General features: G+C 37.9%; 1 protein-coding gene across 1 annotated transcript; it reads right to left on the bottom strand.

Moving 5' to 3' along the window:
• Positions 1 to 42874: 42874 nt before the first annotated feature.
• LOC108389193 (igE-binding protein-like) lies at positions 42875 to 125623 on the bottom strand. The gene is made up of 11 exons (XM_073218581.1): positions 125137 to 125623; positions 104072 to 104182; positions 80606 to 80698; positions 80359 to 80415; positions 79514 to 79656; positions 79340 to 79430; positions 76602 to 76707; positions 75745 to 75793; positions 56679 to 56855; positions 50964 to 51101; positions 42875 to 50395 (listed from the first exon to the last, which is right to left on the bottom strand). Exon 11 carries the CDS (start codon positions 45308 to 45310, stop codon positions 44174 to 44176), a length of 1137 nt encoding a protein of 378 aa, XP_073074682.1. The 5' UTR covers positions 45311 to 50395; positions 50964 to 51101; positions 56679 to 56855; positions 75745 to 75793; positions 76602 to 76707; positions 79340 to 79430; positions 79514 to 79656; positions 80359 to 80415; positions 80606 to 80698; positions 104072 to 104182; positions 125137 to 125623; the 3' UTR covers positions 42875 to 44173.
• Between the last annotated feature and the right edge of the window lie 18556 nt (positions 125624 to 144179).

Raw genomic sequence — 144179 nt, 5'->3', positions numbered from 1 at the left:
TATGAACTTATCAATGCAATGTGAACATTTCATTGTCTGGTTTGAAATCAGAGTTCTCTATGATTTGCTGTAATTCCAGAAAGGGCATCCATTAGAATTTTACATTTTTCTGAAACCTTTTATCACAAAACTTGACACTCTCCAAACAAAGTATGCTTAAAATTTGGTTCATTATGAATTTTTTATCTTTCTTTGCCTCCAATAACATAACATTAAAGATTTGACAAATCATAGAGAATCTATTCAACCACTTAAAATTCTCAGCAAGGTTGTAAGTACTGTAGTTACCTCTGAAAACAGGATTCCCAGGTGTGTTAGGCCATAAAGAAAAATCTAAGATAAATCTCAAAAACTCCTGAGATTTTGATCCTGGTGCCTCTGTGACTGTTACTGCTTTTACTGGTTCTGTGGAAGGAACTATTCAGATATTAAATCAATCCTGCACACTGGCTTTAACTAAAAATGCAAAAATGATTCAGTTTATATGTAATGTATGCTGGTTATTCTTCAAATTATATAAATAAAAGGATTTGACTTACAAAATGTTATCTTTCCAGATCATATCTGTTTTGTGTGTTGGTCTCAGCCTATCAATAACCAGCATGTGGCTGGACCAGCCCTTGTAGTTAGTTTTATGATTACAAGACACCCTTAAGCAATAACCATCAGGAAACTTTAAGAAAAAAAAAGTTTACTAATTACAAGTCCTAGAAAACACATGACTCACCTGGGGCCACAGAGGGAGGTTGCACAAAGAGAGAGAAAATGCATGGGCTTGAGGTTCTGCTTGTATTGGGTTTTGATGGGGGGCTAGGGCTTTGTGGGCTTGCTCTTTATTGGTGAATTTAAAACATAAAAGCAGGAATTTAAAGTGTGGGAGGAGAAAGAAACAAGTGGCCCAAATGGCCAAGTATCAAAATGAACCAAGATCTTTAAAACAAATGAGATTGAGTGTGAGTGTGTATGTGTGGGTATGTGTGTGTGCGTGTGTGTTGAGGTGGGTGGTTTTCAAGGACTGGTTGCTTATCTAGTCTGTGATTGGCAGCATGTTTATTTAGATAGTTGTCTCTGAGGTGGTTGGCTCTCTAAAGTGGATGACTTGGAGCTTGTCAGGCACTTGAATTCCAAAAGAATAATAATAATAATAACTGTCAGGGCTTATACTACAACACAGTGATAGGTATAGTACTGGTAATAGCATTTATAAACAATTAGTACAGAACACAATTTCCAGATTTAAACTTTTCACAGATATAATAGTACACTTTTTATTACAGGTAAAACAACCATTAACCCCAATGGTGTGATTCAAAGATTTCCAAAGGACTATCTAGACATCCCCCTCCTCCTTACCAGCTTATAATTTTTGAAGGGTCCCCACCAGTAAGATGGCAAACTTCCGGCTTCTCTTCGGGGTCCTCAGTTCCCGCCGGCGCCACCTGAAGCCCAATCACCTCTTGCCCCCCTCCCAATCCCAGCACCTAGCCAACAGCCACCAGCCCCGTAGAAGTGACACCTCAATCAATTCATGCCCCTTCCTATATAACCCAGCACCTTTCCCTAATAAAGCAGAACTCCCTGGTGAATTGCTGCTATGTGTCGCTCCTTTCCTTTCATTGGTGCCGAAACCCGGGAGACGGGACACCCCAACTGGGCCCCGTCTTCCCCGCGACACCAGCAGCAGCTTGCCCTCGTCCTCTTTTTCCAGCGCTGGCTCATAACACTCACCACTCCTCTCTGGCCTTTAGGTAAGTTTTCCCCCCAGAGTGGGCCACTCTTCCCCGAGCTATCGCAGTGCCATTGACTGTGATCGTCCGGCAAGGCCCTGACGCTCGGGGATGAGGAGGGAACTCTCCCCGCCTCAGGCCTTCACAGCTGCGGCGGACCCTCAGGCCCCTCCCCAAACAGCCATAAATCCCCGCCTCAAGCCTTTACAGCTCCGGCAGACGCTCAGGCCCCTCCTCCGACAGTCATAAATCCCCGCCTCAGGCCTTCACGGCTGCGGCCGACTCTCAGGCACCCCCCTCCAACAGCCATAAACAAGGTGACTACTTTGTAGATGAGAACGCTCCCTTTTCCCCCGCTCCTCCTCCTGCTCAGTCCGCCGAAAACGCCTAGCGCTAGGTACCTCGTGACTCCGGCACTCTGCCTTCTTAGGGAAGTCTAGGTGACGACCCACACTTCCCAAGAAATTCCGACTCGTATACGAGTTTCCGCAGACCACCAAGGATCATCAGGGACGCCCTTTGTCTCCTTGTGGTCTGCTTCCAGTCTGAGGATCTCCGTTCATCTTCCCCTGTTTGTGTCCTTCTCTGTCCTTTAGCCATGGGAGCCTCCTCATCCCTCCCTGAAAGTTCACCTCTTGAATGCCTGCTTAAGCATCTGGCTACCCTCTCCCTGACGCCTGATATAAAACCAAAACTTCTCCATAAATATTGCTCCCAAGATTGGCCAACATACCCCCTAGACAATAACAACCAATGGCCTGCAGGGGGAACTCTTGATCCTAACATCACTCGGGATCTTTTTAACTACTGCCAGCGCCTGAAAAAATGGAAGGAGATTCCCTATATCGAAGCTTTCCACCTCCTCCTCTCCCCGCCCCCTCCCAAGTTCTCCTAGCCTGCAAGCCTCCGCCCCCACAGAAACCTCCCATTCACTCCCTTCCCCTTCTTCTCCTACAACAGCCCTTCTCCCTTCCTCCCCAACCATCTCCTCCCCCATCTCACCTCCTCCACCTTCATTCCCTGCAGATTAAGCCTGAGCCTTTCAGCCCCCCTTTAACTAGGTCCCAGGAGCCTCCTCCGTCTTTGCCCTCATCACCTGTTTCTCCCCTGTTAGGGACCACCTTTGTCTTCTCACATGTTTGTAGAGAGAATGGGAAAGCACCTCCCCCCATGTCTGAACGCAGCATGGGAAAGCACAAGCTAGAGAACAACCGGTGCAGTCCTTAGAAGTTATCTGTCCACAAAAACATATCTTGCCAAAACTCCTCACTCTGAAAATAGGGAGACCTTGAAGATGTGTAGAAACACCACCCCTGCTTCTAGCTATGCCCTTCCCCCACTTGCCGATGTGGCAGGAATAGAAAACAACGCATTCCATAAGCAATTAACTGGAGCCCTGCTGTAGCTCAGTAGAGCATGGGACTGTTAACCTCAGAGTCATGAGTTCAAGCCCAACTAAAGCAGCAGAGGCAAGCAGCTGGGCTGCTAGCTGGCGACATGTGGGTCAGATTCTATCTTTATTTTCTTTGCCCCCCTTCTGCACTTCAGGACCTGCTCGACTAGGCACGGCTAGACCGCGTCACTCCCCCACAGACTGAGCCAGAACCCTTCAGTCCCCCTCAGACTCAGTCCCGAGAGCCTCCCATAATTATCGCCCCACTTTGAGTGGTAGCAGGATCCGAAGGCATCATGCGCGTTCACATCCCTTTCTCCTTAAGAGATTTAGCCCAACTAGAGAAACGCCTAAGTTCCTTTTCCACTGATCCCATGACATACATCAGGGAGTTTCAATAGACCCTCCAGTCTTACAGCCTCACACATCATGACATTTTCATGCTCCTGGCCAATACTCTCCTCCCTGAAGAGCGTAGACGAGTTTGGGACATCGCCCAAACGCACGCTACCGAAACCCACAGGACTGACCCCATCTATCCCCCTGGCCCCACTGCTGTCCCGGAACAAAACCCACACTGAGATAACACCGCCATGAGTCTCTGCTCTCGAGATATTTTTGCCTCCTGCTTAATAGCAGGTCTGAAAAAGGCAGCTCGTAAAGTAGTCAATTTTCAAAAGCTCCAAGACATAATTCAAAAGAGAGACGAAATCCCCTCTGAGTTCTTAGACAGACTCACTCAAGCCCTATTACAGTATACCAGCCTGGACCCAGAAACACCTGAAGGAAGACATGTCCTTATGACATACTTCCTAGCTCAAAGATACCATGACATTAAAGCTAAACTCAAAAAGTTAGAACAGGGCCCCGCTACCCCACAGACTGAGATCCTAACAGTGGCCTTTAAAGTCTTCCATAACCAGGAAGAGGAGAAAGAATGCCGTAAACAAAAGGCTGATCAGGCCAATTTCCAAATGTTGGCCCAGCTGATAAAACCACAACCTGGGCGCGGGCGCCCCTCTACAAACAAGCCCCCCCCCCCAGGAGCTTGTTTCAAGTGCAGAAAAGAGGAACATTGGTCAAGGGCGTGCCCCTCCCCCAGATCTCCTACCACCCCATGCCCCAGATGCCACAAAAAGGGCCACTGGGGGTCTGATTGCCCAACCACCCGAAGGGGAGGCTGGACGAACAACCCCCATCCTAAGCCTGCCGTAGTGGGGCTGGCAGAAGAAGATTGACGGGACCCGGGGGCTTCTCGCCTGACCATTTCCATCACCAAACAGGAGCCCAGCGTTACTTTAACAGTAGACAGTCGCCCCATCTCCTTCCTCCTAGATACAGGAGCCACCTTCTCAGTCTTGCGAGAATACCGGGGCCCTACCATGCCAGCCATTACTCCTATAGTCGGGGTAAGAGGTAAACAAATTTTCCCATTAAACACCCCCCCCCCCGCCTTTTTATGCACAATCCAAGACAATCCCATACCTTTCTCCCACTCCTTCCTGGTTATGCCCCAGTGTCCCATCCCTTTACTAGGATGGGACATCCTTTCCCTCCTCCACGTTTCCATAACTATATCCACTCCCACAGCCCCCAGTACTCCCTTTCTGATGGCCCTCATAGCCAACAACCCCCCTCTACCAAATGAAAGCTCCGGTTCTGCCCTCATACACCCTGTAAATCCCCAAGTTTAGGACATTACAAGCCCCTCCATGGCCCTATGTCCCCCTGCCTCTATCAAATTACGTGACCCCTCTCAGTATATCTGTCAGGCCCAATACCCCCTAACCACTTCAGCCCTCATAGGCCTCCAACCCATCATTCAAGATCTCTTAAACAAAAATTACCTCAGACCCACTCACTCTCCATTTAATACCCCCATATTAGCTGTTAAAAAAACCAACAGATCTTTCCGCCTTGTCCAAGACCTTCGCCTCATCAACATAGCCGTTGTCCCTATCCTCCCTTAGTTCCAAATCCATACAGCCTTTTATCTCAGATCCTGCCTCGGAATCCCACTTCTCAGTCCTAGATCTCAAGGACCCATTTTTCTCTCCCTCTAGACCCCTGCTCCCAAGATTTTTTCATCTTCACCTGGACGGACCCATACACAAGACATTCTGAACAACTCACTTGGACAGTTTTGCCACAAAGCTTCCGAGATAGTCCCCATATTTTTAGACAGGTCCTAGCTCAGGACCTCAAACAGTTTCATCATGATCACTCCAAGTCCACCTTATAATACATAGACAATCTTCTACTCTGCAGTCTCTCGTGGGAACAGTCTCAACTTGACACTGCCTCCCTACTTAACCTTCTAGCTTCCAGAGGTTACCGAGTATCCCCCGTCAAAGCTCAAATCTCTTCCCCTCCTGTCACTTACCTCAGATTCCTTCTATCTCAACAAAGAAAGTCCATTACCTTAGACAGAAAATAGCTCCTCTCTGACCTGCCCATTCCCAAAACCAAGACAGAAATCCTTTCCTTTCTAGGCCTGGCTAGATATTTTAGAGCGTAGATCCCTAACGTCTCCCTGCTCCCTGTTGGCAAGACCCCTATACGACCTCAGCAAGAGCCCCCCTAAAAACCCATTATCCTCCTCACCCCGACACTCCTTCATTAAGCTCTGTCAAGCCCTTGTAGAAGCCCCAGTTCTCCTTCTTCCTCATTTGTCGAAGCCCTTCTCATTATACATTCATGAGAGGTCCAGTCAAGCTCTAGGAGTCCTAGGCCAATATTATGGCCCATCCTTTGCCCCAGTAGCTTATATCTCCAAGCAATTAGACCCCACAGTTCAGGGATGGGCCCCCTGCCTACGAGCATTAGCCGCTAGACAGCTCTTGCAGAAAGAAGCTCATAAACTGACATTCAGGGCGCCCCTTACCATTCTCTCCCCACATCACCTAAAAGATCTCTTAACCTACAAAAGTTTACAGACTCTCCCTCCCTCCAGATTCCTGACCTTACTGTCCTCTTTCCTCCAAAATCCCATTCACCCCCTTTGCCATCCATACCTGAATCATGACTTTTTCCTCCTTTACTGCTCTCTCGCTTTTTTTCCTCATTCCTATTGTCTTCCCCACCACCCCAGCCTCCTTTGTATGGTGATTCAAAGTCAGAGAGACTTACACACATCATCAAACAAAAGTTACTGCCCTCATTGCCACAACAGACTGCCCTCTGAAAAGCTGCTTTGAGCCTTTATACCTCCACTTTCCTCCCTCCACCGAAGTGTCCACTAGCAGCTACCCTTATTCTCCCTACCTCTGCTTCCTCTATGACCAAAAACAAGCCTATTGCAGGTGATGGCCAGACACCTACAGGAGATGTCCCTACTAGTCTTGCGCCATTCACTACATAAGTAACTTCCAGTACCCACAGTATTACTCCTCCAACCGTTTCATGAAATATCCCAACGGCTCATTCTCCTTATCAATCCCAGATCCCTGGGACTCTTGATGGGCTGCCAGAGTCACAGCCTCAGTTTACTACGGGGGGTCCTCGACCCCCCACAGTACCCTTCATATCTCTCAAAAGCATGTTCCCTCTCATTCCCAGATCTCTCAAGTTGCATCAGATAGCAGACATTCCGAAAAAGTCATTATCCAAACTCTTGACGGCGCCTCTTCATCTTCTTATCCCCGCCCCTCTTCCCATTTCTCCTACTCTTCATTACAGCTCATTCTGGACAGCACCATCTTCCTCAACCACACCCTTAACACAGCCAATTGTTTCTTGTGTGCATCACTACAGCACCCACTGCTGCCGCCTTGCCCCTTAATATTTCCAACTACTCCTTCCATGCAGAAAGACAACCCTTCTGCCCCCTGGCAGACATACCCCTATGGGAACCAGAATACACAGATAATCTCACCATCCACCACTGTGTAGGCCCAACTCCACCCCCCTCTCCAGTGCACTTCACTGCCTCTCTATCTACACCCCTACCTCTAGCTCTAAGACTTTTACGCAACCGGGACACTTCTTTTGGTGTAATGGCAGTCTTTTCAACTCACTGCCTCGCAACTCCAATACACCCTGCATTCTCATCACCCTAATCCCACAGCTTACACTTTACAGCATGGCAGAATTCCTTGAGCTCCAACCTCCCTTGCCCTCGCGCACAAAAAGAGCTGCTTTCCTTCCCATCATGGTCAGTAGCTCTTGGACCACCTCAGCCATTGGGGCAGGGTTTTCGGGAGAAGCCTTGGGTCACTCTCTATGGGCAGTTAGAGATCTCAACACCAAACTTGAGGGAGCCCTGACATCCACTGCCTATTCCCTAGCCTCTCTCCAAAGACAGGTCACTTCGCTAGCTAAAGTCACCCTTCAAAACCGGCGGGCCCTAGATCTTCTTACAGCCGAGAAGGGCGGCATCTGCGTCTTCCTCTGGGAAGAGTGCTGCTATTACATCAACGAATCCGGCATTGTAGAAACTGACATCACCAAACTCACTGACCTTGCCTCCAGCCTCCACTCTGCTTCCAATTCCAACCCATTCTCTTCAATACTAACAAACCCCCTCCTCACCTGGCTCTGGCCCATTGCAGGCCCCATAATAATCATTCTTCTCGCCTGTCTCTTCTTACCCTGTATAATAAAATTCATCAAATCCCAAGTCGGAAAAATCTCTAATCAAGCTTTCAACCAGCTTTTACTCAGGAACTACCAGCTTCTGGCCACAGAAGATCCCTCACCCTCACGTGACCTCCTCACCACACGCTGAGATGGACCCCTCTCTCCACTGGAAACTGTTCCTGGAAACAATAGCCGCAGACGCCTGGCTCCTGACACCCATATCCTCTTGGCCAACCTATAGTTACAGGGAACCTTCATTGATTTCCAAACCTGAAGAAGTCCACATCTACTCGTCCTTACTGCGGGGAGTCCTATCAACCCTTTCCTCCCAGTCCTCAAGCCCTCACTCCCTTCTCCGCCCCTGTTCAGCAGGAAGCAGTCAGAGAGAAAGCAACGTCCACAAACCCATAGAGGAGAAAGGGGGGAATGAAGGGTCCCCACCAGTAAGATGGCAAACTTCCGGCTTCTCTTCGGGGTCCTCAGTTCCCGCCGGTGCCACCTGAAGCCCAATCACCTCTCGCCCCCCTCCCAATCCCAGCACCTAGCCAACAGCCACCAGCCCTGTAGAAGTGACACCTCAATCAATTCATGCCCCTTCCTATATAACCCAGCACCTTTCCCTAATAAAGCAGAACTCTCCAGTGAATTGCTGCTATGTGTCGCTCCTTTCCTTTCAATTTTGAGTGAGATCTCAAATATATTAGTGATCACCATAGCTGAAGGCCATTAAGAACACACATGAAATCAAAGTTAACTTAATTAGCTTGCTGTAGGAAGAGCATACCATGGAACTGAGGTGGTATTGTTACATGACATGGGCTTGTGTTGGGTGATTTGGCAGAGATTAAGGAAATGGGATTCTGTTTTGCATTTGTGCTATTAGGAAGTGAGGCATGTTTCCAGTTTCCCTCAGCAGAAGTATGCTCCTCTTAGGAACAAGGACCTCTAATCTGGCAGAGTGTACAACTGCACAGATAGCAAGTAAAAATTTCACACACTGGTGTCTAGGAGTGATGGTGAGAGGTCTAATCCTACGTATTTCTACCCTGTGACTACAAAACCTGTGTGTTCTTATTCTGGGGTGCATAGAACCATATATTTTAATCATAGGTTTAGTAATATACCAAATTCTGGAATACATCACCATAGGCTGTCATTCCAGAGTTGACAGTTTAGCTGAGACCCTGCTGTTGTATTAGGTTAGCTGTACCTAAGTGATGCATTATATACAAACAAGCAGATCTTTTGTTTATGTGGGTATTGTCACACCGTCTTTGCAATGAATCAGACATTTCTTTGAAGGATACCATACTGGCTCATCATGCCATCTGCAGACCTTCAGACAATGCTGCTGGCTTAGGCACTCTAGGCAGGAAAGACAAAACTGCGTCTGGAGTAGGCTTCAATTCCAAAAACAAACTGCAGCCCCCTCCAGGATGGAAAGAGAAACACTGTGATCTCAGAAGGCTCTCTACTTGACAGATGGTGCTGTATCAGGAACTCAGTAGCAGGTTCAGCTGCAGGCACTTTGAATATTTAGCAATAGCAGTAGCTTCACTGACCTTGATGAAAGAGATTTCTTGATGTTTCTTCTGGTTAGCTGTTGCTGCATAAACAGATATTCTCAAAACCGGTATCTTAAAATAATCATTATTTGTTACAGTGTCTTCAGGACAACAACCTGGAAAAGTTTTCACTGGACTGTTGCAACTTATGCACTCTCATATCACCATAATAAGATGGTGACTGAAACTAGCACAGGGAGCATGGAGGGCCTAGGGATTGGGTAGGCATCTCTCTATGTAGTTGCAAGACCTCATATTGTGCTCGATTGTGCTTCCTCACAGCATAACTGGCTCAGAGGACCCAAGCTTACTTAGTGACTGGAGGATTCAAAAGCAAGAACTCCAGAGAAATTGTATTTTTACATATAACATAGCCTGGGACAGTCACATATTATTACTTCTGCCATATTCTCTTTATTGGTTGAAAAAAATTACAAAATGCCACAGATTTTCAAGAATAGTGAAAATAGACCACCCCTTCTCACCAGGAAGTGTCCAAAAATCAAAGTAGAAAAGGAAAAGTTAATGATATGGATCTAAAGTATTAGATTATTTTATACTTACATCTATCCATCTATACAGTATTAAAATCAAAACAAACAGAGACCAGCCTTGAAAATTCCACGAGCACACAAAACCTGTTTAGTCATACAAAGTTTACTTTAACTTATTTTGCAAGGTTAACTTGACCTGGGTCATTTCTTGCTTATACCTCTGAAAATCATAAGCAAATTTTAAACTTTCTCAAGGTAGATATTAGGTAACCACTGACCAATTCCCTATCACTTAACACCTTTCTAATACTATAACCAATCGCTGTGAGGAATAAACAGACACTGCTTTCTCACTATGTAATCTGCTTTACAACAATATACCTCTGAGTCTTGTTCCATGTTTGGGGTCTGAGAGTTCCCAGTTTGCAAACTTGTCTTTTTGGTGTGTGCACAATAGACTTTTACTAATTCCTACTTTGAATCACCAATTCATTGACTTTACCTCTTTTATTTCTGAACTTTTGATACATAAATGCAGGTATTATATGTACATGTATGTGTATTACATATATATATAAAACTTATTAAAAAACTGCAGAAATATGAACACACTAGTAGTTATAACAGGGCCAAATTTATTAGTATTCATCACATGTATCTGTTTCCCCAAAAGGGACAGAAAAACATATTCTTTTAGTAACTTACAATGTCCTAGTTTTCTTTTAATAACATTCAGTGTCTATTCAACAATTTTCTCCTCCTTAGTAGAGTTTTTAGCTCTACTAACACGATTTAGTTGTACTTGATTTATGTTTTCTAAGCCTGAACAGATAGGACATATTTTATTATAACCTAACATTTGTACTTACATGAATTTCATGTAAATATCAATTTATATTTAAGTGCACTTAATTACCTAATTAACAGAAACTGTTCAGCACATAAAAATTTATTTTTATTGAATTCTTTCTACCAACTCAAAATGATAAGAAAATTAAAATGTGTTTTCATTTTTTATGTTAGTATTATTTTCTCTTAAAAATCACAGAGTACTTGTTTTGAGAGAAATCTTCTGCATCCATGGATGTTTTATTGCCCTTGTCTAGCTTGGATTAATACTTAGTCTATAGGCACAGACTTGATCATCTACATTTGCCCTCTTACAGCACTAAATTATGTTTTCTACCTTTATCTTGCATCTACCTACCACTTCAGCATTTTATTAAAAAAAATAATAATAATAATAATAATAATAGGGAGAAATGTGGGACTCACATATAAAAATCAAATGAATAATCATATCTGACTTGATTGTTTGTAGTTCATGATGCGTGATCAAAACCGAAAGTTTCTGTGATGACTGCCCTTGCACTGTTCACCATGTAAGAACTTATTCACTATGTAAGACTTTGTTCACCATGTAAGAACTTGTTTGTTATGCTTCAGAAGATTGGAGACGGTTGAAATACAGGCTTGGGGTTGATTAATGACTGTGCATTGAGTCCCCTATACAGAATTTTCTTGTTGTTAACAACCATTTGATCAATAAATATGAGAGATGCCCTCTCAAAAAAAAAAAATCACAGGGTACTATTGTCATACTTGCATTGTTTTCTGATATAAAACAAAGATATACATCTGGAACTGTTATATATAAACATATAACTGTTTCCATCTGGGCTATTGACATTTTCACTGAACCTGCAGGTGTTCCTTTCTTTTCTCTGACATAATGTTTTAAAAATCAATAAATTAGATGTAAAAATGGAAAAACAATAGGAACTTAGGTTAGGAAACAGGATGAACTAGAGTAAAGGGGAGTTTTAAAATAAGAGAGGACAATTTTGAAAAAGTATGATGAAATGAATAGGAGCTAGCAAAATTGCAATGTTTGAATAGACGGTCAAAATGGGAGTGCTAAGACTACTAGTTTTCTCTAATAGGGAAACGTAGGGGAAAACTATATTAGTATTATTACCAGATCTCTGCAATCCATAAATAAAAAGACTAAATATGCAAATTTCAGAAAAGCACAAAGTAAAATGTAAACTTCCTATAATAGTTCTGAAACTATAATGGGAGCAATGGTGATACTGCTGGATTAATAACACTGCTGTTGAAGAAAAGATCACCTGGCATCATGGCTTTTAAATACTTTTAAATATCATCTGTATGCTTCGTTTCAGACATCCTGCCCAGAAGTTTATTAGACATACCAAACTCAGCATCCAAGCATACACTCTTCTCTCTGTCTGTCATCAAAGTTAATGGCAATTCCATTTTTTTAAATAGATATCGCCAGAAACCTTGATGTTATCCTTAACTCTCTCTTACGCCATTTATCAGATTAATCAGGAAATACACTGACTTTAACCGAACATATATCTGAAATCCTATCTCTCCTTCCCACCCTCACAATTATCAGCTTGCTCAGTCATCACCTCAAAATACAAAAATAGCATCCTAATGTTTATCCTCGTGCTATGCTTTCCCCTACCCAATACTGTTTTTAACAGATAACCATTTAAGAATCATTTTTCAAAAATCATGAACACTGACACTTCAGTCCTTGTTTCACTTAAAAGCTAAAATCTTTGTGATATCCTATATGATATACCACACTGCCTCTGAGCATATCAGGTATAGTGCTGTATTGCAGCTTTACTTTAACTCTTTCCTGTCTGCAGAATCCCAGCCTCAGATACCCACACAGGAGTCCCTTACTTTATTCAAATAGTTTCTTAACTGCCACCTTCTCAATAAGTTCTTATCTTACCATTGTATTTAATGCTGTATTCTGCAATATCTTACTCCACCTACTTGTGAGCTTTCTTCTGTTATTTTCTTACACAGCATTTATCACCTTATGATATAATATTATCATTATTATTTGTTATGTGCCTCTTTTCACTGAAATATAAACTTCAGCGAGGCAAGATTTTTGCTTGATTTGATCACTGATGTATTCCAAGTGACTAAAAGAGTGTCTTAAAAAGTTTAGAAATACATAGTTTATAGTAAAACAATACATATTTAGATGGCAAGGATAAAATAAATATAACAACATCTCTATGTACTTGCATATTAAAAAACCTAAGGTAGTAAATAACAAATACTTACTTGTATTAAACACTAGCTTATCCAGACTAAGTCTATAGTTTATTAATACCAACAAAAAATTATCAAATGAAATAGTGTAACAGAATTACTACAAAATTTTCTAATTTCCATAAACACTTCACATAATTTTTCTCAGTTGAGGTTCAAAATTGTGTTCAGTGGAATAACTGCACCAGTATCACCTCAAATGCTTATTTACAATGTAAGTTTCTGTGGCCTGACCTCAAACTTAGCAAACACCATCAGAATTTTGGGATTGGGCTAGACATCATCTAGGGAATATGAATTTTCCCATTTTTATGATAATTTTTTAGAACTTAGTGTTTAATACAATTTTTTACTTCATACAAATAATGACACAAAATCAAAATGTATCTTTCTTTCCTAATTCCATTTTAATGAACTGTTCTCACCATAAGACACGCCTATTTGCTTTTCACTCATTAGATACACAGATGTTGTTTTTAACTTCCCTGTAATATGCTGACCTAATTACATTCTCATTGGCTCTTCTCCCACATCCTCTGATGTTTTCCCCTCAGAATACAAACACAATAAAATCCCACCAGTTCTGAACCTCCAAGGTCTCTACAATTTTACAAAGGACTAGATCATTAAATCAGACTTTCATGTATCAGAAATCTTATCCAATGTCAAGCTTTAGCAAAATTTCCGAATTAAGAGCCACAGGTGATGCAGCAAGTAGTCCAGGATTCCTAATACATCTTCCAAGTCCTGCTTCTCTGCACCAGATGAGGTTTCTAAGTGATGAGGGCTTACTTCACTTACACGGCAGGAACTAACTCAGTTATGAAAAATCTCCATTTTATATTCAGATAGTTATATAGCTTATCTGACATTTTCCTGGGAGATAATATCCCCTAAATCTAAAAAGTCATGTTTGTTTAACATAAGCAGTCACTCAATGGGAATCCTGCTAAAAACACTCCCTAATTTCAATTTTCCCAATAACAAAAATAATTTAGTTTCCAAGTAATTGTTTATGAGAATGTTTATAAAAATATTATACTGGGTCACCTGTCCTGTTTGATTACAGGAGTGTGCCCTCCATGCATTACAGAGGAAAACCGTAATCTGGCCAGGTGCTTACTTCTTTCCCTTTTAGTTTTATTCTCCTAATTTGATTATATTATTTATTAAAATACCTTGGCCTCTCCCCTTTTCTATCAACTGAATTCTTAAAACATTTAAGAACAATTATAGCTTACTATTATGTTGATTTTTTTTAAATCAAAAAGTGAGGATTTACTACTGTATTTTACAATATTCTGTCAAAGCAAACAAACCTTTTTTTTTTCCTTGGAATTTACACCAAGACCTGAAAAAATCCAAGGGAACAAATTTGTTTTTTTTACTTTAGGGACACCATTGAGCTTCAAACAGTCTGTGTTTCCATTTTTGCTATACTCTCCACACCTAGACAAGTATTCTGTGTATCTGTGTAATGACCCCAAGTTGGCCTTACATTACCTTCGAACTTTCTCTATATTTTTTCATACCCGAATATAATTTATTTTTGATACCTGTTTATGTTTCTCACTCGTTCTGGGGCTCCAAGAACTAAAAACAGTCCTTGACCAGCAGCTTGCAAGAAACCAGGCACCTAAACCACACAGCCAACAGGGAAAACTCTGCCAACAAGTGAGCACGGAAGAGAACCTCAGACTTCAGATGATACCGCAGTTCTGACTCACACCTTTATTTCAGTCTGGTAAGGCCCTAAACTGAGGAACCAGTTAAATTCCATCTTGACTCCTGATGCAAAGTTTCTGTTCTTAAATCAAATTTATGATGATTTGTTATATTGAAATAGAAAACAAATACAGATTTTGGTATCTAGAAGTGGGGCAATGCTCTAACAAACACCTAAAAATGTGGCACTGACCCTGGATCTGACAAGGGTGAAGGCTGGAGTAATTTCAAGAAGCATGGCAGAGAATGTTTATATCCTCTAACAGACTGTTAAAATTGTTGCTAATAGGAACTCAAAAGGAAGTGAAGAATGTGCTGTTGGAAACTGGAGAAAGGGAGATCCTTGTTACATAGTGGCAGTAAGCTTAGTGAAACTGTGTCCAGCAACTTTATGCAAAGCAAAACTTGTAAATGACAAAACTGATATATGGCTTAGGAAATTTTTGAGGAAAATGTGGAGGGTGCTGTCTGATTTCTTCTTGCTGCTAATAAAATGTTAAAGGTGAGATATATTCAGGAAAGAACAATTCAACAAAAAAGAAACAAGACTAGATGATTTTGAAAATCTGCAGAACTTCCAGGTGGCAAACTATTCCAAAAGTTAGAAAAAGCTACAGAAAGTGTGGGATACAGAAATGACTGTGTGACTATATTACATTTGGGTAAGACCCCAGAAAGGTCAAAAGGTGAATATTCAGTATAAAAAGGGCTGTTTCCAAGAATGAAAGATGTGTCTTACAGACCTCAATCAAATCAGGACTCTAAAGCTGAGGGTGCTCAGTCATCTCAGCAGGGAGCCATGATAGGGAAGGGATTAGCCCTAAAAGATCTGTGGATCTTTCACCAAATGGTGTACATACAAAAGAAATCTATGGAACACCCCCAAATTTCTCAAGAAAATTATTTCAATAGACACTCCCTATGTGGCCTGAAAGAGACAGAGAACATGATAAATGAAAGGAGGCTGTCAGATCATCAAAATTCTACTGCACGAAGTTGACAAAACAGCTTAGCTATAAACATGCACTGACTTCTTTGATAAAGTAGGATGACTTAGAAAGGGGTACCTAGAACCAAGAGGGCAGAGCTCAGAGCAAAGGAAAATTATTTCCAGGCCTTAAAACCTACTGAAGAGAGTTCCAACAGTTGCCTCATTAGATTTCAGAACTATTTTGGACCAGTGACAATTTATGCTTCCATTTTCCCCTTTTTTTGATCAGTGCCTACAATTGTGATTCTATGCTTGTCCTGCCATTGTGCATTGGGAATGTGGGCAGCAACTTGTCTCTGCAGTTTCACAGTCCCACCTATGGCTAAGAATTATGTCACAGGAGTTGATCATAACAGATTAAACACAGTAGCCTTATCCATACCTGACTTAGATTTGTGAGATTTTGGACTCAGAGTTGATGCTATAACGGAATTAAATTCTTGGATGCTGGGGAGGGGGTCAGTATATGCACCATGTGGGAGGAATGTGTATGTTTTATAGCCAAAGGGAAGACTGCACTAAGCAGGATTCTAGGATGGTCGCCAAGCTTCCACCAAGAGCTTACTAAGCATGTTATTCAGAAATTCAATACTCTTATTATTTTCTTGATCTAGAAGTTTCTGAGCAAAGTGTGCTAAAATCTTCAATAATAATATTCTTTTTCTATTTCTCCCTGTGGTTTTGTCAATAATTATTTAAAGCTATGTAGTTAGGTGCATACATTTTTAAAATCATAATTTTATTTGTGAATTATTTTACAAATATTCTTCACATTCCTTATGATATTTGGTCTTAAATATTTTTAGGTATTTATCAAAATTGCTATACTGGCTATCATCTGGTTCAATTGTTATGGTCTTTGTTTACCATCCTGGAAATCCTATACATTGTCTTTCAATTTTTATATATCTGTTACATAACATATATTAGATTTCTTGAAATGAATCTGATCATTTGAATTTGATTAATAATTTTAATGCATTTACATGTATTTTCTAGTTAGCACTATAACAAATTTTAATCTTATTATTTATTTTCTGTTTATCATTACAATGCCCAGTAGAACCTGAATCTTTTCAGGTTCAACCAAACGTTCAAACTCACAAGACTAAAATGGTCATGTTTAGCATTAAAGTTACTTAACAGGATGAATGTCAAGAAACAGTTTGTCGTCAGGTTTCCTTTATGTTACGAGTGGTTGTGACATTTTACACAGCTATCTAGGAGATATTCTCTGATACTTCAAGTGCATTCAGGTGCAAGAAGGCCAGAAACACATCAGTGGTAAGGGACTCAGTTTGCTATGGAAATCTCATGCCACACGTGAGCTAAGATCTCCCGTAAGAGATCCAGAAGAATAACTCTTGGAAAAGTTTGTGTTGTCAGATCATCAAAATTCTACTGCAGGAAAACATGAGGTTCACGCTACCTCTTGAAATGTGTGATTCCTCCAAGTTCAGTTACGATTTCCTGATCAGTACTTAATTTTACCATAAGTAATGTGGCCTAGTAATCCAGTTGACATTCCAATTTTATCAGGCTTTCAAGGGAAAAAGCTAGAAAGTGAACAATAAATCAAATATTTATGAAGAACAGGAAAATTTTTTGTAACATTAAATCAAAATTATGTTTTCTTCCTGTTTTCTCTTTTCTCCCTTCAATTACATATATCAAAATATTTATATAATATTTTTACTGGCTTGAAAAATTTTATTATTTTATTATTCTGATTACTCCTAACATAATCCATTTTGTTATTTTTATTAATTTCTTAATCTTAGCAATGTTACATTTCATAAACTACAGACACATTTTTATATTACTTTTCTCTGCCCATTCTCTAACATTACTTAAAGATTTTAGGTAGGAATGCTACATATATTTCATTCTTTTTCTTTATGTCATTGCTTATCTAGATAGCAATAAATTTGATTTAGAATTATTCACCTTTCCTTCCCATAATCCTAGGGTTCTCCCTGATTTATTTCTTCTTTTACTTTCAAAGAGAGCCTTCATGTGGCAAGTATTCTAAGACTGCATATATCAAGAAATACTTTTATTTCTTTTGTTCACTTAATTAGTAGTTTACCTGGATATAAAAATTATTAATCATGTTTTCTTGAATGTAAATGTAGGAGTCAGATTTCTAAGGTTATCTCTAAGATTCTGGCCCCCATGAGGCATAATCCATGATTCGGTCCCTAACCAATTGGCTTTTAGCTGGTCAAAAGGGAAATTACCTTGGGTGGTTTTGAACTAATCAAGTGAGCACTTTTAAAGAAGATCTGAAAGTCAGAGATTGGAAGAAGTCATAAAAAAATTCCTGTTGGCCTTGAAGACGTAAGCTGCCATGCTGTGGAAGGGGCCTGCAGGCAAGGACCTGAGGGTGGCATCAAGAGCTGCAAGCAATCCGTGCCCAACACCCAGCAAGACCTCAGCTCTGGAGTTGGAGAGAACTGAGTTCTGCCGACAATCTGAGCTTGGAATAGAAACTGAGCTCCAGATGAGAACACATTCTGGATAACAGCTAGAACTTAGTGACATTCTGAGTGGAAGACCCAAATAACACTTGAACACTTGTCCAGACTCCTAACCCATGGAAACAAAGATCATAAATTTTTGAAATATTTTTTATTTTTATATTAAGGTATCATTGACACACAATCTTATAAAGGTTTCACATGAGCAAAATTGTGGTTACAACATTCAGCCATGTTCTCAAGTTCCCCCCCACACAGCCCATTGCGTCGCTGCCCATCAGCATAGTAAGATGCTATTGAGTCATATTTGTGATATTTTTTAAGGCAGTAGACGCCAATGGATTAAACTGTGTCTCCCAAAAAGAGATGTGTAGACTACCCAACAGCTGCTAATACTTGTGAATTTGACCTTATTGGAAATAGGGTCTTTCCAGATGTAATTAAGATTAAGTTCTTAGGATGAGCCCTATCCCAATATAACTGGTGTATTTTTTGTGTGTGGTATAATTAATATACACTTACATGAACAACATTGTGGTTACTAGATTTCTCCCATTATCAAGTTCACAGCACATACCCCATTACAGTCACTGTAAATTAGCATAGTAAGATGCTATAGAATTACAACTGCTCTTCTCTATGCTATACTGCCTTCCCTGAGAACCCCCACTCTATTATGTGTGCTAATCATAATTTCCCTTCTTCCCTTTATCTCTCCCTTCCCATTCACCCTCCCCAGTCCCTTTCTCTTTGGTAACTGTTAGGCCATTCTCGGGTTCTGTGAGTCTTCTGGTGTTTTGCTCCTTCAGTTTTTCCTTTGTTCTTATACTCCACAGAGGAGTGAAGTCATTTGGTATTTGTCTTTCTCTGCTCAGCCTAATTCACTGAGCATAATACCATCTAGCTCCATCCATGGTGTTGCAAATTGTAGGATTTGTTTTCTTCTTATGGCTGAATAATATTCCATTGTGTATATGTACCATCTTTTCTTTATCCACTCAACTACTGATGGACACTTAGGTTGCTTCCATTTCTTGGCTACTGTAAATAGTGCTGTGATAAACATAGGGGTGCATCTGTCTTTTTCAAACTGGGCTACTGCAGTCTCAGGGCAAATTCCTAGAAGTGGAATTCCTGGGACAAATGGTAAGGCTATTTTGAGCATTCTGAGGAACCTCCATACTGCTTTCCACAATCGTTGAATGAATTTGCATTCCCACCAGCAGTGTAGGAGGGTTCCCCTTTCTCCACAACCTTACCAACATTTGTTGTTTTTTGTTTTGGATGGTAGCCATCCTTACTGGTGTGAGGTGATATCTCATTGTGGTTTTAATTTGCATTTCTAAGAATAACTAGCGATGTGAAGTATCTTTTCATGTGTCTGTTGGCCATCTGAATTTCTTCTTTGGAGAACTGTCTGTTCAGCTCCTCTGCCCATTTTTTAATTGGATTATTTGCTTTTTGTTTGTTGAGGTGTGTGAGCTCTTTATATATTTTGGATGTCAAGCCTTTATTGGATCTGTCATTTACAAATATATTCTCCCATACTGTAGGGTACCTTTTTGTTCTATTGATGGTGTCCATTGCTGCACAGAAGCTTTTCAGCTTGATTAGTCCCACTTGTTCATTTTTGCTTTTGTTTTCCTTGCCCGGGGAGATATCTTCATGAAGAAGTTGCTCATGTTTATGTCCAAGAGAATTTTGCCTATGTTTTTTTCTAAGAGTTTTACGGTTTCATGACTTACATTCAGGTCTTTGATCCATTTCCAATTTACTTTTGTATATGGGGTTAGACAGTGATCCAGTTTCATTCTCTTACATGTAGCTGTCCAGTTTTGCCAGCACCATCTGTTGAAGAGACCATCATTTCCCCATTGTATGTCCATGGCTCCTTTATCGAATATTAATTGACCATATATGTTTGGGTTAATGTCTGGATTCTCTAATCTGTTCCACTGGTCTGTGGCTCTGTTCTTGTGCCAGTACCAAATTGTCTTGATTACTATGGCTTTGTAGTACAGCTTGAAGTTGGGGAGTGAGATCCCCGCCACTTTATTCTTCTTTCTCAGGATTGCTTTGGCTATGCGGGGTCTTTGGTGTTTTCATATGAATTTTTGAACTATTTGTTCCAGCTAGTTGAGGAACGTCGTTGGTAATTTGATAGGGATTGCATCAAATCTGTATATTGCTTTGGGCAGGATGGCCATTTTGACTATATTAATTCTTCCTAGCCTAGAGCATGGGATGAGTTTCCATTTGTTATTGTCCTGTTTAATTTCTCTTAAGAGTGTCTTATAGTTTTCAGGGTATAGGTCTTTCACTTCTTTGGTTAGGTTTATTCCTTGGTATTTTATTCTTTTTGATGCAATTGTGAATGGAATTGTTTTCCTGATTTCTCTTTCTATTGTTTCATTTTTAGTGTATAGGAAAGCCACAGATTTCTGTGTGTTAATTTAGTATCCTACAACTTTGCTGTATTCCTGTATCAGTCCTAGTAGTTTTAGAGTGGAGTCTTTAGGGTTTTTTATGTACAATATCATGTCATCTGCAAATAGTGACTGTTTAACTTCTTCAATGTACTACAGTTATACAGAGAACGTTTTGCCTTTTAGTAATTATGCACTGAAGTATTTAGCAATGATGGTGCATCATGCTTTCAAATTACTATTGATTGAGAAAAATATAATAGGGTATGTGTGTCTGAGAAGTTATACATGTCTGTGGAAACAGAAAGAAGGAGAGAGGAAGAGAGAGAGAGAGAGAGGACTAATGTATAATGTTCACAATTGGGAAACCTGTAATTTTATGTAAGTTTGATATTACTTTAATATTTTAAAAAACATAAGCATCAGAAAAATGTATAAAAGATCTTAATAAATGGGAGAGATAAATTCCATAAACATTCACAAATGGAAAGTGATTACCAGAGTGGAAGACTCAATACTCTAATATCTATTAGCTTCAATGCAATTCCAAAAAAACTAAAGCACACTTTTGTTTTTGTAGAAATTTATCAACTGATTTATGAATTGATTCTAAAATTTATATATCAGTGCAAAGGGTCAATATATCTAAGGCTGTTCTGAAGTGGAAAAAGAAAGCTGGAAGTTGCACAATACCAGATGAATCAATAGTAATTAAGAGAGTGTGATGTAGATGCACAGACAGACATACAGCTCACTGAAATAAACAGAAAACATACTGATTCATATTTGGCACCTGACTGATGACAAAGTGCCACCCTGGCATTGAAATGAGGAAAAGTGGTGTTTTCAATAAATGGTGCTGGATCATTCATTTGAAATCCATATGAAAAAATATGAGTCTTCACTCCCACTGTAGAAAAACATTAGAAATACAGTATAGACCTATATTTGAAAGTTAAAACTTTAAAGCTTTTAGAAGTTAACATATGCAAATATCTTTAAGACCCTAGGATAGGCAACAATTTCTGAATAAGCATAGAAGTAAAATACTAAAAGAAAGATAGGTAAACTGGACGTCAAAAATTGATTCTATTCATCAAAAGACACCATGAGAGTGAAAATGAAGCCACAGACCAATATTTACAAAACATGAAAATAGTGTATCCAAAAAGATAAAGAACTGCTAAGAGTCAATCATAAAAAACATCCCAGTAAAAAGTCAAACATCTTGAACAAACACTTTACAAAAGATGATATACAAATGGCCAATTTCATATAAATATATGCAACAGCATGAGTCATATGAGAAATTTAATCTTATGCCACTGCACATCTATCACAGGGTTCAAATAAAATAACAACAACATGATTCTACCAGTTGTTGGTGAGGATGTGGAGAAACAGAATCTTTACTACTGGTGGGAATGGGAATCAGAAATCCACTTTAGAAAACAGTTTGCAGCATTTACTAAAACTGGAAATATTCACACTACCCCCATCAGTTCTTTTCCAGAAATACATGTACATTTGCATCAAAGAGTATGTGCAAAAATTTGTGTAGTATTTGTAATATCTCCAAACTCAAAAGAACCCAAACGCCCATCAATAATGAGATGGAAAAGTAAAGTCTGCCACATACATAAAGTGAAATACCATTTGATGAACTACTCCTACATGTCACAGATATAATATTGATAAAATAAGACAAGCACAAATGATACATATGTTAGATTCCATTTATGTAATAGGTCAAACGTTCAAATTTCATCTATAGTCGTAGATGTCTGAATATTTTGTTTGGAGACATCATTAGTAGAGAAATTTGATGTGTTGATAATGTTCCAGGTCAAATTGATCTAAGTGACAATTACACAGGTGAGTTCATTTTTAGTTCATTTCATAGAGATACATGTTTAGTATCTGTTCATTTTACTGGATGTCATGTATGTTTCAACAGAAAAAATTAAATTAATAAGACATCAAGCCCCAACTTACACATAGTTTGGTCAGCTCCAGTGCAATCTGTGGCTCAAAGAAGACTGATGGCACTAAGTCAGCAGAAATCTATTTATTCAGTAAGTTAAAGGAGCTGTTGTACTTTTGAAAACAAATATCAAAATGTGATATGCAAATTGATGGAAATGCATGAAGCTCAACATTTAACTAAGAAAACTTTTCTTAGTTATGCCTCATCATTTTAAGATTAGCATATACACTCAGAGTTTGTGACTTGGACTGATTCTTATTCCCAATCTACAAATCCAGGGGGAAAAGTTGGAAAGGAATTACTTAAACAGTGCCATATTAAAGTTCCAATCACTTATTTTTTCTATACATATATTTCATTTTATAGTAACAATACATAAACATCATGTTCTTGAAATAAGATGATAAAATGCTTATCAAATATAAAGAAAACATAATTGTACTAGATTATCTCTTGTGTACTTGCCTCTAACATAAATCTTGGTAAGGATAAGAATTAATATTTCTGGAATCTTCTTCCGTGTATGGCTGTAGGTTAGAATTTGCCAGTGAAAGTAATTTGTGTGAGATATGGAAGGCAGAAGTGAAGCAAAAGTCATTATTTTCAGAGATCTGTTATGGTGCCTTAATCAGTGACTTTGCAGATGACTTTACAAGCTCACATTGTCCCATTGTGGCAGACGTTGCAGATCTTTCCATGAACTCCTTCTTCATGTCCCCAACTTTGGCTAGACACATCCCATTACTGGACTTCTCCTTGAACACCAGCTTTTCCTCCCACTCCTGTGCTTTAGGCCGAAGTTGTTTCACTGACCATCCAGCTGCAGCTTTCCAGTTGTTCACACTAGCTCTTGCTGCCTTTGTGTAAGTTCTAATTCCTTTTATTAAACCTTCATGTCTATAAAATTTCAGTGGCTCACTTTTACTAACTGAGAAGTCACTTTGATATTTCTTATATTGAAATTTTCCAATGTCATTGCCACATTCACATGTTTTTTTATTTAAAAAAGAATGAGATAATTACTGACAAATTATTTAAGCACTTCAAAATAGTTAAAAGGGATATAACTTATAGTAAGTACAATGTATGAATGTTAGCATAGAAGTAATATTTTCTGTATTCTATATGCCAACTTTAGATTTCTTTAATGGGAATACTTTTAATAATGCAACAATCTTCTTACTTGTAAAGATGAGTCAGTCTCCTTCCTTTATCACTTTAAAATTCTTTGAGAATTTCATCAGTTGGTTAACAAACTTAAATTACTCCAGGAAAGACTTTTTTTTAAGTCTTGTATTTTATGAAAGCTACAGGAAGTTACCTACAATAATTTTGGTACTGAAATATATTTTATGAAGCATAATAGCTATAGATGTTAAAATTTTGCAGTGTTAGCATTTTACGATGTTAGAACAATGTCAATTAGCAAAGGTCAAAATGTGTTATTTATGATTAGCTGCAAATAAATTAGAAATTTAAATGCACTATCTGAGTATCTTTGGACACCAAAAATTCATTAGTAAGAGTTTAGTAGTAAAACAGCCTCAAACAGATGTGATCAAAATGCTATCTTTCTAGCAATTTTTGATAAAATTTGATAAGACTAAGTTACCTGCATAATTTGAATTAAAAAATTAATGAGGAAAGTGAAGGTTTCCCAAAGAAATTTTAATTTTATGGTCACAGGTAGGCATTATCTGGTCAAGTTCTCACAATCATTCTTGCTTAAATAGGAAAGAAAAAATATATTAAAAAGAGGCAGAAAACAACACTTATTGAGGACTATATATAAACCACTGCACAGCTCCTTTGCAAATGCTACTTGATCTTTTTAATACCATAATTATTTAAAATACAGATTATTAGAGTTGCCATTTATGAATTAAAGGAACTGAGGTTCATAGCTGAATCAGTTAAAAGTTGGTAAAGGTGAACTTCAGACTATTTTCTACAAAAGCATGTTGGGACTTTTTGTTTTAGTGTGACAAAGTAAATTATTTTTGTAAACAAAGTAATATATAAGAACTCTGAAGTGAGATAGAAGTTACTTTCTAGTTCTATGAACTTGAACAAGTTATTGACCCTGAGGCGGCACAAAGGATTCCATTTGTATTCCAGATTTACATGATTCAGAGATCTTATCCAATATAAAGTTTTCCTAATAATTTCAAGGATATAATCAAGAAGCATAGGTAATGCAAGAAGTATTGGATCCTGACTGCATCCACCCTGGCCTTTTCTTTTCAAATTATATACATTATATAATATATATATATACACATACACACACATATATACTCATATACTGTCAGTCATATACATCAATATGCATGATCTTCTATATCATTTAACTATATATATATATCCATAGATTAATATAACAATTATATGTACATATCAGACTGATGGATGAGTATGTACATATCAGACTGATGGATGAGGTACTTAAGGAAGACATGCAGGTCACCATACAGATCAGTTAGCATTTAGGGTATAGAAATCTCCATTTTACACTAAGAAAGCTGCATACTTTATGTGACATTTACCGAGGAGCTATGACACATAAATCCATAAATACTAGGTTTGTTTTCTAAAGCAATCTAAGTCAGGGAAATCCTGCTCAAAGGATTACATACATATGAATTCTTCTTCAAGTTTCCATAAGACTTTATGAAATCACCTGTCCTATTCTCTCCCAGGAAATCCACCCCTACCTACTGTGGTATAAGAAACAGATTGCATGTTAGCTGCTTTTGTAAGGATCCAATGAGTTAATCCATGTAAAGCACACAGTACAATGCTGTTAAAATATTAACAGTGCCAATAGCAATTATTATTATCATTACTGGTTATACTATTCACATTGGGAGTTTAGAAAGGATTGACATAATGTAGTGGGAGCTAAGATGTACTTAGTTTTGCAAAATTCAGAACTGTTGGCATTCTCTTGCATTCATCTAAGATCTAATCATTTAGTGGAAAGTATCTTCTCAGGAACCATATGTCAAAAAAGAAGTTAAATAAAAGGCATCCAGATTGGTAAGGAAGAAGTCAAACTGTCGCTGATGGCAGATGACATGATATTGTGCATTAAAAATCTCTAATGAATCCACTCCAAATCTACTAGAACTAATATCTAAATTCAGCAAAGTTGTAGGATACAAAATGGATGCAAAAAAAAATTTGTGGCATTCCTATATACAAGCAATTAACTAGCAGAAAGGGAAATCAGGAATACAATTCCATTCACAATTGTATCAAAAAGAATAAAATACCTAGGAATAAACTTAATCAAGGAAGTGAAAGACCTATACTCTGAAAATGACAAGACACTCACAAGAGAAATTAAAGAAACTACCAATAAATGATAACACATCCAATGCTCATAGATAGGAAGAATTAATATTTTCAAAAAGGCCCTGCTGCCTAAAGCAATCTACAGATTCAATGCAATCCCTATCAAAATACCAATAGCATTCTTCAATGAACTATTGTGAATAGTTCTAAAATTCATATAGAACCACAGAAGGCCCTGAATAGCCAAAGCAATCCTGAGAAGGAAGAATAAAGCTGGGGAGATTAGGCTCCCTGAAAGCCACAGTAATCAAGATAATTTGGTACTGGTACAAAAACAGACCCATAGACCAGTGGAACAGAATAGAGTCAGATATAAGCCAAAGTAATATACAATAAAGGAGCCATGGATAAACAATGGGGAAATGACAGCCTCTTCAACAACTGGTGGCAAAACTGGACAGCTACATGTAAGAGAGTGAAACTGGATTATTGTCTAACTCCATACACAAAAGAAACTCAAGATGGATCAAAGACCTGAATGTAACTCATGAAGCCACAAAACTTAGAAGAAAACATAGGTGAAAATCTCTTGAATATAAACATGAGCAACTTTTTCCTGAACACGTCTCCTTGGGCAAGGGAAACAAAATAAAAAAATGAACAAATGGGACTACATCAAGCTAAAAAGCTTCTGTACAGCAAAGGACACCATCAGTAGAACAAAAAAGCATCCTACAGTATGGGAGAATATATTTGTAAACGACATATCTGACAAGGGGTTAACATCCAAAATATATAAAGAGGTCACATGCCTCAACACCCCAAAAGCAAACAACCGTATTAATAAACGGGCAGAGGATGTGAACAGACAATTCTTCAAAGAGGAAAATCAGACGGCCAATAGACACATGAAAAGATGGTCCACATCACTAATTATCAGGGAAGTGCAAATTAAAACCACAGTGAGACATCACCTCACACCAGGTAGGATGGCCAACATAGAAAAGACTAGGAACAACAAATGCTGGCGAGGATGCAGAGAAAGGGGAACCCTCCTACACTGCTGGTGGGAATGTAAATTAGTTCAACCATTGTGGAAAGCAATATGGAGGTTCCTCAAAAAACTAAAAATAGAAATACCATTTGACCCAGGAATTCCACTCCTAGGAATTTACCCAAAGAAAACAAGATCTCAGATTCAAAAAGAGATATGCCCATTTATGTTTATTGCAGCACTATTTACAATAGCCAAGATATGAATGCAACTTAAGTGTCCATCAGTAGGTGAATGGATAAAGACGTGGCACATATACACAATGGAATACTATTTAGCCATAAGAAGAAAACAAGTCCTACCATTTACAAGAACATGGATGGAGCTGGAGGGTACTATGCTCAGTGAAATAAGCCAGGTGGAGAAAGACAAGTACTAAATGATTTCCCTCATTTGTGGAGTATAACGAGGCAAAACTGAAGGAACAAAACAGCAGCAGACTCACAGATTCCAAGAAGGGACTAGTGGTTACAAAGTGGAGTGGGTGGGGAGAGAGGGAGAAGGGGATTGAGGGGTATTACGATTGGGACACATAGTGTGGAGGGGTCACAGGGAAGACAGTGTAGCACAGAGAAGACAAGTAGTGACTCTGTGGCATCTTACTACACTGAAGGACAGTGACTGCAGTGGGGTGGGGGGGGGGGACTTGATAATCTGAGTGAATGTAGTAACCATAATATTTTTAATGTGAAACCTTCATAAGAGTGTATATCAATGACACCTTGATAAAATAAATAAATAAATAAAAGGTAAAAAATTTTACAAGTTATCAATTACTATCTAGGTATTCAATAACAATGAAATAATGAAAGGAAGAAATGAGGAAAGAGTAGGTGGGAGAGAAAGGACCAAGGAAAGGGGAGAGAATGAAAGAATGGAAAAAAATAAATAATGTAAAAGATTTAGGTAATTCAATTTATGTTAATATTGCTATGCTAGACCAATTTTCTTGCCAGTAATTTTACACTTCCTTCTAAATGTTTAATTCACAGTATGTCATTCATTTTCATTTAACAAAATAAATGATATAAATTAAAGGCATATTTGCTTCACATTTCAATTACATTGTATAATATTACCAATTTGAAGAAATTATCAAACTTATTGGTATTTGTGTAATACCATTAATCATCATATAAAAATGTGTTTACAAGTCTATACTTTTATAACAAAGCAAATACTTTTTATCATAAAACTAAACCATTTGGGAGACAAAATTATGTATAAAGAAAATTCTTAAATTGCACACTTTGATAAAACATGTTGCAAGTATCTGAACATTGAAAGCTAATTTATACTAAGCAAGAAAAGAAAAACACCTGGGAAAGGAAGTTTAATAAGCAATTATCCAACACCCTAAATTCTCCCATTGCAAGGATTTTTTTCAAGACAATTGTTTTTATGTAATTAAATACCTGCAGAAATAAATGTTTTCAATGATTACCAAGGTTACCCAAAGCAAACACAATCAATTTAAAAAGAGAACAAATCTAAAACATGTATTTCTAATTTCAGACCCATCAGAGACTGGTAAATTCATACTTAAAAGTAAGTATCTATATAAATGAGGGTACATGGTATATTCAACCCTTAAAAGATAAACTTTCACTGAATTTTCATCTCTTTTCATTACTTAAAACACATTATTTTATATATCTTCAAGATCAAAGCAAGAACAATGGCTCTCTTAAATTTAGCCAGAAATTTGAAAGATTTTTTTCAATGTGCATTCCTGAGCCAGAATGAAAATATTAAGAACACATCCTTGTGTGTAATTGGAAGTAAATTTAATACTACTTTTGTGTAAAGATATCAAATAAATTTGAAGTAATATTTATAAGGCAGTTAAGACCTTAATAAGATCAACTGAGAGAGCAAATCATGGGAATTAGTAAATAGAGTACAAAATAATTTGACTGAGTAGCATGTACATATTATTTCAGTTAATAAATGAAAATGGGTTAATTTATTAAAAACTTTTAAAGATTTCAAATTGTCCCACAAAACAAAACCTGTTTCCTGTATTCGAGTTGATAAATCTAAAGCAGTGACTCAGAGGTATTTTTAGAAAAGCTATAAGCACTATGACAAACATACACAAATACATATAAAAATTCCTAATATCAGACAAGGTAGAATTCAGAAACTGTCAAATAAGGTATAGAAGAATTGAGAGACTGAGAGATTTTTTTTTTCTACAGAATGTCTTCTAAGGTTTTTTTTATTCCTACTTTCATTACTTTTGAAACTGTACTAAAGATAAAACTTTTCTCAGATTGTTCACTAATTCAGTGAAGTGACTGATCAAACAAAAGCCCCATAATGGATAAACTGTTTCCTGAAATAACCGCGATCCCCTGAACCATTAATAAAATGACCAGCTGGTAGAAGATGATAAGGAGATGGTAATGTTTTTAATTAGCACTTATTCTGCACATTTATATTAAGAATAGTTATAATATCAACTACATGAAAACATGACAATTATTCTATGTTAACAAAAAACAAACTCTTCATTCAGTGTTAGAAGGATTAAAAGATAAATTAACAACAACTAGAAGTACTTTTATTCAAATGAATGTTTATTCTTTAAAAAACAACTTCATTGCTATGGTGATTGCACTTAGTGTAACAAAAGTGTTTATTGAAAACAAAAACTAATCTTAACTCAATGCTAGTTTCAGTCTAATGAGTAAAACAGATAAAAAGTTACATGTTTGGACAGTATAAAACATATCCTTAGTGCTATGATTTGATGGAAAATTGACAAAGACTGTAATTTTGTAATTTTGGAAGATTACTGATCTCTTGCATCTTTATTTACAAAATAAAAGTGTTCATTTAAATGATGTCCAATAACATTTTCTGTTCTACTATTTTGAAGGGTTTTTACTTTTTAGATTCTCTTATTGAAATATAAATTCTCATAATCTAGTATCTTGGGTCAGTTTCAAACTTTCCTTCTTTAAACTCATACTACATGTAATTATACATTACATATTTACATAAGCAAACTATGTAAATTATCTATCTATGATTAAAACAAATTTGCATACTCCTGCTAAATCTGAAAGACACTACTTTCTATTCTCTTATCTTTCATCTTTAAAAATGTTGCCTTGACCCACTGAGTTAATTTCACAAGTTACTAAGTTTTTGATCCTCCATTTAACAAAATAACTACATCTTTATGTAAATCAATAAGTCCTGTTTAGTGTTTAATCTGCATATATGGTTTTATAAACATCAAGAAGGCTGAAAAAACACAATTAAAATATTCTGATGTAGTCAAGAAAGAACACAACAAAGTTATTAGTACAGATTATTTGATTATTAAATAAATAAATGAGTGAAAGAGAGGAATGACAAGTCATCACATAGTTTTTTACTATTCCATAGCTCATGTTCTTAATATTGTGCAGGAAAATAATATTTTAGGGGTCAAAACTTGGGATGCTATCTCAAAGAGACAGTGTCAATTAGAAGGCTACTGCTCAGAGAAATACTAACACCAAAAGTAAAACAAAAAACCCAAGAGACATCCTGAAATAAATATTGGCAATGTCCATTTGAGCAGTGTGCAAAAAAAGAAGCTGATTCACTGACTTACTGAAGGGGTACTTATTGAATACCTTCTATTGACTGCATCCTACTTAATAATAATTACTAGGCACTGTTCTAGTTATTGAAGAGTGCCTTGGACAAAACAGACAAAAATATTCCCTAAAGAATTTTCACTGTACTATGATGAGACAGACCTGTGTCTTCACATGGTCTTTTCTCTGTGCCATGAATGGTTCAAACAGCCAAGTTCCCAGAAGCCAGTTAGAGAACCTTGCAAGCAGACTTTTCTAAAAGAAAGCAGTCTCAGGCTCACTGTATTAACTCTCTTGTGCACTACGAGGCTGACAAGTTCATGGTTATTTTTAATTTCTGATACATTTTAGGCCAAATATATATATTTTTATCATGACTACTAAATTTTGTTTTGATTTTTTAAAGATATAAAAATCATAATGTTACAGGCTAGTCCATAATAAGCAATTTGTTGACTACTTTCCTTCTACTTATCCCCCAAGTTGATATAATTTTAAAAATAGCAGAGGAATATCCAGTGACTTTACCTAAAGTAGTCAGAGTAAAGGTTTCAAAATACATTAGAAGTCTGCATTAAAAATGCAGAGCATGAGAACAGGGAGAAAAGAATTTCTATTGTCTCTGGAACAAAAAGAAAATAGGAAAAGTAGTTTAGACACTACTTGAAATCATAACCTATTGAGAAAAGAAAAGATCCATCCAGGAATCAAAAAAAGACACTAACAGCAGGTACATACCTTATCAAATCTCCATTTGTGGGGAGGATAAACTTTGATGGAAACATGACAGCATATATAAGAAAAAAAATGAAATCAACATAGTCTTTCAGGGATCTATGTAAAAGTATGTTTATGAAATAATTTGGTAACATAAATATCTATAAATTTATAAATGAAGACTAAATAAATTATGGTAGTTATAGCACTAAATATCATACATGTGTAGTTAAAGCATTAAATCAGTGTGCTCACATGGAATGATCTTCAAGACATACTGCTCAGTGAAAATGTAACATGTGGAGCTCTGAACACTAAATGCTTCACAAGATATGTTTACATGTGTATAATAATGACAATAAAACACAAAATACTATTGCTTTCTTCTGGGTTGAGAGTATTAACTTCTGGGAATAAGGGTGAGTTATTTTACTTTTTACTGTTTAAATTCTACCCACATGTGTTATTATTTTATCAATATAAAATTCTGCTTCCTGTGCCTCTGAGAGACACCAACATGATTAAATCAATGAATAGAAGGATGGAATTTGAGATGGGTGATCATAGAAACAAATATATTTTGGAATTTAAGATAACACAAGTAGAAAAACATATTCCTAAAACTTATATGGAACCACAGAAGATCCCAAATAGCCAAAGAAATCCTGAAGAAGAACAAAGCAGGAGATACCACACTTCCTGATTTCAAGTATATTATTATAAACCTATACTCATCAAAACAGTAGAGTACTGGCATCAAAAAAATGTTTTTACTTAAATTTTATATTAATATTATAAAACTATTTGTATTATGGTTCACATTCAAAACCAATGGAACAGAATCAAGAGCCCAGCAACAAACCTAAACATAAACGGTCAACAAATATTTGATGAAGGAGCCAAGAATACTCAATGGAGAAGAGGCAATCTCCTCAATAAAAGGTACTGGAATAATGTAATCTTCACATGTAAAAGAATGCAACTGGACCCATATCTTATAAGACTCACAAAGTTTTGCTCAAAATGCATTAAAGACTTAAATGTAACATCTGAAACCATGAAGCTCCTAAAAGAAAACATGGGAACATAGCTCTTTGACATGGGTATTGGCAATGATTTTTTTGGATATGACACCTAGGCAATAAAGCCAAAAATGAACAGGTGGGACTATATCAAACCAAAAAGTTTCTGGACAGAAAAAGAAACCATCAACAAAGTGAAAAGACAACTTAAGAATGGAAACAAATTTTGCAAACCAAATATCTGTTAAAGGGTTAATATCCAAAGCATATGAAGAACTCACTCAGCTTAATAGGAAAAAAAAATTTTAAAGGGCAAAGGGCCTGAATTGTCATTTCTCCAAAGAAGATATACAAAAAACCAACAGGTACATGGAGAGATAATCAACATAACTACTCATTAGGGAAATGCAAATTAAAACAATGATAAGCAATCACCTCATACCTGTTAGAATGACGATCATCAATAAGTTGGTGGGATTATAAATTGATACAGCCACTATAGAAAACAATATGGAGATCTTCAAAAAATTGAAAAGAACTACCATATGATCCAGCAATTCCACTTCTGGGAACATACATAAAAGTCAATAAAAGTTAATAAAAACAGTAACTTGAAGTCCCAATGTTCTTAGAAGCATAATTTATAATAACTAAAACATGGAAACAACCTACATGTCCATCAGTGGATGAATGGATAAAGAAGTTGTGGTATAATTATACAATGGTATATTATTCAGTCATTTAAAAAAAAAAACAAGGAAATGCTGCTATTTATGACAACATGAATGGACCCTGCAGACAGTATGTTAAATGAAATAAGTCACATACAGAAAGATAAGTACTATATGAACTACTTTATATGTGGAATCTTAAATAAAAGCATTCATAGAAAAAGACACAACACCTGTAGTAACCAGAGGTAGGGGGTGGAGGAAGGGGGAATTGGAAGGAGATGGGCAAAAGGTATAAACTTCCAGTTATAAGATAAATAGTGAGGATGTAATGACAACAAGGAAAAGATGTCTTGTAGCTAACACTGACATATGACTTGGAGAAAGTTGTTGAGAGTAAATCTTAGGAGTTCTCATCACATGGAGAAAATTGTTTCCCTTTCTTCTTTTCTTTTCTTCTTTCCTATATACTGTACCTGTATGAGAAGAGGGATGTTAGATGAACCTGTTGTGGTAATCATTGCACAACATATATAAATCCTCTGAATTCGGGAGGATGGAAACTCAGGAGGAGTTGCAGTTTCAATCCAAGGAAGATGTGCTGGCAGAATTCCTTCTCAGTCAGTGAAGGTCTGTTTTGTTTTATTAAGGCCATGTTTGGATGAGGTCTGTCCATCAAATGGAAGGCAATCAGTTTTATTGAGTGTCCATCAATTTAAATGTTAATCTCATCCAAAATACGTCCTCACAAACCATCCAAAATATTTGACCCAATATCTGGGCACTGTGGCACAGCCAAAATTAACCATTACAAATTCCCATTCTTTGCTTTTTTTATTAAGCTAACTTTTGAACCTGGAAAATAGAAATTGATCATTTATTTTGGGAAAAATATTCCAATTTATGTTATTCTCTTTAAACACTGTGTCCAACTAATACTGTATTTAACCTAGCTATACGTTTCCCTGTTTGTATTTATCTTTAATTTTTATTTAATTATATTTGCAGCCTTAATTTCTAAAATGCTTAAGGATTCACTAAATGATTTGTTTCATGTAGTCTTTGACTAAAGACTATTCTTGTCCCTCATGACAAATCTTAAAAGATCCAAAAAGAAAGTTTCCTAGTCATTGCAGAAGTATCTGATTCCAGCTATCAGTCTTAAGTCTTCCAGCTGAAGTTCCAAACATTGCAGAGAGAGGTAAGCTGATTCCTCTGTGCCGAGTCTGTCATTAACAACAGAAACCACTAGAGATAGTACGTGATTATTGTTTTAAGCCTAAAGCTTGTGGTAAATCAGCTACAGATAAAACAACTTGGTCCTCAGTTTAGTCAAAGACTACATGAAACTAATCATTTAGTGAATCCTTAAACATTAAAGAAATAAATGCTGCAAATATAATTAAATAAAAATTAAAGATAAATACAAACAGGGAATTAATAAAGGCAATATTTAAGAGGCTGCCTCTAGACAGGACTGTAGATCATAAAATACTGAACTTTAAGTCTGTAACAAAATTGAGTTAAGACCTTTGGTAGTCTTAGCAATAGCAGTGTTTTAAATATGGGAGAAATGTGAATTACAGAGGTCAGAGAATGAGCTCAAATGATTTTTTAGCAATGATTCCCTAAGGATATAAGCCTTATAGTATCCAAACCTTTGAGTAGTTCCCTCCCATGCTGACTCTGACCTTGGCTACATAACTTGCTGTGGCCAATAGGATAACAGAAAATGGGACACTAGCAAAGATTTTTAAAGCACAAGAGCACATCAATGTTTTCCCTCCCTCACGCTGGGAATCCTGGGGCTTTCATGTGAAAAACCATGGTCTAAGCATCTGGAGGATGAAAAGAGCATGTGCAGACAGTGGCCCAATCCTAACCATTCCAGGCATCCCAGCTGAGGCCCTGGACATTGAGTTGAAGGCATCTTAGATAATGTAGCCCAAGCTGAGGCAGTCCAGACACAAAGAAATGCCAGCCAAACCAAAGAGTTGTGAGAAATAAGAAATCATTGTTTAAAGCCATTACATTTTGTGAATGGCTTGTTATGAAGCAAAGGCAAATAAACATAATCTCTGAAAAGATCCCAAGTTCATAAAACTTCAAACCCATACTTAACATCTCCAAGAATGCAAAAAGTCCACTTACACATAAATATCATAGACTTCCAGCCCCTCCATTGTTGCTTTGCAGCTGCTTTCCTTATAAAAATAACTCACCAGTTTGATGTAGGATTTTTAAGGGATTCATTAATTTTTCGGGCTTACCTGTTCCTTCCAGCGTCTAAGCCTGTCATTTACCCTTGTCAGCTTCACAGCAGCAGTCATTCCTTCCAACTTCCTTTTTTTTAAAGTAGGCGAGATGAGGAAAAACCCAAAGTAATTAAAATGTTTACTCAAATGTCTCTCAAATCCATTCTCTCCCCTTCATTCCTATTGCCTTTCACTCATTATTTTGGGACTTGATTTTTTCTGGCCTACTAGACTACGTATCACTAAGTCTCCCAGGCACTGAGTCTCATCCACACAAACTACCCTCCATGTTTTAAGCGAGTGACCTCTTCAAGTAATAATTTGCTTAAAACTCTTCAGTGGGTTCCTCATTCAGGGCTGCCTAGGTCAGGACAACAAAAATATACTTGCAGCTAACTAAGTGCTTGCTAGACAGAGTGTTAACTATTGTGCATACAAGGGTGAATAAGCCAATACCTGCTTTCAAGGAATTTCTATTCTATTAAAGGAAGACTGATAGGTAAAAAGATATTTTTGTTGTAATATGAAAAGTGCTAAGATGGAGGTAAACACAGAGGAAGAGAATTTGGCAACAGTTTAAAATGTAAGAAAGGCCTAGAGGCTTTCTAGTTAAAGCACACAACAAACACACAGTTTTAAACCTGTAAGCTCAATGCAGAGAACTAACTGCAAATAGTTCTGCATCACTTGAGGTTCAATTCTGAGAAGTGGGATGGGGGGTTGTGTCTCAGAGGGGGAGAAAAGAGCTATATAGGCAAGAAGACATCCTCCAAAGGTGTCTACCACTTAATTTCCAAGAGCTGTGAATACGTTGTTTCATGGCAACAGCAATTAAGATTGCTAATGAAATGAAGGTTGCTAATCGGCTGACCTTAAAATAAAAAGAAAGTAACCTGGGTCATCTAAGTGGGAACAATGTAACCAAATTTTTAAAGAGAGGCAGAAGTCTGAGATGAGAGAGAATTGAAGATGCTACATGCTGGATTTGAAGTGGGAGGAAAGGGAAGCTTCTAAGAGACAGAAAGAACAAGGACACAGATTGCATCCTACAGCCTCCAGAAGAATGCAGCCTTGCCAACACCTTAATTAAGCACAATGAGATTAATTTCAGACTATGGACCTCAGTGATAAAATAATACCTTTTGGTTACTTTAAGCCACTAAGATTGTAGTAATTTGTTACAGCAGCAATAGAAAACTAATACAGGGACCAAGTCAGAGAGGTTATTACATGCTTTGTAATAAGTCCTCCTGCAGGCAACTGGGTATTTAATGCAGTAAAGAGAAATGGCATGAAACATTAATTTGATCAAAGATGGACTGTCTAGATGAATGGTGGTAGGGAAATGTTGTCAGTCTGTGGCAATCACACACACACACGCACGCACACACACACACACACACGAGTGGCCTATCTGGGTGGGAATATGAAAAGGTACTGTGAGAAAGACAGGAGACCAAGACCAATAAATCTCAGTGATAATGTCAGTAGAACCAAGAGTTCAACTGAAGATGGGAATAAAAGGGTGTCAGTCTGGGGAAAGGAAATCCCGGGGCAAAATACTCTTAAAAACCAAAAGCAGTCAAAGGGAGAAATAAAGTTCAAAACCCGTTTATTTCTCACAAACTGCAGTCCCAGTCCCTTTCTTCTCTGCTCCAGCAACAACCACACCAGCCTTCTCCCTCACCTCTCAGGTACAGATAAGCCTTCAGTTGCCCAGGTAATCACCCACTGATATGAAGATGAAGTGTTCCACCCCTGAGGAAAGATGCAAATGCACTAAAGCCATACTTCTTTCCACCTCTGAACGTCTATTGATATACAGATATACTAAAGCCAGGCAAGATATTCTGGAAATGCTACAATTTTACCCACAATCCACCCTTCCAGAAATCTCGCCTTAACAATTTCTTTGATCTCCCTCTTCCAACCAATCTAGTAACAAGCAATAACCACAGCAATTAAATCTTGATAATCCTCAAGCCAGAGGATTCAGCCTAGCAGATTAAGCAAATGTACTTTACAGCACAATCTCTCACTAAGCACAAAATATGTTTCTACAATTGTTTACTCATTCCTAACAATCATGCTAGATTGCTCACAAAACTTTCACCAAACATTAGTCAAAGTCAATCCTCCCTTTAAACATTATTTTCTTAGCAACAGCAACACAATCACAATTCTCAAGCCATAGGATTCAGCTAGGTTCAAAGTCCTATGCAGAGATTAAGTCCAAAACTCATAGAACAGCAACACAATCATAATTCTCAAGCCAGAAGATTCAGCTAGGTTCAAAGTCCCATGCAGATTAAGTCCAAAACTCGTCCATTCCAGTCATCACTTGGCAGCTGCAGCCAAGGGGGTGCATCCAGGACACAAAGACCATAGAAGCAAATAACAGTGATTGTCAAGGGGCCAATTTGCTGTTATTACAGGAATACGCAGAAGGCCAGCTTCCAGGCCTTTTCCCCAAGCTGCCATAAGAACCAGCCATTGCTCATCCATGTGTTGAAAAGTCCAGGGCCATGTCCATTTTACTCCTAATTCCTGCACCCATCTTTGCAACACATGTCCAATAAAGTGGGTACCTCAATCGGTCTCAGTAACTGGCAACCATCCATACACTGCAGAGAGATGCTCTAGGCCCCTGTTGGTGGTTTGCTGATCTGCACAACATGCAGGGCACTCCTTCTGGGCTCGGCTGACGTCTTTAAAGATGAAAGACAAGCCACACCGATGGGCCAACATTGTCTTTTGAGTTGTCTGTGCCACACCACTCTGTGGCCTTTGGGTCCAGTCTCGCACCCACGCTGCGCTGGGATAGATTATTACCTTGGTCGGAGCTGTTCCAGCGATGGGCTCTGTAGCCAGCAAGACATGGTACACTGCAGACAGTTGCTTCTCTATAAAGGTGACCCGGGCCTATGCTCATTTCCATGGTTGTGGCCAGGCTCCGGCCGGCAGCAAGAGCAGCAGCAGTGGAAGAAGCAGAAGCCTTAGGCTCGGGCCACGGGCTGGGGTTGACGTGGCCAGCAGCAGTGGTGGCACATCCACAACCACACGAGTGAAGACACATGTACCTTGACGTGAGCGCCGCTTCTCCCCGTCATTTCTAGGAGCGGCACTCCCAAAGGACGCACCCATTATAACAGATTTTGGGTTCAGAGGAACACTGCCAACTTATGCCAATTGTCGGTCTGGGGAAAGGAAATCCTAGGGCAAAATACTCTTAAAAACCAAAAGCAGTCAAAGAGAGAAATAAAGTTTAAAACCCGTTTCTCACAAACTGCAGTCCCAGTCCCTTTCTTCTCTGCTCCAGCAGCTGTCGCGTGCCCTGTCCTCGCCGGCAAGAACAGCATGCAACAGCAGCAGGATTCTTCTGCAGAAAGCTTTATTCTTCAGCTCTTTGTGAAACAAATGAGTTGGGCAGGACGCAGAGGGGAAGGAGAGGCTTGCTTATATAGTTCTCATGCTCTGACCTGGTTGGTGCGGCTCCATATGCCTTATTAGCATAACCATTTGGTGGGTCTCATTGGTCCTTATGCCAAGGCGCAATTAGCATGTAGTTTAGTGGTGTGGGATGATTTGTCATTAGGAAGTTCGGGGCCTTCCGGCTGCCCTGCATTGGGCGCTATTTTCTGAGCGCGGCTGCCAACATCTCCCCCTTTTTTGTCTAACAGAAGCTCAAGGCGGAACTTGCCAGCAGAGGCGGAGACAGAGGCCTGACCTCCATCATACTTCCTGATGCCCCCTTTTTGGAGAGGGGTTCTGGGCATCTACCCCTATGCAGTCAGGCATGCCTCTCAGAGGGGTCCAAGACCTCTTGCAGTGCTTTGCCTCGCATCCTCTGGCTGGCGTTGGGACCGCTTGGTACAAAGGGTTTGGACCCTTTTTCTCAACCCTCTTGCACCATGAGCTTCTTAAAGAAAGCTGTGATTAAGCATTGAGGTACTCGGGCCTGGTGCAGTGCCACATGGGCTCAGGGTGCAAGAGCTACCTCAAGCTAAAGCCGAGCTTCCTTCTTAAGCATGTTGAGCCACACTTGGGGAGAGGCGCCAACGTCTATCGCCATTAGGGCTTGAGCAAGGATCACCTTGTCCTGCTTATGTTGGTTGCGGAGTCTGCATAACAACCAGAGTAAGAGCATGAGACCTCCAAGCAGGAACACACCCATTCCAGCCATGCCCGCCCACTCCTTGACGTGGGAGAGAGCTCTGAGGAACCAGGAAGAGAGTCCTTCCGCTACGGAGATATCTAGACGGGTGGAGTTGATGTGGATAATTTCTCGCCGCAGCTCTTCTAGTGTCCCATCGAAGTCTTGGGACCAGTTTCCTGAAAGATACTGGGACAGGTCTCGTGACAGATTAGCTGCCCGTGTAAAATTTTTATATTGAATGCTAGTGATGCAGAGGGCACAATATTTCCGCTCACATCCCAATTGGGCCATTTGCCAGAGCACCTCTATTTGTTCCTCCACGAGATCTATGCGTTGATTGAGGATCATTATTCCTCCTTTCAGTTTGCCATCAAGTGTGGACTGTTGGTCCAGGGCAGAAGCTACTGAGGCTGCAAGGTTATTGAGCTCTGTAGCCGATTTGATGGAGGTGTCTAAAGCTATACCAGCGGCGGTGGCTGCGACCGCGGTCGCGGAGATCAGGAGCACTATGGCGGCTGTAACACCGAAATCGTGCCTTTCTCGAAACAGAGTCATGGTGTTAGGGGCGTCTACGGGAACAGGGACCCAACGGGGGATGCGGACTACCAAAGCATTGGTAAAGTTACGCGCATCCCAACACTGAGACAGAAAGCAGGTTTCATTGGAGCAGGAGTCAAAGCTACTATTGGATAAGATAAACAGAAATGGGGGGTATACGCATACTGGAGAAGGTGGAAAAAGGGAATTAGGTGACTCTGGACCTGATTTTGCTGAACACGTGTAGTTCTCGTTGTTATGGGTCATGATCATGTTCCAGTGTGCGCGCATGTGGTTATTCTCGCACCAAAAGGTGATATTTTTTACACCGATTCCCCCACCCTGGAGGGCGGAAAAGGGGGAGAGGTCGGTACACGAGCCATTGACTCCACACAGCATCCATTTATGGAAGGGGTTCATGCTCAGCTGCTGACGAAACTCGCCTCCGAGCACCTTTACTGGCCACCAAGCCTCATTGGCTGGCCGTCCCTCCATATCTGGGGAGATGGTAAACTCCTGCCTCTCAGTTGCCCACGTTACTACAGTTGACTGACAGTCAGTCCAGGGCCACAGCTCTCCCTCATAGTCGCCCACACAATGGGAGGCATATTTGGGTTGACGAGGCCTGTCGGTGGAATTGTTCCTGGGAGAGTGTACAAATGTGCCATTGATCCAGAGAACCATCTGGTGGATAGTCATGTTGTTATAGGGCGGGCTCCCTTCCTTATTAGGCCCTTCAAATTTAGCTGACATAACGGGGAGGCTACTGGCCTCTAGAATTATGTCACTGAACCATCCGTATTTCCTCCGTTTCAGGGAGATACAGCCAGCTAGATTCTGAGTGGTGAAGCATAATGACCCATTAGTTACGAAGGATCGGTTTTCTCCCAGGGGAGCTACTAGGGTGTCTTTAACTAAGTAGGGCAAGTTCATACTAGCATTGGTAGTGAAAAAGCGCGGAAAAATGGCTGCATTGAAACGGACAGGCATAGGCTTAGGAAAGGCAGACAGGATTCCCCATCTCAATACTCCCTGAGTCGGGGTCTCCAGTGTCAGGAGCAGGGTCAGAAGGTATAGCGAAGTCATCTCCTTTGTTTAGGACTTTCCTCGTTAGGCGCTCTGGGATCCAGAAGGGATTTTCTTCACCCTGGGGGAAAACACACACAGCTCCCCTGGATCTGATTATGATTGGATCCGGGCCCTTCCATTGGTTAGATAACACGTCCTTCCATTTTACTAGTTCTTGTGGGTCTTTTGGCCACTGATTATGGCGATCCGCTGCTGTATGGCCTTGAGCATCCAGATTCAAAAAATTTATAGTGAAAAGTGCTAGGGCTATGGCAGTTTTTGGTGTGGGGGGTATATCTTCAATTCCCCCTTTTTGTTTAAGTAAATAGGATTTGAGCGTGCGGTTAGCGCGTTCCACAATCCCTTGACCCTGTGGGTTGTAGGGAAGGCCAGTGATATGTTTTATCCCCATGTGATGACAAAATTGAGCAAATTTTGTAGAGGTATAGGCTGGGCCATTGTCTGTTTTCAGAATCTGTGGTAACCCCCATGCGCTCCAAGCCTCAAGGCAGTGCTGGATGACATGGGAAGCTTTCTCTCCTGACAATGGGGAGGCAAAGATGACTCCTGAACAAGTATCCACGGATACATGTACATATTTCAGTTTCCCAAAAGACAAAATATGCGTCACATCCATTTGCCAAACTTGTAAAGGCCTAATACCTCTGGGGTTGATCCCAACATGAGGTGTGGGAAGGAAGCTGCAGCAATGTTGGCAGCTAAGGACAATGTTCCTAGCTTCGGCCCTGGTTATGCTAAACCGCTTGCGCAGTGTTTCGGCAGTGACATGAAATTGTGTATGGAATTTTGAAGCTGTGGTGATAGGGTCTAGCAGGGGAAAAGCTATATTTCTGGTTGCGAGGTCTGCCAGGTGGTTGCCTTGGGTCATAGGCCCGGGAAGGCCTGAATGTGCTCTGATATGAGTTATATACAAAGGAGATTGCCTATGAAGTAGTGCTGATTGTATCTGTTTGAACAAAGTGGCTACTGGGCTGGACGCTTTGATTAGCCCGGCCACTTCTAGAGATTTGACTGCATTAACTACGTAACAGGAGTCAGACACAATATTTAAAGGTTCAGGAAAGATTTGTAGGACCTCTAAGACTATGCGACATTCCACTATTTGTGGAGTGTCAGGCGTGTAGCCTTTTGTCACAACTTTGCCATCATGGACATAGGCACCTGTGCCTGTCTTAGACCCGTCCGTGTAAACTGTTTTTCCATGAGGCAGCGGGGTTAGGCTAGTGACCCGAGGGAATACTAGGAGATGATTTTTGGCGAAGTTGATGAGGTGATGTTTAGGGAAATGATTATCAAAGGTTCCTGAGAAACTGTAAGCAAGTATGGCCCAATCATCGTTCATAGCACATAATACTTGTATCTGTTCTACGCTGTAAGGGGTTATAATTTTAGCTGGAGCCTCTCCGAAATGTGTCATGGAGGTTTTTACTCCTCTCAAAGCAAGTTTGGCTACGGCTGCCGGATAGTACTCTATTGTCCTAGCCTGAGAGGCTTGGGGATGGATCCAGATCAGTGGGCCGTGCTGCCATAAAACTGCTGTTGGCAGCTCCGGGGTGGGAAGCACACACAACTCAAAGGGTTCATTCGATTGCACTCTATTTAATTGTGCTGTCATCAAAGCCTGTTCTACTTTGCGAACGGCTTGTAATGCCTCAGGTGTGAGGGAGCGTGGTGACGTTAGTCGTGGGTCTCCTTCTAGGGTTTTAAATAGTGGAGTCAATTCAGTGGTGGGTATCTTTAAGTATGGGTGCAACCAATTAATATCTCCTAGGAGTTTTTGGAAGTCATTCAAATTTCGCAATTGATTATGTCTTATCTCAAGCTTTTGGGGGCAAATTACATCTGTGTAAATGGTTGCTCCTAGGAATTTGCTAACACTAGATTTTTGGACCTTCTCGCTTGCTATATTCAGTCTCCAATTTTCTAGGGATCTAGTGAGATCTATATATGCTTCTTCTATTTCTGCTGGTTGTGGGGAGCAAAGAAGGATGTCATCCATGTAATGGATGATCTTTAGCGTGGGATAGGTCTTACGAATTGGGTCTAGCGCTCACTGAACGTACAGTTGACATATGGTGGGGCTATTTGCCATTCCTTGAGGGAGGACCTTCCACTGAAATCTGGCATCGGGTTGTTCATGGTTAATAGCTGGCAAAGTAAAAGCAAATCTTTCCCTGTCCTTGGAGCTTAGAGGTATAGAAAAGAAACAATCTTTAATATCTATTATGAGCACTTTCCATTCTTTGGGTAAGGCAGAGAGGAGTGGCAGTCCCCGTTGTATGGGTCCAAGCATTCTCATTTGAGCATTTACTGCTCTCAGATCATGAAGCAACCTCCATGATCTTGACTTTTTCCTGATTACAAATATGGGTGTGTTCCATGGGGACACAGAGGGTTCTAGGTGTCCCACTTGGAGCTGCTCTTGCACTAAGCAATGAGCTGCTTCTAATTTTTCAGAGGATAGGGGCCACTGAGGAACCCATACGGCCTCCTCTGTGAGCCAAGGTATGGGCATGGCATCTTCAATGGCCCCTATGAAAAACCCAGGCCGTGACGGTCACTCTTTACTTTGGGCAGGATGGGCTCTATGTGTCCCTGTTGGTGTTTCCCCAGCCCCTTGCCAGGGATGTATCCCATGTCCATCATCATGCCTTGGGCGGGGGTGGAGTATTCATTAATGAGTTTGAGGCCTAAGTCTCTCATGACATCCCTCCCCCATAAATTGACCGGTAGAGGGAGTACATAAGGGGTGACTGTACCCTCTTGTCCTTCAGGGGCTCGCCATTTCAATGGTTTGGCACTAATTGAAGGGCTTGACTCATATCCTAAACCTTGTAATGAATGTGAGGATTGGGTCACAGGCCACTTGGAGGGCCACCAGGTTGCAGAGATAATACTTTTATCTGCTCCAGTGTCTAGGATTCCCTCAAAGCTCTTTCCCTCTATTTGAAGAGTTAATTTTGGTCTGTCTGCTAAATCTAATACTATGAAGGCTGAATCCCAGTCAGAGGAGCCGAAGCCCCTTTCTCCCCTCTCCGTGTTGGTAGCAGGATAATTGGCGTGGAGACTAGGTAAAACTAAGAGCTGGGCTATGCGGTCTCCCGGGGATATAGGATAGATTCCTCTGGGAGCCGAACACATGATTTTTACTTGTCCTTCATAATCTTGATCTATAACTCCGGGATGAACTATCAGGCCTTTCAATGCAGCAGAAGAGCGCCCTAGGAGTAACCCAATGGTATTTGGTGGTAGGGGGCCTTTAAAGTCTGAAGGGATAGGCTGAACTCCCATCTGTGGAGTCAACACTATTCTGGTGGTGGCACGGATGTCCAATCCCGCGGAACCTGAAGTGGCTCTCCTTGGGGGGCCTGGTTGTTCCCGAATGACACTTGCGTGCTGGTTGTCCCATATATTTGCGGGCCCTGGTGACGGGGGGCCCTCTGGGCGTTTTTTGGCAGTTCTAAGGGTTTCCCTTCTATATCTTTAATAGACCGGCACTCTTTGGCCCAATGCCTGCCTTTCTTACACTTAGGGCACAACCCAGGGGTCTTTTGGGTTGTTTGTTCTGAAGCTGGGCTCCTACACTCTCTCTTTATATGTCCTAATTTCCCGCATTGAAAGCATTTGATACTTCTGTTAGTGATCCTGGCTTGTTTGTGGCTCTGTAATATGGCCGCGGCTAGGCCCGCATTGGTGAGTGGCCCTCCTATTTCTCTACAGGCTTTCAACCAGGCATGTATCCCTTTTTGTTTCCAGGGTGTTATCGCCTTTCTGCATTCCTTGGTACATTGTTCAAATACTAATTGCTCCACTAGGGGCATTGCTTGTTCCTGATCTCCAAATATTCTGCCTGCGGCCTCCATCATACGAGCGACAAAGTCAGAAAATGGCTCGCTCAGCCCCTGAATAATTTTTGTCAAATTGCCTGATACTTCTCCTTTGTTGGTGAGGGCTTTCCATGCCTTGGTGGCGCACGTGTTTATTTGTGCATATACCTGTAAGGGGAAGGCGGTCTGGTTGGCTACCCACTGTCCTTGGCCCGTCAGCATATCATATGACCACGCAGGCTGTCCTTCGGCCGCGTTTGCGCGTGCCTGGGTCATGCTGATATCATGCCACAATGCCTTCCATTCTATGTATTGCCCCATACTAGAAAGGCATGCCTTAGTTACATATTGCCAGTCTGCGGGTGTCATGGCTGTCTCTGTTAATCTCTCAACTTGTGCTATGGTATAGTTAGCACTGACTCCATAAGCCCGAACGGATTCTGCTAACTCCTTAACTTTTTTATGGCTCAGGGGCTGGTGAGAGCGTACGCCATTATCCTCAAATACAGGAAACATTTGTCTAATTGCCTGAAGAGTATCTGGGTGGCAAAAGGAGAGTGCGCCACTCACGTAAGGTGGCGGGGCAACGGGCATCGGGGGACACCCTGCTTTCATTTTTTCCTTGGTCCGCTTTTCAACTTTGCTGGTTCCCTTACTTCTGCACTCTGCGGTTTTATTCTCTTCCCCTTCCTCTGCGGACGTTAATTCCTCCTCAGATTCCCTATTGGAGAGTTGGAGGTCCCTCAACTCTTTCCAGGGGTATTTACTATTTTCTCCGAGGCGATCGTCACTCGCTTCTCGGGGCTCTTTCGCTTTTGCCCTAGGCGGGCTTTCTCCCTCACTCTGAGGTTTCTTTACCTTCGTTTTTGTGGCCTTTTTTCGGCCGCGCGCGCTGTTTCCCGTTCCGTTTCTGACATGCTCTCTTGGATATCTGTCAATGCTCTCTGACCTTCTTTTATTACCTTTTCACATCTCTCATCTTGCAGACAAGCTCTAATCAGTTTCCAGAGGGGCCTGGTGTCTCCCCTCAGGCTACCCTCCTCCTCCTCTCTATCAAGATCTTTCCCCAGTTTGTCCCAGCTCGGGATTGAGAGGGACCCTGAACAAATGAACCAGGGGGCCACACGGTCTATCTCCTTCACAAAAGATCCTAAGACTTTGCTGGAGACCTTCAAGTTTCGCTCTTTGAGAGCTGTCTGCAGCGCCGTGACTAATGACGGTGCATTCCCCATGGTGCCTCCTTATTTACAGAGAACCATCAATCATCATCCTAAAAAGCAGGGGCCTCTCGGAACTTACTCCTCCGGGCTTTCTTCTGACCTTCAGTTCTGAATCCTCTCCAGATGTCTGAAGGGTCCTCCCTGTGCCGGTGATGTTCTGGTTCCCGAGATTCGGCACCACTTGTCGCGTGCCCTGTCCTCACCGGCAAGAACAGCATGCAACAACAGCAGGATTCTTCTGCAGAAAGCTTTATTCTTCAGCTCTTTGTGAAACAAATGAGTTGGGCAGGACGCAGAGGGGAAGGAGAGGCTTGCTTATATAGTTCTCATGCTCTGACCTGGTTGGTGCGGCTCCATATGCCTTATTAGCATAACCATTTGGTGGGTCTCATTGGTCCTTATGCCAAGGCGCAATTAGCATGTAGTTTAGTGGTGTGGGATGATTTGTCATTAGGAAGTTCGGGGCCTTCCGGCTGCCCTGCATTGGGCGCTATTTTCTGAGCGCGGCTGCCAACAAGCAGCAACCACACCTGCCTTCTCCCTCACTTCTAGGTACAGATAAGCCCTCTGTTGCCCAGGTAATCACCCATTGATATGAAGATGAACTTCTCCACCCCTGAGGAAAGATGCAAATGCACTAAAGCCATACTTCTTTCCACCTCTGAACGTCTATTGATATGCAGATATACTAAAGTCAGGCAAGATATTCTGGAAATGCTACAATAAGGGACAGGAGGTATCTAGAAGCATTTCTGTTTCTGGTTTTCCTAGATACTGATATTGTCACTGAGACAGCAGACGCAGGAGAACAGGGCTTTACTTTGTCCTGACTTGGTAAAGAGGGTGAGCTGACATTTGAGTATATTGAATTTGTGGTAATTTTGAGACATTCACATAGAGAGGCTTGGCAGTGGGCTATATCCCAAAGTTAGATTTCAAATTTAGTTCTGAACAAAATAGTGGCATTAAAACAGAGCTGATGTAAAAGTAGAGTTTATTAATGAAGAAACTGCCTCTGGGTCCACTGTTTAATAATGATAGTTGTAAGATAAATTCTACCTGAAATAAGCAGGAGAAGAGAGGCAACAAAGGGCCAGGTAGTTTATTTGAACGCAAACTCCCGGGTAATGATGATCCACGGTCTGAAACACAGGCAGGGGAAGTCACACCTGGTGAGGGAGGTGGGGGCTCCTAAGGGGTTAGGAGGGGGAGGAGTGGGCAAGCTATCCTACAGGGTGTGGAAAGGTATGATTGGCTAAAGATGACATAATAGACAACTAGAAACTTTTTTTTTTCTTTCCAAGAGGGAGGAAGCTGACATCTGGGTCTTAGTTGGCACATCAGAAGGATGGAATTCAGGAAGAACCATCCCCTTTCCATATAAGGCACGGACCTTGGGGTCTGGTCAGTTCTCATTTTATGGTACCTCTCTATTCTGTTTGCATGTCCTTGTTTTTCCTTCCTCCAACCTAACATTCTAGCCTTTTGGTCATAATGGGCGATGACTCGATCTGGCTACTTCTGGCTGACAAGGGGTGCCGTGGGGGTTTGAGGCTGGTATTAGGCCAAAGGAGGGGTTTCAGTGAGAAGAAGTGCATAACGGTGAAGTAACATCTGGTTGGTGGCGACCCGGGTTATCTAGGTTAGCTGCTGTTGGAGGAACCTGAGGACATAAGAGGCAACTAAGAGTAAACTACAAACTGTTATTAAGGGGCCCAGTAGGGGCATTAGCCAGGCTATTATGGGGGACTGGAATTCTGAATCGAGTTTACATTTTAATGACTAGTATTGGGATTTACTATAGATAAGACTGCATTATTGAAACAATATTTTTCTAAAATCACCCTCATTTTTATTAGAAGTAGCTAGATTAAGAAAATAATTAATAGATGGCTTGATTATTTGCATAAGCACAGCAAGAAGAGCAATTGATTACATAGGCTCTATTAAATATGCTTTGCTGGAATTTTTTGTAAGGAATTTCAGATTGGACTTTTAAAGGCCTCTTGAGGCCAGACAACCAAGCCAGACTTGTCATCAGGTTTTGTCTGCAGTACCTGTAGATTTGGGTGAATTCTTCTCTTCTTGAGGTTCCCAAGACATTCTTGAGGTTCCTGCACCTGCCAGGAAATGACCTTCTTTACTCACCTGGTAAGGCTGCTGGGAACTCGTAAGCAAGGTACTAGGCCAGGTCTTCTAAGGGGCTTTGTTGGCTGTATAAAGTCAATCTTAGTTCCTTAAAGCTGTCTGTTCATATCTGAGTTTACACACGTGTCTCTCAGGTGTGAGATTCCAGTCAAAGCCTTGGTAATATAACCAGTGTTTTTAACTGGTCTTCTTACAAGGAAAGCAGATTCTTATTGAACTTGTGCAAATAAACATACTACCATGAAATATAAAAATAGTCACTGAGAGTTTTTAAATTCTGGAGGGATCGGGTAGAGAGAAAGATAAAGTTTCAATTCTGCTTATAAAGGCAGTCATTTACTAAACTGTTGTCAGCTTAAGAGAAAAAGCTTAAAACACTTAATCAACAACATTTGAAACAAAAAGCCACAAAGTCATCTTCCTTAGTTTACTTAATCTTACGTAACTAATACCTGTTCTACTGAAATCAAGTTCTTTACTAGCTTAAGAGTAATAAAACAGTGACTAAATAGCAAGACTTACAAATGACAATGGTTAAAGATTTGATGAGAGCTTACAGTAAGACAGTTGACATAAGGAAATTCTGGTATTTCTGTAACACAAAACATTTAGTAACAAAGTTTAGCATTATTCTTTTTCACAGTGCTTTCTAAGTAATTAAGCAGGTAATTATATATCAGATAAATAAGCTAAATTAGCCAAATACTTTCTCCAATGAGAAAAAGTTCTTCTGACATGTTCTAGGGGCCCTCTGGAAAATATCAGAGTTAACTAGGGGTAAAAGTATCTTTCTGAATTTGATTTTGGGAAGCTATTTAAAGTTTTTAAGGCACTTGCCTAAATAGAATCATAAGTCACTATGAAACAATACTTATCTATTTAACCCTAATGATAATAACAGATTTTAAAGGCAGATACAGAAGGTTACACAGCTGTTAACAAATCTTAGCTTTTAGTCTTTTTAATATTAAGATCTCATTTTCATAAATAATCAGACAACTCATTGAGACTTTAAGCATGAGAAATTGCTTAGATAAAACAATTAGAGAACTTTTTGCAATCTTTCAATATTAAGAGCACACTAACAGTTAAGAAAACTTTGTCTTTTTAACTGAAAACAAGATTCTAATTTTGCTGTGTACTTGATACCGAGACTTATTTGCTTTAATTTTATATAGCATGACCATATTAAATTCTTCTACAAACTATCTACAACCCTTTTACATTTAGATTTATTTCTAAATAAACAGCTATGCTTTAGAATAAAGTTACTTTCTTTTATCAAAAGACACATTCTTTAGCATTCAAAAATGTTATCCTTATTACTTTAAGTAATTTTAATTAGAACTTAATACCATTAGGTACCTTAATTTTTCATGAACACTGAGAAGCAGGCTATTGTAAACTGTTACACTAGCATTCTGCAGATTGACAAATTTATGAACATTTCATAATTTCTGTAACTATGAGCTTCATAGCACAATATCTCACTAAACATAAAGTATATCTTCTTAACCTAGCAGAACTTTAAGGTTTTAGGTTACCACAAAGATTCTCAGGCTGGTATGTAGGTATACACCCTGTAACACACAATTAAAAAGGTGTTCACTTGCCACACCTTTTAGTTCATTCATTCGTAACAACTATGCTAGATTACCTACAAGACCTTTACTGAATATTAGACAAAGCTAAGCCTTTAAGCATTTTATTCTTAAAAGATTTAGCAGATAACATTAACTTAAATGATCTTAGGTAAACTTAGGTAGCTGATAACCACAAGGACATGCTCTCCTCAGCTAAACCCAAATTAGCATTATGCTTAACATTTTTTATCAGATTTTTCTGGAAGTTTTACAATGCCCAATTTTCACAAGCACTTGTTTTTTAAATCAATTTTTATTAATACCATCTGGAGGTAGGAAAATATTTTTCATCTACACACCTAGACACACAAACATACAAACTGAGACATAATGACTACAGTCAGCAACGCTTTTTACACAAAAACATATACACAGACAGACAAACCAATAAAAAGACTTGAGTCACTGATATCTAATTGCTTTCCCTCTCTTCAGCTTCTTGTCCATGGCTTCTGGAACCAGAGGGCGGGAGGAACATGTTCTGGTTGGGGAAGAGTGCAGTGAAGGCGGACGGAGAGGGGGTGGTGCAGCCACTGGAAGAGGAGAGCAGGACAAAGGCATGGTTGAGAATGTAGGACTTTAAGATGGCAGCGACAGGTGTGAAGACAAAGGACTTAAAGATAGTGGTGGAGAGAGGGGGAGGGGATTGTGAGCTGAGGGAGGCAGGCGAATGCGGTCTCCTGGCAGATCTGAAAAGGAAGGAATGGTCAGAGTAAGAGGCTGACAATCATTAACTGGAGATCAGGCTAGGAGAACTTGAGTCATTGAACGCCAAGTCCAAAAAGCCTGCACATATGGGATTTCACTCTACTCTCTGCTCCAGTGGCAATAAATCAAGTCGGTGAGGAGGCCAAATTGAAAGTTCCCACAGGGGGCCAATGAGATTGATTGTCTAAGGGATACTGAGGCCCAGCCTCAGAGCAAGGAAAGACTAGCTTCTGTTTGCAAACTTCCTGGGACAAATATAGAGAAGCCAAATTAGAAATGAGACACCGCAATGGGGCCTGAGCCTCTGCTTTTAGGGCTGGTTCCCTATGTCTGTGCCACTTCCCAACTAATTCCGCTGAGAGGAGTGCCCAGCATCCCAAGAGCACCAAGTCAGGAGAGACATCCTGGGAGCCTGGGTGAGGGACGTCTCTCACACCACAGGGCCAGGGGCGGTCCGGATGCCCCACCTGAATGTAGCTACGATTTCTAACGGACCAGGTGAAATGGAGTTAGGAAGGGAAGCAGACCAGGGGAAACTGAGGGACTCACCAGAAAATACTCCACGCAGCAGAGAGCAGGTTGAGGTCCTGGGTGGGGGAAGGAGGGGGCAGGGCCGCTGGTGGTTGGTTGGGGCCCCATGCTCACGCTCCTTCCCAAGTTTAGGCCCAAATGAAAGATAAATTCTAGCTGAAATAGGCAGGCAAAGAGAGGCAACAAAGGGCCAGGTAGTTTATTTGAACCAAACCAAAAGTAAAACATAGAAAGACTTGCTGGGGGAGAGGGGTAAGCTGGCTAATTTCACCTATCTTCCAAGGAGCTATATGGTTCTGTGCTAAGAAGCTTAAAATTAGAGTCCTGACTTTCCACCGGTCCTCTCAGCAGTGACCACACCCCATTCCCAGTCTCCCACAGTCTTTTCCCACTCCAGGTCCCAAGTATAGTCCACTGGTTTCCTTCAGGGCTTGTTGCCTTCCTCCTGCCTCCCTCTAGTTTTCTATTTTGAGCATTTTGAGGAACCTCCATACTGCTTTCCACAATGATTGAACTAATGTACATTCCCACCAGCAGTGTAGGAGGGTTACTCTTCTCCACAACCTGCCCAAAATTTGTTCTCTTTTGGATGGTGGTGATCCTTACTGGTGAGACGTGATATCTCATTGTGGTTTTAATTTGCATTTCTCTGATGACTACTAATGTGGAGCATCTTTTCATGTGTCTGTTGGCCATCTGAATTTCTTCTTTGGAGAACTGTTCACCTCCTCTGCCCATTTTTTTATTGAATTATTTTCTTTTTGTTTGTTGATGTGTGTGAACTCTTTATATATTTTGGATGTCAACCTTTTTATGGGATCTGTCATTTACGAATATATTCTCACATACTGTAGGGTACCTTTTTATTCTATTGATGGTGTCCTTTGCTGTACAGAAGCTTTTCAGCTTGATATAGTCCCCCTTGCTCATTTTTGCTTTTGTTTTCCTTGCACAGGGAGATATGTTCATGAAGAAGTCACTCATGTTTATGTCCAAGAGATTTTTGCCTATGTTTTTTTCTAAGAGTTTTATGCTATCATGACTTACATTCAGGTCTTGATCCAATTTGTATTTACTTTTTTGAATGGGGATAGACAGTGATCCAGTTTCATTCTCTTGTGTGTAGCTGTCCAGTTTTGCCAGCACCATCTGTTGAAGAGACTGTCATTTCCCCATTGTATGTCCATGGATCCTTTATCGTATATTAATTGACCATATATGTATGGGTTAATGTCTGGAGTCTCTAATCTGTTCCACTGTTCTGTGGCTCTCCTTGTGCCAGAACCAAATTTTCTTGATGACTGTGGCTTTGTAGTAGAGCTTGAAGTTGGGGAGTGAGATTCCCCCCTCCACACTTTATTCTTCTTTCTCAGGATTGCTTTGGTTATTCAGGGTCTTAGGTGGTTCCATATGAATTTTTGAATTCTTTGTTCCAGTTCATTGAAGAATACTGTTGGTAATTTGATAGGGATTGCATCAAATCTGTATATTGCTTTGGGCAGGATGGCCATTTTGATGATATTAATTCTACCTAGCCAAGAGCATGGGATGAGTTTCCATCTCTTAGTGTCCTCTCTTTAATTTCTCTTAAGAGTGTCTTATAGTTTTCAGCATATAGGTCTTTCACTTCCTTGGTCAGATTTATTCCTAGGTATTTCATTCTTTATGATACAATTGTGAGTGGAATTGTTTTCTTGATTTCTCTTTCTATGAGTTCATTTTTAGCATATAGGAGAGCCACAGATTTGTGTGTGTTAATTTTGTATCCTGCAACTTTGCTGAATATTGATATTAGCTCTAGTAGATTTGGAGTCAACTCTGAAGGGTTTTTTATGTACAATACCATGTCATCTGCAAATAGTGACAGTTAAACTTCTTCTTCACCAATCTGGATTCCTTGTATTTCTTTGTTTTATCTGATTTCCATGGCTAGGACCTCCAGCACTATTGTTGAGTAACAGTGGGAAGAGTGGGCAACCCTGTGTTGTACCCGATCTCAGAGGAAAAGCTTTCAGCCTCTTGCTGTTCATTATGATGTTGGCTGTTGGTTCATCATATATGGCCTTTATTATGTTGAGTTACATGCCCTCTATGACCATTTTGTTGAGAGTTTTTATCATGAATGGATGTTGAATTTTGTCAAATGCTTTTTCAGCATCTATGGAGATGATCATGTGGTCTTTGTCCTTTTTTTTAAATGGTGGATGATGTTGATGGATTTTTTAATGTTGTATCATCCTTGCATACCTGGGATGAATCCCACTTGGCCATGGTGTACGATCCTCTTGACATATTTTTGAAATCGGTATGCTTATATTTTGTTGAGTATTATTGCATCTACGTTCATCAGGGATATGGGTCTGTAGTTTTCTTTTTGGTGAGGTCTTTGCCTGGTTTTGGTATTGGGGTGATTTTGGCTTCATAGACTGAGTTTAGGAGTATTCTCACCTCTTCTATTTTTTGGAAAACTCTAAGGATAATGGGTATTATGTCTTCTCTGTATGTCTGACAAAATTCCGAGGTAAATCCATCTGGCCTGGGGGTTCTGTTTTTGGGCAGTTTTTCGATTACACTTCAATTTCATTGCTGGTAATTTGTCTGTTTAGATTATCTGTTTCTTCCTTGTTCAGTCTTGGAAAGTTGTGTGTTTCTAGGAAGTTGTCCATTTCTTCTGGGTTTTCCAGAGTGTTAGCATATAGGTTTTCATAGTACTGTCTAATAATTCTTTGTAATCCAGTGGGATCCATCATGAATTTTCCTTTCTCGTTTCTGATTTGTTGATGTGTATTGATTCACTTTTTCTCTTAGTAAGTCTGGCTAGAGGCTTATCTATTTTATTAATTTTCTCAAAGAACCAGGTCTTGGTTTTATTGATTTTTTTCTATTGTTTTGTTCATCTCAATTTTATATATCTCTGATCTATATTATGTCCCTCCTTCTGCTGACTTTAGGCCTCATTTGTTATTCTTTTTCCAATTTCGGTAATTGTGACATTAGACTATTCATTTGGGATTGCTCTTCCTTCTTTAAATATGCCTGGATTGCTATATACTTTCCTCCTAAGACTGCTTTTGCTGCATCCCACAGAAGTTGGGGCTTTGTGTTGCTGTCATTTGTTTCCATATATTGCTGGATCTCCATTTTAATTTGGTCTTCGATCCATTGATTATTTAGGAGCATGCTGTTAAGCCTCCATCTGTTTGTGAGCCTTTTTGCTTCCTTTGTACAATTTATTTCTGGTTTTATACTTCTGTGGTCTGAAAAGTTTGTTGGTAGAATTTCAATCTTTTCGAATTTACTCAGGCTCTTTTTGTGGCCTACTATATGGTCTATTCTGGAGAATGTTCCATGTGCACTTGAGAAGAATATGTATCCTGTTGCTTTTGGATGTAGAGTTCTACAGATGTTTATAAGGTCCATCTGTTCTAGTGTGTCATTCAGTGCCTGTGTGTCCTTACTTATTTTCTGTCTGGTGGATCTATCCTTTGGAGTGGTGTGTTGAAGTCTCCTAAAGTGAACGCATTGAATTCTATTTTCTCCTTTAATTCTGTGAGTATTTGTTTCACATATGCTGGTGCTCCTGTGTTGAGTGCATATATGTTTATAATGGTGATATCCTCCTATTGGACAGACCCATTTATCATTATGTAATGTCCTCCTTTATCTCATTACTTTCTTTGTTTTGAAGTCTATTTTGTCTGATACCAGTACTGCAGCCCCTGCTTTCTTCTTGTTGTTTGCATGGAATATCTTTTTCCATCCCTTGACTTTTAATCTGTGCATGTCTTTGGGTTTGAGGTGTGTCTCTTCTAAGCAGCATATAGTTCGGTCTTGCTTTTCTATCCATTCTATTACTCTGTGTCTTTTGATTGGTGTACTCAGTCCATTTACATGTAGGGTGATTATTGAAATATATTTACTTATTGCCATTGAATGCTTTAGATTCGTGGTTACCAAAGGTTAAAGGTTAGCTATTTTAGTATCTTACTGTCTAACTTAACTCGCTTATTGACCTATTATAAACATTGTCTCATGATTCTTTATTTCTCTCCCTTCTTATTCCTCCTCCTCCATTCTTTCTATGTTGGGTGCTTTTTTCTGTGCTGTTTTCTGTTTCCTTTAACTGCTTTTATGCGTAGTTGCTTTTATGTTTTGCCTTTAATATTTGGTTGGTCTGCTTTCTCTGCTGTGATTTTATTTTCTCTGGTGACACCTATTTAGTCTTAGGAGTGCTCCCATCTAGAGCAGTCCCTCTAAAATATGCTGGAGATGTGGTTTGTGGCAGGCAAATTCCCTCAACTTTTGCTTGACTGGGAATTGTTTTATTCCTCCTTTCATTTAAATAATAATCGTGCTGCATACAGTATTCTTGGTTGAAGGCTGTTCTGTTTCATTTCATTAAATATATCATGCCATTCTCTTCTGGCCTGTAAGGTTTCTGTTGAGAAGTCTGATAATAGCCTGATGGGTTTTCCTTTGTAGATGACCTTTTTCCTCTCTCTAGCTGCCTTTAAAACTCTTGTCCTTGTCTTTGATCTTTGCCATTTTAATTATTATGTATCTTGGTGGTGTCCTCCTTGGGTCCCTTCTGTTGGGAGTTCTGTGTACTTATGTGGTCTGAGCGACTATTTCCTCCCCCAGTTTGGGGAAGTTTTCAGCAATTATTTCTTCAAATACACTTTCTATCCCTTTTTCTCTCTTCTTCTTCTTCTGATACCCCTATATGGATATTGTTCCTTTTGGATTGGTCACACAGTTCTCTTAATATTGTTTCTTTCCAGGAGATCCTTTTATCTCCCTCTGCTTCAGCTTCTATGCATTCCTGTTTTCTGGTTTCTAATGCATTATTGGCCTATTGCTTCTCATCCATTCTGCTTTTAGGTCCTTCCAGTGATTGTTTATTTCTGTAGTCTCCCTCCCTTCTTTGTCCATTAGCTCTTGCATTTTTCTCTGCAGCTCCATCAGCATGGATATGATCTTTATTTTTAATACTTTTTCAGGAAGATTGGTTAGGTCTATCTCTCCAAGCTCCTTCTCAGGGGTTGTGTCTGATTTTGGTCTGGATCAACTTCTTCCTCCTTTTCATAGAGATAGTTAGTTGTTAGGAGCTGGTGCGTGTGTCGGCTGCGAGAATGTCTCTCTTTGCTAGTTTCTGGCCTTCCTCTCCTGGGAGAACAGTGACCCCTAGTGGCTTCTGCTGGGCAGCTGTGCGCAGAAAGGGTCTCTGATTCTTGCCCAGCTGCTGTGGAGTACACTCCGCCATTGCTGTGGGTGTGGCCTGCCTCAGGCTGCTGCACCGCTATTGTGGGACCTTGCTGGAAGGGGAATGGTCAGTAGGCTTTTTATCACCATGAGGGGCCTCCGAGCTGCGCTTCCGCCCAGGGGGTTAGGGCACCTGGAGTTCCCCGAGATTCCCAGCTGCTAGGCTGAGTGTCCTGGGACACTTCCATCCAGCTGTGGGTTCCCTGTCCCTTTAAGACTTTCAAAAACACTCACTTTTCTCTTGTCCCAGGGGTGCTGGCTGCAGGGACCCACTCGCAGGTTTTACTGTTCCGTTTCCCTATTATCCAGCACACCACATACTGTGTCTGTACTCCCAGTGCACATGGCTAGGGCTGGGTATTTAGCAGTCCTGGGCTCCCTCTACATTTCCGCTCTGACTACTCTCCTACCAATGGGGACCTGGGGTGAGGTGTGCACTTGTGTCCACCCAGGTCACAACTTGTATCTTACCCCCTTTGCGAGGTGCTTTTGTCTTCCAGATGTAGATGTACCCTGGCCGATGTACAGTATCCTCTGGTCTCCCTTTTAGGAATAGTTGTATTTGTTGAATTTTCAAAAATATATATGGTTTTGGGAGGAGATTTCTGCTGCTCTACTAATGCCACCTCTTGGCTCCTCTCTTGTAAACTATATTTTGACAAGATATTCCATGTTAAATTAATTCTGCCCAAACATTTTTTAAAGGAAAAACAATTATTTTAACTGAAAATGGAAGGGTTACCATGGCTATAATGAATGGATTATCTTAAAGGTACTCTTTCTTTACAGGCAGTAGCCCAGGTTTGGTCTTGAGAAACATACTGCCATAACAGCTAAAATTCACAATCTAAAAGAACAGTCCACTCCTTGACTGACTGTTGAGTGTTTCCCTTCACAGGAAAGATAGAGGCTTCTTATCTGGTCTCACTAACTTCAAGACATTACCTTGTGCAATTCCTTTCTTTACCCTCTCAAGGAAGCATTGGTAATTAGAGGAATTCCACTTTATGATTTAGACCCTTAGAAGGGATTAAAGTCTGGTGTTAAGCAGAGATCAGAAACATACCAAGGAAACTTTTAAATGGAAAATGAAATCTAGCATCCTATCAGGTTCCTTTAATCTGCCTTTTTGCTCACATCTGAGACATCCTTTAACCTACCTTGAGGGAGTTATTTACAGTCCTACCAGCCAGGCTCCTCAGTGTTCAAAATCTCACTGAGGTACAACTGCCAGACTAAATACAGAGGTAACAAATTAGTACCTGCAGACAGGTCTGGATTGGTGAACAATGGGCGGGGTCTTATAAATGGGACAGGATGCCTGTAAACAGGGCAGCTGTTCTCACGTTCTCTACATCTCCCACACCTTCTAATTGCCTTTCACTCGAGCCAATTCCTGCTTTGATACTACTTCAGACCTAAACTTGTTGTATTCAAAAAAAAAAAAACTTCAAGGAAAGCAAAAAGAAAGAATGCAAAGGCAATATCAGGACTTCCACCCTGCACTTTTCCCCTTTCAGAGGTTCTTCCATTGCCATGCTGTAATTTAAAAAATGGACTAAGAACTCACACCAAATACAAAACAAACAAAAATCCCTTCTATTCACTTTGGTAACATTTTAAGTTACAAGTGAAATTAAGTAACTTTAGCTTTTTCCCCTAAAGTAATAGATATAGAAACATGACTGTAGCTTAAATTTTTCACCTTTTATATGTTAATGGCTATTATATAAGGTTGTATTTGGTCTTCACACATATGGAGAAACCTCAGTCCTAACCAATATCCTTTATAATTGGCTCTTCAATATATTGAGCTTTATAACAAAGGCCTTGAATTTTTTCCTGACTGTGGCAGTCAGATAAGGAGTTTCTTGCATCAGCTAAGACCCCATTTATTAAAAAATAACTCTTTAATCCACTATCTTTAACATCTTGAGTTTTCCTTCTATTTTTTGTTAAAATTGCTTCAGTGAATCCTGTAAAAAAAGACTTTTCAATTTTTCTCCCGTTTTCAGATTACTGAGGTATAATAATCATAATTAGTATTATCCCTTTATCCACTGAATATAACACCTTGGCCTGGAAGAGGGAAGAGGAAAAAGATGAATCTTAGCATTACCTTTTACAGTAAAGCAAACTTTCTCCCTATTCCCTTTCTTTTCCTTTCCTCCTTTCTTCTCTGTCTCAGGGCCAGGGACTGACTGATGGAGTTCAGGGGAGGAACTCATTGAGTGAGGGTGGGCTTTTAGGTCAGTGGAGAAAGAGGTAGGGATAAACAATTAGTGTTACTTAATCCAGATTTTTCTGTTGCTCATTTTTCCGTCAAAGTCTTCTTGCATGCTTTATTTTCAGTGAACAGTCTAGTCATTTCAATGGATTGATATTTAAAAATGAAATTCTAATTTTGCATTTACAGTAACTAATACTTAAACAACTAATTTTACATTTATAATGCTTCAAAATTTGTGTTTGTAGCTTTTTAAACCTTCTTTTGGTTTTAACCTGACAGATCCTCATTGTCACCTTTTGGAAAATGAGTATGATCGTCTCCATGATCTACATCTAAGAGGGTACGTACCATAGATGCAAAGATATCCTGGCAAGTTTTAAAGAAAGGTGGATACATCCCCAGCAATAATAAAGTGAGTTGAAGATCACTTCTCTTTAATCATTGAAAGTCTCCATATATTTCTGGGGTATAGAAGGGGTATCACCTTTATCTCAGTCAGGGGAAATGGTTAATGGGAAATTCCATTAATTGCTTAGTGTATGGGTCAAGGGAAATCAGGTAAAACAGTTTATCAATTAAACCTTTTCCCTTCACCTTTTTTCTTTGTAATATCAAAAGAGGGGGGCCAAATAATTTGAGGATGTCAAGATAATTTTCCTAACTATATCATAGGCCTCTTTCTGTCTCTGATGTCATATGCTTTGTCAAGGATTAGGTCCCATACACTTCTTAAAAAATTGAGACAGAATGGGAACCTAGCAAAATCAGCTTGGTAGAATCCTAACAGACTGGGTTCATGCTGGGTTTGAATGAACACTACTATTACATTAGTATTTTAGTAACTCCAGTTGGGTGTACTAAATTCCTTTTTGTGGCACAAGTATTATTAATAGTGTTGTCTGGATAAAGACTGCCTATTGATTAACAATTGTAGACAGATCACTTAAAAAGTGTTTAGCAATTTATATTCTTGATACCCAAAGTCACCAAAATGGTACGCTATTATTATTTTTACTCCGGAAAGTAATTGTTAGGATTTTCAAATATGTGTATTTAGATTTTTTTGTTGTTGTTCTAGGTTGTATGTACCTTGAAGGAATTTAATAAGTACAGAGAATATCTTACGAGTTTAAAACTAGGTTTTGAAAGAAAGTACATAAAAGAATAGGTAATTTAAACACTTAAATCTGGTTTCTTTACAAAGGGTTTGAAAGAAAGGTTTGTTTGTATGCGCAGTACTTTCTTATAATATTTCTACCTTTAGTTTTAACAAACTAACTTTTGCAAATGAAAATTTAGAGCAGGGATTAAACAATATTTTGAACTTGCTCTACTGGGCCAAGAAAGGGAAAGTGATTGATATGCCAGTGGTTGCTAGCATAACTGATGAATTAAATTGCTACTCACATGTCCCCTCTGCCTGAGCTGAGGCCAATAGGAATAGTCCATTGTGGTAGCAAGATTCCTAAGCTAGAAGACAAACCAGTTTGAGCAACAGGAACAGTATGGGTAGTTACAGCCGGCAGTGCGGACACGTGCATGGCAGCACGCCCGTCGTCGAGGCCCCCACCGGAGCTCCAGCCTTTGGGGAAGGGGGCAGGGCTAGCCACAGGCGGGGCTCCTGGGCCATAACTGTCCCGTACCAGATGCCTCAGCGTCCTGGCGCAGCCGGAGGTTCGGGCTCCTCTGCCCCCAAGCGGCTGCGGGGCGGCGGAGAGGAGCTGGAGGGCGGGAAGCGGGAGGGCTTCGGGGCTGTTAGGGAGAGGTCCTTAGGGCCTGAGTGTGGGACTCTCTGGGTTTTTTTGGTTGGAGTAGAAGTAGCTGGGTCTACACTAAATGAGTCATAGCCAAAAGGAAAGACAAAACTCTCCAATTGTCTCTCACAGGGTGCCCACAAAACCCACTTTCCAGGGGTGAGAGTGGCCCGACTACTGATCTCCCTCTTGGGGTCAAGTTGCCCGTGATCCCAGGAAGCAATAGTTTGTACTGTACAACAATGTTAAGTGCAAAGGTAATTTTTAACTATCTTACTTTAAAAATTTTTTCTACTTGCCGTTAAAATTCAGGTGCTCCATCATGCAAAATACATTAAGGGAATTTGCACTAACAGTCACCAGAAAACAAAAAGCCCACAGCAAACCTAAAGTATTGTTTAGCATGTATATATGTAACAACTTCAATCTTTCAAGATTCTTTCTGCTCACAGCCCCTAATATAATTTGTATTGCCCTTGGTTTGCATAATTTCACTCAACAGTATAATTTTATAATTTAAATCATACTGGGTTACAGTGTGCACTTCACTCAAACCTTTTCATGTCTTTGTTTCTCTAGGCTAAGCTGTACCCTCAGATCTCCCCAGTCACTGAAGGAGGTTCAGTACATTCTTTTTGAGTGGTTGCTTTCCTCAGTATTGGGAAAAAATTAAGAATTCTGAGTGACCACCTTTCACTGAAGCATTTTCAAAGAACATTAGAAACATTTTAATTAGAATTATAGGATTCATCTATCTTTTAAGTAGTCCCTAAAGCTTTGTGTCATTTAATGTGTATGTCAGGATGCAAAATATGCCAATAAGGTGGGAAAGTATATATATCAAACTCTTGCATGTAATACCTGGTTTTCACCTTTCAGAAAGAAGGAAGGAATCTTACTCCTGAACCAATACATTACTTCACTGACAGAATTAGGAGTTCATCTTCATACAACCAAGAAAATTTGATTTCATATGCTGGGTATGTGAAATTAAAGCAATATACATATAGAAATCTGAGATGAAAGTAATGCTTATGGGAAGAATATGGTGCTCAGTAAAACCATGGGCAACTCTTCAGCCATAGACCTTCCCTCAACTCCTCATTATTCTTCCTCCCCTTAGCTACCCACTGTGGACACTTCTTAAAGTGTCCCTTCACAACATGATGGCCCATTTCTAGTTCTCTGGTCTATACGTCCTTTCTAGAACTGCAGGGTCTTGGATCAAGAATTTGCTAGTGTGTTTTGTTTTTGTTTTAACCTGGGAGATAGACACTGGGTCACAACAGTAACTGCACTATTAACCAAAGGTTCCCACTCAACTCTCTTAAGTAGCTAAATGTTCCAGTGTGTATAACTTCCTATAAGAAGAATCCAAAGAAGAGAAGGAGCAGTGTAAGCTTAAGCATTCAGAGACCAATTCTCTGAATTGGTCTAACAATGTGCCGTAGTTATTTGTTCCGCTATTGAGGAACAATAACCATGTTGAGGTATCATCAGAAGACTTTTATCTCAGCTCCTTCCTCTACCGAATAAGGTATCCTCTGTAGGAAAGGAGTATAGCATGAGTTTCAAATTTCAATGGAATGTCTACCTGTATAACAAATAATGTTATGTCAGCCATTTCAAGACATCAAATTTTGTCAACCACGTATGATAATATCTAAGTACAGGAAAAAACCTTCAGAAGATGGTGGGTTCTGTTTATAGAAATATTGTGCAAATGTCTGACTCTCCTGTTTCAATACAGAAAAGTATAGTCAGCCAAAGCCCAATTATGGTTGACCAAACAGCCAGTTTCATTATCCAAGAGATTATTGAAAATCATCTTCCAACCATTTTGGAGTGGAGAAGGTTTACCTAATCCAAGGACTCCATTGTATGCAGCATCACCTATGGTTAATCAGGTTCTCAATGAAGTCACAGAGTCACCTGGACCCCAGATGCCTTCACCCTTATGTACTGACCCTGATACTTTTGTTGGGGAAATTGTTGCCAGACTTTTATCAAAGGTTTTCGGTCCAAAGCGTAACACTGAAATTGAGCTGGAAAATATGACCCCAAAAATAGTATGCTCTATAAATAACCATGTGGACAAAGCCAAAGTTCGCATTCTATGTGATGATAAAGAGCAGCCTTACCCTTCTGTAGATACAGATATTGTGGATTAAGTTGTCACCTCAGTTTATAGAAATGTTTTAAAACAGCATGGGCTAGACCCTGAGGTTTGTAAAGAGTCTGAAGACACTAGTACTTTTGCAGACAATATTGCCAATTTAATCATAGCAGCTATTTCACGTTACTTTCTTCATCCACTGTTCTATTTCAACCGCTAAAAATATTGTTCTGGACAGCCTTAGTAACATCAGTAAATCTACCAAGCCATGTCAGAGTTTATTTCCATATAACACCTTGCTATCATACACATTTTTAGAAGACGTGACCAGAGTACTATTATCTAGAATCTTTTCTTCTGAAACTACCATTGTTCCAAAGAAACCACCAAAGACAGTCAAGATTGAATTTCAATGAAATTGCTTCAAATACGATCACTGACATTAGGACAAAAATTTCCCAACATGAAATTCGATTTTCAAAAAATAAAGAAGAAACCAAGTTTGTTTATTCAGAAGATGATGTTCAGCATCTTGTTGACAAAGTATTAAAAAAAATTTCACAAAACTCTGAGTCTCAAGAATTAGTTGAGCAAAACATCACAACCGATGATGATGTTCTTATTGAGAGAGTAGCAGGTTTTATCATTAAACATATGTCAGCAACATCTTCAGCCATTTGTGGATGGAAAGTCATTACCTTGTTCATATACATATTTTGGTGAAGAAAGGAGGCAGTGGTTTTATGTAAAAGATTCAGAAAATGAACTGTTTGATAAAGCTGAAAAAGTCATACATTCGATAGCAGAGGCATTCTCAAAAGCTCAAGTTAGCATTCTAGAGAATGCTGAGAAACAATTGTGTTTGCCTCCAGTGGAGAAAGGCATAGTTAAAAACATTATTGACACAGTGCATAGCAAAGTTCTACAAGAATATGAAATGAAAATAATGCCCAATAAAGATTTTCTACATGACACAGGGACACTGGCTGCAAGGATAACCAAAACCATCCTGGCTGAAACTTTTGACTTCCAAATTCATCCAAATCTTATACAAAAGCTTCCTTTTAAGTCTCACTCCAAACTCAGTACTAATGTTTTGATAAAGAGAGTTCAGTGTGATATCACTAAATCGAGATACCAAAGACAAGCTTCATCAACATACACTATGTTAACACATACTCATTTCAAAACAATTGTCACTAAGATTTATAAGATTTATCTGAGCTGTGTCCCTTGGCCTCCAGTACAGAACACCCAGATTACTTCTCAATCAGACAATACAGTTATGAAACTGATGAATGAAATCATGTCAGTAATTTCAACACATGCAATATGAACAATTAAACACGGGAATGAAAAAAAATGTATGATTTCAGAAAAAGATAGTCTATAGTTGATGCCATTTATGCTGATCTTTCTTATTCAGATCTATACCAGTCTCTTACAAAAGTTAAATATGTATAAGTAACATACCTGTTTCAAAAATAGCAAGCTTTGTAATAAAAGAAATTTTTAACCACCATCTTTAGTCATTTTTATCTGCAGATAAAACTCTCAGCTGCAGTTGAGCGAATTTATAAACAGAAAGCAATAGATCCTAAACAAGGAGAGTTGTCTTTCATTGTGAACTCAGCTATCTTTGTAGAAGAAGTAATTTCTGAGCCTTTATGTAAACCCCTTTATGCATTCTCACATAATGTCTTGGCTGCTGAAAACCCAGACACAGTAAAAGTCAAAATTACTGGCATTGTTACAACATTAGTAAAATGAATTGTTCTGGAAATCACCACATCAGAGATTTTATTTGTAGAGTACTTTGATGGTGACACGTGCTCTTCAGAAGGGTTTAGAGAAATGGTACAGAAACCAGTCAACCTAATTTATGAAAAAATATTACATGAATATAAATCTCTGATTCAAGTACATTATTGGGCTATACAGAGTGACACTATTTGTTTTGGAAGGAAAATATATCATTTGCTATTGGAAGAAATTTATGATTATCAGGTACAGTCATTAGTTCCAGGAGAATTAGTTCCTTCTTCCGATTCTTCCCCTCAAGCTGATAATATCAGAAATGTACTCAACTTTATCATGAAGGACAGCCATACATGCGTTACTGTGCTGCCTCATCCTCTTTTAGAAGATATGATTTACAAGCTTCCAGTGCACATCTTCCCTTCAACTGAAGCTGACAGTGAACCAGAAGAGGAAGAAGTTTCACCAGATTATGAGTTTGTGGATGCAGTTTCAAAACTGACTGATGAAATTATCAAAGAAATTTCTGAATATGAGATCCATCTTGCTACAGCAGAAGAGAATGCAGAAAGTATACAGTTAGAAGTGACTGAGAATTTGGTTGACTCTATATGTAATAATATTTTTTAAAAATCTGAATTTCAAGCCGAAGTACAGGAAGATGCAAAGAAAAAAGGAGGCTCATTCCTCAGTAAAATAGCTGGCTTCATTATGAGGGAGATCATGGATCATCATTTGCAGCCATTTGTACATGGTAAAGAGTCATCTTCCAGGGACTCTGATTATGACCAGGTCTCTGTACTTTCTAAACCTGGTAAAGAAAAGATACCACCTTCTCTATATTCAGTTACATTTCTGGAAGATGTAATCATTGACTTTGCTCACAAATTTTATTCTCTTCAAAGCGTTACTGAAGATTCTAAGAAAATACAAATGCCAGAACCAGACATTGTGGACTTCGCTATAAAATTTGCAGACTGTCTGACAGGAGAATTAAGGAAAAGTGAAATTAAAGTTCTACCGAATGCTGAAGAAGTGTTTTCTTTTCCACCAATTGATAAAGAGACAGTTGATAAGATCCCCGATTTTGTGCATAATCAATTCATAGCAAACTATGGATCTAATGATGTTCAGAAGGATGATAAAAATAACATTGCTATAGAAATGTTACTGCTTTAGCCCAGAAGGCAATCTCTGCATTCAAAATTCAACCACTTTTTTCAGGAGATGGGTCTTCTACCTTCTTTTCATTTCTAAATCCAGATAACATCAACCAGAGGATTCAATGCCTAACAGAGAAAATTTCTACACCAGTAAACAGATGCTTAAAAGGGAACCAACTTGCTTTACCAACACAATCATATAAACATACTTCTCTAAAGTCAGACCAGAAAAATTCACTGAACACATTGGAAAGAGATAGAAGTGCAATGAGTAGAAAGAAAGGTTTCAAAGGTGAGGAGACATCAATGAAAAAAGGCAACATCCAAGATCCGATAGTTACCGCTATAGCTGGAATCATGAAAAATAATGTGGTTAACCTGTTATCAGAGTCAGCTGCAGGTGTGGCAGACAAAAAGAAGGAAAATTAAATGGGAATTTCAATTAAAAAAATACAATGAGAATATATCAAAAGTTACTTCAACTACTAGTATGAAAAGTAAAGATACAAAAGGACCCAGACTTAAGACTAACACATAAAAATAAAGACACTGAGAAGAAAAGTACATAGCTCCAGAATCTGAGGAAAGCCAAGGTAATGAGGCACACACACAATTTCCAGCAGCTACTAATGATATAGAACATGAGGAGAAACCTGGAGCAGATTTTGAAACAGACAGCGAAAAGATTAACAGACTAAGAGAAAATTCATTAAAAAAAGGAGACAAGCTCTTTCATTTATCTTCTTTGGCATCTAAAGTGAGAAATACAGAGACCACAACAGAGAAAATTTTGAAAGCAGGTACCCCAAAAACAAATGGAGTGGAAAGACAAGCCTCTACATCTCAAATAGCTGTAAATGAGGAACAATATTCAGATTACAAACATGTTCAAAATATCATTGAAAATACTTATGATGATATCTTAGAAATATATCATTCTCAAGGATCCACAGATGATTCACATGTCCAAAGTCCCCCAGTGATAGGTCACTGTAGGTAATTCAGGAGGTTGGCAAGGATACTGCACAGTCTGTTTCAACAAAGGATCTATACCTCTCAATTAGCAAAAATTTCCCTGCCATAGAGAAAGAGGGAGAGAAAGAGAGAGAAAGAGAAATTGAAAGTAAAGGAGATTAAAATTGAACCTAGTAAAACAAATACTTATCAGTACCAACCAAAACATAAACCTGGAATTTTTCCTGCTAAGTTTTTAGAAGATATTATCACTGACATGATTAACAAATTGACCTTTCTTCCTCAACAGAAACACAAATGTGTGAAAGATGTCAAAATGTAAGTGATGATGAAAATCAAATGGAACTGTATGAAACAGCTATGAAACTTATTGATTCACTGTTAAAGGAGTTTTCAGATGCTCAAATTTAGGTATTTAGAACAGATCCGGAAAATCAGTATCTTCCATTAGTAGAAAACATGTCATCATCAGTTCCTAAAGTACTTTCCGGGCATAAAGAGTCAACTCAGAGAAGCATCACCTAGCATTAAGAAAACTGTGAATAAAATTCCACATATACACAAAATGACTAAAAACTCCTCCTTAAACAAGATACCTGTCCTAAATAACATACCAGCAATCGATCAAGCCAATCGATTGGTCAACGAAGTTGTTCACTCTTCTGTATGCAATATTTTGAAGGAATATAGGTCTCAAGACTCCATTCGTAAGACTATAAAAACTAATGGGGAAAGTATAGCAAGACAACTAACTAGTGCACTGATAAATGAAATTTTTCAACAGTAGCTTAATTTTATATTTTGTGATGAGATTCCACCTTTAGCATGTTTGCCTCTCGAATCTAAGGATTTTGTTAAAAAGATCCAAAAAAGTGGTTAAAAGAGCCAGCAAAGAATGTCAGGCATTGTCACCATATACCGTCATGCTGCTTCAATAATTTTGAGAGAATGTGATTTCTGCTCTCTTATCTAAAATTTTCTCAACTGTGTCTAACACCAAAGCAGAAACGTCTGAGGGCAAAGGGTTCACAGAACAGGATTTCCTTCAAATGAAGTTATTAAGTACATTACAACAGAGATCTCCAAACATGATATGATTATACAGTATGTGGACTCCTTATATCCCAATGATGATGAAATTATTCAATCAGTGGTTCATTCCATTTATAATAATCTGTCACAGTATGGGTCACAAGAGATTATACAAAATTGTGTATCCAGTGGATGCAGAATCCCTTCTGCGGGAGTCCAGCTCCAGCCTAGGGGTGGGATGCCTGAAGATGCAGGATGGAGTTGGCGTATGGAGAGACAGGACACAGAGTCAGTTGGAGGAGGCCTCACGACAAAGTGCCGATGACAGCTTTATGTAGATCATTTTGCACAAGGATGTGATTATTTTTTATTTCTTCTTTCGATTAACAAGCATAGGCAAGCTTTCTTCTTTCTGTTTCTTTCTAATCTATACATGGTTAGCCAAGTGTTAGACAGGTGATCTTTTTTCTGTTCCTTGACGTAAACTTTTCCTAGCAACATGAACTCTATTGTGTCTCTCGTTGCTATGCAAAGTGGTTTCTGAGTAATGCAAGTGACCACAGAAACGTGCAGCATGTAGCAGTGACTATGGAGTCTATCGGCTCAGGGTGAAATACAGGTCACTCACTGCTACAGTTAGCTAGGCAGGTATCATTATCTATATTTCTAATGCAATGGGTCCCGGTCCCCTCATAATATTTATTCTATCATAGGTAGATGTAAGATAAAGATAGAAAGCATGATTTAGTGCTGTTAGAAGGCAAGTATAGATGATCAGGTCTGTGCCTATATACCAGGTATTGATCCAAGCTAGACAAGGGCAACAAAACATCCACAGGTGTAGACAATTTCTCCCAACACTGGGGGGGTGAGGTTCTAAGCCTCACCTCTGTTGGCCCCCATTTTCTCACCTGATGGCCCCCCTGCGACTGTGCCTGTCTTAGGTTGTTCCTCCCATGAGGAATCTTACCCGTCTCTGGCTAACCAGCCATCTCCTAGGGCCATACAGGGAGATGTAAAGCTGGTAAGTGAGAGAGAAGCAATATTCTTTGAAAATTTAAGCTTTTTACTTCTTTGCAGATTTATGCCCTGTGGCTTCCAGGCCCAGCACTTGTCTTGACGTATCTTTACCTCTTGGAAAAATTATGGTACTCGGTAATTCCAAATATGAGGCACAGCTTCTAGTAAAAGGCTGTAATTAGGAAGGAAGAAGAAAAGCTATAGAAGTAGCAGATGGAAGGAAACATGAGAAGATGGATTAAGTGTCAGACAGGGATATTCCATTCAGTATTCCCCTATAATTCTATTTCTCTAATTTTCCTATATAACTCTTCATCACTAATTTCACTAGCATTGCAAACAAGGGGGGCATTCCCACTTAGGTGGAAATGGGATAGTCAATGTTTGACTAGCTACCTACAGGTTTTGGTATTCTATGCCAAGATTGCCATCTGGCCTCTGCGTGTTCTATTCTTCAGGAGCACTGTCCTTAAAAGCTTCTGGGAAGTTTATGTTCTCCTCCTTTCCGTGCTGCTTACAAAAGTTTAGCTTAGTCTTTGGCAAAAATGCAAGCAAAAGCAAAGCCAATAGTATAATGGAGAAAAACAAAATCAAGGTGGGTAATAGGGGGAGCCAGCTGTGAAGGCCCCTGCTTTGCTACACAGCTTGAGTAGCATGGCTCCCGGCACCTTTCTGAAACCACAGTTGACTTGATTCTAAAAAGAAGTGTCCGGCAATCAGCTGCAGAACTATTTTTCTGGAGAGCTAACTCCATATCAGTGTTCAGAAGTTAACTACATTGTCGAAAATATTCTTAAAGATGTTATCCCAACTGCTGATGCTCCCCAGCCTCAACAATCACATGCTCATATGCTGCCTTCTGATGTAGTAGAAGAAACTGCTTTTTTTTGTCAATTTTTATTGAAGCTTTTGTCTATGTTTCCAACAGTAGATAAGGAAAGAACCAAATCTGGAGAAACTGAAATGCAAAAGATGACCTCAAAAATATTAAATTCAAAGAAATAATCAATCCTCCCATGTTTCCTTCCATATGCTACATCTGTAGCTTTTCTTCTTTCTTCCTAATTACAACCCTTAAATAGAATACGTGCCTCATATCGAATTTACCGAGTATCATAATTCCTCCAGGTGGTAAAGATACCTCAAGACAAGTGCTGGGCATAGAAGCCACAGGGCATAAATCTGCAAAGAAGTAAAAAGCTAACCTTTTCAAACAATATGGCTTCTCTCTCACTTACCAACTTTACACTTCCCTGTATGGCCCCGGAAGATGACTGGTTAGCCAGAGACGGGTAAGATTCCTCAAGGGAGGAACAACCTAAGACAGGCACAGTGGCAGGGGGGCCATCAGGTGAGAATTTGGGGATCAACAGAGGTGAGGCTCAGAACCTCACCCCCCCTGCTTTGAGAGAAATCTTCTGCATCCGTGGATGTTTTGCTGCCCTTGTCTAGCCTGGAGTAATACTTAGTCCATAGGCACACACCTGATCATCTGATCATCTACATTTGCCCTCTTACAGCACTCAACTATGTTTTCTACCTTTATCTTGCATCTACCTACCACTTCAGCATTTTATTAAAAATAAAAATAATAATAATAATAGAGGGAGAAATGTGGGATCAACATATAAATCAAGTACAAAAATCAAATGAATATTCATATTTGACCTGATTGTTTATAGGTCATAATGCGTGATCAAAACCGAAAGTTTCTGTGATGAATGCCCTTGTACTGTTCACCATGTAAGAATTTATTCACTATGTAAGAATTCGTTCACCATGTAAGAACTTGTTCGTTATGCTTCAGAAGATTGGAGACTGACGAGAATTAGACTTGAGATGGATTAATGATTGTACATTGAGCATTGACCCCCCTATACTGAATTTTATTGTTGTTAACAACCATTTGATCAATAAATATGAGCGATGCCCTCTCAAAAAAAAAAAATTTAAATTCAATACAAGAATTTATCTCCAAAAGTAAGATAAAACTTGTATCACCAGCCAAGGAATTGCCTACTGTACCTTCAGCTGACAATGAAACTATTGAAAAAAATAGTTAACTCGATTTATACTAGTGTTTTAAAGCACTCTGGCTCACACACCTCTATATTGAAAGATTTAATGGGTAAGAGCATTGGCCCTTTCTGATATAATAGGTTTTTTAATGGTGAAGGAAATTTCCAATTCTGAATTTCAACCTAAAGTGGAGGAAGAAGTATCAAAGTCAGAATTAGTTTTGGAAGCTGTCAAAATTATGGAAAAAGTGGTCAAAAGTGTTGATAAGTTTAAGTCCCCCATCCAAAAAAGATCTATGTTAGATACTACAACTTTAGAGGAAGCTTTGGCTTTGTTCTTGGCTAAAATTGTAACATTGCCAAGTGTCTCAAGCAAAGATGCAAAAAACTTGTCAAAGCCTGAGTTAAATAAAATTGCACCTCAACTGACAAAATCTGTGGCAGCTGAAATTTCCAAAAATAATATTAATCTTGTTTCTGCTGATCCTGAAGAACACTTCTGAAATCCAGAAAGCATAGAAATCATTTCTCAGGTTACTGATTCTATTTATAGTGATATACTGCAACAATCTGGAGCCCATAAAGATCTTTATTACAACATAAAAGGTACAAACAGAGCCTTCCCGAAGAAAGTGGCTAGTTTGATTATTAATGGAGTTTCAAATCTTCGATCAGATACAGTTAGGTTAAAGAATTCAAGTGCTGATCTCTTTGGAGATCAAGCCATTAATAGAATTCACAGAAGTATGCTGACTAAATGATCCCTGACTTAGAAAAAGGAGAGTCGGATCGAGATTCAATTGAAGATGAGTCACCAATTAAAATAGTCCCACTTATTAGGAAGAGACGCCAGTCAAAACAGATCCTGACATTATCTCAGAACACTTAGCAGTAATTTTGGGGAAAACTCAACCTCTTGAAAAACTTGAGATGGACTGTTTAAGAAAAACTGGACATAGCATAGAAGAGCTAAGAAGTGCATCAATAAATGGGAGAAGTGTCTCTTCTTCAGACACATCTAATTTAGGAAAGATAAAGAAAGGAACACATACTTCATTGACTAAGACAGGACGATTGGATTTAAAAACCCTAGAGGTAAGTGCAAAAGCAGTAACAAAACATTAAAATTAAAATTCAAAATACAAGTGAATAGAGAGGCATAATTGTTCTGTGATTCCCTTCTTCAAACAGGTATATGGAAATGCATTTTTTCTTATTGCCCCGCACTCTATGAGAATTGGTTACACTTGTTCATCCATAAAGTCATGTAACTTACTGGGACTTGCCACATCAGCTCTGTGGCTCACTCTCAAGGTCTCAGGCTAGTTTTCCTAAGACTATCAGTTTAAACTGGCTTTTAAAAGAAAAATTATGGGAACACAGGGACATACACTCAGTAGTAAAACCAGGCTGACTAAAATTATGATCTTCGTTTGAAAATTCAGAAAAGCAATCTCATATAGTTCCTGTAGTTTTTTATTGTGGGTTATCTAATGGTATCTTCAAGGGCCAGTTAATACAATATCAGGATATGTGAACTCTCAAAATTTAGCTAAAATAGTTTTAATTTCTCAAACTTATGGCTCTACACAGTACTTTTTACTTTTAGCAACATTCATCAACAAACATTAGACTGCAGACACTTAGATTATACTTATTATCTCACTTTAATTAGGCTTCCTCAGTTTTTCTATACTCTCAAGAAGCACCCAGTTTCTTTCCTCTTCTATCCTTGTTCAAGACCCAGCAGCCTATGTACTCCCATTTTTATGAACCCAACGTTCAAAAATCCATCAACATCATCCACCACATAAACAAAAAGACGGACAGAAACCATATGATCATTTCCAAAGATGCTGAAAAAGCATTCAACAAAATTCAACATCCATTCATGATACAAACTCCAAACAGAACGGGTATACAGGGCAATATAATAAAGGCCATATATGAAAAACCCACAGACAATGTCATTCTGAACAGCAGGAAGCTGAAAGCTTTTCCTCTAAGATCAGGAACAAGACAGGGATGCCCACTCTCCCCACTGTAATTCAACATAGTACTGGAGGTCCTAGCCACAGCAATCAGACAAAACAAAGAAATACAAGGCATCCAGATTGGTAAAGAGGAAGTCAAACTGTCACTATTTGCAGATGACATGATATGGTACATAAAAAACCCTAAAGACATCATTCCAAAACTACTAGAACTAATATCTGAATTCAGCAAAGTTGCAGGATACACAGTTAATACACAGAAGTCTGTTGCTTTCCTATACAATAATGACAAATTAAGAGAAAAAGAAATGAGGAAAACAATTCCATTCACAATAGCATAAAAAAGAATAAAATACCTAGGAATAAATCTAACCAAGCAAATCAGAAACCTATACCATGAAAACTACAAGAAACTATTAAGAGAAATTAAAGAGGACACTAACAAATGGAAACTCATTCCATGCTCTTGGCTAGGAAGAATTAATATTGTCAAAATAGCCATCCTGCCCAAAGCAATCTAGAGATTCAATGCAATGCCTATAAAAATACCAGCAACATTCTTCAACGAACTGGAACAAATAGTTTTAAAATTCATGTGGAACCACAAAAGACACCAAATAGCCAAAGCAATCCTAATAAGGAAGAATAAAGCAGGGGGCATCTCGCTTCCCAACTTCAAGCTCTACTACAAAGTAACAATAATCAAGACAATTTAGTACTGGCACAAGAACAGACGCACAGACCAGTGGAACAGAACAGACTCCAGAAATAAACCCAAACATACACGGTCAACTAATATATGATAAAGGAGCCATGGACATACAATGGCAAAATGACAGCCTCTTCAACAGACGGTGCTGGTAAAACTGGACAGCTACATGTAAGAGAATGAAACTGGATCACTGTCTAACCCCATATAAAAAAGCAAATTCAAAATGGATCAAAGACCTGAATGTAAGTCATGAAGCCATAAAACTCCTAGAAAAAAACATAGGCAAAAATCTCTTGGACATAAACATGAGCGACTTCTTCATGAACATATCTCCCCGGGCAAGGGAAACAAAAGCAAAAATGAACAAGTGGGACAATATGAAGCTGAAAAGCTTCTGTACAGGAAAGGACACCACCAATAGAACAAAAAGGCATCCTACAGTATGGGAGAATATATTCATAAATGACAGATACGATAAAGTGTTGACATCCAAAATATATAAAGAGCTCACGCATCTCACAAACAAAAAGCAAATAATCCAATCCAAAAATGGGCAGAGGAGTTCAACAGACAGTTCTCCAAAGAAGAAATTCAGATGGTCAACAGACACATGAAAAGATTCTCCACATCACTAGTCATCAGAGAAAAGCAAATTAAAACCACAATGAGGTATTACCTCACACCAGTAAGGATCGCCACCATCCAAAAGACAAACAACAACAAATGTTGGCAAGGTTGTGGAGAAACGGGAATCCTCCTACACTGCTGCAGGGAATGTAAATTAGTTCAACCATTGTGGAAAGCAGTATGGAGGTTCCTCAAAAAGCTCAAAAGAGAAATACCATTTGATCCAGGAATTCCACTCCTAGGAATTTACCCTAATAATGCAGCAGCCCAGTTTCAAAAACACAGGTGCACCGCTATGTTTATCGCAGCACTATTTACAATAGCCAAGAAATGGAAGCAACCTAAGTGTCCATCAGTAGATGAATGGATAAAGAAGATGTGGTACATATACACAATGGAGTATTATTCAGCCATCAGAAGAAAACAAATCCTACCATTTGCAACAACATGGATGGAGCTAGAGGGTATTATGCTTAGTGAAATAAGCCAGGCGGAGAAAGACAAGTACCAAATGATTTTACTCATATGTGGTGTATAAGAACAAAGAAAAAACTGAAGGAACAAAACAGCAGCAGTCTCACAGAACCCAAGAATGGACTAACAGTTACCAAAGGGAAAGGGACTGACGAGGATGGGTGCAAAGGGAGGGATAAGGGGGTGCGAGGAGAGAGGGGCCATTAAGATAAGCATGTATAATGTGGCGGGGGGCATGGGGAGGGGTGTGCAACACACAGAAGACAAGTAGTGATTCTACAGCATCTGACTACACTGATGCACAGTGACTATAATGGGGTTTGAGCGGGGGACTTGCTGAAGGGGTGTCTAGTAAACATAATGTTCCTCATGTAATGGTAGATTAATGATATCAAAAACAAAAGATTAGTGTGGAGTTTGAGGTAACTCAACCTCTCTATCATTAACACTACTCATGACTCAAATACATGAAAGCAAGAAAACAGAGTAAACGAACCTTCCTACCTTGACAACTTGTGGTTTTTCCAAATTTGTCTGCTTTCTCCATGTCCACACACTGTCCACTGGGATAGCCTGTCTTCTGACCTACCTCCCTGCCTATTATACAAAGCCCTGAAATCAGCATTTCCATTTTAAAGTAAAGACTAGGGGAAAATAGTACTACATAATTCTAGGGAGGTCACCCATGACAACTAGCTCTACTAATCACCCCAGATGTTTAGCTATACATCCATAAACATAGAATACCAAACATCACTACATGTTTGAGCAAAATCAATTCTCTGAAAGCTGCGTTTTTTAAATCAGCCATCAAGGCATTAAACTCTTAACCAGCATTACAGAGAAAAACATAAATATAACAAATTTGTTCAATGTAAAAAATATAATTAACAAAAGTAACTAAGGGCAAGGAGTATGTGCTAAATTCTTCCTCATTCATACTAATAACAGTGTTACTAAAAGTTCATGTGCATAATGGGATTAAGCAGAAAGTATTTAGAAACTTTTTAAAAAATTTGACAGTGATTTTATGAGTAAAACCTCATAATCTACTTGCTGGAAAGTCAACAAATCCTACCTCAAGGTCAATAAATCAAGAAATAAGAACTGTTAAGAACTAAAAAACAAATTGCTCAGATTTATTCCCCTCAGTCAGGACCTAGGGGTTCTAGAAGGAATTATATTACAGTGGTTCTCATTCAGCATTATGTCTGTGTGTTTCTATTTTCCCTATATTTTGTGAACTTCTTAGGAGCAGAAACTAATAATTTTACCCCCCTGTGCATATGAGTCATTTATTATATCTACTAAAGGAAATTAAAACCAAAAATCTTAATTGAATAAATGCAATACTTAAAAAAAGTCATTAAAAACAAAACAATTTAATTTTGACAGCTATGTTAAGAGGAAATATTATGCAGACCATGAGCTTTGGAGTTAGCCTGGATTCTTTGTCACTGACTAGCTGTGTGGACTAAGTTTTAGATTCCTCATCTTAAGACACACTACCTACACTGACAGAGTTAGTATGAGGAATGAATGAGCTAACTGTACATAGAAGGCTCAGCACAGTGCTTGGCATAGAAGTAATGCATGTTACCTGTCATTTTTCTAAAAAACTTAAAACCTGAAGGGTAATCACAAACCCAACCCATTTTACTTACAGATAATCCACTTTTCCATTGGATCTAAAGAGAGATATTCACAAGGCATCTTAAAAAGACAAAACATAAATTCATGGTTAAAAGATATTTTTAAAAATCCATATTTAGTCACTTTCCTTGTCTTTCACCTGAAAATTCTTACTATGTAAATTTTTAGCTCAAATACCACACAAATTTGACAAGTTGGATAAAAGTTTCATAACCTGTATTTAAACCTGCAGTCCATAACAGGCAATGAGAGTTGTGCCCTTTCACATTTACACAACCCTGAAACCTCTCTTTGAAAAATACTATTGCTAAATTGTCTTCGATCTTCTAAGTGAGAAATTCCAAATTTCCCAAATCTACTCAGTTTGCATATTCCAAAGGAACAGCATTGTAACCAAGTTAATAAAAAGATTTATGTACACAGATGCTATCTCACCCAAATCGGTAATTACATATGTGTATGTTTTACATTTGCATACCATCTATATTAATATACAGAGAAAAAGACTGAGGAAAAATAGAATAACAATTTTCTGTAGTTAAATAAGATTTGGGTGATATTTGTTTCCTTATAATTTTCTGCATCTTCCAAATTTTCTACAATAGAACAAAACAAACACTTAAAAGAAAGTACTCTTACAACTAATGGTATTAAGTTAACATCAGAATCTACGAATAAAAAAACCTAAATAGTATGACTTAACTACTGAGCATTTTACAATGCTTTACTGATAGGTTAATACTAATTAGAAGAAAAACTCCAAGACCATTGCTTAACTGCTATTTTTTTGTAAAAATCAACTATTTTTATCCAAAAAGGGAAATATGGACCCATACAGTCTCAGACTGTGCAGGATTGAGCATTGTACCGGGTGCACTGATGAGACTCAGTAATTGGGCGTTTCTTCACTGGTCAGCTGACAGATTCCTTCGAGGATACACCATCTGAAGAGAACTTAGTGCATCTGAAAGAGACTAATTAAAACAGGAGAAAAGAAAGTTAAGGAATAAAATGTTTTTTTCTTTTTCAATTAAATTCAAGCTACAAACTATTGTGCATTTCTAACTGTACCATCCTAAGACAAAGAACCTATTTACAACTATGCTCCATATAACAACTGAGGTGGGTCCTGGCTACCCACTTCTAGATCTTTTTTTTTTTTTAATTTCATAAAGCTCTGTATTCCTGGAAAGGAACTTAGCTCAGGAAATGTTACTTTCTTAAAAGTTAAAATGTTTGGCTTGGGATCTTTATTTCAAAAGGAGTGGAGAGCCTAGTGTCATCCATCTCTGTATCATTTTCTACTCTGCTGGCTCTCAGTGAAAGAAAAAGCTAGTAGGGTTATATTACTAAATTAACAGAGTTCAACATGTTTCCTGGTTCTCCAAAGAATGCCTTATAAAAATAATTCACTGCATTCTCTTAATTACTTCTATTTGCCATTTAGTCTATTAATTACAGCTCTATCATCAAGGTATTTACTGCCTCACCTCATTTACTCTTTGCTTGTTTTTAACTGTCCTTTGATATTCATCCTGCCTCCTAAAAATTCTGTACAGAGTGATTCTTTCATCTGGCTGCACATAGACTGCCAGAGGTGTTTGTTCAGAATAGAGATTCCAGGACTGTATCTAAAACCTAGTGAACCAGAACCTCTGGGAGTAGAACCCAGGAATCTATGTTTTTATTACATTCTACCAATGATTCTGAGTATGTTTCAAAATTAAATTAATTTTAACAAATCCTAGCAAATACCTGGCTGCCTTTCTATCAAAACTGTGAGATACCATAGAACATGGTAAAAATCAAAACTGGGATATAACTGGTCTAATCCAAATGGATAACTCTCCTCAAGAAATTATTAATAGTCATGCTCAGTGAAATAAGTCAGGCATAGAAAGACAAATACCAAATGATTTCCCTCATTTGTGGAGTATAACAATGAAGCAAAACTGAAGGAAAAAAATAGCAGACTCACAGACTCCAAGGAGGGACTAGTGGTTATCAAAGGGGAGCGGTGGGGGAGGAAGAAGGGGATTGTGGGGTATCATGATTGGTGCACATGGTGTGTGTGGCATCATGGGGAAGACAGTGTAGCACAGAGAAGACAAGTAGGGACTCTGTGACATCTTCCCACACTGATGGGCAGGGACTACAATGGGGTATGGGGGTGGGGGGATTGATAATAAGAGTGAATGTAGTAACCACATTGCTTTTCTTGTGAAACCTTCATAAGAATGTGTATCAATGATACCTTAATAAAAAAAAAGAACTTATTAATAGTCTAGTGCATGCTAGTAACTATGGAGAACTTAAAAGAGATCTCACATCCTTCAAGGAAATTTTAATCACCTAAGTGGGAAAAGAACAAGTTGGATAAAATCTGAAGTGGCTAAATACACACAAGGCCATATCTGACTGGCAAAAAGTAAGTAATAGATCCAGAAAGAAAATAGGAATAGGGAGACACTCGTAGGTAAGAACACAGCACTACCAAAATCAGAGACAGATAAGTGTGATACTCTCAGCACTTTGAGAAATCCTTATACTTCCATCTATAATGATGATTTTTTACTTCAAAACTGGTTATCATCCACCAGCTTCTTCAAACTAATGATTCAACTAACTCCAAGACATCAAACCTATATAAATTTGTGGGTATAATACAGCATCTAAAGAAGTTAAACTGGAAAACCCATCCTCAGAATGTTCACAGGAGTAAGAAAATTGACAAAAAAAATCATGTTAACTAGGCCAAAAAAAACCCGTCACAGATTAATATAAAATAGTTATTATTAAAAAGTCTGTCATCAAAAAGTACAATGAACCAGTTCTTGTATCCTGACTTTTAGCTCTGGTTTTGCCACTATTGCTGCCAAATGGCTCACCTTGTCATGTCACTTCTCCATGCTTCAATTTCCTTATCTATAAATACTGAGGCTGTATGAGATCCCTACAAACTTCCTTGATGTGCTCAGAAACTATGGCTTGAATCAGTCCTATTGCAGACAAGTCATAATGGCAAGATCCCTTAGAACCAAAATTATTTCATTAAGAACTATCTTCTTATATATTATAAAAAATATACTGCAAGTTATTTCCATAAAACTCCTACAATTTTTTGTAAGAAGCTATATTTAATGTAACTAAAATGTATCAAATACTATGTATCTAAATACTTTTAATGAAACAGCTCATTTAATCCTTGTAACAACCATATGAGATAGGTACTACTATTAATCCATTTTTATAGATATCAAAACTGAGGTATAGTGAAGTCAGTTAACTTACTTGCCCAATATTACACAGTTAGTAACTGGCAGAGTTGGTATTGCACTCAGGAAGTCTCATATGAAAGTAGACATTCTCATATACTAAACTTCACTACCTCTACACCCTATACTGAAGCTAAAACTATAATGGATCAATAGATTTCTAGCTCTCTGTGTACTATTTGGAACCTAAATGATTAGTTCTTTGATTTACAATTAGATAAAACCATACACAGCTATTATTCACATGTCATTATAATTATTTTCCTAAAAGAAGTTCATCTTTATACTACCTCCTATACCTATTAAAACATGTCTAAAAATCAGCTCTTACCTTGCTATGGGGTACAAATTCTTCCATCATCTTCTTTAAAGGGTTTTCATAATCCATGATCATCTGACCAAGGCGTGGGTATTCTCGGTCACTTAAAATAGACATACCAAATTTCACTGAGTTATAAGCCATCAAATTGAAAACTTCACGAACTGTTTTAAAATGTAGGTCTACCTTGCTCCGTGGGTCATTTCATGAGCATAGTTGTATAATCCAATGATTGCCTTCCTTTCTTCAATTCAAGACAGCAGGATCATTAGTGTTGTATAGGTTATGATCAAATCTAAGTAGTTTTTTGTTAAATCAAAGTTTACAGTCTAGAAAAAAAATCAAGTTTAATTCCTTCTATTCTACAAACTTTTCAACACAAATACACACACACAACATCATGGCAACTACTCAAAGCTAGTAATCTCTGCAGTTATTTATTTTATCTTTATTTCTGAAATTCTAATTCCTTTCACCAAAAATATGCCAAATTTTGTGTTTGTGACACAGTTTTATGGATGAAATAGAGTTTACAATCACCCTATTTTAAACTGGTAACTGTTTACAAGGGTAACCAAAGCCAGAGTAAAAAGAAACACTAGAGCCAATCTCGGTAAGCAAGAACAAGGAATATTAAATATGTAAATAAAAAGGCTTGTCATGAAGTCAATAGAGACATTTTTCACTTTAACTTCTTGTACCTAGCAATTGTCTTACTAAGGAAGTCTATCAAATATGCCTTCTAAAGAGAAAAATTACTATTTACTTAACTTTAAAATTGGGCCTACTAAAATAAAACACTGAAATTAACAATATATACAACACTTATTATATTTAGTGATAATCAAACAAGTAAAAATAGAGAATGCTGTAATTCCTTACCTTAAAAAAATAGCTACAAAACAAGCCAAATAAGCAGTGCTAAAATTTTATACACTAGTCTTACAAGTTTTCTCTTAAAAAACAGTTCAGTTTCCTTAGTTCTACTAGAAACAGAACAATTGGAATTCTTTTCTGAAAATAATACTTACAATATCAAAGAAGACTTGGCAAACATCAATAGTATTCAGCAATTCACAAACATGGTCCTGAAAATAAAAGCTTCTTTTAATTTTTTACCTATGTAAATAATACTAAATTCAGAAAACACAAATAAACTGTATTTAAAATTTTAGTTCTAGAATAATTCTAATTTTATTATCTATAAGTTACAAAGGTATCTATACAATATCAATCTACCTTGAAAAGTTATATTTTTTGTATTAAAACACAACATACCTTAAATTCCATGACATCTACAAATGTGAAGTAGTATAATGCCAAATTTTTCAGAATCCCAGCATTTTCTTTCTGAAGTTGTGCAAGCTATCGCTGTAAAAACAAAATTAAAATGCATTGCTCATTGAGAACACAAATATTTAATTTTACTACATACTATCTTCTTTTATGACTGCTATATGGAAGCACAAGCTTTTAGAACAGTATTTCTAGAAGATTAAGGCTTTTTTAAAAAACCAAAATACTTGAGACAGTAACTGCTAACAGTGGTCAGCAACTGACAGTGTGAGGCTATAAAACGAATCAAAGCAGATTAGTACCAAACTGCACTACTATTAAGGAAAATAGGAAAATGTTAGGAAAAAAATAATTTTCAAATGAACTCTCTAAAAAAATTAAAACAGTTGATGAGCATGATCACATTACTAGAAGTGAAAGAAAAGAAGGTGAAAAACATTATTAACTTACACTACAAAAACAATGTCCTTTATAAGTTTGGAACTTAGCAAAAAGAACATCCAGGCAAAGCCACGTTACGCATGCAAAATAAAACGTAGATACAAACATAAAATACAGTAACAGTTCCCTGACCAGATCACAAAACACAATAATACACTAAACAAAAGCAAAAACCACAACAAAAAATAAATGAGAAAGTAGCAAAACTAGAATAAAGACACAGGTAAACATATAGAAGAGGGAAATGAGAATACAAAAGACAAATATTATTTCAATCAACTTATTGAATTTATAAAAGTCCCATGTTTTCTTTTTAAAAAACTGTTAATACAATTTTTAAAAGAATCCAGCCACATTTAATGCCCTTTATCATAAGACTGCCAGAATTCCAATAAGTCTCTAGAATCTTGATACTTTGTACTCTACAGAATAGGAACTTTCACATCATTTAGGAGCTTGTTAGAAAAGCAGAATCTCAGGCCCACCTCAGACTTACTGAATCAGAATCTGCCTTTTAACAAGATTCCCAGTTGACCTGAATGCACATTAAAGTTCAAGAAGAATTACTTATCTAGAACATGAGAAAACTAGAAAATGAGAAAGTGGTTCAAAATATCAAACTTACTATCAAAGTCTACACAATTTTGAGGCTCTCATGCAGTTCTTACTTATAAAGGAGGGTTAGGGATATAAAGTATATATAATTATACATTGTAAATGCATAATACAGTTATGTATAATTGTATTGAACCATTACTAAAAGCCAGAAAATTTACAGCAGTGAGTATGACATCAAGGGATAATAAAAAGAAAAAACTATTGAAGACTATAAAACAGCAAGCATAGCAGTCTGGTAGACCCAGCTATTGAGGGAACACTATCGAGGATAAACTGCCCTAAATACTGCAGTCCCTGAAGACATTTAAAAAATGACTGTTTGGAAAATATGCATAAATGAAGCCTCATTACTTCCTTAAATGCCAGACAAATTAAGGTATATACTTACAGTGATATATAACTGTTTCTAGCTTTATCTATGAGAGTAGCTGACTATTTTGAACAAAATGTTTCAAAATAATTCTGCTCATATGCACATTTATCATCACCACTCACATCAAGCATATAAATATTTATTTAAAAATGACTGTTTCCTCAGATTATACTACCTCAACCTTGTTCAACATTAAACATTTATGACTGTATCTTAGTCCTCCTTTCCTGCTTTTCAATACTTTAAATTTGAGTTCTGAAATACAACAAGTGACAGTAGAGTCATAATAATAGGAAAAGAAGTAAAGAGTATATATTCAGTTGCTACTGGGTTTAATTATTAATAATTATCCTAGTTTGGACAAAAAATTTCAGTATCCTAGTTTGGACAAAAAAATGACACAGAAACCATCTCATTAGGGACCTTAACAATCTTTTACATAAACCTTCATTTTACATATTAAAGAGAACCTACAGAACTTAAAAGAACCTTCCCAAAATTATATAACTACATAAGGATCGGGCTAGGATAGGAATTTTCATTTCCTTAGTCCTAATAGTGTTCTTTCTACCATTCTACATGCCCACTCCCTTTTCAATAAAATCTCACTGTTTATATGCACATTTTTTATCATCACCACTCACATTAGATATTTATTTAAAAATGATTGTTTCCTCAGATTATACTACCTCAACCTTGTTCAACACTAAACATTTATGATTCTTAGTCCTTTTTCCTGCTTTTCAATACTTTAGATTTGAGTTTTGAAATATAACAGGTGACAGTAGAGTCATAATAATGACTATTTTATTTTCAACTTTATTTCCTCACATACCATACTGAAGAAGCCTCCACAATGGCTTTAAAAAATGTACTGAGCTAATGGATGTCTGAATTCAAAACAGTGAAGTTTTCAAAGCCCTATACAATTTGGCTGTAACTTACTTTCCAATCTAAATTTCCCCTATACCCATTCACACACTATACAGAAGCCAAAATCTATTCACTATTTTCTATACATATCTGTTTTCTTTACTGTTTTTCCTCTATTGAGATGTCCAAATTCCACCACTCATGCATGTCCAAACCCTACGACTTCTAAATCACTCAGTTTAAATGTCAATCCCATTTTCAAGAAATTATCCCTGATTGAACTTCTCTGAATGCAAATAACATCTACCTCCTCTATATATATGCAATTTCTAATAGTATCATATTCTTCTTTGTATCATAGCTATCCCCAATACTCTTAGACAAGGTATTGAACTCAATTTTTTAATCTTTACAGCCCTTACCATACAACTATGAACATAAAGAGGTATCTAGTATAAACATCAGATGACTGATTAGGACAAATTTAAACGACCTTTTTATTTATGTCAGTGGCAGATAATCTGTTTCAGTTGATGCTAGAAAGTTTATACCTTATTGTGTGACCATGACTAAATGACTTCTCAGAACCTAATACCCTCATCATCAAAATGGGAGCTGATGTAGACAGTTAGCTAGAATAACATGCATGAGAACATCTGACAATGTGCCTGGCACCCAGAAGCTTCTCATTTGATGAGTAACAAAGGAGATTCACAGACCACTTGTTCAAATTAAACAAAAATAACAGTATTTTAAATAATTTCAATACTATTCATAGTATTTCTAATGAGTTAATATAGAGCATGCACTCTTGCACTCTTTGCCAGCTATTGTTCCAAATATTCTACAAGTATCTCACAATCCTCTCAACATCTCAATGAGATAGTTACAATTATGTTCCCTAATTAATGAAAATAAATTCAGTGAAGCTCTGCATGAAAAAATCCAAGTAAAACACAAAGAACCCAAGTGTCCACAGCTCGTAGGCTTCAATTTCAAAAAAAATGCTACATTTTTGTTCTTAAAGTGAAGGAGAGTAGACACTACCAGAAGTATTTGATTTTAGGTTCAACATCCAGAATAAGGTTTTCTCTATTTGTCAGCACCTCATTTTACAGTAAACAAAATGCAGGAAATGGTTTAAGAGTATAGATCAGCAATAAATTATTTGATGCTACAGAACAAACATTAGAAATGTACAATTTTGAGAAGAACTGATTCTATTGACTCATTTTTAAAACCATACCATTGACACATAGATGAACTATATATATAAGTAAAATATTTTTAACAATGCTTTCATTAAAATCTCTAATTATGGATCACTATTCTTAATATCCAAGTAAATGTGTAAAAACTGAAAATAAATAGGACAAACATTAGCCATGCAAAATAACACAAAATAAGATTATATCTTTGCACTGAAAAATCTGAGTAATCTTTGTATAATTAAGAATCATTTTCCACACAAAAATAAGTATCTAAAAAATTGACTGTAACCTAACCAAGGAAGTGAAAAACCCTATACCTTGAAAACTACAAGACACTCTTAAAAGAAATTAAAGAGGACACTAATAAATGGAAATTCATCCCATGCTCAGAATTAATATTGTCAAAATGGCCATCCTGCCTAACGCAATCTACAGATTCAGTGCAATCCCGATCGAAATACCAACAGGATTCTTCAATGAACTGTAACAAATAGTTCTAAAATTCCAATGGAATCACAAAAGACCCCGAAGAGCCAAAGAAATCCTGAGAAGGAAGAATAAAGCACGGGGATCTCGCTTCCCAACTTCAAGCTCTGTGATACAAGTGGGACTGTATCAAAGTAAAAAGCTTCTGTACAGCAAAGGACACCATCACTAGAACAAAAAGGCATCCTACAGTATGGGAGAATATATTCATAAATGACATATCCAATAAAGGGTTGACATCCAAAATACACAAAGAGCTCAAGCACCTCAACAAACAAAAAGCAAATAATCCAATTACAAAATGGGCAGAGGATCTGAACAGACACTTCTCCAAAGAACAAATTCAGATGGCCAACAGGCACATGAAAAGATGCTCCACATCGCTAATCATCAGAGAAATGCAAATTAAAACCACAATGAGATATCACCTCACACCAGTTAGGATGGCCAACATCCAAAAGACAAACAACAACAAATGTTGGTGAGGATGTGGAGAAAGGAGAACCATCCTACACTGCTGGTAGGAATGTGGTACATATATACAATGGAATATTATTCAGCCATAAGAAGAAACCAAATCCTACCATTTGCAACAACAGGGATGGAGCTAGAGCGTATTATGCTCAGTGACATAAGCCAGGCAGAGAAAGACAAGTACTAAATGATTTCACTCTTCTGTGGAGTATAAGAACAAAGAGAAGAACAGAAGAACAAAATAGCAGCAGACACACAGAACCCAAGAATGGACTAACAGTTACCAAAGTGAAAGGGACTGGAGATGATGGGTGGGAAGGGAGGGATAAGGGGATTAAGGAGTATTATGATTAACACACATAATATATAGAGGGGGTGTGGGGAAGGAAGTATAGCACAGAGAAGACAACTGGTGACTCTATAGCATCTTACTATGTTGATGGACAGTGACTGTAATGGGGTATGTGTTGGGGAGTTGATAATGGGGGGAATCTAGCAACCATGATGTTGCTCATGTAATTGTGTATTAATGATACCAAATTTTTTAAAATCTAAAAAAAAATTGACTGTAATTTAGTATTTACTGGTTCTCATTCAAAGAAAAAGTATTAGCAAATTACAATAAGGAACAAATGTCTAAGAGAGCTAACTCACTGATGATCCGTGCAAAGGAAGGTGGCTACAGTTCTTTATTCACCCATTTCAATTATGGCCTTCTTTCATTATCGAAACTACCCACTCCTAATAAATCATTTTTCCTGGTCTTTATTATGCCAGTATTTTGCTCCTTTTAAAAAACAACCTAATACTGAAGTTTAGTTTCAGGGAAACCTTTGTACAATTTCTTAATACTTTCTAAACCAGACTTTTAAAAATAAGCACTCTGAAAGGCTATTTGGGTAAACTTCTTTTAAGGAACTGTCCAGCTACAACCCTAGTCATCAGCTCCCACCTAGACTACTACAGGAGCCTCCTAACTGTTCTCTACTTCTGCTCCTCTCTCTTCAGCAGCAGCAGAAGAGTGAGCATCAAACTATCTGAAAAGACAATTGGTTAGGAAAGATGTTATTATCACTGGATGAAATAGTATATGGCAGCTCAGTACTATATTTTGCTAATTTTAAGTAATATTTATTCAAAATAAAATATTTTTTAAAATCCAGTGATTTTCTATCACATTTAGGATAAAATACAAAGTCCCCACCAGTGCCTCAGAACAAAATCTAAATAGGACCCCTGCCAATCTCTAAGACCTCATCTCCTTTTCATGCCCCTCTAGGGCCACTCAGTAGCTGTCATACTGGGCCTTCCTACTATGTCCATCAAATTCACCAAGGTTCCACCTCAGAGACTTTGCACTTGCTTTTTCTTATGCCGGGAAGCTCTTTGCCACTTTGCATAGCTCACTCCCTCATTTCACATCTCTTTAGAGAAGCCATTGTTGAGCGCTCTCATCTAAAATAGTTTCACCCTCGTTACTCTAACCCCATACCCTGCTATTTCTCCCTACCACTCATCTCCAAATGAAAGCATTTATTCACTTTAGCTATTTTTTTGTCTAACATCCCAACTTGCATTTAAATCCCATGAGCACAGGAAGTTTGTATTATTTCCTGCTATAGTTCAAGTATCTAGAATACTGGTACACAGTAGATATATTATAAATGAACAAATGAATAAATGATCCTCAAGTTTCTCAATGTGAAAGCCATGGAATCAATTTTTCAACTACACTGCTGATTATAAATGAATCCAATACCAGGTATATTAATTCATACCTCAAAAGAGTTTCTGTATCCTAACACAAACACAATGGTATTCAAATTTCTTGAATAAATTCCCTTAGTTGAGCAGAATATTTCATTTTGTCCTTCCAAGATAGAAAAATATAAGAGAAGGAAATGAGAAGTACCTAAAGAGAATGACTTTAATATCAAATATCAACAAATCACCGCAGATTACCTAAAAATCCAAATTAACTCAAAGACTACTTATCTTTAAAAAGGTTCACAGGAGTTTGTAGGACTTTCTATCATGTGTAAAATGTTTCTATTGGGAGTCAGCTGTATTTCATAAGTGCACTTTTCTGAGCAAAGGGTAGCAAATAAATTTTAGGGGAAGTTATCCTAACAGTAGCCTAGTAAATAAGCAGTACAGATTATTTAAGATTTCTTACTAAATTTAATCCTTATAACTACTTTTCAAGGTACATTTTTTATTGTACTAAATACACATAACATAAAACCTATCATTTTAACCCTTTTTAAGTGTGCATTCACACTTAAAAATGTACCCACATTGTTGTACAACCATAACCCCCATCTATTTCCAGAACTTTTTTCATCTTCCTCATCCAGATATATTTTTATCCTCATTTTCCAGATACAAACGCACTAGAAGAGAATCAGATTCCAAAGCTCAAAACACTTCTTCAGCACATTTCAACAATCAAGTTGCTATACAATGACACAAAAGTAGCATAGGGACAAGCAAAGCTAGAGCTGTTTTCTTTTCAGAAAATACTATTTAATTGTAGCCTCATCAATATCACATATTGAAGCTTCTAAGAACTCCTCTAATTCAACTTCATTTTATATATCAAAGTGATCTTTTCCAAGTTTATATTGCTAGTCACCACCTGTTGAATTCTAAAATGCAAAGAACAGAAGGGTTTTATATTTTTAAGAAAAGAATGGGGGAAAAAAAGACTGTAGCGATGCCTCCTTGCAATAGGATTTTATTGTCCTCCCATCAAGAGTTGCGTTGTTTTCCCATCCTTCCTTTCTCTATCTGGCCTTGTCATGTGCTTCGAGCAATAGAAAGCAGCAAAAGTGACAGTCTTAACTTAAGCATTACAGCTTCAGATTTTGCTTCTTTTGGAACCCTACCCTAAAGTGCCATGTGGGAAGAAGCCTGCGATACCACATCACATGGGAAGAGAGGTTCAGCATCTTTTTCTATCCCAGCTGAGCCCACCCTGCTAGCCAACTCACCAGCAGAATGTGGCCATGACCTAATGCTAGTGAGAAGAGCAGAGGAACTGCCCAGTCGACCCACAGAATGAATGGTAAGTATTAAGTTGTTATTTTCAGCCCACTAAGATATAGATGATCTGCTATGTAGCACCAGGTAACTGAAACAAAGATTAATATAAACATCAGTAATACAAATTAAAACCATCTTTATTTCACCACCTGAGTGCATTAACTTGCATCAGAAAAAATCCTGGAAGTTTAAGATTTCTGGTCATAAGACAATCAAAACACAAAGTGAGGAAACTAACTTTATCATTAGTACTAGAAAATCACTAATTATATGTTGTGTGGTTAGTCAAGTATAACATCTTTGTATAAAATATATCACACTATATTGAGAGAACTGTGTGACCAATCCAAGTGTAACAATATTCACACTATAGGGACACCAGAAGAACAGACAGAGAAAGGGATAGGAAGTGTCTTTCAGGAGGTAGTTGCTGAAAACTTCCCCAATCTGGGGAAGGAGATAGTCTCTCAGGCCATGGAGATCCACAGATCTCCCAACACAAGGGAACCAAGGAAGACAACACCAAGACACATAATAATGAAAATGAGAAAGATCAAGGATGAGGACAGACTGTTAAAAGCAGCCAGAGGCAGAAATAAGATCACATACAAAGGAAAGCCCATCAGGCTAATATTAGACTCAGCAGAAACCTCACAGGCCTGAAGGGAGTGGCATGATGTATTTAATGCCATGAAGCAGAAGGGCCTGGAACCAAGATTACTTTATCTGGTGAGATGATCATATAAATTTGAAGGAGGGATTAAACAATTTCCAGATAAGCAAAAGCTGAGAGAGTTTACCTCCCACAAACCATCTCTGCAGTCTATTTTGGAGGTATTGCTATAGATGGAAGTGTTCCTAGGGTTGGATAGCTGTCACCAGAGCTAGTAAAACCATGGTAAGGAGGATGGAGCAGCTGATTGTGAGGCAAATGCAAAATTAAACTGACTATCCACAAAGTCAATCGAGGAATAGACAAAAAGTACAGAATTTGATACCTAATATATAAAGAATGAAAGAGGAAGAAAAAGGAGGAGAAATAGAAAAGAACCTTTTAAATTATGTTTGTAACAGCATACTAAGTGAGTTAAGTTAGACTCTTATATAGTAAGGAAAGTAACCTGGGACCTTTGGTAACCATGAATCTAAAGCCTGAAATGGCAATAAGTACATACCTATCGATAATCACCCTAAATGTAAACGGACTGAATGCACCAATCAAAAGACATAGAGTCACTGAACGGATAAAAAAAACAAGACCCATCTATATGCTGCTTACAAGAGACTCACCTCAAACCCAAAGACATGCACAGACTAAAAGTCAGGGGATGGAAAAAGATATTTCATGTAAACAACAGGGAGAAAAAAGCAGGTGTTGCAGTACTAGCATCAGACAAAACAGATGTCAAAACAAAGAAAGTAACAGACAGTAACAAGAGATAAAGAAGGACATTACATAATGATAAAGGGCACAGTCCAACAAGAGGATATAACCATTATAAATATATATGCACCCAACACAGGAGCACCAGCATATGTGGAACAAATACTAACAGAACTAAAGGAGGAAATAGAATGCAATGCATTCATTTTAGGAGACTTCAACACACCATTCAGTCCAAAGGACAGATCCACCCGACAGAAAATAAGTAAGGACACAGAAGCACTGAACAACACACTAGAACAGATGGACCTAATAGACATCTATAGAACTCTACACACAAAAGCAACAGGATACACATTCTTCTCAAGTGCACATGGAACATTCTCCAGAATAGACCACATACGAGGCCACCAAAAGAGCCTCAGTAAAGTCAAAAAGACTGAAATTCTACCAACCAACTTTTCAGACCACAAAGGTATAAAACTAGACATAAATTGTACAAAGAAAGCAAAAAGGCTCACAAACACATGGAGGCTTAACAACACGCTTCTAAATAGTCAAGGACTATGGATCAACAACCAAATTAAAAGGGAGATCCAGCAATATATGGAAATAAATGACAACAACAACACAAAGCGCCAACTTCTGTGGGACTCAGCAAAAGCAGTCTTAAGACGAAAGTATATAGCAATCCAGGCATATTTAAAGAATTAAGAATAAACCCAAATGAATAGTCTAACATCACAATTATCAAAATTGGAAAAAGAAGAACAAATGAGGCCTAAAGTCAGCAGAAGGAGGGACATAATAAAGATCAGAGAAGAAATAAACAAAATTGAAAAGAATAAAACAATAGAAAAAAAATTAATGAAACCACGAGCTGGTTCTTTGAGAAAATAAACAAAATAGACAAGCCTCTAGCCAGACTTAATAAGAGAAAAAGAGAATCAATACACATCAACAGAATCAGAAACGAGGAAGGAAACATCACGACAGACCCAACAGAAATACAAGGAATTATTAGAGACTACTATGAAAACCTATATGCTAACAAGCTGGAAAACCTAGAAGAAATGGAGAACTTCCTAGAAAAATACAACCATCCAAGACTGACTAAGGAAGAAACACAAAATCTAAACAAACCAATTACCAGCAAAGAAATTGAAGCGGTAATCAAAAAAACTACCCAAGAACAAAACCCCGGGGCCGGACGGATTTACCTTGGAATTTTATCAGACATAGAGAAGATATAATACCCATTCTCCTTAAAGTTTTCCAAAAAATATTAGAGGAGGGAATACTCCCAAACTCATTCTATGAAGTCAACATCACCCTAATACCAAAACCAGGCAAAGACCCCACCAAAAAAGAAAATTACAGACCAATATACCTGATGAACATAGATGCAAAAATACTCAATAAAATATTAGCAAACCGAATTCAAAAATATATCAAAAGGATCATACACCACAACCAAATGGGATTCATCCCAGGTATACAAGGATGGTACAACATTTGAAAATCCACCAACATCATCCACCACATAAACAAAAAGAAAGATAAAAACCACATGATCATCTCCATAGATGCTGAAAAAGCATTCGACAAAATTCAACATCCATTCATGATAAAAACTCTCAGCAAAATGGGTATAGAGGGCAAGTACCTCAACATAATAAAGGCTATATATGATAAACCCACAGCCAACATCATACTGAACAGTGAGAAGCTGAAAGCTTTTCCTCTGAGATCGGGAACAAGACAGGGATGCCCACTCTCCCCACTGTAATTTAACATAGTACTGGAGGTCCTAGCCACAGCAATTAGACAAAACAAAGAAATACAAGGAATCCACGTTGATAAAGAAGAAGTTAAACTGTCACTATTTGCAGATGACATGATATTGTACATAAAAAACCCTAAAGACTCCACTCCAAAACTACTAGAACTGATATTGGAATACAGCAAATTTGCAGGATACAAAATTAACACACAGAAACCTGTGGCTTTCCTATACACTAACAATGAACCAATAGAAACAGAAATCAGGAAAACAATTCCATTCACAATTGCATCAAAAAGAATAAAATACCTAGGAATAAACCTAACCAAAGAAGTGAAAGACCTATCCTCTGAAAACTATAAAACACTCTTGAGAGAAATTAAACAGGACAATAACAAATGGAAACTCATCCAATGCTCTTGGCTAGGAAGAATTAATATCGTCAAAATGGCCATCCTGCCCAAAGCAATATACAGATTCGATGCAATCCCTATCAAATTATCAACAACATTCTTCAACGAACTGGAACAAATAGTTCAAAAATTCATGTGGAAACACCAAAGACCCCGAATAGTCAAAGCAATCCTGAGAAAGAAGAATAAAGTGGTGGGGGGTGGATCTCACTCCCCAACTTCAAGCTCTACTACAAAGCCACAGTAATCAAGACAATTTGGTACTGGCACAAGAACAGAGCCACAGACCAGTGGAACAGATTAGAGACTCCAGACATTAACCAAAACAATATGGTCAATTAATATTCGATAAAGGAGCCATGAACATACAATGGGGAAATGACAGGCTCTTCAACAGATGGTGCTGGCAAAACTGGACAGCTACATGTAAGAGAATGAAACTGGATCACTGTCTAACCCCATACACAAAAGTAAATTCAAAATGGATCAAAGACCTGAATGTAAGTTATGAAATCATAAAACTCTTAGAGAAAAACATAGGCAAAAATTTCTTGGACATAAACATTAGGGACTTCTTCATGAACATATCTCCCCAGGCAAGGAAAACAAAAGCAAAAATGAACAAGTGGGACTACATCAAGCTGAAAAGCTTCTGTACAGCAAAGGACACCATCAATAGAACAAAAAGTACCCTACAGTATGGGAGAATATATTCATAAATGACAGATCCGATAAAGGCTTGACATCCAAAATATATAAAGAGCTCACACACCTCAACAAACAAAAAGCAAATAATCCAATTAAAAAATGGGCACAGGATCTGAACAGACACTTCAAAGAAGAAATTCAGATGGCCAACAGGTACATGAAAAGATGCTCCACATCACTAATCATCAGAGAAATGCAAATTAAAACCATAATGAGATATCACCTCACACCAGTAAGGATGGCTACTATCCAAAAGACAAAGAGCAACAAATGTTGGTGAGGTTGTGGAGAAAGGGGAACCCTCCTACACTGCTGGTGGGAATGTAAATTAGTTCAACCATTGTGGAAAGCAATATGGAGGTTCCTCAAAATGCTCAAAATAGACTTACCATTTGACCCAGGAATTCCACTTCTAGGAATTTACCCTAAGGATGCAGCACTCCAGTTTGAAAAAGACAGATGCACCCCTATGTTTATCACAGCACTATTTACAATAGCCAAGAAATGGAAGCAACCTAAGTGTCCATCAGTAGATGAATGGATAAAGATGTGGTACATATACACAATGGAATATTATTCAGCCATAAGAAGAAAACAAATCCTACCATTTGCAACAACATGGATGGAGCTAGAGGGTATTATGCTCAGTGAAATAAGCCAAGCAGAGAAAGACAAATACCAAATGATTTCACTCATCTGTGGAGTATAAGAACAAAAGAAAATCTGAAGGAATCAAACAGCAGCAGAATCACAGATCCCAATAATGGACTAATAGTTACCAAAGGGAAAGAGACTGGGGAGAATCTGAGGGTAGAGAGGGATAAGGGTGGGGAAGAAGAAAGGGGGTATTATGATTAGCATGTATAATGTGGGGTATGGGGGAAAGGGGAGCTGTGCAACACAGAAGACAAGTAGTGATTCTACAACATTTTACTATGCTGATGGACAGTGACAGTAATGGGGTTTGTGGAGGGGACTTGGGGTAGGGGAGAGCCTAGTAAACATAATGGTCTTCATGTAATTGTTAATTAATGATAACAAAAAATAGAATAAATAAAATAAAATAAAAATAAATAAAATAATAAAATAAAATAAAATAAATAAAATAAAATAAAATAAAAGTAAAACAAAATATAAAATAATAAAATAAAATAAATATATCACAGTGTTAAAGCTAATACAATTTACACATACAATGGCATCATTTTCCATTATAAATGAAACTAGTCATTTTACACTCAGTTTTAGTAATTTAAAAAGGATCTAACATATAACTACCTTGCTTTCATAACCTGGATACACAGAAATATATAAAATAAAAATAAACTTCTAATTGCCATCATGGTAATGGATAATTATAATGACTATTGATGTCAAGATGGCCTCAGGTGCTACTAACACGTGCAAGGTAATTGGCCAACATTAAAACAGTTATTGGGGGCTATTTCTTTTACTTTCTATAGATTTTGTTCATCTTCCTGCCAACTGTCTTTTGCTCCTGATTAGTACCTTTTAATGTACAATGGGTTTGAAACAGACATTTCAATTTTGCCTAAGTAAACTAGACAAACTTGGGCATAATGAGAACCAAATAGCTTATTTCTGAAGAAACCTCAGTTTTTCTAAAATAACCATTTCTGGTGGCTCAAAATTGCTTTTTACAGCTTTATGGAGGTACAGTTTGCATACCATAAAATTCATCCATTCTAAGTGAACACTTACATAATTTTAGTAAGTTTAGAATTGTGCAACGACCAACCCAATCCACTTTTCAAACATTTCGATCATCACCAACTGTTCCCTTGGGCCTATTTACAGTTAACTGACTCAATCCCAGCCCTAAGCAACTACAGATCTGCTTTCTATATCAATAAATTTTCTTTTTCTAGACATTTTCTATAAAATGGAATTACACGATATATAGCTGTTTCCATCTGGCTTCTTTCACTAGCCTAACGTTTCTGGAAGTTCATCCATGCTGTAACATTTATCAGTATTTTGTTTTTTTTAATTGCTGAATAGAATTCCATTAAATGGATATATCACTATTTATTCATCAGTTGATGGGAATTTGAACTGTTTACTGTTTTAAGCTATTATGGATAGCTATTATGGATAGAGTGAAATTGCTTCCTTTCTAGTTTTCAAATGTGGTTCAGAGGCAGTGATATGAAAAGTGACCTGTAGATAAGTGAGGACTTACTCTAGTAATACATTATTCATTTAGTCAACAAATATCTAACCGATTAATTATCTTGCTGTCCTGATATCAACAGGCATTGTAGAGGGAGCTGGGTGTAAATCTATAACCTTAGTTTTCAAATGTGGTTCAGAGGCAGTGATATGAAAAGTGACCTGTAGATAAGTGAGGACTTACTCTAGTAATACATTATTCATTTAGTCAACAAATATCTAACCGATTAATTATCTTGCTGTCCTGATATCAACAGGCATTGCAGAGGGAGCTGGGAGTAAATCTATAACCTTAATCTCAAAGTGAGCAGTCTAGGAAGGGAATGTACATGTAGATATTCACATAACTCATTTTTTTAAGGTAAATATCCAGCTTTAGAACCTGGTTACACCACAACTAACTTCTAGGTGCCAGGTTCAAAGATCACAAAAAAATACAATACTTAATTTCCGAAATGCCCTTCAAGACAAAGCCTCTCACCAATTGGTAATAACATGAAAGAGGTTTAAAATACACACACACACACAAAGTATGAAAAAGACCATAAGAAAGATCAGAGCTTCAAAGAATGATGAGGTAGATGGGGGAAGTTAGAGGAGGGCCTAGAACTGAGAGGGCAGGCACCCAGGGATTTTTGTCACATCATTACATATTGACAGAGTGTGATGGCTTTTGTTAAATTTCCTCAAAAGGCAGACCTGTAAACAAGGATAAAGTTTATACTTAAGCTGTCTTAGCTTCCTTCTGGCCTTTTTGGACATCTGCTATTCTTTGGAGATTTGGAGACAGGTAAAGCGGCATCAACAGGAGAAAAACTTGAATCTCAACTTGAACTCATGATCATTAACCATAACTGAGTAGTAACATTACTCCATTTTTGTTCTCAATTCACTCTCCCACTCTTCTCAATTATTATTCCACTCCTCCTCTCTCTTACAACACCCAATAGTTCCTCTTCAACTTGGTTCTCAGCTTAATGCTAGCCTGAGTTCTAGACATATATACAATTGGCTACTCAACATCTCCACTCAGATTTTTAAGTAGGTCTCTCAAACTTAATGCATCAAATACCAAGCTGTTGAATATTGTCCCTTTTATATCCCACCCCAAACTTGTTCCTCTTGCATCCTCACCCCAGTAAATCTTGATTATCTGTTCAAACCAAAAACATTGGGGCTTTATTTTTCATTGTCTCACCCCATAACCAATTCATCAGCAAATACTGTAGACTCTCTCTCAAAATACGTGCTCAGATTTGAACATTTCTCACCTCTACCAGCCCATCCAAGGTATTATCAGTGTTCATTCACCTCAATGACTACAAATTTCCTAGTTTGCCTTGCAGACTATTTCCAACTCAGAAGCCATAATGATCATAGGTATATCACTTCATTCCCCTGCTACTCCCTAAAGACATCTCAACACACTCAGGGCGATCAGCCAGTCCTTACTCTGCCCTAAAAAGCCCTGTGATATGCCTACCTCTTACAATCATCACTGTTCTCATCTCCTACCACTCTCTCTCCCCAACCCCCAATCACTTTGTTCTACTCGTAATGGCCTACCTCCTGTCCCCTGAGCATGCCAGGCATGCTCCCACCTTGCCTTTGCAGCTGATGCTCCCTCAGCACAGACAGCTCCTCCCTCAACTCACAATTTCCCTCCTATCTTCAAATCTCTTCCCTAATGTTTTCTCCTCAGAATAAGGCCTTCTCTGGTCACCTTAAGTAAATTAGCATCCCCCCACTATCACAATTATTCATTTACCCTTCTTTGTTTGTCCTCTTAGAACTTATCACTACCTGGTAACTATGTTCCTATTCTTTTTTTGGTTTATCTCTGTCCAGTAGAATGAAAACTGTACAAGAGCAGTGACATGAATTGTTTATTCACTGCTGGATCCCCTCGCCCAGAACAGGATTTAGCTCATAGAAGGCACTCAATAAATGCTGTAAATAAATAAATGAATGATAACTGGAGGGGAATATGGAAACACATGATGCATGCAGCACTTAATCTGAAAGGGCTGAAGAAAGCTTCTCTGAAATAGTGACATATAAGGATAAGACCTGAAAGACAAGTAAAAGTTAGTCTCATAAAATATGGGAGGGAAGGATTATTCTGGATAGTAAATACAGTATAAATAAAGGTACAGAGGCAAGGAAAAGCATGGCCATTTGTGACATGCAAGTGTACACATACTCTTCCAAAAGAAAATACTCCTCAAAAAATAAAGCAATGAAATATACTTCCTCATGTCCCATATTCTATCCTACACTAGACAGTGAGGACTAATCCAGCATACTGTTCTATATGTTTCTTAGCCAAAGTCCATTGGTATACACATTTAAAATATTTTTAGCCAAGATGGCTGCTAAGAAGAAAAACAAAGGAAAGTATTTTACAACATCTGTTATTTACTCCACTGTAGTTTCTTTTGTTGTCTTCTATTTTAGACCTTGGCAAATAATCTTGATCTGGCAAAAAGGTTAAGACTAGACCTGCCATGAAAAATAATAATGAGATACCATGCTAAAGGTATTCAAAGGGTACCAGATTAAAAGTGACTAAAGGACTCTTCAAAGAATGACCAAGAAAACACAAATTAAGGATCAACAGGTGATTAGATATTAGTAACATCCTTTGCTATTATGAAGGGCATCATAATCACCACTGCAGCCAAAGGGCTGTCTAAACAAATGTTTGAAGGATAGCTGAAAACTATCACTAAAGGTATGATATAACAGTAGAAATTTGAAGAAAATGGAAAGATGACTGCAAATGCTGGGAATGCATCTTTGTGGACTATGCTATGAAACCCCAGTTTAATGTTCATTGGAAGTCTCATTTCCAGGAAGACACAAAGCATCCTTGAGCTGAAGAGGTTATGATTGTAGTTCAGTATGATTAGAATATACAGTGATTCACAAGATGATGTTATTATAAACATTATTATTTATCATTATTAATTATTATATATTATTTAAATATCTGGGATCATAGGAACTACCCTTGAGAATAAGACAAAAACTGAAAAATATATTCATACACAAACTCTATAAGCAATTTCAGGTTATTTCCAAACTCTATAAAGACTCAGTGTGAAAGCCCAGTTGAAAATCATTACACTTAGGACAACAGAGAGAGAGATGGTCTCAGGATGAATGCTATGCAACAGGCTTATGCAAACTGCCCAGAGGGGAGTTAGAAGACACAGAGTTATAGAATAGTGGGCTTCAGAAAAAAACAAGGAGAGTTTATACAAAAATGGTGTGATTATCAGATTAGATAAATTTAAGAATTCTATAAAGGTACATAACTGTAATTTCAGAAAGCAATGATATACCTACAAATATAACTGTAAAGTAATTCTGGAAGAAATGATCTACTTCACCTTAATACTTTATGTATGTATAAACATAAATAAACAAACTTATAAAGTCCAAAGTGTGACAATGGAGTGAAACAACGCAAACCAAGCAATCAGGTCTTTAATATTTTTCATTTTCAGAGTCAGCATATAATTCAATCTCAGACTGATTTATGATTACAGAATCAAAAAAAGCAGTAATAATTTGACAACATAAGAGTACAAACGACCAAGGGTGAGGGTGTTAAAATAGAGAACTGTATTACTTAAAGTTTAAAAAGGAAGTAACCAAACATTCAAATATATTAACAAAAAAACTCCAACATAAGGAAGAAGGGAAAGGCTAAGAAAGGGGTAGGAAATTTAATGAGCTAAATCCTCAAATTTTGTAGCAAAGAATTAAGAGACATTGTCTAAAGTTGGTAAATGAATATAAAAAGGAATAAGCATATTCCTTATAGTTCTGGAAGTAACCTCTAGTAGATGTATGAAAAATAGAAATTTCCTCTGAGTAGTACGATTTGAATGGGAAAGAATCCCTTAAGATATATATTTGCTTTTCATCCTAAGTTCTTCTGGACAGCTTGATTCATTACCATGTATTTGTACTATCTTGGTAAAAATTAAAAATAAAAGAAAATTTGAACCAGTAGGTCATCAGTGCTGAAGTAAATCTCTGCCAGCATTTAACCTATTTCAAGTGCTTATCAAATATATCAAAAAAGCAAAGCTTACTTGTATTTTCTAATGAGGGGTTCATTCTTTTATTTATTCTATTCATTCAAGCTAGAATTAAAAACTATTACATGTGGAAGGTGTATTAACTAAATACTGATATCTTTTTAAAAGAACATTGACATTTTAGTTCTCATTGCATTAAAATTATTTAATCTTGGCAAAGTTTACTTGGTCAAAATCAATTATTTATTTAAGTTTCCATTAGGGTCTACACATATGTATAGAGATATTTACTCACAACAAAGTACGTCTCAAAACTCTGTTACATTTTACTATATGATTCCTTTTCAAGACAAAGTAGTTCAAGCCTACTTCCTAATCAACAGGGATTCAAAGATGAGTGCATGCTCCAGGAAAACAGAAATGTGAGTTACCATAGGTAATAAATTAGTTTTGCTTTGTTCTGCCACCCCTAGTAGAGGCTGTAGAGAGGAAGGGGTGGGGGTGGGGGGACAACAGAAGGAGGAATTGGGCATCATGAAAAGCAGTTTGGATTATCATGGCATTTGACCCAATAGGAGATACAGACCTGAAGGGAACAAATGCAAAAGACAATATAGCATTAAACTAACAAGCCCTAAATGACCAGTTTGACATTTTATACAAGTCAATGGGGTTTCCAAAGGTTCTAGTTTAGGTAACCAAGAAAATGGTGATGTCTCAAGGAAGAGAACACAGAAAATAAACAAAATGGAGGATAATCCTGTTCAATATTTGACACAATTTGGCTGTTTAGTTTGTGAACCTGTCCAAAAGGTAGTTGTAAGTTAGATCTAGAACACAGAAGATAATAGCCTATTACTTAGCTGAAGCCATGGAGTACATGTTTTTATATATATTGAAAAAAATAGGGTCACTTAGAAATATCCACATTTATAGAGTAGCTAGAAGGAAAGCCAGTGAGGCAGACCAAAAGTCAGAGAGGTAATATAAATAACGGCTTCCATCTGTCAAAAGCAATTTGTCATAAATATCTGCTAAATGCTTTAGGAAATATTAAACTGCTTCTTAAGATTGGTGTTATCACCATTTTAGAGAGAACAATGAGGCCTTAAGACGCGATATGATTTGCCCCAAATCATTCAGCTAGTAAGTGGAAAGACCAAAACTCAAATTTTGATTTATTGACTCCAAACTCCATACTTCTTAACCAGTAAACTATCACATCATAATGGAAGCCTGACAAGGCAAGGAATGCCCTCTTGGAGATTAACCAGAAACGAGAAAGTTTCCCTTCCTTCTAACTCCTAACTAAACCACAGTGCATGTGTCAAGGGCCTCTCCACACCCATTTCCCAAAACTGCCACCCCACCCCCAAAATACATTTATGCTTTTAAGAAGCTGACACTCTTTTTTTTTTTCAGCTTACTTTCAGTAATATAATTAACAAGATGTATTTGTGTAGCTCTACCAAAAAGCACAGAGTTTTGTGGGGTTTTTTATTAATAACATAATGAAGTTTTATAAAATAGTGTTGGTAAATTTTGGGCCTGACATAAAACTATGACAATGTTCGAATAAATGAAGGCTAGCTAAGTTAAAGCATACTAATTAGGTTCATTAACTCATCAAACACATATTCTGTGTCTTATATACCACACACTAAGGATAAAATGGTGTTTAAAAACAGACTTTAATGCTGTATCTGAACCAACTTTACTGGCAATTATGACACTCTGAAAATTGCTTTATTTTGCCTTTTCTTGGGTGTTAATTTAAAAATATGACATTATATAGTATCTTACAATACTATGTTCCTTGAGAGAGGGGATAAGTAATAACTATAGCACAAAATATACCTCCAAGTTTGAAAATTTAATTTTCAAGAGATTTCAATAATGGCCTGTATCTCAGTCCAGAATCCATGTATTAATCTCATGGCACTCTACTCACTAACAATGTCTTCATTCTCATGGAGTCAAGATCAAATTTAATATATAAAGGACAGTAATTTATACCATTTCCCCATTAATTCGGGAATCAAATCCAAAATGTTATACTAAAATGTATAACATGCAAATTACATAATGACACTTTTGAGCTAGATATTTTTAGTGTTTTGAAAAAACACAAAGTAGTTTTTAGATATAAATACCACATAGGAGGAACAAAGGAGGAAAAATTAAGTCTAAAACATTTTAGAGAAAAATTTCATCAAGTTTTAATATACAGCTAAACATCGGCTTTAAAATGTCTTTTAGAATTTCTTGGGCAAAACAATTTTTACCTGTTAATAAAATAAGGAATTTTCTTTATCCAGGGAAATAACACATTTCCCTCTATTTATTCATGAGAAACATCTGGAAAACAAACTATAAACCCATTTGACAGTCATATAGTCATATTTTCAAAATAACAGGAGGTATCATGTTATATAAATTAGACAATGAGATAATTACCTAAGAAATGCTTTCCTTAATCTAAAATTAAGTAAGAAAACTTAGTAATTCTATTAAAATACACAGTCTGGCACATACAAGATACTCAATAAGTGGCTATAATTACAAAACTGGTATAGTTTTTATTCATTTGAATTTTACTTAATCAGCCTGCTTTGAAGAATATGTACATTTAGTTCAACATATTTACCCACAAAAGAAGGAATTCTTGGTTACCCAAAAATAAAAATTAAAAAAGTTCCCCTAAATCCAGAACTAGGGGTAGGGTGAGTGGAGGTATAAAAGTTTACAACTGGTAAAAAAAAAAGGTCTGATCAAGACAGTACAAGTGACTCAACAGAATTCAACATCCTCATGGTTGAAGCCATGTTAGGCAACAATGCTGCGCTGCTGTTGGCAAAACCTTCCTTTATTGTAAACCAGGTATCTACGTGCTCACAGCTTTTACTGGGATTTAAAAGCATGGCAGCAGGAATGCAGCGTATCAAGCAAAGAATCAGTTAAGTTTTTGGCTGCAAAATAATGTTAGCCTTTAAGAAGATCAAAAAAAATTTTGCTGAATTTTTCACTGAACCAATTCTTTTTATGACTTCCTTTTCTGAAATTGGGGACAGGTGGTACTTACATGAATGACATGAATGAAAACAGAAATAGTGCTGAGCAGTAATTCTTCCTGACCCCTGAGATAAAGTAAGCTCTGTGACACATATTTATACAATGACCCAAAGCCCAGTATAAAGGAGGATAAAAAACCTGCGATATCAATACCATTTCTTCAGTGCACATAGTGGCCAGAAATCCGCAGGCTCCTATAAACTTCAGATGCTACTGTCATTCCCAGTCCTTACCTTCCTCTAACTACTTTTATGGAATTAAAAACTAATAATAAAACTGAATTCATTTCTCATTTCTTAACCCAAGCTGGCTAGGAACTTGTCACAAGGATTTTAGCAGGCCCAGATCAAAAATGAGATCACAACTTCAGTTATCCAGGTACATGGTATTTCAGTAAGTAAAAAACAACAGAACAGCATTACACTGTATAGTTGTAAAGTCCATCTGACAAAATTCAGACTTTGCAAACAAAACAGAGTAAATTCTACAAGTACTCATATAACGTTCAACAACATTGTACATTGATTTTATAGGTTAAACAGAATTACCACATGACCCAACAATTCTACTACTAGGTATATATATCCAAGAGAAATAAAAACACATATTCACACAACTTTTACACAATGTTCATAGTAGTATCAATAATAGTCAAAAAAAGTAGAAACAACTGAAATGTTCATCAGCTGATGATGGATAAATACAATGTGAAATATGTACACAATGGAGTATTTTTTGGCAATAAAAAGAAATTAAGTACTAATACATGCTACAACTTGGATAAACCTTGAAAATATAATGTTAAGTGTAAGACAGTAGTCTCAAAAGGCCACATGTCACATGATCCTATTTTTGTGAAATCTCCAGAGTAAGCATACAGATAGAAAGTAGATGAGTGTTTGCCTAGGACTGGGGGTGGGCAGGAGAAACTGCTGATAGGTCCAGGATTTTCTTTTTGGGTTGATGAACATGATCTAAAATTGACTGTGGTAGTGTATGCACAGTTCTGCAGATATACTAAAAAACACCGAATTGTACACTTCAAATAGGTGAATTGTATACATATGAACTGTATTTCAATAAAGTTCTTAACAATCAATTCTGTGCTACAAAAGTTGAGAACTATTAAAAAACAAAAACAATAGCATTATAATAAAGTTTGCCCAGCAAATCAAGAAGAGCTAAGATTCTTAATAATTTACTAACAAAAAAATGTTACTGTTATGAAATAGTGAATATACATGTAATCTTATCTTCTAATAAGAAACCACCTCATTTTCAGGAACTTTCCTTGTTCTTACAGGAAAATTTATACAGACACACAATTATAAATTAAACCTCAAAGATTCTCTGAAGCATTCATATCACAGAAATTGTACAATCCATGAAAATGGGAAATGTGTATGAAATTAAATGTTAGATTTTCATTATAAAATCTCTTTCCTTCAGAGTGAGTATATAATCTCTCAGACAAGTTAACTAATTAATGTCAGTAACTACAAAAGTGTTATCCAAACAGTGTTCTTAAAAAGTATGTGCTTTGAATCACCCATTGGTAACTGGGGACTAATTGTGATACCTCACATACTAGTTACAAAACACAATCTTCTATGAAACAAAGAAAGACCTCTCTTAACCTGTACTCAAAAATTACTTAAAAAAACATTCTTTAGAAAGCACTTTACCAGACTTTATTAATTCCGACTGGTATTTTCACTCTACATTAAAATATTTTTACGAGAAAGTAGTATCAACAGGTTAAACACAACTCTTCCATGAATATGCACTATTTGAGGGCACCAAAAAGAGACACAACACTTTCAAAACAGAATTTCTTAAAGCTAGGGAGACCATATGTAATAGGAAAGTTCTAGACTGAGTTTGTACATAAATAAAAAGGGATAGCAAAGATAATAACATGAGACTAATTTTCTAAAATTATTCACATAAGTTATTATAAAGAACCACCAAAAAATATGCAAACACATCAAGAAGATTCTGAACCTAAGTGTATAAGAAAAAACTCTCCAAGTAGCTATATAAATATTTGGAATATATACACATCTATTGCCTTCCTGTCTGTTGCAACTTGAAACAAAGTAAGTGTATAAGAAATTAAGATCTTGTGTTTTCCACAAATGGCAATGTAGCAGTCACTTTTTCTAGTTTCAGAGATAAGCATATTGTCTGTAAAAGCCCTTAATCAATGTGTAATCTACATGTCAAAATACAAAAAAACAAGAGCTATTTCAAGAATTATACTAACCATTACTTTCCTTACAGATGGCTAAAATAAGTAACACAAAAATTTAAATGACTTACATTGTTGTTGCGGGTTTCTACAGCAGGGAACTTTCTGACTATGAACTTCACAGCAGATTCCAGGTTTTTGTCAATAAGGTAGGATGGTTTTGCCTTGGGGTCTCCACATGCCTATAAAACAACAGTAATAAAAAAGAGTGAAATGCACCGTTCTCCTAAAACTAAGAAGTAACAGCAAATCTGTAAACAGAAATTAGAAAGGTATTTATTGTTTTTGGTGAGCAGGTGATAAAATGAATAGGCAAAGTGCAGGGATTGTCACAGCTGAAATATGCAATGGGAGACAGTACAGAGATGTTCTTCTACTGAAAAAAAAATGAACGGAAAGTTTCAAAGCAGTTAACACAGAACAGCAGTGAAGAAAAAAGCTCAAACCTAAAAGAAAAAAAAAGAAAAATTCTTGGTTTGAGGTAGGATTGTATTCATCTGAAGCTAATAAAATATTACAAAATTAAATATTCAGTAGGGTACTGGAAATGTTTGTATTATAATATAAAAGTTTATGTTTAAATGTCTTTTCCAAAATGTTTTCCTCTTTCACTTTAAACATTTTATAATACAAGAGGCTAGTTCAAAAGAACTGGAAGCTGCTAAAATTGTCTTTATAATACTAAAGAGTGTTTCTGTTCTGAATATTTTGAGTTACAACAACAGTGTTTTCCATCATATCAGCAGCACTTCAAACAATGAATCTACATCTGTTCTATATCTCATAAGCACAGAACAAATGGAAATGTTTACATTTTGACATCAGCAGTACAGCACTCTCTGTAGCAAACTGTAAAGCATTATACAAATGTAAGATAATACTACTAGAAAGAACTTTTTATCTGAACTATTAGCAGTACAGAATACAATCTTCAATTCTGTTCACTATTTTATTATGTGACATTTAATTAACTCATTTGTGAGATGTTATTTCTTAGGGAATTACTAAAATTTTAACATTCCTATTTAACTTTTTATTAATTTTAGAAAGGATGATGTGTCCTTTGAAAAGTTTTCTCTATTATGCATGAGGAAATAAAGTATTGCAATTTGACGTTTTATCATTGCTTACTATAGCTATGTTGTGAATTGCAGAAAGAGAAGTTATGAAACATGAAACTGATCTGAAAGCGGGCAAGCGGGCAGAGGGAAGGTGAAAAGCTTTGCAAACCTTCCAAACTTGTCCTTGCTGGGAAGCATTGTAATAAAAAGAGAGAAAATTACATGTAAATGATTGTCAAACTATGACATACATTTCAGTAGAAAACTTATGCACTGCAGACTATGAATAACAAAACAAGATTAGAACTCTATGGTGCCACAATTTTAAAGGTATTCTAAGTAGTGAGTTTTGGTATACAATAGTTACAGAGTTTATAGTATTCATATATATTTGAATACTACTGTGTAAGTGTACAACCATGTCAGTTCTTGGGGCTCTTTCTAAATCAATTCAAAATAATACTAGAAGGAAAAAATAAAGACTACATGCAACTATAAAAACATAATTAAAAAATCAGTGAAATTTTATATACCTTAAAAATAAACGATAGCCAAGAATTAAAGTAAATTATTACTGGATGACTTTTGCAGTTCAACTCCAATTGAAACTACTTTTCAAGTCTCACCTAATTTCCAAGCCAAAGTATGAAAATCAGTGTAAACATCCCTATTGCTATCCAAATGGAAAAAGGAATGCAGTAAGAATTCACTTAATTCTCAAATACTTAGATAAAACAAAATTAACTTTAAGAAATTTAGAACTACATAATCCTTAAACAGATTGACATGTCTACTACGTAAATTCCATTTCAACTTCATAAATATTAAAAATATATGACTTTTCCTCTGAGTAAACCATTATTTAAGGTATTATTTCTCATAAATTAGTCTTCCAATTAATCCACTTCCCAAAAAATACACTACAAAAATAACCAAGAACCACATAACTAAGAATTCATCCAAACACAAATAGCTACAGATTAGCATTTCCTTACATCAATGATATAACGAAAATCAAGTTTCATAAACATGTCTGAGGTAGAAGCATAAAGTAATTCCAAATTATGTTCAATTTTTTAATATGTATTACTTTCATATTCTAATTATTTAAAAATTTAGCTATCAGAACATTCTAATATAAATGATTATTGAATAATATCAACTACCAAAACCATTTTTCATGATCACAAATTTTACTGTGTAAGAATTTAATTAAGTAACTAAAAATATATAGATATATGAGCAGCTCTTCGTTCTTACACTGAAAACAAAGAGAACGGAATTTCATTGCAATGAAAAAATAAATGGTTGTATAGTCTTTCCTTAGAAGTGATTTACTTTTTCCACACTGCTCAGTGAGCCATATCTAAACATGCTATAGTAAGAATGGGTATGCCATAAAAATTAAGGATACAGACTCTGGAATAAGACTGACTGGGTTTCAATCTTTACTACTTAACTAGCTATGAGACCTTGAATGTATTATGTAAGATTTCTTAGTCTTGGTTTCTTCATGTGTAAATGTGGAAATTAGTACTTACCTCATAGGGTCATTATGAAGATTAGAAAAAAGATAGATAAACCACATACAGTATTTAGTAAAATGACTACACTTAAGTGCTCTAAAAATGTTAGCTGTTGTTAATAATCGCTATAATAATTATAATTAATGAAGTAAAAGCCTCATATGGATTGTAATCACAGATAACTTTTATCGCAGTATAGAACCAGCAATTATGACAATTCCCTCTCCCAATCACATATTTCCTCCATTTACCCCAAGTCTAAATATAACAAATTTGTTGTATTTTTATGAAGAGGTTAGCCTGGTAGTTAAGAACATGAGTTCTCAGGTAGGCTGTCCAAGTTCAAATCCTGATTCTATCACTTCCTATCATGTAACTATAAGCAAGTGATTTTACTTCTCTGTGCCTCAGTTTCTTCATCTGTTAAGCAGCTGACAATAATTACCACCTACGCTAAAAAGTTTTTAGGCCCATTACATGAGTGTCTGTGTGCATGCAGAATTCACAAGGCTATTTAGCATACCATGAGCACTCAAAAATGCCAACAAAAAAATACAAGGTTTATAAACACTATACAAAAATACCAGACCCCATTTTTTTTCCTGAAATCAACCTCCTTGATTTATTAATACCAAGAGAGATCCTTGTGTGGGATATATTCAGGCAAAAAAAAGAAAAGGCACAAGAAAAAAACAAACTATGACTTGACTAAAAGTAACATCTAGGTAAATTCATTCAGGCAGAAAGCCATACTTAATAATTCGGTTAAAAAGGGGTATACCAAAAAAATTCCAACTAACCAGATGCCTCAATTTATGAAGATTAATCTTCTTCCTCATCTTAACTCAAAAAATTTCCTTTCAAAGACACTGAGGACAAAGAAATCATTAACGACCTGTATTTTAAGAACACAGCCTGCAGTTGATACACCTGAAACCCTATCTCATCCTACTATAGTTACAATATTACAAAAAATTAATCTTTCACTCTTTAAAGTATTGTCCTTTGAAATACTACATTTAAGAAAATGAAATATACTACCAAGTTATCAATATACTTAGACTAATACATTTTAAAAAAAGGCTTACCATGAAATCATGTCCTTTGAAATACTACATTTAAGAAAATGAAATATACTACCAAGTTATCAATATACTTAGACTAATACATTTTAAAAAAAGGCTTACCATGAAATCATGATGTTTAACAAATTACCAAGTCAATTAGATAAAACTTTTGAATATTTCTATTCCCCCCCCACAAAAAATGAAAAAGCAAAAAGTTAAGTACAAAGCAAAACTGTGTATAAATCCCTGAAATCTTAACAGTTCTACCAAAACGTTTTTCCCACAATTGGCTAAAAGGGGTAATTCACCAGATAAAAAAAGAAATTATACCTGAATGACAGAATTAAAAAACAAAAACAAAAACACCCCCACCAAAATCTTGTTTTACTTAATCTTGACTCAGCATGCTTTCATAATGCATGAAACATTATAATTAAAATTCCAGAAGCTCTAGAGCAAATTTAAATATTTTATACTTAAATTTCCAGTTCTCAGAATTGGAACTTTATTTTCCATGAATATTCTAATTATCTTTAAATAATCCTAACTTGGTTCAATTTAATGTGGCAGATAAAATTAACTAGTGTTAAAGGAAAAACTTAAATATAATATTTAAGAACTCTATTTCTTAGTCAAGTAGATCACAAACCTTTTGGCTTTAGGCAAGTTGCTTAACCTCTGAGCATCAATTCTCTGATCCATAAATTAAGGATACTATCACTACCTATTTCATAGGGTAGACTATTGAAATTTTTATAAGACAAAATGCACATAAAGTGCTTATTCCAGTGCCTGGCACATAAGTACTTATAAGTAAGTTCTAAATGATTATCTTTCATTTTTTAATAAAACTTTTTCAAATCACATGGTTATCTATAGTGAGTTCCCAATTACCAAAATAAGATTTTCCATTTAACCAATTGTAGATTAGTATTGTCATTTCAATATCTTCAAGTTCATTTTTCATAAAACACAAATATAATGTTATTCAAAAATAAAGAACAAAGATATTTCAGAAAAACAGTATTTCATTTAAGCCACAAAATGAATGTCTTTGACTAGAAACCAAGACCAGACTTTGTATGATTTTTTAAGTACAACTTTAAAATAATTCTTTCTGTCAAAGTGCCACCAAAACCGCTTCCCAATTTCTTTCCTCAAGGCTGTCACAACATAGATTTACATACCACAGCTTACTTTTACATGGTTAATGTTACTATTTTTTTAAGAACTTACCATACTGTAAAAATCAAACATTGATGGAAATAGTCATCTATCTATTCCTAACAGATTAATAAAGTAACAATCAAGAAAAAAAGAAAAAGAAAACTATTAAAGACACAAGAGTGAGAAGCAAAAAGAACATTTACTGGGTACCTGCTGTGTGTAAAACACCTATGCTTTATCTAAAGTATCACTCAACAGGGGGGAAAGGAGATTGAGAGAAATTAAGTAACTTGCTCAACGTTGTACAACTGTAAGTACCCAAAGCACTAAAAATAAATGGTCGTATAAAAGCATATGCTCCAAAAAAAAAAATGTATAGGAACATGGTTCACTCTTTTAATACCTCAGCTGCTTCACTGGAGTTACGACTATCAAAGGAAAAATCTAATTAGTTCAATCAATTTTATTTTGTAAATATTTTTTAAGACTAGTCTAACTCAGCAATAAAACACATTCTTTTGCCAAAATACTGACATTGAAATGATTTTTTAAAATAACATAACTGAAAAAAACTGTAACAAACTCCCAGGGATCATACTGAGAATGCATGCTATTTGTAAGAGCAGAGGAAAAAAGAATAGGCCCACCTAAATCATGTCATGGAAAAGGAGAAAAACACAGAATATGACCAGTTTTTACTGGAAAGAGGAACTTAATGTTTACTCAGTTCAACAAAACACAAGTTTTAACACAGGTTCTGCAAAACTGAAGCATAAAGGAATGAAAATTCTCCCTTGAGTCTTCAAGAAATTGAAACTAATGCCTAAAGAAAGAACAGACATCATCTAAGATCATGGACCATAAAAGCAACTTACTTATCATTCTTTTATTTTCTAACTTTAAAAATAATGAAATACAGGGTGAAAATTTTCAATAAATACTGGAAAGTCTATCGAGGGCAAAACAAGTCTCAAAGTAGTATTAGTGGTTAATTTTCCATTCACTTTTTTCTTATGTATCACCTATATTTTGGCCAACAAAAATTTACATCTAAATTTCTGTGTGAGCTTAGGTAGACTAAAATATATATATATAATAAACCACCTCCACAGTGTGGATTAAGAGGCTTGATAGGAATGAATACTGTTAATTATTGGAAATGCTTTAAAATTAACATAATTTTATTAATAACTGCCTCTTAAAGCCAATAACAGCAGGTTTAAAGACATACAATTATGGTAATTGTTTTCTAAGCATGAATTCTGGGAAAACCATGAACTTAAATATATTCCCATAATACTCAACGATTGATAATTTTAGTGATTTAGGTGAGTTACTGTGCCACTGTTGCCCTCAAACACTTTTCAGTTTCCATTATACAGAAACATCTCAGTTTATAAAACAAAGGTGTTCTGTTACAGTTTTTTCAAAGTGTTGTATGTGGTCACACTTTTACTGTTCTAACGAAGTTGCTGTTTAAAGGACTACTGAAGAGCATACTTCTGAAATTCAAACAGTAATGTTGTATTAGCAGTACTACATAGCAGTATAGATGCTAAACTGTAATATCAGGTAGTAAAAAGGAACACTTAAGAACTGTTTCCCAAAGCCATTTCCTAAAATTGTCCTGAGCTAGATTTAATTGGGAAAAAATGAGCATTTATTAAGTGCCCACTATGTTTTAAACCCTGAAAATGGAACTAGTAACAAAAGCCTACATTTATTCACTTCTTACTACGTGTTAGGCACTGTACTAGCAGCACTTTGTATGAATTAACTTACTTAATTCTCAACCTTGTAAGGTTAAAGAGTATTCTGCAAATGTGGGAGAACTGGAATTTATTTAAGATTTCAAGAATTAAAATCAGTAAGACTAACATGGCTTAGGAAAGCAGAAGACATAACCTGGAGCATACCAGAAACTGAAAGAAAATACCCTGTAAATTGTTTTTAAAGTAGAGAGCCTATGTGCAGCCTAGCATTCCAGAAGTTTACTTATACTCTAGAAAACAAAATTAAATCACTACAGTGAACAAGTATCAGAAAAAGAAACCAGAGGTATTAAGAACTTAAATATTTGACTTATTTGGATCAAGATCCAAAAAGTGTATACTTAAAAAACCTAAAATGATTATACATTAGTGTATATCCCTGGTTGAGAACAACTGTCTCCTCTTCGATTTATAAACTATAAACAGAAAGGTTAAATAACTTATCCAGAGTCACTTTTTTTTTTTTGTCTCAGACCTTTATCTAGAATCTAGCTCTCTCAACCCAAAGAGTACACTACAAATAGGGAAAATGACAGGGAAGTTTATAGAGGCCAGCAAGAACATCAGACATTAGTACAGTATTTTATAACCTTATATATATTTTGTATTTACTGTACAAAAGTTCTGGGATCTTAAATAATGACTAGCTACTCCTTGGCATTGCCTGACTGAAGCTTCTATTCAGACTTCAAAACTAACCACAAAAGTCACCATCTCTTCTTCCCATTCCCTGCACACTGGATCTTTACCTCCTTTCTTAAGACTCCCACAACCACACTTAAACCACACTGCATTTTAGCTAAGTATCTACATATTTCTCTCATCCACTAAAATTTGAATTTCTTGGCACTGGAGGCTATCATAGTTTGTTTCCCCAATGTCCAGGAAGACATTCAGTAAATGAAGACTGAATGAATGAACGAAAAGAAATCCACAATATTACAGACTGAAAGAATAGTTTATATGACTTAGAAAACAATTTTAAAGACGCATTTTTAATACTGTCAGCTACCTAAAATAATAAACTATTCAATTACAAAGTATTTTCCACTATAGGCTTTTTTCCTTAAAAGATTCCTTTGAAATTGGCATTATGTACAACCCTACTTACAAACTAATGATTCAAGAGCTTATGAAGTTTCTTAACTGCAGTAAAACATCTCAGTACAGTATTATTTGAAGAAATGACTAACTAGGAGATTGTCTCATCACTGTCATATCATGTAAACAATTTACCAAAGTGTACCTGCAGTATTGCAATTCCTAACAGAATTACAAAAAAAAATTATTTTATTGCATTTACTAATAAAGACTATTAAAACAGTTACAACAACAAAAAAACACATCTTGGGAACAGAAAGGAGCACTACTAATTTTGTAAAAGTCCAAGAGAGACAAAAACACACTTACTGATCTTACTTATCTAACTGCATTTCTTGCACTTCGTGTTACAGGGCTTTTCTATGTAAAAATGTTACCATTTGACTTTAGAAACAAAAAACTGTATTTGAAATTTCGATTATAAACATATCTGCAAGTGAGGAAATGATTATATATGTCCTTAAAATTAAGGAAGATAAATGCTATTTCGCTGTTTCTTTTACACCTCCCTTGCTGCTTTATATATACTCTTCCCTGAGTTTAAGCAAATTGTTTATTTTCTTTAGTATCACTTGTATGGTTAGTATTTTCAGTTTGTATGTTTTAATATGGGACTAAATTTCATTCAGGCACTACAGTTTAGAAATAATCACAATGGGGAAGTGCATGTAACATGAAACGTCAATACAAAATATATTTCGCCAAAATTTCTTGAATTGAATTTTAACATTCCTAATTCTAAACAATTTCTCATTTTAATACATTATTAAGCTAAACAGAAGTATCCATTAATAATCACTCTGGTACACTATGTGATTTCAATTGTCTATTCATACAAATCCACACAAACTTCATACAACAGTAGACAGGAAGAGTATTTCTATAATATAATTGCATTATTTCTTTAAGGTTATCATGGGTTCAAAATCTAATTATATTGACAAAAATTTCACTAGTAACTATAAATCTAGTGGCAAAAAGTTTTATTAAGAGCCCAGACTTAGGGGTCAAGAAAAAAAAGTGCCTCTCCAAATTCTATTGCCTTATTTATAAAACAGGTACCTATCTACATCACCGATCTAAGGAAAATTAAAAGAAAAAATACACACAGCACAGTGAAATCTCAAAATAAATGTCAGCTAGCATTACTTTCATTATATATTATGTTTATTACACTATAAAGATATTAACTATTTGGTCCTAGTAACATGTACACCTATTGAACCTGACACAAAATTATTGTTGGAATTTTACTTAATGCTAACATAGCTAGTAAATTATCAACGACATGAATTTAAGATTTTCAATCATCCTAACCAGTAAAGACAAGAACTTTCAACACAGACACATTTTTTTCATCTGGCCTCCTCATTTTTAACATAATGGATATAGCTATGTCCATTTATATAGCTAAATCCATTCCTTTAAATTTTCTTAAACTGTAAGTATACAAGCAATAGATTAAGGACCCTAATTGCATTTATGTATAAGCTGCACCATGTTGCTGCCAATTTATTTTTGTAAAGAATCTAGTTTAGTCATATAATAGAATATGCATGCACATATGTTGGTATTTGTACAAAAACAATTTAAGTATACAAAGCTTATTTTTAAACATGGGAGATGGGCAGGCAGATAATTTTTGAAATCACACATTGATGTTTAAGTTTTTGACAATAAACATGTATTCTTTCTGTAATCATAAAAAATTAATATTTAAGCTGTTTAACAACTCCACATGAGAAACACAAGACAGATAAATGTATCAGCACACTTAAAAAAAAAAGGTTTTTCTTAAGTATTTTTCAGGGATATTTATCTCCTCAGCCTAACATCTACCTTGAGAAAAACAATTATCAAATGCTCAATTTCAAGCAGCTTCCTTGAAAAATAAAGTTATAGACATAGTAAGATTTCTTTAAATAAATAATATATATTATTTAAATTCAGATTTATGGAAATACAATGTTTTCTTCTAAACATATTTAAGGGCTGTCACTAGTGAAACCCCACTGGGAGAAAAAAAACTACCTCATACTACTAATACCTATCAGTCTAGAAGCTGCCACGGACAATCTTTGAACATGCTTCTGACTGACCAACAGAGAAAATAACATCCTAAATAAAGAGAAATTTTAACACTTACAGAGAAGACTGAAGTTCGTTCCCCTTCCTTTACCTTGCACAGCACTCTCCGCATATAACTTCCTGCCCCACACCACCCATTAGAGAAACAGATACAGCTAAGTACTTTCTATTTTACAATGCAATTCTACTAATTTTTTTCTTCATGAAATAAAATAGCATTGGCAAAGGACTGTGAAAAAAAAATCCTCTAATTAAAAAACAAAAAGGAAGTGAAAGTGAAAGGAAAGGAGCGACATACAGCAGCAATTCACTGGAGAATTCCGCTTTATTAGGGAAAGGTGCTGGGTTATATAGGAAGGGGCATGAATTGATTGAGGTGTCACTTCTAGGGGGCTGGTGGCTGGTGGCGAGGTGCTGGGATTGGGAGGGGGGCGAGAGGTGATTGGGCTTCAGGTGGCGCCGGCGGGAACCGAGGACCCCGAAGAGAAGCCGGAAGTTTGCCATCTTACTGGTGGGGGCCCTTCATTCCCCCCTTTCTCCTCTATGGGGTTGTGGACGTTGCTTTCTCTCTGGCTGCTTCCTGCTGAACAGGGGTGGAGAAGGGAATGAGGGCTTGAGGATTGGGAGGAAAGGGTTGATAGGACTCCCAACAGTAAGGATGAGTAGATGTGGACTTCTTCAGGTTGGAAATCAAAGAAGGTTCCCTGTAACTATAGGTCGAGGACTTGTTGATTCTAATGGTGGTGCCAGGAGGATATGGGTGCCAGAAGCCAGGCATCTGCGGCCATTGTTTCTAGGAACAGTTTCCAGCGGAGAGAGAGGTCCATCTCAGCATGTGGTGAGGAGGTCACATGAGGGTGAGGGATCTTCTGTGGCCAGAAGCTGGTAGTTCCTGAGTAAAAGCTGGTTAAAAGCTTGATTAGAGATTTTTCCGACTTCGGATTTGATGAACTTTATTATACAGGGTAAGAAGAGACAGGCGAGAAGAATGATTATTATGGGGCCTGCAATGGGCCAGAGCCAGGTGAGGAGGGAGTTTGTTAGTATTGAACTGAATGGGTTGGAACTGGAAGCAGAGTGGAGGCTGGAGGCAAGGTCAGTGAGTTTGGTGATGTCAGTTTCTACAATGCCGGATTCATTGATGTAATAGCAGCACTGTTCCCGGAGGAAGAAGCAGGTGCCGCCTTTCTCGGCTGTAAGCAGATCTAGGGCCCGCAGGTTTTGAAGGGTGACCTTAGATAGCGAAGTGACCTGTCTTTGGAGAGAGGCTAGGGAATCAGCAGTGGATGTTAGGGCTCCCTCAAGTTTGGCGTTGAGATCTCTAACTGCCCATAGAGAGTGACTCAAGGCTTCTCCCGAAAACCCTGCCCCAATGGCTGAGGTGATCAAAGAGATACCGACCATGATGGGAAGGAAAACAGCCCTTTCTATGCGCAAGGGAAAGGGAGGTTGGAGCTCAAGAAATTCTGCCATGCTGTAAAGTGTAAGCTGTGGGATTATGGTGACGAGAATGCAGGGTGTATAGGAGTTGCGAGGCAGTGAGTTGAAAAGACTGCCATTACACCAAAAGAAGTGTCCTGGTTGCGCAAAAGTCTTAGAGCTGGAGGTAGGGGTATAGATAGAGAGGCAGTGAAGTGCGCTGGAGGGGGGTGGAGTTGGGTCTACACACAGTGGTGGTGAGATTATCTGTGTATTCTGGTTCCCATAGGGGTATGTCTGCCAGGGGGAAAAGGGGTTGTCTTTCTGCATGGAAGGAGTAGTTGGAAATATTAAGGGGCAAGGCGGCCAGCAGTCGGCGCTGTAGTGATGCGCACAAGAAACAATTGGCGGTGTTAAGGGTGTGGTTGAGAAAGATGGTGGTGTCCTGAATGAGCTGTAATGAAGAGTAGGAGAAATGGGAAGAGGGGTGGGGATAAGAAGATGAAGAGACACCATCAAGAGTTTGGATAATAGCTTTTTCGGAATGTCTGCTATCTGATGCAACTTGAGAGATCTGGGAATGAGAGGGAACATACTTTCGAGAGATATGAAGGGTACTGTGGGGGGTCGAAGACCCCTCATAGTAAACTGAGGCTGTGACTCTGGCAGCCCATCGAGAGTCCCGGGGATCTGGGATTGATAAGGAGAATGAGCCGTTGGGATATTTCATGAAACGGTTCGAGGAGTAATACTGTGGGTACTGGAAGTTACCCATGTAGTGAATGGCGCAAGACTAGTAGGGACATCTCCTGTAGGTCTCTGGCCATCGCCTGCAATAGGCTTGTTTTTGGTCATAGAGGAAGCAGAGGTAGGGAGAATAGGGGTAGCTGCTAGTGAACACTTCGGTGGAGGGAGGAAAGTGGAGGATAAAGGCTCAGAGCAGCTTTTCAGAGGACAGTCTGATGTGGCAATGAGGGCAGTAACTTTTGTTTGATGCTGTGTGTAAGTCTGTCTGACTTTGAATCGCCATACAAAGGAGGCTGGGGTGGTGGGGAAGACAATAGGAATGAGGAAAAAAAGTGAGAGAGCAGTAAAGGAGGAAAAAGTCATGATTCGGGTATGGATGGCAAAGGGGGTGAACGGGATTTTGGAGGAAAGAGGACAGTAAGGTCAGGAGTCTGGAGGTAGGGAGAGTCTGTAAATTTTTGTAGGTTAAGAGATCTTTAAGGTGATGTGGGGACAGAATGGTAAGGGGCGCCCTGAATGTCAGTTTATGAGCTTCCTTCTGCAAGAGCTGTCCAGCGGCTAATGCCCGTAGGCAGGGGGCCCATCTCCGAACTGTGGGGTCTAATTGCTTGGAGAGATAAGCTACTGGGGCAAAGGATGGGCCATAATATTGGCCTAGGACTCCTAGAGCTTGATTGGACCTCTCATGAATGTATAATGAGAAGGGCTTCGACAAATCAGGAAGATGGAGAGCTGCGGCTTCCACAAGGGCATGACGGAGCTTAATGAAGGAGTGTCAGGGTGAGGAGGATAATGGTTCTTTAGGGGGGCCCTAGCTGAGGTCGTATAGGGGTCTTGCCAACAGAGAGAAGTTAGGGATCTTCGCTCTAAAATATCTACCCAGGCCTAGAAAGGAAAGGATTTCTGTCTTGGTTTTGGGAACGGGCAGGTCAGAGAGGAGCCGTTTTCTGTCTAACGTAATGGACTTTCTTTGTTGAGATAGAAGGAATCTGAGGTAAGCGACAGGAGGGGAAGAGATTTGAGCTTTGACGGGGGATACTCGGTAACCTCTGGAAGCTAGAAGGTTAAGTAGGGAGGCAGTGTCAAGTTGAGACTGTTCCCACAAGGGACTGCAGAGTAGAAGATTGTCCATGTATTGTAATAAGGTGGACTCGGAGTGATCATGATGAAACTGTTTGAGGTCCTGAGCTAGGACCTGTCTAAAAATATGGGGACTATCTCGGAAGCTTTGTGGCAAAACTGTCCAAGTGAGTTGTTCAGAATGTCTTGTGTATGGGTCCGTCCAGGTGAAGGCAAAAAAATCTTGGGAGGAGGGGTCCAGAGGGATAGGAAAAATGCATCTTTGAGATCTAGGACTGAGAAGTGGGAGGCCGAGGCAGGGATCTGCGATTAAAGGGTGTACAGATTTGGAACTAAGGGATGGATAGGGACAATGGCCATGTTGATGAGGCGAAGGTCTTGAACAAGGCAGAAAGATCCGCTGGTTTTTTTAACAGCTAATATGGGGGTATTAAACAGGGAGTGAGTGGGTCTGAGGTAATTTTTGTTAAAGAGATCTTGAATGATGGGTTGGAGGCCTATGAGGGCTGAAGTGGTTAGGGGGTATTGGGCTGACAGATATACTGAGAGGGGTCACGTAATTTGATAGAGGCAGGGGGACATAGGTCTATGGAGGGGCTTGTAATGTCCCAAACTTTGGGATTTACAGGGTGTATGAGGGCGGAACCAGAGCTTTCATTGGGTAGAGGGGGGTCGTCGGCTATGAGGGCCATCAGAAAGGGAGTACTGGGGGCTGTGGGAGTGGATATAGTTATGGAAATGTGGAGGAGGGAAAGGATGTCCCGTCCTAGTAAAGGGATGGGACACTGGGGCATAACCAGGAAGGAGTGGGAGAAAGGTATGGGATTGTCTTGGATTGTGCATAAAAAGGCGGGGGGGTGTTTAATGGGAAAATTTGTTTACCTCTTACCCCGACTATAGGAGTAATGGCTGGCATGGTAGGGCCCCGGTATTCTCGCAAGACTGAGAAGGTGGCTCCTGTATCTAGGAGGAAGGAGATGGGGCAACCGTCTACTGTTAAAGTAACTCTGGGCTCCTGTTTGGTGATGGAAATGGTCGGGCGAGAAGCCCCCGGGTCCCGTCAATCTTCTTCTGCCAGCCCCACTACGGCAGGCTTAGGATGGGGGTTGTTCGTCCAGCCTCCCCTTCGGGTGGTTGGGCAATCAGACCCCCAGTGGCCCTTTTTGTGGCATCTGGGGCATGGGGTGGTAGGAGATCTGGGGGAGGGGCATGCCCTTGACCAATGTTCCTCTTTTCTGCACTTGAAACAAGCTCCTGGGGGGGGGCTTGTTTGTAGAGGGGCGCCCGCGCCCAGGTTGTGGTTTTATCAGCTGGGTCAACATTTGGAAATTGGCCTGATCAGCCTTTTGTTTACGGCATTCTTTCTCCTCTTCCTGGTTATGGAAGACTTTAAAGGCCACTGTTAGGATCTCAGTCTGTGGGGTAGCGGGGCCCTATTCTAACTTTTTGAGTTTAGCTTTAATGTCGGGGTAGCTTTGAGCTAGGAAGTATGTCATAAGGACATGTTTTCCTTCAGGTGTTTCTGGGTCTAGGCTGGTATACTGTAATAGGGCTTGAGTGAGTCTGTCTAAGACCTCGGAGGGGGTTTTGTCTCTCTTTTGAATTATGTCTTGGAGCTTTTGAAAATTGACTACTTTACGAGCTGCCTTTTTCAGACCTGCTATTAAGCAGGAGGCAAAAATATCTCGAGAGCGGAGACCTACAGCAGTGTTATAATCCCAGTGTGGGTCTTGTTCAGGGCCAGCAGTGGGGCCAGGGGGATAGGTGGGGTCAGTCCTGTGGGTTTCGGTAGCGTGCATTTGGGCGAAGTCCCAAACTCGTCTACACTCTTCAGGGAGGAGAGTATTGGCCAGGAGCATGAAAATGTCATGATGCGTGAGGCTGTAAGACCGGACGGTCCATTGAAACTCCCTGATGTATGTCGTGGGATGAGTGGAAAAGGAACCTAGGCATTTCTCTAGTTGGCTAAATCTCCTAAGGAGAAAGGGATGTGAACGCGCATGATGCCTTCGGATTCTGCTACCTCCCGGAGGGGGGCAATAATTTTGGGAGGCTCTCGGGACCGAGTCTGAGGGGGACTGAAGGGTTCTGGCTCAGTCTGTGGGGGAGTGACGCGGTCTAGCCGTGCCTAGTCGAGCAGGTCCTGAAGTGCAGAAGGGGGGCAAAGAAAATAAAGAATCGGACCCACGTGTTGCCAGCCAGCAGCCCAGCTGCTTGCCTCTGCCGCTCTAGTTGGGCTTGAACTCATGACTCTGAGGTTAAGAGTCCCATGTTCTACTAACTGAGCTACAGCAGGGCTCCAGTTAATTGCTTATGAAATGCTTAAACAAAATGTTCTTTGTTCTCCATTCCTGCCACATCGGCAAGTGGGGGAAGGGCATAGCTAGAAGCAGGGGCGGTGTTTCTACACATCTTCAAGGTCTCTCTATTTTCAGAGTGAGGAGTCTTGGCTCGTCTTCGAGGACAAGATATGTTTTTGTGGACAGATAACTTCCAAGGACTGCACAGGTTGTTCTCTAGCTTGTGCTTTCCCATGCTGCATTCAGACATGGGGGAAGGTGCTTTCCCATTCTCCCTACAAACATGTGAGAAGACAAAGGCGGTCCCTAACAGGGGAGAAACAGGTGATGAGGGCAAAGACGGATGAGGACCCCGGGACCTAGTTAAAGGGGGGGCTGAAAGGCTCAGGCTTAATCTGTGGGGGACGAAGGCGGAGGAGGTGAGATGGGGGAGGAGATGGTGGGGGAGGAAGGGAGAAGGGCTGTTGCAGGAGAAGGGGAAGGGAGTGAATGGGAGGCTTCTGCGGGGGCGGCGGCTTGCAGGCTAGGAGAACTTGGGAGGGGGCAGGGGGGAGGAGGAGGCAGAAAGCTTCGATATAGGGAATCTCCTTCCATTTTTTCAGGCGCTGGCAGTAGTTAAAGAGATTGCGAGTGATGTTAGGATCAAGAGTTCCCCTGCGGGCCATTGGTTGTTATTGTCTAGGGGGTATGTCGGCCAATCTTGGGAGCAATATTTACGGAGAAGTTTTGGTTTTATATCGGGTGTCAGGGAGAGGGTAGCCATATGCTTAAGCAGGCATTCAAGAGGTGAACTTTCAGGGAGGGATGAGGAGGCTCCCATGGCTAAAGGACAAAGAAGGAGACCAACAGGGGAAGACGAACGGAGATCCTCGGACTGGAAGCAGACTGCAAGGAGACAAAGGGCGTCCTCGATGATCCTTGGTGGTCTGCGGAAACTCGTATACGAGTCGGAATTTCTTAGGAAGTGTGGGTCGTCACCCAGACTTCTCTAAGAAGGCAGTTTGCCGGAGTCACAAGGTACCTAGCACTAGGAATTTTCGGCAGACAGAACAGATTTCGGCGGACGGAACAAAGGAGGAGGTGTGGGGAAAAGGGAGCGTTCTCATCTGCAAAGGAGTCAGCCCATTTATGGCTGTTGGAGGGGGGCCTGAGGGTCTGCCACAGCCATGAAGGCCTGAGGCGGGGATTTATGGCTGTTGGAGGAGGGGCCTGAGGGTCTGCTGCAGCCGTAAAGGCTTGAGGCAGGGATTTATGGCTGTTGGAGGAGGGGCCTGAGGGTCCGCCGCAGTCGTGAAGGCCTGAGGCGGGGAGAGTTCCCTCCTCGTCCCGAGCATCAGGGCATTGCCAGACGATCACGGTCAATGGCACTGCGATAGCTCAGAGAAGAGTGGCCCACCCCGGGGAAATTTTGCTTAAAAAGTTTCAGCACTGATGGAAGGGACGGTGAATGCGTTTATGACTGTCGGAGGAGGGGCCTGAGGGTCCGCCGCAGCCGTAAAGTCTTGAGGCGGGGATTTATGGCTGTTGGAGGAGGGGCCTGAGGGTCCGCCGCAGCCATGAAGGCCTGAGGCGGGGAGAGTTCCCTCCTCGTCCCCGAGTGTCAGGGCATTGCCCGATGATCACGGTCCATGGCACTGCGATAGCTCGGGGAAGAGTGGCCCACTCCGGGGGGAAAACTTACCTAAAGGCCAGAGAGGAGTAGTGAGTGTGATGAGCCAGCGCCGGAAAAAGAGGACGAGGGCAAGCTGCTGCTGGTGTCAGGGGAAAGACGGGGCCCAGTTGGGGTGTCCCGTCTCCCGGGTTTCGGCACCAATGAAAGGAAAGGAGCGACACACAGCAGCAATTCACCGCAGAATTCCACTTTATTAGGGAAAGGTGCTGGGTTATATAGGAAGGGGCATGAATTGATTGAGGTGTCACTTCTACGGGGCTGGTGGCTGTTGGCTAGGTGCTGGAATTGGGAGGGGGGCGAGAGGTGATTGGGCTTCAGGTGGCGCCAGTGGGAACCAAGGACCCCGAAGAGAAGCCGGAAGTTTGCCATCTTACTGGTGGGGGCCCTTCAGAAAGTATGTTGAAATCTGCAAAAATACTCCATTAAAAAAAGTTTGTAATATTTGGGTGGTTCTTATCTCCATTCTGTCCTTTAGAATTGAGGCAATAATTTAATAAGTGGAAAAATATGCAGTTATTAACTGAGACCTTTTGGTACAGAATTATCAAGTTCCTGCTGGTGACAGTATAGGAAAAGAAAGAAGACAGAAAAAACAAGTAGTAAACAAGAAAAATAGGTATTTTTAAATTCAGCAAAAATGTTTTCTTTGGGCTTTGGGAAAGTGCTTGCTTAACAGGAATAGAATTTCATAGAAACAGATGTTGCCCAAAAAAGTTGTTGTGATTCCTAAATAAATACTATCTTACATTCATAGAAGTTTTAAACTATTTTCATAATGTTACTTTTACCTTAAACATTTCTGTGAAGTAGGCAGAGCAGGTATTACTATCCCTGTATTATGGAAAACTAAAGTGAGGTCAATTAGTTTTTTAAATGGGCCATAAGTTCTACTTGTAAAGATAACATAATCAGAGCTAGAATAGACTGTAGCCTTCCTTTATAGTTAATTTTCCCCAATTTTACAGAGGAGGAAAAAATGAAGCTCAAGAAAGTCAAGACACCTATCCACTGTTACAGAACTCTCAATGAAGGGCTGAAATTGGAACGCAGGTCTCTTAACCTCTACCCCTATATGCTCTCCTTCCACTACCACATGGACTGCCATGCCACAGCAACAGATATGAAAGTAGCCTGAAAAATGTTAAAAATTACTCTATACATGAGTATCATTATTAGGTCTGGTAAAGGGAAGACATTTTCAATAAAAAATAAAAATGTTAAGGAATTTAAAAAATACAATGTAAGAATACCTACCACCACCTTCAGCTATTTCCCCTAAAATCCTCCTTTGTGTGTTCTTACACCCCTGATTAGACTACAAGGGCCTTAAAATTTCTAGGAGCTAGCTGTACATATTAAGTTCTAAAAAATTTTTCAACTTACAAGATTTTCTTTAAAAAGCAAAACATTTTTCAGCAACCATGTTACATTTTCCAAGTATTAAAGCATATTATTCTTAATTATAGTAACTTATTTTACTTAGGTCACTGATGTATTTTTCATTTCATCATATATGTTCACTAAAATATTTCCATTGCAGACTTCCAGTCAAAACAGAGTAATAAGCTCTGATAGATAATCTAATGCATACCTGTATTAATAAAAATGTGGTAATTGGGCAGACATGTATGATGCAGTCAGTGGAAGTGTTTCCTTGAAGACTAAGAAATCGAGATTGAAAAGATCATGTGGTTCATACTGTCATCAAAATGCAGACAGTATGAACCTTATACACACATGGTGAACAGATCTTACTCACTTTGTGGCAAGTTATTTGAACAAATGTTTCAATCCCTAACCAGTCAGCTTCCTTATATGCCAGTCTTATAAGACAACAGTCTTATACTGATAGGCTGAATCAAAATCTGATGCATTTGTATGCAAAATTAGAAGGAGAGCAAACCAAAAACTATTATTATTAAAACTGGAGCAAGATTATATACACACTCATATATATGTTAAATATGCATATATATATATATGTATTATGTATATATTATAAACATAATATACATATTACATTCATCCATTTCAACAAGGCTTAACTGAAGGCCTCATGGACCCGATGTACTAATTTAAAAATGAGTAACTTGTCCCTGCCCAGAGCAACTCACAAATCAAGCAAGGAGACAAAATATTTCTCAACAAACTATGAATTTGCGTTCAGTGCTGAAATATAACATCTCCATAACTCAAAATATTTGATGTTTGGAAATAATGATCATTCAATTCATTTGAAATTTTACTAGTTCAGTAATACAAGAGCCTTAAGTTTCTCAAAACAGGAAATGAAAAAAATATGCTTTCGAAAAGGCAGTGAAGTAGAATTGTAAGTCCAAATACTTAACATTTAATCTTACGTAATTTCCTAAGGTAAAATATGTAAAGTTTGATTGTATTTCTACCATAAAGACGTTTAATGAATGCTTACAAAAATATACTTTGCCCAAATACCCAAATCACTTTTGATATTACTCTCACTTCCTCTTCTGGAAACCAGCATAACCATTTCCTTTAACCACAATACCACAGGTCTAGTAACTTTTAGTAATGTTTGACTTGCTCATCTTTTGGACAAAGTTCACAGAGGAACCAACTTCTAAGTCTGTTAAGGAGCATAATCTCATAAGAAAAGTTCATGTCAATACAATCTGTAAGTAATACGGTCTAAAATTTAATTACTTCTAACCTACTAAATTTACAACCAAGGCTCTTTCCTAAATGCAAAGGGCTTCTCTATGACAGTAAACTCCGGCCACATCAAATGCAACAAACTGAACAGGCATGTGGCAGTTACTCTCCAGGTTGCACCGAGTTTAAGAGTCAAATCCTTGCATCTACTTGAGCAACTGCAACATAGCTATCCTTGTATAAAATTGATCACTATTAAGGTAGGACAGCCTTCTCCTTTAGAAATTAGTGTTCTATCAAACTGTTGAAATAAATCACTTTTCACTTGAACCCTATGATACGAATTTCAAAAGTAGTATTTATTCAGCAGCCCTATGAACAAGCATTATAATTCTACTGTTATGACTAAACCAAAAGGAAATATTGGTGATTATGTTAACACAACAAAAATAGATTTGACATTAAACTGGGAATTCTAAAGATCTAGATTGTACCAAAAAAAAATCTCAAAAAAATTTTTTTATTAAATTCTTTGAAATTTACTAATCTTGTCTTAAAAAGAAAAGGAATTTGGTTGTTTTCTCCTAAGATAAATTAATGTATTTGTTCTATCTTTACATCTGCTTTTAACTCCAACTCAGCCTTCCATTCAATCTGCTGACTTTGAATGGGCCTATTGGCTACAGCTACTCTATCAGAATATGCTTTCAATAATCAGTAGTAGCCACGTATCTAGTTTTTATTTTGCACCGACACCGAACTTTATAAAACAGCGTCTTGCTATCAGACAAGGCTGAGAAAACTATGAGGAGGAGTGAAGAGTGAAGGGAGAGAAGTTTGTTATTCCTGTTCTAGTGACTCACAGCCCAGAAGTATTTCAGAAGAAAATTCGTTCCACCCTCACTTGCCCTACTCCCCACCTTCAAAATGAAATAATTCCAAATCGTCAACACGCTCTCGACCGGCTTTTATTTAGCAATCTAAAATAAAGTGGCAAAGTGCGGGGGTGGGGGTTCACCCTGATTAGCCATTCCCTTCCCACATTCCCACACTTAACAATAAAAAACTTGAAGAAAAACTGCTCCCGCTTCCGCGATTCCTCCCATTCAACCGCAGTTGCGGATCGACCAAGTTTTCCTCCCCCGCCCCGCCCCGCAGACGTCGCCCACCCCCCACCCCCAGCCCCCTTTCCTGCGGACCCCGTCCCAGGGCCAGGATCCGGGGAGCAGCGGCGGCGGCGCCCCTCGCCCAGCGCGGAGCCGGGCCGGACCGCGCCGCGGGAAATGGCTTCTCTCTGCCTGCGGCCCGCCCGCGAGCCGCCGGGGAAGGCGCCCGGGGCTCCGCATTAGGCCGCGGCGCATCCCGGCGACCCCGGGCAGGCCCCACGCGGCGACGCCGTGAGGTCGGCCCTGGGCACCGCCTGCTGACCCATCCCCGGTTCCCCCCAGGCCTCCAACCTTCTTCAGCCCGCCGCCCCTGCCGCGGCCTCGCCGGCCCGTGCGCACCTTCTTGATGTTGTAGAGGCGGGTGAGCATGCCGACGCCCCGTCACTGAGGATGGTGAGCTTCTCCGCCAGCCTCTGCTGACTGGGCTGCAGCACCGAGCGCGACATGGTGGTGCTGGTGCCGCCGCCGCCCGCCCGCCTGGCGCCCAGTCACGGGCCCGCGGCTTCCGCAGCAGCCTCTCGCGGGCCTCCTACCCTCCTGCCCGCGACCTCCGCCTCAGGGGAGCGCGCCCATGGCCCTGGCGCCCCAGTCCGCGCGGGTGACAGACGAGCCGCGGCGGACACCTTGGGGTTCCTTCCCCAGCGGCAGCCCGCGCGCGGCCCAGCAGCCTCCTGCCTTCCTCCCGCCGCCCTTCCGTCCCCACCCCCGGCGCTCTCCGCCCCAGCCGCCACCGAGCCGCCTTCCCGAGCTCCTCCAGTAGGTGTGGCGGCGGCGGCGGCGGCGGCGGCTGAGAACGAGGCCGCTTCCCGCAGCCCCGATGAGCGCTCGGTCACCTGATCGGCCGCGCTGGCGCCCCCGCAAGGCCGGACGGGGAACTGCGCCGGGGGACCTCAGCCCGCCGCCCCTGGCCTCGCCGCCGCCGCCAACGCTGAGGATGCGGCTCAGGCCCCAGACTCACCGCGCCCCGCCCAGTGCGCGCGATCCCGGCCTGGGAGTCAAGTAGTTTTACTTAAGTTAAGAGATTTCTGCTCTTGGCCCCACACTTAAAGATCATTAAAATTATCGTAAGCCTTCAGACAGATGTAAAAAGTAGGTGGTAGCTTCATATTTATAATAATCTTAGAAAATTAACTAGTAAAGTTAACTAGTATAGGCTAGTATGCCTAAAAAAGTGTGAATTATACTGTATGTAAATTATATCTCAGTCAATGTGACTTTTAAAAAGTTACATATCTATGTTTGAAAAATTATTCATTAAGACAAGTGCAATAATGGGACCCACTCTAAGGAAAGTAAGCATTTAAAAATACAAACTGGAAAATAATTTGAGACGGGCGAGGTTGGCTCTATAGAAAAGTTTATAATAGAATTACATTTTGTGGCCCCCAGATATATTTTACAATGATTCAATTATGAAATTCCACTCATAAAATTTCCAAAATAAATTTATGACATGCAGCTTTTTATATATGCATTAGAAAACTTTCAGTTACTTATAGTAACAATCCTCTGTGGATTTAAGGAATATTTTTCAATTCTATATAATACATTAAACAACCAAATACTTAAAATGTGCAAAGTACTGTTGTTCTAGGAGATATGATACTGTAAAAGGTGCAGATTTTGATCTCCTCATATTGACATCCTGGGGAGAACAGATATATACCTAAGGAAATCTAATATAAGACAGCCTGAGATACAGGGCTAAAAAGAGGACCTAGAAAGAGCAGTCTCAACCTGAAGTTTCTAAGGGCCCTTTTGGAATAACTTACATTTGAGCTTTGAATGAGCAGTAAGTCTTGGACTTACAAACTTGTAGAAAAGTTCAACTTTAGTAAATGTAAGACAGTGTGAAAGTGCGGAAAAATATTAGGAATGTTAATTACATACATGAAAGAAACAAAGGGGAATAAAGCCAGGAAGAGAAGTGGAACAGAAAATACATAGGCTTATGAATGCTAAGGCAAGAAAAAAAACTCCATGGAAAAGAAAAAGTACAGAAAAAAATGGGAGAAACTAAAGGTGACTTTAGGATATAATGATAATTTGGTACAGCTGTTGACTATGACAAGGCTTATCCTTCAATATTTATTGCCTCTTTCTCCCTTAGAAATAGGATAAAAACTAAATCTTCAAACCTCCCTGTAGCCTACTGTGGCCACATAACTAATGTCCTTGACAACAAGATGTCAGCTCTCAAGACCCTTTCCTAAGACTGCTGCTGCTCTCCTTTCAGTTCTGCCATGTGAAACAAGGATGCAACGACCACCATCCTGGACCATGAAGACAATGGCCACTCACTGAGGATGGCAGAACATAGAAATGGAAGATGTATGTGCGCTTAGAGCAGAACTGCCATACCAAACCTGGCCCTGTCAAGATCTGAATTTTGTGTGAAAGAGAAAATTTGATTTAAGCTTTAGTTTTTTTTAAAATTATTCACAGCCAAACCTAATCTTAAATAATAACAGTTTTTGTGGCCAATATTATAGTATCTCTAGCAAAAATCAAATAAGGAATAATAATTAAATTTAACATTCACGTATTTTTACACAATCTGTCAGGTGCTATTTGAGTTACATTTTCTCCTCTACCTCGTTCAACAATCCTCTGAGATAGTACTATCTTCGTTTCACAAGTGAGGATACTGAAATGCAGATAGGTTTTTTTAATTGCCAAAGGTCATACCCATAGAAAGTGGTAAACTTGGTAATGGATCCTTTCTCAGTCTTGACTCCACGGTTCATACATATTCTTAATTACTGCAGTGTCATTGAAGATCAGTTGAATTACACAAATCTGTCATGGATCCAATGAACATGATTCTATAGTTTCTTCTAGAGCCCCCAACTCTGCCCAAACCTTCATTGATAGTCCTTTCATTAAACTTTCTTCAGTTAACATTTAGACTCTCCATATTTTCCGCCAACTGATAGATCAGGTCTTTCAAGAGGCTTTCTTTACCAGAAACTAGGATGAGTGTTTTTTGCTAACCATGAAGAATATTGCAATTTGCTTTTTTAAATCATTTAGCTGACCCAGCCCTCTGTTGCTTCCCTACTAAAGGCAAGAAGAGAGAAAAAATAATAAAAGGCAGCTTCTTGGTTTCTTAGGATAAAGCCCTTCGATTAGGATATCTCTTGGTATAGGTAAGGTTTCACTTACTTTCAATGGCAAATGCAACGTTTTCCTTCCCATCAGACTTCAGAATATATGACCAAATTCCTCCTAGAAACAGCCTCGGAATAGTGAAGCAGACATATATTGATTTGTTTGTCCTCCATCCCTTCCTTTAGGAAACTGCTACATTCTAAAAAAATTGAGTGCAGAAAGAGAAAAGTGGGTCAGGCTGTGGGAGGCTCAGGCATATTAAATAAGAAATTAATGGAGTTTTGCCAGGAATTGCTGTTTTTTAAATTGCTGTAAACACTGCATATCATTAGACCAATGTAAACAGAGGAATCAACTTTGGGTGAAGAACTGTGGAAAATGATGATAGAAGATTTCACCATTATTTAACAGTGATCATAGAAAGGACTGACATTAACATATATGCTACATCAATACTTCAAGTTCTGTTCTACATCCAAAGACCACCAGGTACGATAACTAACTCCACTAAAAGATGATTCAGAAAGACAAAAGGGAAAAGATAGAGCAACAGTCGCCCTGTATCTGTAGTAAATGAAGTAAGGAGTTAAGACTTAGCCAAAGATTGCAACTTGGTATTCCAAAGGAGTAAGGAAGACAGGCTTAAATGAAACATGTCTCCAGTAGTCAGGAAAAGAGATGCCAGAAATACAGCTGATCCAAAAAGTTCAAAAAGAAAACAATGAAAAATTAATTACAGTCTTGATCCTGACCATTCACACCCAATTAGTTTCATCTTTTAGCCTGCCAGATCTTTGGTAATGCACATCACCCATATTTATTTGTTAAAAATAGATTTAAATTCACTCAAAGTACTTAAGTTTTCTCTGTGGAAAAATGCTAATGTAATAAATATTTATTTCACTTTATGATTGATTTTTAATTTTTCTTGATTTTTTTCACACTATAAAAGATGTGAATTTTCTTCATTTTGTTTTAAAAATTTATTGTGCTTAAACTCACATTTAAATAATAGATGATGAGATACATATCAGTGCATACAAATATTGATTGATCTTTTGGGTTTGATCTTATTTTTTAAACAGTAGAGTGCTCCATGGAAAATTGTCAAAATCAGTGATAGAACAAAACTTGAGTTAGTATACAGGATAATCCTATGAGGACAATCAAGTTCCAGCTGAACAGAGTAAGATCCATTTACATCTTTACATTTAGTCAACACCAGAATAGTCTTTCAAAAACTGGGAAGGATATTGAGTATATTGAACCAGACCTCCAAGATGCCTTGACTGGAGACACAAATATGGGATACTCAGAATATGGATGTTATTTAAAGCCATAGGAATAGATGAGATCATTTTGGAGGGAGTATTTAAAAGAAAAATAAGACCTAGTCCAAAGCCTGAGAACTCCAACTTCTAGGAATCAAATAAAATAAATGGACCCAGTAAATGAGACTGAACAGGATTGTGAAGGGGTCTATAGATTAGGGCAGTAGCTGAAGAGGTTAAAGGAGGTTTTGTTGTTTGTTTATTTTGCATGGTAGTTGCCAGACCATCCTGTAGAGGGGAAGAGATTTAATACTCAGAACAGAGAGAAGGAATAATCAAAGTAGCAGAAGCATTGATAGAACAGGAAGAAAAGAGATGGAAGGAAAGTAGATGATACACAGCCAGATTGATTTTTGGCTGGGGATTGCAGGGAGAGAAGATAATGATATTAGCTAACATTTATAGAATACTTGTAATGTGTCATTCTCTGTTCCAAATACCCCACATGCACTAATATGTTCACATTCATAACTAACTTTTGAAGTAAGTACACTTTATCATTCCTAATAAATAGATGAGGAAGTTATGCCTAAGGTCACAACTGGTAAGAGGTAGAGCTCAGGCGATTAGCCTCTTGATGTGTACACTGACAAAGGTCAATGGAATTGGTGAAGGGAAGATGAGAAGTTTTTCTCATATCTTCTATTTTCTCAATGAAACAAATAGTTCATTAGCCTAAAAGGGAGGTCACATGTCAGAAAATGTTAAACGTTTGTTTGAGTTTGGTGTCATGTATTTAAATGGTTAGGAGAAAAAAGCCTAATCTCTGTGATCAGACTGACACAGTTGGAGTCCTGGCTTTGCCACTTACAGCAGTGTGGCCTTGGACATGTGACTACAGCTCTCTAAACCTCAAATTTTCACTTTAAATGGGGATAATTGTACCTACCTCACTAGATTGTTGTGAGGAATGCATGAAATAATTTTTAAAATTGTACCTTACACAATTCAGTGACATAAATGTTGCTTGTCATCATTATTCTTACCCTAGTCTGCCCACTTGTGTGCTTTTCTACATTGATACATGGCACAAACAAAGACGGAGTGTTGTAGATTTTCCTTTTCAGGAAGTGCAATGGAAGGAAAGAGTGGCAAAGGAGTTGAAAGAAGTGGTTAGGGAATAATATAGCTAATTCAACTTTAGAATCAGAATTCATTAAAATTTTGCACGATCACCTTTTGTATTTCTCCCATTCCTGATGTTCTTTATTTGTGCTTTATTTGAAATACTAAAATGAAGAATTAATTTTCAGTTGGTGAAGAGAGGAAATGTTTCCTAACTATTTTCAAATTATTTATACTTATTTTGTATAGTAGATTCTACATATAAACTATTAGGAGCATATTAAAGCACACCTTTGCATGTTAGTGTGTATGCATAATTCTTGTGCCAGACATTTAAGAATAGTTTATCTTGAACTGTATACATTTGAAGTCTATTTAAATAGAACATACTTCTATTATCTAATAGATTAGCTAAAAAAATGCTAGCTAAAAATAAAACTGCTAGATTACAAACTGTAGAACTTCCAAACATTAGAAGAGAAATTTGTCTGTGCAATCCATTCTGAAAATAACAGAATTAGTTTAGCTCCTTCTTTTGTTTTAAGATAGGATAAGATAGACTTAAACCCCATGAATTGAATCAGAAGAAAGGAATGAAGTGAACAACTCATCTTTACTCATTTCCCCAAAGGAGTAGAAGCAGAAACAAAAACAAACCTGCAATCATTTTTCTTTACATGTTAGTCTTTATAGGTCAAATTAATTCTTGGTTCTCACTAAGATTCCTAATTAGTTGTGGATTTTGTACTCCTAAATAAATCTGATGATGCTATGCATCCTATCCATAAAAATATACAAAATTTTGGTACAATTTTAAAGAGTCTGTGGTCTCACTAAAACCTTCATAAAACTCTATAGGCCCAAGGTACATAATCATTCTGCATTGTAATGACTCCACCCAAAAAAGGCACAAGAGAAGCAATCATACAGCCAAGTAATCATATTCTAAGTGTCCAGGTTTAACCTATGTAAATGTTAAAGACACAACTTTTTAGAATTGTCCGGAAATGTGAAACACATCTCTTTCCTGATTGGTTTAATGCATTACAACAAACTCTACCAGTAATCTTTCCACAGAAGTGATGGGAGCCTTTGTAACCAACATTTTATCAGGACTAAATATCCCACTGTAGATGAATTACTCAACTTCTCTCTCTCTTTATCGGCCTCCTCTGGCTGCCAAACCTTTGGCACCTCCAACAGCAGGTGGGAAGGAGAACTGAAAGCCGGAAACCCAATTTTGTTTTACTTTCAGTTGAATACCTTGACTAAACAACTTAGTGCAAAGGAAAAAGTGAAACTGTTGTTTAGCACTTAGTCTTCAAATTGGGTGCAAATTATCATTTGCCTACATATCCCTCTCTGTAATTGCTATGCATAATATCGTGTTGGCCGCCTCGTTAATGAAATGTACAGTGCTTTAAAGAGATCCTGTGGCTTCTGCACATTACATAAGCCATAGTTAGTTTGCCTCAGACTGATCGCAGAAAAAAACTGTAAATTTAGACTCAAAAACCTGCTGCTGAAGCAGACCCAGCCAGCTTTTCAGCTTTCAAAGCTGCTCTGTAAAAAGCAGCACATTTGGAAATCTGCTGCTAGTACACCCTATTCATATTCTCTTCATAACATGAGAAAGAGACACAAGACACATGAAAGAATCACAAAATGGAAAAAGCAATAGATTCTAATAAAATCCAGTTAGGCTTGGTTTTCAAATGACTAGGCATTAACATGTCTTTGAATGTTGACAATATACTGTTGTTAGCACAAAGAAGCCCTCTCTTGACTTGTATGCAAGGTGGCAAATTCCCTCTCCACCAGCACCCACTTGGCCCTCTGTTTCCTACTGCTATTGCTTTTCCAGATAGGCAAAATGTAAATACAAAGTAAATCCAGCCAGCAGTAAATAACAGTTTGACACAAAGTAATGGACTTGACTGCCTCAAATTCTTTGCGGAATGAGGTCATGTAAAAACATAATCAAATATTAAGATTAAGGGATTTTTTTTTCTTTCCTTCTTTAGGAAAAAACTTAATTTATGTGAAATTAATGTTTTTCTTTTATGTCCTTTTATTTCAAAAGGTATTAGTGGGAAGGTTTTTTAAACTTCAAATTTTTTGTTACCAACTGTTTCAAACTAAAAACAGAGAGGAGAGTACCTATCCTACCACGTACCCATTACCCCCAGCCTTGACACTTAACATTTTTCCAAACTTGAAACAAAGGATTCTAATTTGTCTATAATCAAAACCAGAATTCTTTAATTTATGCTACAAATAATAACTAGAGTATAAACAAAATAATGTAAATAATAAACAAGTAAAAACACTTGAAACACATCACTTTGAAAAATTTTTATAAGAAGACAGCTATTTATTGTTACTGCAGAAAAGACCTGGAGTGATAAACACTAGTCTTAATGTGGGGTTAATTTTCTTTCTTATTTTTGTTTTTGGTTTTGTTTTTGTTTTATTTTGTTATCATTAATCTACAATTACATGAAGAACATTATATTTACTAGGGTCCCTGCTTCACCAAGTCCCCCCACAAACACCATTACAGTCACTGTCCATTAGCATAGTAAGATGCTGTAGAATCACTACTTGTCTTCTCTGTGTTGCACAGCCCTCTCCATTACCCCAACACATCATACATGCTAATCGTAATGCCCCCTTTCTTCTTCTCCACCCTTATCCCTCCCTACCGTCCCATTCTCCCCAGTCCCTTTCCCCTTGGTAACTATTAGTCCATTCTTGGGTTCTGTGATTCTGCTGCTGTTTTGTTCCTTCAGTTTTTCTTTGTTCTTAAACTCCACATACGAGTGAAATCATTTGGTACTTATCTTTCTCTGCCTGGCTTATTTCACTGAGCATAATACCCTCTAGCTCCATCCATGTTGTTGCAAATTGTAGGATTTGTTTTCTTCTTATGGCTGAATTATATTCCATTGTGTATATGACCACATCTTCTTTATCCATTCATCTACTGATGGACACGTAGGTTGCTTCCATTTCTTGGCTATTATAAATAGTGCAGCAATTAACATAGGGGTGAATCTATCTTTTTCAAACTGGGCTGCTGCATTCTAAGGGTAAATTCCTAGAAGTGGAACTCCTGGGTCAAATGGTATCTCTATTTTGAGCTTTCTGAGGAACCTCCATACTGCTTTCCACAATGGTTGAACTAATTTACATTCCCACCAGCAGTGTAGGAGGGTTCCCCTTTCTCCACAACCTCACCAACATTTGTTGTTGTTTGTCTTTTGGATGGTAGCCATCCTTACTGGTGTGAGGTAATATCTCATTGTGGTTTTAATTTGCACTTCTCTGATAAGTAGCGATATGGAGCACCTTTTCATGTCTCTGCTGGCCATCTGAATTTCTTCTTTAGAGAATTATCTGTTCAGCTCCTCTGACCATTTTTTAATTGGATTATTTGCTTTTTGTTTGTTGAGTTGCGTGAGCTCTTTAAATATTTTGGATGTCAAGCCTTTATCGGATCTGTCATTTATGAATATATTCTCCCATACTGTAGGGTACCTTTTTTTTCTGTTGATGGTGTCCTTTGCTGTACAGAAGCTTTTCAGCTTGATGTAGTCCCACTTGTTCATTTTTGCTTTTGTTTTCCTTGCCCGGGGAGATATGTTCATGAAGAAGTCCCTAATGTTTATGTCCAAGAGATTTTTGCCTATATTTTTTTCTAAGAGTTTTATGGTTTCATGACTTACATTCAGGTCTTTGATCCATTTCTAATTTACTTTTGTGTGTGGGGTTAGACAGTGATCCAGTTTCATTCTCTTACATGTAGCTGTCCAGTTTTGCGAACACCATCTGTTGAAGAGCCTGTCATTTCCCCATTGGATGTCCATGGCTCCTTTATCGTATATTAATTGACCATGTATGTTTGGGTTAATGTCTGGAGTCTCTATTCTGTTCCACTGGTCTGTGGCTCTGTTTTTGTGCCAGTACCAAACTGTCTTGATTACAATGGCTTTGTAGTAGAGCTTGAAGTTGGGGAGCGATATCCTGCCCCACTTTATTCTTCCTTCTCAGGATTGCTTTGGCTATTCGGGGTCTTTGGAGTTACCATATGAAGTTTTGAACTATTTGTTCAAGTTCGTTGAAGAATGTTGTTGGTAATTTGATAGGGATTGCATCAATTCTGTATATTGCTTTGCGCAGGATGGCCATTTTGATGACATTACTTCTTCCTAGCCAAGAGTATGGTATGGGTTTCCATTTGTTAGTGTCCTCTTTAATTTCTCTTGAGTGTCTTATAGTTTTCAGGGGACAGGTCTTTCACTTCTTTGGTTAGGTTTATTCCTAGGTATTTTATTCTTATTGAAGCAGTTGTGAATGGAATTGTTTTCCTGATTTCTCTTTCTATTGGTTCATTGTTAGTGTATAGGAAAGCCACAGGTTTCTGTGTGTTAATTTTGTATCCTGCAACTTTGCTGTATTCCGATATCAGTTCTAGTAGTTTTGGAGTGGAGTCTTTAGGGTTTTTTATGTACAATATCATGTCATCTGCAAATAGTGACAGTTTAACTTCTTCTTTATCAATGTGGATTCCTTGTATTTCTTTGTTTTGTCTAATTGCTGTGGCTAGGACCTCCAGTACTATGTTAAATTACAGTGGAGAGAGTGGGCATCATTGTCTTGTTCCCGATCTCAGAGGAAAAGCTTTCAGCTTCTCGCTGTTTAGTATGATGTTGGCTGTGGGTTTATCATATATGGCCTCTATTATGTTGAGGTACTTGCCCTCTATACCCATTTTGCTGAGAGTTTTTATCATGAATGGATGTTGAATTCTGTCGAATGCTTTTTCAGCATCTATGGAGATGATCATGTGGTTTTTGTCTTTCTTTTTGTTTATATGGTGGATGATGGTGATGGATTGTTGTACCATCCTTGCATCACTGGGATGAATCCCACTTGGTCATGGTGTATGATCCTTTTGATGTACTTCAATTTCTTTGCTGGTAATTGGTTTGTTTAGATTTTGTGTTTCTTCCTTGGTCAGTCTTGGAAGGTTGTATTTTTCTAAGAAGTCCATTTCTTCTAGGTTTTCCAGCTTGTTAGCATATAGGTTTTCATAGTATTCTCTAATAATTCTTTGTATTTCTACGGGGTCTGTCGTGATTTTTCCTTTCTCGTTTCTGATTCTGTTGATGTGTGTTGATTCTCTTTTCCTCTTAATAAGTCTGGCTAGAGGCTTATCTATTTTGTTTATTTTCTCAAAGAACCAGCTCTTGGTTTCATTGATTTTTTCTATAGTTTCATTCTTCTCAGTTTTATTTATTTCTTCTCTGATCTTTATTATGTCCCTCCTTCTGTTGACTTTAGGCCTCATTTGTTCTTCTTTTTCCAATTTCAATAATTGTGAGATTAGACTATTCATTTGGGATTGTTCTTCCTTCTTTAAATATGCCTGGATTGCTATATACTTTCCTTTTAAGACTGCTTTCGCTGCATCCCACAGAAGTTGGGGCTTTGTGTTGTTGTCATTTGTTTCCATATATTGCCTGATCTCCATTTTAATTTGGTCATTGATCCATTGATTATTTAGGAGCATGTTGTTAAGCCTCCATGTGTTTGTGGGCCTTTTTGCTTTCTTTGTACAATTTACTTCTAGTTTTATTCCTTTGTGGTCTGAAAAGTTGGTTGGTAGCATTTCAATCATTTTGAATTTAGTGAGGTTCTTTTAGTGGCCTCGTATGTGGTCTATTCTGGAGAATGTTCCATGTGTACTTGAGAAGAATGTGTATCCTGTTGCTTTTGGATGTAGAGTTCTACAGATGTCTATTAGGCCCATCTGTTCTAGTGTGTTGTTCAGTGCCTCTGTGTCCTTACTTATGTTCTGTCTGGTTGATCTATCCTTTGATGTGATTGGTGTGCTGAAGTCTCCTAAAAATGAATGCATTGCATTCTATTTCGTCCTTTAGTTCTGTTAGTATTTGTTTCACATATGCTAGTGCTCCTGTGTTGGGTGCATATATATTTATAATGGTTATATGCTCTTGTTGGACTGAGCCCTTCATCATTATGTAATGTCCTTCTTTATCTCGTTACTTTCTTTGTTTTGAAGTTTATTTTGTCTCATACTAGTACTGCAACACCTGCTTTTTTTCCCTGTTGTTTGCATGGAATATCTTTTTCCATCCCTTGGTTTTTGGGCTGTGCATGTCTTTGGGTTTGAGGTAGGTCTCTTGTAAGCAGCATATAGATGGGTCTTGCTTTTTTATCCATTCTTTTCCTCTGTGTCTTTTGATCGGTGCATTCAGTCCATTTACATTTAGGGTGATTATTGAAAGATATGTACTTATTGCCATTGCAGGCTTTAGATTCGTGGTTACCAAAGGTTCAAGGTTAGCTTCTTTAGTATCTTACTGTCTAACTTAACTCGCTTATTGAGCTATTATAGACACTGTCTGGTGATTCTTTATTTCTGTCCATTCTTATTCCTCCTCCTCCATTCTTTATATGTTGGGCGCTTTATTCTGTGCTCTTTTGTGTTTTCTTTAACTGCTTTTGTAGGTAGTTGATTTTATTTTTTGCCTTTAGTTAATATTTGTTTGGTCTTCTTTCTTTGCTGTAATTTTATTTTCTCTGGTGACATCTGTTTAGCCTTAGGAGTGCTCCCATCTTGAGCAGTCCCTCTGAAATACCCTGTAGAGGTGGTTTGTGGGAGGCAAATTCCCTCAACTTTTGCTAGTCTGGGAATTGTTTAATCCCTCCTTCATATTTAAATGATAATCATGCTGGATACAGTATTCTTGGCTCAAGGCCTTTCTGTTTCAATGCATTAAATATATCATGCCATTCTCTTCTGGCCTGTAAGGTTTCTGTTGAGAAATCTGGTGATAGTCTGATGGGTTTTCCTTTGTAGGTGACCTTTTTCCTCTCTCTGGCTGCCTTTAAAACTCTGTCCTTGTCCTTGATCTTTGCCATTTTAATTATAATGTTTCTTGGTGTTGTCCTCTTTGGGTCCCTTCTGTTGGGAGTTCTTTGTGCTTCTGTGGTCTGAGCAACTATTTCCTCCCTCAGTTTGGGGGAGTTTTCAGCAATTATTTCTTCAAAGACACTTTCCCTTTTTCTCTCTCTTCTTCTGGTTCCCCTATAATGTGAGTATTGTTCTGTTTGGATTGGTCACACAGTTCTCTTAATATTCTTTCATTCCTGGAGATCCTTTTATCTCTCTCTGCATCAGCTTCTCTGCCTTCCTGTTCTCTGATTTCTATTCCATTAATGGCCTCTTGCACCTCATCCAGTCTGCTCTTAAGTCCTTCCAGAGATTCTTTTATTTCTGTAATCTTCCTCCAGACTTCATCCCTTAGCTCTTCTATGGTTATGACCTTTATTTTGAATTCTTTTTCAGGGAGATTGGTTAGGTCTGTTTCCCCAGGTTTCTTCTCAGGGGAGGATTTCTGGGTTAGTCTGGTCTGGATCAAATTGTTCTGCCTTTTCATGGTGAGAGAGGTAGTTGTGGGGAGCTGGCATGTGTGTCTGCTGGGAGAACGTCCCTTCTTGCTGGTTTGTGGCCTTCCTGTCCTAGGAGAATGGCGACCCCTAGCAGCTTGTGCTGGGCAGCTGTGTGCAGATGGGGTTTCTAATTCTTGCCTGGCTGCTTGCTGTGAAAGAAGCTCTGCCCTGCTGCTATGGGCATGGCCAGCCTCAGGCTGCTGCTCCACTATGGCAGAGCTGCGTTGGAGGGGAACCAGGCGGGAAGCTGTTTATCGCAGTGAGGGACCTCTGAGCTGCGCTGCCTCTCAGGGGGTTAGGGCGCCTGGAGTTCCCCGGGATTCCCAGCTGCTAGGCCAAGTCTCCCAGGATGCTTCCGTCCAGCTGTGGGGTCCCTGTCCCTTTAAGACTTTCAAAAAGCACTCGCTTTTCGTTTTCCCAGGGGTGCCAGCTACAGAGACCTACTCACAGGTCTTACTGTCCCATTTCCCTAGTATCCAGCACACCATGCACAGTGTGTCTGCCCTCCCAGTGCAGATGACTAGGGCTGGGTATTCCACAGTCCTGGCCTCCCTCTCCCTCCCTGCTCCGACTCCTCTCCTCCCGCTGGGAGCTGTGGTGAGAGGCGCTCGGGTGCAGGGCCACAGCTTGTATCTTACCCCCTTTGCGAGGCACTGGGTTCTCACAGGTGTGGATGTAGCCTGGATGTTGTCCTGTATCTTCTGGTCTCTCTTTTAGGGAGAGTTGTATTTGTTGTTTTTCAAAAATATATATGGTTTTGGGAGGAGATTTCTGCTGCTCTACTCATGCCGCCATCTTGGCTCCTTCCGGAAACAACTATTTTGAAAGCACTGAAGACAGGACACAAATTTAAGGGTTTATAAAGCCAAAATCTTTGGGTTTTCCTTTGTAGGTGAAACCAAGAAAGTGAGAGAAAAGAGAAACTAACTGGAAGTAAACTGAGCAACATACATATGTTTTGCCAGAAGTGTATTTACTCTCTTGCACTTGACTTTGGTTTCATGGACTTTATAAAGGAAAGGAAGAAAATCTCAAGCAAGCTAAGGCCAACTTGGAAAAATAATATAGAAGCCTACAGTTCATAAAGCTGGGAACACAATGAACAGAACTCTCAGGAAAAAGGTAAAACAGAAATAGCCCCTTTCCCATCCAGAGGAAAACAGAAGTTATGACTGAGTAGAAGAAGGAAGAAGGAAGAAACTCATTTCTCAGAATTTTTAATCGTAGCCAGCCTTAACCATAGAGTTGCAGCCTACATTAAAACCTCCTGCAAGACCCTCTTCCCCCCAAAATCTCAAACTATGAAGTTTGTTTTAAAATTAACAGGACTGGTAGATTCCCCTCTGGCAGAACTAAACCAAGTGTATTATAGAGAAACATCATGATAAGCATCATGACAGACTTAAATTTCTTCAAATAAATTTACAAGGAAAATGTGCATCTCTAGAGTACCAAATTGAAGGCAACAGGAGAAATATTCCTAATACAGCTCTACAAATATATGCTAGAATTTTCAGATACAGAAAGTAATGCATTCAAAATTTTTACAAATAAAGAGTAAACATAAAAATAATTGTCTAGTTAATAAGAAGAGGATATAATGGATTAATATGGAATCCTGAAAAGTAGCTAAATAGTTATATAACTATGTAATCAATTCAAATATAATCTCTGCGTAATATATGAAATATGTGTAATACAGATTCATATAATAAATATGATATTATAGGGAAAACAATAGATATTAATAATTTTTTATTTAATGCCATATGCATTTGAGAATTGGTGAACTAAGTCGATATTAAGAAACTTAATAGAATGTAGCACAGGAGGTAAAGAAACAGAGTATAGAAAATGTAGAGATGTCAAAGACAGTGAAAAGTTCTACCTTCTATCTAACCAAATTCTAGAAAAAGGGGGGGAAACCAGGAGGAGACAAGACAGTGCTCCCTCACCTGTCATGAGTGGCAGCACTAAAGGTGATAGCCAACTATACTCAAAAGACTATTTGTAAAATATTGGAATTGCCCAGTTTCAACAAGAATATCTTGCATGACCAAGAAAGAGGAAAAGATAATAGCGTTTGTTTGTTTCTTTGAAGGAATAAATTTCGATGATATGGTAAAGGAAAGAACAAAAGTATTTTTAACCTAAGCTGAGTGAATAGTTGTTGTATGATCTTGAATGGGGAAGTTAATGGAATGAAAGTCAGCAGATTCTGCCTTGAGGACATTTTGCTAAATTGAATTAAGTCAGACAGAAAAGGACATACTGTAGGAGTAAATCACTTATATGTAGCATCTAAAAAAGTCAAACTCAGAGAAACAGAGAGTAGAGTAGTGGTTAGTAGGGTTTGAAGGTGAGTGAGGGAAATGAGATACTGATCAAAGAGTTCTCACTTCCAACTATAGATTTAACAAGTTTGGGGATCTGATGTTCAAATGATATGTGGTGATTAACAAGGTGATTATAGCTAATAATACTGTATCATATACTTGAGTGTCCTAAAAGAATAATCTTAAATGTGATCATTGTATGATTTATAAATGCATAAAATGAATATATTGTATATCTTAAAGATACATAGTGTTATGTGTCAATTATACTACAATGAAGATAGGGAAAAAGTCAAAGTGGGCTCTGAAGTTATGGGTAGCTCTTGATTTCTTCTGAGGATATATTCATACTAATGAGGTTATCATCATTTTGTCATTTTTCAGATTAATCTCAATTTCTACTCTGATAATATCTAGCTGGACTTTAGAAATTAGAATTATATCAAATTTATCTACTATGTTAACATAATAATGCACACGATACATGTTTTCTTTCTTTTCCTATATTGTTAAAATGCAGAGGCTAATAGATGGTATTTTATCTGTTAATCTATGAATTGCCTATTAATCTATAATACAGTATACCAAAATTGCTTCATAATTACTCTGTTACTGAGATACAGTTATTTTGTTCCAATCATAAACAGTTAACAAAATAAGTAAAGTTTAATATCAAATCTAGCTATTTTCAGAAATATATTCAACAACACTCAGGTTGTGTTTGAAAAACAACCAGTCTAAAACATATTTGGTTATAATTTTCCCAAGTGAATGCAATTATAGAGTTTTGAGAACTTTTTACAATAACTTGCACTCATTAATTTATGCAGCAATAACAATTTTGGCATGAGGTTAGCACTGCAGGCAGATGAAACAGATGAGCAGGAAAAATTTTTACCGCCTGTAAAGACAATAAGCCTCAGAGGATTTTAAGGAAAAGATTATAACTGATTAAGTATTTATGCAGAGTGACTTTGACTAGAGTTAGTTTATCAGTCCTTCAGATCATCTGTACTGGAAGATTCCCTAGAATTTGTAGAGATGAAAATGTTTATATAAAATCACATTTTATGCACCTCTTTTTACTCAGCAGGTGTTTTTTTTTCCCCCCTCTCTGAAATACCAACATTTTGGTAGAATTGAACAGTAACTTCCACAGGAATAGAGCTACATCATGAGGGTGCTGCTTCCAAACAGTTTCTTCTTTTGTTCTCACCAGATGGCATATATAGAATCAATAAGTAGTACAGAAAATTAATAGTTAAGTAAGAATATGGATGATGCTTACTTTGAAATTTCAGGGCATCATATTTCTAACACAAGCTTTTAATAATGTAGGGAAACAATAGCAAAAGTTTATTATATTGATTTGTAATGTTTTACCAGTACAATGAAATCACCTGATGCATAAAATTGAGTATCCAAATAATTGAACACTTTAGTAACTCTTTAGATAACTGATAATTTACAAGAGAACCTACTAACAGAATGGCCATATACATAAAACTCCTTTACATGAAAAGGATTTATTAAAGAGTTAATTGTTTAAATAACACATCTAAGTTGTATAGTGAAACTTTTTCCCATAACAGGATTTTTCTTTAAAGTCTTATATAAGCTGATTTTGTGATTTTATGCAATAAGAATTATAATTTACTGTTAGTGTCACTGTAGGAAAAATGAGTGAAATGACAGTTGCAAAATAAATGAATAGAATTGCAACTTCAGTAATAGAAATTCTGGTGAAAAAAATCTACACAATTATTCAATTGTGTTTTAAAATGACAACTAAGAGACATAAACTAATATTTTTAAAACTTTGTTTCTGTGTTAAAATATCTTTATTAGAATAAGTCTTTATTCTTTTTTTAAAGGAATGTGATCTTTTTAAATGCACTGTAACAACATGCATATATTAATAGAGTTTCCTTGTACCTTATCCACTGACACAATGGTGAGGTAACAAATACATATTTACCCATTCATCTGTCAATTGCCACTTAGGTCTTAGCTATTTTAAATAATGCTGCAATGAACATGTGATTGTAAATATCTCTTCTAGAATATGCTTCATTTTCTTTGGATATATATGCACAGAAGTGGGACTGGTGGTTCATAAGGTAGTTCTATTATTGATTATTTGAGGAACCTCTATACTCTTTTGCATAATGGGTATAACAATTTACATTCCCACCAATAGTATACAAGGGTATCCTTTTCTCCACATTCTTACCAACATTTGTTGTCTCTTTTTTACAGTAGCCATCATAACAGGATATCTTATTGTGATTTTGATGTATTTCCCTGATGATTAGTGATTTTATGCAGCTTTTCATTTGCTTGTTGGCCATTTGAAAATTGAGGGTCAATATCCTTAATGAACCTAAGTGCAAAAATTCTCAACAAAATACTAGAAAATGTAATTCAAAATTCATACACCATGGTTGAGTGGGATTTTTCCCTAAGATGCAAAGACGGTTCAACATATACAAGGCAATTAATGTAATATACCACATTCACAAAGGATAAAATCATACGGTCTTTTCAGTAAATGTAGAAAAAATATTTAATGAGGTTGAACATCCTTTCATGATTAAAAACTCTCAACACATAAATTATGGAAGGAATATATATCAGCATAATTAAGGCAATTTATGGCAAGCCCACTGTTAACACCATAGTGGCAAAAAAACTGAAACAAGGGTGCCTGTGCTCACCATTTCTATTCAACACAGTACTGGAAGCCCTAGCCAGAGAAACTAAGGAAGAAGAATATAAGGCCTCCTAACCAGGAAGGAAGAAGTTAAATCATCTCTGTTTGTAGATAATATAACGTTACATATAGAAAACCCCGAAGACTCCACCAAAAAAGAATGTATATGTAGATATACATATGCATATATATTACATGTGTGTGTGTTGTGTGTACATGAATGAATATTATTTAGGCATTAAGAAAGGGAAATCCTGTCATTTACAGTAACACAGATGAAACTTGAGGACATTATGGTAACTGAAACAAGCCAGAAGTGAAAAGACAAATGTATGACTTCACTCATATTTGGAATCTAAAACAGGCAGACCCGTAGAAGAAGAGAGTAGAATTGTAGCTGTCAGGAGCAGGGGGTGGGGGAAGTGGAGAGATGTTGGACAAGGGTGCAAATTTCGCTTATGAATAAGTTCTGTGAACTTGTGTACTAAAGTACAGCATGGTGACTATATTATACTGCATATTTGAAATATGATAAGAGGGTAAATCTTAAGTATTCTTACCACATGCAAAAAAATTGTGATTAGCTTCATGGTGGTAATCATTTCATAAAGTATACCTACATCAGATCATCATGGTGTATTCCTTAAATACATATAATTTTTATTTGTTAATTGTTGCTCAATATGGGCTGGAAAAATATAAGAAATATATTTACTTTGTAGGAAAAACAAAATACAATAAAATGAAGATCCTTGGGCTTATCACCCATCTTTATATCATTTTGCTTCCATATATTTATACATAGTATGCAATATCATTTTCATGTTCTATTTTATCTAAAACTAGAAGATAAAATATTAAGAAAAATAAATGGGAAAATTAGAAAATAAATAGTGGTAAATTAAACCAAATCATATCAAAAGTTTCATTAAAAGTGTTCTAAATATTTCAAAACATTATCAAACTGTATAAAAAATAAGACAAGTATATGTTTCCTTATAAATAATATGATAACAATACCTTGCTAATAATAATACCTTGTTAATCTTTATTATAAGAGGCTCAGATAAAATATATTTCAGGACAAAAATTATTAATATATATGAAAAGAGATTTTTATAGCAACTATTAAGTCAAAATCTCCAAAAACAATAACGATCACGAATGTGTTTCACATACACCAGGGCTTATGATTACATGAAGGAATATTTGACAAAACTAAAATAATAAATGCACAACTGCATGATATGAGTTAAGAAGTTCATCATTCTGAGTTACTGAAAGGCCAAAAATTCAGTATATGTATAAAACATATAAATGACACTGCCAATTACCTTAAACTTA

Source organism: Manis javanica, chromosome 12, assembly GCF_040802235.1.
Source record: "Manis javanica isolate MJ-LG chromosome 12, MJ_LKY, whole genome shotgun sequence".
NCBI lineage: Eukaryota > Metazoa > Chordata > Mammalia > Pholidota > Manidae > Manis > Manis javanica.
The sequence above is the reverse complement of the archived record's forward strand: the minus strand, read 5'-3'. Positions and strand labels throughout refer to the sequence as shown.

What these genes read in the sequence shown, in the direction of transcription:
- LOC108389193 (XM_073218581.1), bottom strand. Translation starts at nt 45,310, where the DNA reads ATGAAAGCAGGGTGTCCCCCGATGCCCGTTGCCCCGCCACCTTACGTG.